The sequence below is a fragment of the Acanthopagrus latus genome, chromosome 7 (genome assembly GCF_904848185.1).
Source record: "Acanthopagrus latus isolate v.2019 chromosome 7, fAcaLat1.1, whole genome shotgun sequence".
In the NCBI taxonomy this organism is placed as follows: Eukaryota; Metazoa; Chordata; class Actinopteri; order Spariformes; family Sparidae; genus Acanthopagrus; species Acanthopagrus latus.
The window spans coordinates 20,838,935-20,966,331 of record NC_051045.1 but is presented as its reverse complement, the minus strand read 5'-3'; the positions used below and the strand labels follow the sequence as shown (position 1 = coordinate 20,966,331).

Here is a 127,397-nt window from a genome sequence, read left to right as displayed (position 1 = left end):
TGCACCCCAAACTCATACAGAGTACCCAGCACTGTTTGGCGGTGTGCTTTTTCTTGCTCAAAAGGCTGATTGAACAAAATAGATAGCATGGCGTCGTCGGGATATTCCCGTTGATGGTAGAAAATGTTTCGGCGAACTGAAAGATCAATCAGGTTTTAGACCCAGTGCCAGCGCTTTGCACAGACATGTAAAAATCGTACGGGTAATTATTTGCCAAAGAAAAAAGGCGGATAGAGCACTTTCCCCCCGCTGGCACGTTAGATGGAAATGGAGCAGAAATGAAATGAGCAGCAAAAAAGTACATTCCACTAGAAAGTAACTCTATTTGAATAGTAGCTTTTGAGAACAGAGAAGTCTCAGAGTCAATAATGCATGAATATACATCTAGACATACAGCGCAAGAAAGGCAAAATTAAACAGAATGGGAAGATGAGACAAACACGAGTCGGAAACAAATGGTTATTGAGCTGCTGCTGCATTGAGTCCACTGGGAGAGAGTTTGACAGTTCAGGAGCTACGACCTCAACGGCCTCCTTTACTTTTAAGAGACATGCTGGCGACACAGGGCTGCAGTAGATCTCTGACGTAGGCAGGTGTCTGATCCTGCAGAGCTGTGATCACACCACATCACACTGTCACTCTCTTCTCCCATAACTACGACGATCCAGTCAAAGATATACGGAATGAAAGACATCCTCAGGGAAATAGGCGCGCTGAGGGCAGACAGACATTATAAAAGTATTGAGGAGCAAATGCACAGTTCACCTGAAGTTCACAAAACCTTGAAGATTTTTTGTGTGGCTGGGAAAAGCACATTCAACCGTTGTGTTGTACCTCATTAAAAGTCATTCCAAACGATCTGATTGTGCAAATCATTTCAGTTTCAGGAGTTTTTAAATGCTGGGCACAAGAGCTCTCATACTTCAATTTAAAGTCTGCTCTCAGTGTACGTGGAGTGGAAGCTTCAAGTTTCCACATCACACTCGTGTATGTATGTATGTATGCATGATGTCACAAATCATGCTCGTAGGCGCGCCTCTTTAAAAGCACGGGGGAAAACAACACTCAACCAACAGCTTTCTAGCGTCAAACTCTGCATACACGTCACTCTACACAGCGACGCTCAAACCGAGGGGCTGCTTTGAAGCTATCCCGAAATAACGGGATTGCGTTTCACAAAACAAGACGGTGGTGTCACAGTTTGTGGGTGGATTTCCCTGCGAAAAAGTTCAGAGTGTGATTTGCTGTTTTGCAACAGACCGGCCGACGTTACCTCAGCCCCTCGCCCTTCTCACGTTACGAGTGCACTGATGCTGTGAAATAGGCCTTAACCTTCAAAGCCTGCCTCGCTTACCAAGGCTTGTCGTACTATTTGCTGAAGTGTGTGTGCGTGTGTGTGCATGTATATTTATATATATATATATACACACACGGTGAGGGCGGCTGTGGCTAAGGGGTAAAGCCAGTGTCTTGTTATCAGAAGGTCGCTGGTTTCGATTCCCCTGATCTGCATGTCCTTGGGCAAGACACTGAGCCCCAATCTGCTCCAGATGTCAGCCACCACCACCATCAGTGTATAAATGTATTTATGAATCACTGTAAGTCGCTTTGGACAAAAAGTGCCTGCTAAATGCCCTAAAACGTGACTGTAAATATTTATATATGCACTTATCAAGGTTTCAGTCTGTTTATGTGAGGTGGATAGCCTGGAATTAGATGCCTAATGTAAAAACAAAGACCTGAGTGAGATGGCTTGTATTGACTGCTGGTTGTGATATAGTTAACATCAGTGTTTCGTATTAATTAGTTCATTTCGCACCTTTGCATCCTCCGCGCCTTATTTCTTATTTTCCCTATCTATTTCCCCTCTTCACCTTCATTTCACTCTTTTATCCCTCACCTCATCTTTTTTCAAGCCAATGTCTCTTGTCTCCCTATTAAGAGCGCAGCTTCAAACAGAAAAGTCTTTTGCAAATTTGAACTTTGAAGTGTGTGTGTGCATGTGTGTGTGTGTGAGCAGACGCCGGAGTTGATCTTCTGTTAAAAAAAAAAAAACAAAGTGATTCAACAACTTCCCAGTTGGACCTAGTGACATTTCCAGGGATGATGCTGTAGCTCCAACGCTCGAGGGCTGAGCGTGCGAAAGGTTATGACATTTCCTTCTTATTTCCATTATACATGAAACAAATACAGTAGAGTGTGTAAACTAATGACAAGAAGAGTGTGTGAGTGAATGTATATCCTCCTCCGGCAAGCATCTGTTAAGAGCCAAGCGGCCAGCGAGCAGAGGAATAACAATTCTGATCCATTAAAAAAAACATTAAAAAAAAACAAAACTCTATAACTTTCCTGAGTTACAGCTTCAGCTCCCTTCCTCTTCCTCGCCCACCTTCCCGTCTCTCCCTCCTCGTCACTCATCACTCACCCTCCTTTCCCAGTCTCTCTCCTCCCGTCATCCCTCCTTTCTCTCTCACATGTCAGATCCCCACAGGGTGCTGTAGTAACTGTCTGTCAGTCAGTTTCGTTTAGTGTTTATAGTCCTTCCAGCCTCTCTGATCCATTATAAATAGCTTTAAGTGGCACAGCACTCCCTCCTCGCCATCACTCGGCACTGTGTCTATTAGACTTTGTGCTCAGCCCTAATTAATCTGACCGGTCGCTCAGAATAAAAAATGAAGGTAGACGTGAAACAGTTAAATCTTGGATGTTAAATCCTATAATCCTGGCTTTATTGGATATCATCTAATATCATTTAATGGCTATTTACATTTTTTACTTAATAGGCATGCTGAATCATTTTGTTTACTTAATTGAGGCAGCACTGACAGGCAGGCATCAGCCCCGGTCGATTTTATGTCAGGTTTTTATTTGATTTGACGGCCAGGGCTATTTATAATTCAAGGGTTTTCAAGGGTGTATTAGGGATTCCTCAAGGTCCAGAGTTCTGTGATGTAATCTGCAGCTAGTCCTTCCAGATGATCAAGCGCTGAAGGAATTTCGCCTCCTTGACTGTAGGTACATTCACGTATTTTGCATGTACTGGGCGTGTATATTTAATTCATGTACTGAGGTCTCTTCTAGCAATGACCTATTCATCAGCCCGCACTAGAACGGCTGAGTTCTCCCATGTTTGTACAAAATTGCAAAGAGATCCATTTACTTTGGGGGTGATGATTTTGCTAACGGAGACTGTTCCGAGTTTGCACATTTTCATTAGAGTTCCCGTTCGGTGTAATTAACAGTCCATCCTCCAGAATAGGAATCAGAATTGCTTTATGGCAGAAAATTTCCCCTAGTGGATTCACTGCTGTCTGGATTTTACCCTCCCTGACAGACCCGAGGCTATTAATATCTCAAAGACTTTCAAGGGCACCCAAGGATTAAAGTAGTTTTTCATATTCTGTGATGTGGAGTGGGAATATGAATTAGTGAAATATGCTGTGTAATCTGCCCTGCCTCCTGTATATTCCCCTCCGTTGTGTGTGTGCTAGGTTTGGAGTTTGAGAGGTAAAAAAAAAAGTTTAAAGGTTTAGAGGTTCATTTATTCGTCATTTAACTTCACCAGCGTTGTAAACTTAACTGATATTAAGTCCCTTTATGTTATAATGGGTTAGGGTTAGGGTTAGGGTAAAGAAAAACAAACAAGCAACAAACAAACTATTTAATACAGCTGAGTGTGGGATGTGAATCGAGTCTCACAACCAGGGGAATGAAGCTGCTCCGTAGTCCTGTCGTATGGCAGCAGATACTTCTGTATCTTTTGCCAGGAGGCAGCAAGGTGAACAGGCTGTGGATGGAGTGGGTGTTGACTTTTAGTATCCATTGAGCTCGGTGCAGACGTCCACTTCACTGATGTCACGGATGCTCTGTAGATCTTTCCAGTTTTAATCCCTGAGGAGCCTACATGTTCTGGGCCGTGACAAACCATGCCAGTTTGTGATGTTTCCAGTCAGGATGCTTTTTGTTTGTCCTTTTTGTTGACCAGACTCAGGGGGGCTGAGCACAAAGCCCTGTGGGGCTCCAGTGCTGAGTTCTTCTGGTACTCAAGTGTTAATTTAATGTTCTTAAACTTTACACCCCATACATTTGCCAGTCTATTTTGCCCTAAGAAGTGTGATTTCACAGTAATTTTATAGAGAAGTAAAACAGCTGTCATTACCAATACATTGGTTTAACGCAATAAAAGAAGTTAAGTTTGTATTTTCCACCGCAGGGAGCAAAATTTTCATTTCAGATGGGGACACATAATGAATATATTGCAGCCTATGCCTGACTGAACTTCATTCACACACTTAGAGAGGATGTTAACAGAGAGATTAACTGGTAATTGTGCTGCAATCGCTGAAATTGAAACAGTAATAGCCCAAGACTGTTAATTTCCCAACGTGGAGCATTGTAATAATACACTATTTCAATTACACCGTCAGAGAACTCAATGGTAAAACAGCAGGAAGAAAGATTCAACTAGAGGAATCCACCTTCTGTACCCCGGTGACGTGCTCTTGTGCAGGTCAGTGAATCCCTGACGGCGCCAGATGTCATTTTGACCTCTGGCTTGTCGGTGATGGATGGCAAACAAAAAGAAAGCGTCCCCTACTTCGGTGACAAAGGCATCAATATATCTAAACTATCATCAGTGACTGAGTAAACTGAGTAATACCTGTCACACTGTTTCACACGCTGCCTAGTCACAACTTGTCTAGACGTCCTCATGCTCCCCCGACACGCACCCGTTCCAAATCCTGTTAACAACGCCAGCCCGCGCCACAATAACCTACATTCCACAGTAATCACACGGGCTCACTGAGGGCGTCGGAGAAAAAAAACGGCAGCAAATCCTGGTGACAGAGCACGAGGCTGGAGAGCGGCTGCCGACACCCGGAGAGGAGAGGGAGAGGGAGGAAGGGAGGCAGAGCATCATTTTCTTTTGTGTGTTCAAATCATATTTGGAGAAGGAGGATATGCATTTTGGAGCACCATGTTGCTGTGGCTGCGCTCCAAGCTTCTACTAGCCCTGAGAGGAAAACAGAGGCAGGGGGCCAAACCGACTGGGACACACACAGGCATTAACACGCTGTTATAACACGCTACAGTTAGAAGTGACATGCACAACCAGGGTTGCAGCGATACACCGGTTTCAAGATATACTGTGATATGAAAACTGACAGTTATTTAACTGTGCACATTTGCTTTTCTACAGCGTTGAATTCGACTAGATTATTTTTGTAAATGGTGTTTATTTCAAGTTTCATGTCTGAGAGGACATAATATTTTATAAAGCTGTTGAACCAAAAAAGAAAACACCTGTTTCATTTGTCTAAGGGTCATTGTAATAACTGTGTTAGACCATGAAATCTTAATTTTTCTTGAGGTGGATATTGTACCATGAATATCTCAAATTTTGCAACCCTTTTCCAATCATTTACACTTCATTTTGATGAGACAGTCAGAGAGTTTTGGTTACACCTCAACACATCAGTGTTCAAGCCATGTTGGCATGCACAGCACGATAAAATCTGAATTACAGACATACATACATATAACATCTATACATGTATGTATTGATGGGTGACAATTTAAAGGAGCAACTTGTTTCTGGAACTCTCCCCATTCTCCTAAAGTTGTTCAATTGTTTGACATCTTTCCTTTCTTGTGAAACTTCTCAATGACCCCACGTTTGCTGTAATTATTTATTTTATATATACATATTTCTTCACTTATTAATTCAGATTTTTCTTTTCTATGTGGTTATGGGGATGAAATTCAAACTCTGAATTTTAATATGTATACAATATTAATGAGGTAGTAGGACAAACTCAGAAATATTTATTTTTTCCATAACAGGATAAACAAGCTGTTCTCAGAGGAAAACAAGGTCCCAAGAGCTTTTAGGTGGCAGGTTCCACCAGATATATACAAATTACTGATATTGTGTTGTCCTTAAAGTCACTTTGTTTATTCAGTTTATTCATTCATGAAAACAAGGACAGTATGTTTAATTTGTTTAGGTGGAGAAAAGAAAAAAAAAGTCAGTCAATGAAGATCCTTCTCCTCTGGTTAACATTTCTTCCCCAAAATATTGCACCTTTAATTTTTCCACCCATCAGTATATGGTTTATTATGTGGTAAAGATAACTGTGGCTTTACAGCCATAGGTTTGGGTATTAATTAAAAGTTCTTTAGATGATTGGGATGATGCAGTCTGGATTCTGGTACCAATACCAAAATGAGAGACAGTTTATCTAAAAATGTCTTTATTAAGGAATATTAAGAATACAAACATGTTTTTTCTATAAATTCCTTATTCGACTTTTAAGAATAGAAGCCAAAGTTCACAAATGTTAACTGTCTCAACACAGGCAGGTGTGCAAGAACTTTGTCCAGATAAAAATAGCCTAAAACTGTGTAATCATGACTTAAACTAGAAACTGTCTGATCAACATAAGTTAGTAAGGAAACAGGCATTATGGTGCCAGCTCTCTGTACTTGGCAGTCTGTGATACTGGGTGCTACAGGCACATTTTCGCACCAGCAGAAGTACTGAAGTGTGATAATGAGCAGCGGACAGAGATCTCCACACATATGTCACTTATACCTGACCTGGTCGAGCCCGAATTTGAAGGGATTGGAGTCAGCTGGGCCAAACCTGAGATACCTGATGGGAAGCGAGATACAACCATACAGATCCCTGGCGCGCACACACACACACACACGGGAAAAAAACAAGAACACGTCAGGGGTGTGTGTGTGTGTGTGTGTGTGTGTGTGTGTGTGTGTGTGTGTGTGTGTGTGTGTGTGTGTGTGTGTGTGTGCACGCGCAGGCTCGATCACGCAGCGCCCGCAGGGACTCAGATCCGGATGCTCCTCGGCTTCTCTGGGCGCTGATGCACGGCGCCCCCGACTGACACGCCTTGTGTATCTCCTCCCATCAGCCACAGGAAGAAATCATATTCAATTCCAGGCGTGTCATTAGAGAGAGCACGCACCGCCCGGCCGGGATTATAAATTGGTATTGAATGAGGAGACTGTGAGCGAATGTAGGAGGAAATCTGTAGCCCTACATATTTGCATAATGTGATTTCTCAACAAGTATCAGGAAATGGATCTGCCCGTTTAGCCATGCACGCATTAGTGTTAAATTGGGGTGACTGCTGGATTGCGCCCCACTGAAATGAACCAGACTAATCCTAGAGCAAGTTTTTTTTTTCTGCTAACACAGGACATATATGAATCCCTGTGGGGCTGTTACAGCCTGTAAGATATACTGTCCTTCCACAGGAAAACATTATTCACATTAAAGTCACTGGATTGAAATATCTATGGGTCTCTCTCTCTCTCTCTCTCTCTCTCTCTCTCTCTCTCTCTCTCTCTCTCTCTCTCTGTGTGTGTGTGTGTGTGTGTGTGTGTGTGTGTGTGTGTGTGTGAAGTGAATTACTCATCAGTGAAAATACGGGAGGTGACGTCACTTTTCCGAGAGCCCCCCTGACGCCCCAGAGCTTACATCACTGCACTGGAACATCCTCTGTGCGTCTCCATGAGGATGATATCACAAGATAAGTCAATCTGGTCCTTAATGGACATAATGACGCTGCGAGACTGAAGAGAAACACAACAAGCATCATGACCCAAGTGCTCTGTAACAACAGCCTGAGCTGCTGATGGTGCCCTCACCCCCCCTCCACCCCGCTTTAAAAGTTTCGAGGAATTGCTTTCCTGCAATTCATCCAGAAGCCGCCCCCACTGTGACATCATTTCATTTCATTTTGAAACGACAGAATCCCATTTTAAGGTCTCGTTCCGAAGCATCGGCAGCACCACGGGGTTTGTCTGGGAGAGGGCTTGACCTGCGGGGCTGTTTGTGGGGCTGATAATTCTTCCGATTATAAGGTGATGACGGTGTGATTGTGTGAGATACAGGCTATCCCCCTCCCTCAGCACCCCACCCCACCCCATCCCACCCCATCCCCATTCCAGTTGTGGATATGGCTGCCGCCGCGGGTGCTGTGTAACAGCCCTGCGCACCGGAGCCAACCATTATGAGAGAGAGCGAGAGACTGAGAGGGAGAGAGACTCCGAGAAAGAGAGGGGCTGAGAGAGAGAGAGAGAGAGACAGTGAAAGAGACTGAGAGAGAGAGAGAGAGAGAGAGAGGGAGAGAGGGGGAGATGTGCAAGCAATAGGGGGAGGGGTGGAAAAGGAGAGAGGGAGGAGAGTGTGACTGTGTGTGTGTGGATGGATGGATAGCCTACCATCGGGCTGTGCCGCCGCTGCTGGAGGAGCGTGCACACACATACAGACGCACACACACACACACACACACGTACGGGAGGGTAGTGTGTGAGCCAGCCAGCCAGTCAGTCGGTGTGAGTGCGTAAGCCATGTTGGATGTGAATGAACGGGAGGAGAGATGCTGCTGCCGCGCCGCTCCTAACGCTCACACCTCCAGCTCCACGGACCACAGCGGGTAGATGCCAACTCTCCGGGCCGACGGAGAGACGGGGGAGCCTGGGGGAAGGTGTCGGGCGGTGCCGGCGGCGCTGGAACTGGCCACCTAGCCGGAGCGAGGGAGAGAGAGAAGTCGGGGGAAGACGCGCTCGAGAGAGAAAGAGAGAGAGAGAGAAAAGGCAGAGGTGGAAGAGGGAGAAAGGAGGGGAGAGACAGAGAAAGGAAGAGACTAAATGGCTGCACCGCTACCGGGCTTCACCCCGCTCCTGCTCTCTTCTCTGGCACTCCACCTGCTTCTCCTCGGCCCTTTGTTCGCCCTCACCCCGGGGACGGTGCATACAGGAGGGGCTTCCAACCGATGGACCCCGGCCCTCTGCGACCGAGACGCCGGTAAAGTGAGCCAGCAGCGGCAGCGGCAGCGGTGCGAGGAAGCAGGGGAGGCGCCGAGGGGCAGCTGGAATCTACGCCCAAGCAGGTGGACCGGAGAGCGGATACAGACCGAGGGATGCTCTGGAGTGCAGCGCGCAGGGGGGACGCCGGGAGGAAATCACCAGGATGGGGCGAGGGGGACACGGAAGGAGAGACTGAAAGGAGTCGGGACGTTTTGGCGGAGTGGAAGCGGCCCACCATCACCTCCTCCTCCTCCTCCTCCTCCTCTCCACCCAGGTACTAGGAGCAGGTCGAGCTCTGATGGCGTCGGCGGAGGGGAGGGAGCGGAGAGAGGGAGGATGAGGAGGAAGGGCGTTGTTTCTCCTCACTCTTCACCTGCCTTCACCTCCTCGCCGGTACAAAGCGGCAAAAAACGGGCAGTACAAAGGACTAGAGCGTGCGCGCAACGGTGGCCGGCGTCGAGGCCACACCTCGCCAAACGTGGCGCCGCCAGCGCCTTTGTGCACGCCTCTGGCCTGCGGAGGGCACCCGGAAGTGGAGGGAAGAGAGGGGGAGAGGTGCGGGAGAGGGCTCCTAAGGTGAGGAGGCTTTCTGCCGCACGGTGCTCCCTGACACCCGGGCATCCCTGCTGGTCAAGCCCCTGCAAACAAGCCCTCTCCCCGGCCCGTCACCCCTCACCTGGCCGCTCGCCAACCGGTTGCTCTCCTTGCATTCATTTTCCTTCTGGATACAATTCGCCCTCACTCCACACCCTCAGATTTCATCCCCGTTTCACCAACAATTCAGACTGTATCCAGGGATCCAAATTGGACTACATTTGTCATTTTTCAACATGTGATTCCTCCGAGACCGGCCACACAGACACAATCCATCCATGTCGCCAGGTTTGGGGTGCTGATGGGGGCTCGGCCAGCGTGGACAGGAGGCCTGGTAATTGTTCTCATTTGGGCAGGCACAATGTTATCGATCCCAGCAGCGTCACGGAGGGGGGTGATGATAGCTGTTTGAGTGGTTGGAAAAGGGGGCTGAGGAGTGTAGGAGACGAGGAGGAGGAAGTGATTAACCCCGGAACCGGAGCGCACCTAGGTGGTTATGGACCCCCTGTTAGTGATGATAACGACAGAGTTTTGGATAAAGAGAGGGAGGAGGGGGGAGAGGGAAAGGATGGAGGAGGAGGAGAGATGAAACAAGGCTACAAACACATTAATTCATCTAATTATCCGGATAATGATTTGGCGTTTCAGATTCTGACGCTCTTGTGCAGGGCTGGTAATGAGATTCAGCAGGGGAAATCAGCACCGGCAACCAGAGGGCAGAGCAGGCAAACCCGGGGAGAAAGCAGGGAGGTTCCCGGTGGTCGCTTTGGCTGTTTGGACAGAGTGGGGGATGGATATTTAGCCGAGTTTATGGTCCCGGAGGGAGACATAACTCGGAGGAATCCCCCCATCCAATTTCCCCCGAGCAGCATCACGGAGACGCGCGGCCAACATTTTCTGTCTCGCAAAAGCGCAATTCCTGAAGTCACGTCAAATTATCCTGGCGCGGCGCTCATTACGCCCCCTCAAACACACACAGGCGACTGTGCAAAAAGCGGAAAAGTATCCAAACGGCTCCGTCTATCTGCTGAGAGGGTGAACGCAACTTCCGAGACACAGTCTGCCGGTGACTCAGGCTTTTTCTCGCCTGCCGAGTCTCCCGGCGTTGTGTCGGCCGCGTCTCGCTCCGCAACAGCCAAACACCTCTCGCTTGTCTCGGAAATGAACCGGACCACATGGCGGGTCGACGCTCGCTCTGTGCGCTCGCCCTCCGTGAAGGACGTGAGATCAGCACGGTGGACAGCTCCCCTGGACACCGAGCGCGTGTTTGTGTGGCGCACGCTCCACGCCAACAGTAACAACAACAACAACAACAACAACCAGGAGGAGGGAAGCAAGGAGGCGGACGGATTCGGTCGCGAATCTGAGGTAGAAAATTCGCCTTGGCACGGTCAGACACAGCAGCAGGACCTGTGGGAGAGCGCGCTGCGAGAGATGCTCCGCGCGGGGTGCGCTGACAGCCGCTCCCCCGACTGCTCTGAGCGCGCGCATATGCAATTAAAACCCAGTAAGCAAGTGCCATTAGAGCCCGGAGGTGTCAGACACTTAGATAGGCGGCAGATGGGGGCCGAGGGAGACAGAGAGAGTGATGCAGGGAGGGAGGGAGAGGGCTTGGAGGGGTCCGCCGCTGTTGCTGCGGCTGTTGGGGGAGGGAAATTACAGGTGGGGGTGGGCGAGCGAGAGGCGCGGCTGATGGGAGGGAGAGAACCGGGGGGAGAAGGGCAAGAGGAGGAGGTGCGGGTGAGGGCGAAGGGAATAACAAAGGCGAGCCAGGCAGAGGAGAGAGAGGCAGAGGGAGGGAAGGGTCAGGGTAGGGCCAGTAGCAGCACCACCATCACACAGCCTAATAGTGGTACAGGGAGGAAAGAGAGCCCGGCGGATGAGAGCCATGAGGGAGGAGAGGGGGATGAGAGGGAGGGGGAGGAGGAGGAGGAGGAGGAGGAGAGGCACGGCATAAGGGGAGAGAGGAGTCTGGAACGGCTGATAATAGTAGCAGATGATGAAACCTCACAGGGAGAAAGGGGGAGGAAGATTTTGATGCCTTGGCCTCGCTCTCGACGTGCAGCCAACAGACACCCCCATTTCTCCCAGTATAACTACCAGGTCCAGGTAGCTGAGAACCAGCCCCCTGGCACCTCGGTCATTGTCATGTCTGCCTCAGACCCAGATGCAGGAGATGCAGGCAGGTTGACCTACTCCATAGCCCCACTGATGAACAGTCGATCGTCCGATTACTTCCACATCCACCCAGACACCGGTCTCATCACCACCACTCAGATTCTAGACAGAGAACACATGGATTTACATTACTTCCGGGTTACAGCCACAGATTTTGGTTCCTCCCGCCTTTCTGGCACCACAATGGTGGCCATTACAGTTTCAGACCGGAATGATCACTCTCCTATATTTGAGCAGGTAGAATACAGGGAGACGATCAGGGAGAACGTAGAGGAGGGATATCCTATCTTACAGCTTAGAGCCACAGACCTGGACTCCCCATCCAATGCCAATATCCGTTATCGCTTTGTCGGTGACTCAGCTGCAATAGCGAGAGCAGCCTTTGAGATTGACCCGCGCTCTGGCCTCATCACGACCCGTGGAGCAGTGGACCGGGAAACAAACGAGCACTACACTCTGCAGGTGGAGGCAAGTGACCAGGGGAAGGAGCCGGGGCCACGCTCGGCCACTGTTAAAGTTTTCATCACTGTTCTGGATGAAAATGACAACGTGCCACAGTTCAGTGAGAAGCGCTACGTGGTGGCAGTGAAGGAGGATGTGCGGCCTCACTCCGAGATCCTCCGTGTAAGCGCCACAGACCGAGACAAGGACAGTAACGCTGCCGTTCACTACAACATCATCAGCGGTAACAGCCGTGGACAGTTTTCCATTGACAGTGTCACTGGGGAGATCCAGGTTGTGGCACCACTGGACTATGAGGCCGAACGGGAGTACACGCTCCGCGTTCGAGCGCAGGACAATGGCCGACCACCTCTCTCCAACAACACTGGTATCGTCAGTGTGCAGGTGACGGATGTGAACGACAACCCACCGATCTTTGTCTCCACACCATTCCAGGCGTCTGTGCTTGAGAGCGCCCCAGTTGGTAGCTCCATCCTCCACATTCAGGCCATTGATACAGATTCTGCTGATAATGCCCGCTTGGAGTACAGGTTAACTGGCACCAGCTCTGACACCCCATTCGTCATCAATTCTGCAACAGGCTGGGTCACTGTGAGCTCCATCCTTGACCGAGAATCTGTCGAGCACTACTTCTTCGGAGTGGAGGCCAGGGATTATGGCATGCCGCCTCTCTCTGCTACAGCGAGTGTCACAATTACAGTGATGGATGTTAACGACAACCGCCCTGAGTTTCTCCAAAAGGAGTACTACTCTCGTCTTAATGAGGACGCGGCGGTCGGCACCAGCGTAGTGACTGTCACGGCTGTGGATCGTGATGTCAACAGTGCAGTGACCTATCAGATAACAGGAGGAAACACCAGAAACCGTTTTGCCATCAGCACAGCAGGAGGGGCGGGACTTCTCTCATTAGCCCTCCCGTTGGACTACAAACAGGAGCGGCGCTACGTTCTTACAGTCACTGCCTCAGACCGCACACTCCACGACACCTGTCAGGTGCACATCAACATCACAGATGCCAACACACACCGGCCTGTGTTCCAGAGCGCCCACTACTCTGTCAGTGTGAATGAGGACCGACCACCTGGAAGCACTGTGGTCGTGATCAGTGCCACAGATGATGATGTCGGTGAAAATGCTCGAATCACATACTTCCTTGAGGACAATATCCCACAATTCCGTATTGACACTGGCACAGGGGCTATAACACTCCAGGCAGAGCTCGACTACGAGGACCAGATGACCTACACTTTGGCCATAACAGCTAAAGACAACGGCATACCACAGAAATCAGACACCACATATGTTGAGGTGAATGTGAATGATGTGAACGACAATGCACCTCAGTTCCTCAGCCCTAGATATCAGGGAACCGTGAGCGAAGATGCCCCCCCCTTCACCAGTGTCCTCCAAATCTCAGCCACTGACCGAGATGCACATGCCAACGGTCGCGTTCAGTACACCTTCCAAAACGGTGAGGACGGGGATGGAGACTTCACAATCGAGCCTACATCTGGTATCGTCCGAACAGTTCGTCGCTTGGACCGCGAGAGCGTTCCATTCTACGAGCTCACGGCCTACGCTGTAGATCGTGGCGTGCCCCCTCAGCGAACCCCAGTCCACATCCAGGTGACAGTCCTAGATGTGAACGACAATGCCCCCGTCTTCCCTGCTGACGACTTTGAGGTTCTTGTGAAGGAAAACAGTGCTGTGGGTTCTGTGGTAGCCCAAATCACAGCCACTGACCCGGATGAGGGCGCAAACGCCCAGATCATGTACCAAATCGTGGAGGGGAACATCCCTGAGATCTTCCAGATGGACATCTTCTCAGGGGAGCTCACTTCACTCATTGATCTTGACTACGAAACCCGCAACGAGTATGTCATCGTCGTTCAGGCCACGTCAGCACCTCTAGTCAGCAGGGCCACTGTCCGTATCCGATTGGTCGACCAGAATGACAACAGGCCAACTCTCCAGGACTTCCAAATCATTTTCAACAACTTCGTGTCCAATCGCTCCAATAGCTTCCCCAGCGGGGTGATAGGGAGAGTACCCGCCCATGATCCCGATGTGTCTGACAGGCTGTACTACACCATCGACAGAGGGAATGAGCTTCACCTGCTGCTCCTGAATCACACCAGCGGAGAGATCCGACTGAGCCGAAAACTGGATAACAACAGGCCGCTGGTGGCTCCCATGCTGATCACAGTCACAGGTAAGAGACCGTGAAGGGGAAAATGGGAGGAAAGGATGGAACCAAGGCTGTATGTGTGCGTTTTTTTTGTGTGTTTGTTTGTGTGTGCGTGTGTGTGTGTGTCTCCAGTTAGTTTGGAATCCCCTGTGGCTTTATTCACTGTAACAAATACTGTGAAGATAAGGACTCAGACTCCACAGGTGTGTGTGTGAGGGAGAGAGGGAGGTGATAAGACTGGATGACATTTGGTTGAGCTGTGTGCATTGCTTCTGCCTTTTTGTTTCTTCCTCTTGACTTGTGTGTGTGAAGGACTGATGAATAAGCTAAAATCAGGTTTGTTACATGTGTGTCAGACATCTGCAACATGTACCTGAGTTGTGTGAGTAGAAGACTCTTGGGAGGAATTGTGTGTGCATGTGTTTATGACAGTGAAAGTTGGATTCACTTGAAAGCGTGTGCGTGAAACAATTAGGAGACTGATGCTTGTCGGAGTTTCAAAGTGTGGAAGAGGTGAGAAAAGGATGACGGGGAACATGAAGCATGTGTGATGCTTAGTGTGGATTTTGTTTGAGAGAACGTGACAGTACATATCACAGAAGGAAGAAATATGTGTGCATGAAATTAACAGGTTTAATAAATATTTGCAGACACTTCTATCTCTGAGATAGCCGAGGGTAATTATTAGGGTTTTCATATCACATATTCATATCAGTCCGCATGTTGCCAGTTTATGAGATATGCTATTGCAAGCAGCCAGTGTGGAGACGGTATTTTATTTCAGGCATGGAAATGACAATTTTACTGGTGGAAGAAGACCTGTGAAGTTATGAGCAGCGATTGGTATCACAGTACCACCCACACTGTGTGATTGACAGGTGATCTGGGCTAGATGCAGTCCAAGTTGCCATAGTGATTATGTAAAATAAAAGAAAATCCATCTAATAAGGAAGGAAGGAGGCGCACATTGTCAACTGGCCAGGATATTATTATCTTTTTGAGTAATAATCTTGACTTTTTGAATTAAAGTTGATTTTATTTTATTTTTAGATGCATTTGTTTTGGTTTATTTGCTTGCATTTCCATGCTTTGGCCTCACGATAAAGGCTTCCTAAAAGCCTTACAGGCTTCTTTGCTGTCAGTGATCAAAGCCCTAGAAACTAAAAAAGGAGAAAAACGAGAGCAGCATTGTTGTTTGGGAGGTTTGTGCTGTGTTTGTATTCTGTCAGAAGGATTTAATAGAGGATGGGTGGCTGGGGAGCGTGTGTGACCTGCTACCCTATTTACTCTGCTTTTATACCAGCCTCGCTGCTGACGATTCAGGCTTATACATATTTATTTAGGTGTCATTTTGGATGAGCGAGTGCTCAAGAGAGTTCGGAATGTACGTGAATGAGTGAGGAACCCGTCAAGGGATCAAAAGCAGAAGTGAGAGCACAACCTTGATCTAAACTATCCCAAAGCTTGTCCTAGCTGACACATCATAGCCAGTATACATTATATTCATCATCAGTCACTCGACTATATATATTTCTAATGAAGGTTTTGGTTCTTTTTGTTTGGAAACTGTCAATGCATGTATAGAAGTTAAATCAGTTAACAGAGAGTATGTGTATACATACAGTGAGTTTGACTCTGGTTTTAAATTACTCTCACTGTACCTACACAGAAATAGACATGCATCTGTGAAACAATGACAACAAGAGCTGTACACATACGTTATAGAATGGTAAAGAATGAATTAAGGGAAATGGTCAGGACTGCTCTGTACAATAACTTGTGGAAAATCAGCAGTGCAGCGTGCATAAAAGCAGGATGTACAGTGTATTGACAGTGATAGTACACGATCAGTGAAAACATTTTAAACTGTAAGAATACAGTCTGTAATGGAAGCGAGTGAATGTTTTATACATATACAAATTCAGTAAGGATGCCTGATCATGGAGTGAGGAATCAGATGATTGAGTGAAAGGGTGAGTGAAAATGTTTGTGGGTTGATGACAAAATGAAAGACAGCTTGAGTGAATAAACGATTAAGAGAGGGATTACGCTTGTGACTGACTGAGTAAACTGAGTTTGACTGACTGTCCAAGTGAGCGAGTGAGCGAGGAAATGAGTGAACAGAGAGAGAGAAAGTGACTGAGAGTATTAGCGACTGAACGAGTGAGTGTGTGAGAGACCAAGCTTACTATAAGAATCAGAGTGCATGAACAAGTGAATAAGTGATTGAACGAATTAGCAGTTGAGTGATGAGAGCGAAATACCATGAAAGAGTGCATAGCTATCCAATAGCTGATAGTAAAAGTGTAACTGCTGATGAAGTGCAGGGATGAATAAGTGAATAGGAAATGAAGGGGACTGATAAGTGAACGAGTGAGAGGTTTAATAAATAGAAATGTGAGAGAGCAATTGTGTGAAGTCAGGCACATCTAACTTGTGTGTGTGTGTGTGTATGTGTGTGTGTGTGTGCCCTATAAGCTGCATGTATGAACAATATGTACGCGTTCGCCAACGTTTGTCTTCATCTGTTTCTTCCGATGTGCATTCAGCTCGGTTGAGTCAGACGTGCAGATTCATTTCCCATTATTTCGCTGTTTCTCTCTCTCTGTGAAAGTATGTTACTCTCTCTCTCTCTTTCTTTCTTTCTCTCTCTGCCTCTCTGTGTCCCTCTCTCTCTCCCCCCGCCGCTTCAGGATTTGACAGTTATGAGATTATAATGAAACAACAGTCAGCCAGAGTCAGGCTCGGAGCAAAGCTGTCACTTTCATTGTGAGCTGTGTGTTATCTGTGACTCCCCGTCCCTCCTCCACCCATCATTTTCTCTTCCTCTCCTTTATTCTACCCGGCCTTGAATGGCTGGATGGATGGATGAATGAACTCCCCTCGGTTATATATACATATTCCCTGCATTTCGACACTCCGTGTGTTTCTTCGTGCCTATGTCCATCTCCTCAGTGTTCGCTCTATTTGTTGTTTCCTCTCCTTCTCTTTCCCTCAACACTTCCCTGTAATCCTCTCATAACTCTCGTGGGCTGTTTCTCTTCCATGGCATATTGGTTTCAACTCTGCTCCTCCTTCCTCTTCTCTGCTTTCGTCTTTACTTATTTCCCCTCCTCAGTGTGTGTGTGTGTGTGTGTGTGTGTGCACTCGAGTGCCTGAATGTGTTCTGCATTTGTGTGTTTGTGTCTGATTTGTGTGTTTGAACAGTGTTTCCTCGGAGCACTGAGATTTTCATGCGTGCACGTGCCTGTGCATGATTTATGTTTGCACGCAGAAGCCGAGCATGTTTGTGTGTGTGTCTCTTAAGTGTGTGTACTCTCAGGTGGCTCAAAGCATTGCACTTGCGAGTGTATTCATGTCTTTCCGATGAATAATATCTATTCACGCCAGAGAGTGCTGGGACTACACTCCCCTTTTAGTGCACGTCTCGCCATCTTTCTCCCTCAGCCTTTCACACTTTCTTCTCTCCTCCTCTCTGTCTCCTCTTTCTCTTCTCTCTCTCCTCGCGGCATTCAGTTCCACACTATTGATTGTTTGGATAATGCCCATATTGGTGGTGCAGAGAGATTAAACGCTGCGTTTTTGGCCGTTTAAGTGCATGCAAATTTTACATTTACACACATGAATCTGGCTTTAGGGTCAGTCGGTTCGAGACAGAGCGATGAAAGGAAACAACATTCTAGCTCGGCACCCCCAAACAGCTTTGGCTCAAGGTGCCCTTTAGCAAAGCAACCCCCAACTGCTCCTGTGGCCTGCAGCACAGGCTGTGGTTTTACTGGCCAACTCCCAGTTGTGAGTGAGTAGCAGTGTGAATGCCGAGCAGAAGAAAACATGAGCCTAACTAGACTTCCCTGGGCGGATGAAGGTTGAAGCGAACACTCCGGTTGAAGCGTTTGAAAGTCTTTGTTGCATTTTTAACAGCAGACATTTTTGGACGCGACAGCCGGAAAAACAAAGGTGTAAATAATCACATGAACGATGGCTGGATTTCATTTAGCTGATTCGGTTGCTGGGCCCTGATATTGATCGTGCTGGTTCTATCACATTTTCAGGATTTACAGGGACACTTGAGTGAAACAGAGCCATTTTTAATGTTATTAGTAACACCTGTGCTTTTAATACCAGTACAAATCAGAATATCTGCTGTGAGAAAGGGCTTATAGGAAGAGAATACCAAAGAAGTTTGAAACCATAATTGATGTTTGATATTCTTTAGGAGAAACCCTAACCCTGAAAACTGATTTTCATCAGGCAGTAGCTAAATTGTCATTGCCAATCAGATGTAAACCCACCGTGAGCAGCTATTAGTTTGTGGACTGCTGTTTTTAAGCTTTAAGTTTGGCATTATGGCTGTTGCCATCTTGCTTTTGTGGTGCCAGAAGTGGCTTTACTTTGACTAGAGGATTTAGCCAGTTAGGCTACACAATGCTACACTTCTACCTATCTTTATTGACTACTGTACTGTAATTGGTACCATCAGTCAACATCATGCTGCATTGACAAAGACTTGGAACTAGTGATTGAGTCCACAAACACATCAGGAAACAGTTCATGGAGGTAATAAATCAAGTGCAAAGTTGTGTCATTTTCTCATCAACTCCTCAGCATTCTGTACATGTAGATGTTCACCAGTTGGTTTGGACACACATATGGTTTAACCTGCTTCTTTATATCGCTTTGCAAACCTGATTAAAGTATCAGTATCTGGCTGTGAGACGGCTTTCATGAGCGACATATACTCCGATACAGCTCAGCTGCATAGTGTTTCTGACTCGGATAAGGTTAATGTTGAGTTAAAGCTGCACTGATTGCATTTGTTGGCCACAACAAACACACACCTTATTAGTACTTTTTACCCATCCAGTAGATTCGGAGCGACGTTGGCATTCATTTGGAGGCATGATTGTGTCCACATGATGAATGGAGATGAATAATTCATTCTCCTTTCAACTCTGTTTTTGGTCTCTGCTAACTCCACAGGAAATCTTCTTAATGTAATCCTTAACCCCAAACAAAAACCCTGCAAAGAGCTGCAGAGTTTTCTGGTTTTATCCCTTAACACTGCATGGCTCTGGTAGTTTCATTCACTGCTGATGAAAATTTAAAAAAGCTGATTAATGGAGATCATAATGATTGTTTGAGACTCTAGAGTGACACAGTGAAGTTAAGAGTGGTGCACTCACTGTAGCATTATGTAAGACTACAAGTTAATTTGTGCACAGTCACTGATGATATTTAGGCCTCAGCAGTTCTGTAGTGGGTAAGTGGAGTAAATGCATCGTTTAGGGGTGTTTAATAAAACAGATTTGGCACAGAGCGGTTGAAAGACGACAAGTTAACACAAAAAAATGAAGCACATACTACAGAAATGTGTACAATTTGTCATTTGTCACATGAATGCGCTCGTCTGCTTGTGTTAGTAAAAAGAAGAGCGAACATTCAGATGTGATTACATCTGATGAGCCAGGAAGTCTTTATCGCCATGCTGACTTGAGTTTAATGGCCTCTGTGTGTGCTGGAGACTCTGGTGGTTCATATAATGCTGAAAACGAGGAGACATCACCAATTCATTTACACACCGGTTTAATACATGTTATTGCTTACTGTCACACAGGTCAGTGCGTCATGAATACACGTACGGTACATATAGGTCATTGAACTCATTCACTGTAGTGATCCTGCATGTGCAGTACAGATGGTGCTTTATCCTTGTAGGTAATGTCACAGTTAGAAACAATCATTCCTTTATTACAGCCATTGATCTCTTTCCTTCCATGTATTTATTGTCTACAACGAAGAAAAATAAGAATCATTTTCAAAGCAAAGGCAGAGAAAAGAAAAGAGAACTGAGCACAGAAGGTAAATGTCATGAACCAGTTTTAATGTCATGTTGTGATGAAAACACGGTTTGCCCTCTGAACTTCCAGGAAGTCCTGCAGGCACAGTTTCACCACCAGAACAAAGTGGTTTTATATAATAGCCCTTTGAAAAGATGTGTGTGTGCATGTGTGTGTTTACCACCCGTCTCCCTCTTACTCTGCATTGATTTGACTAGTCAGAGATATGAAAGAATGAGAGAGAGAGAGTGAAAAAAATGTGTATGATTTATTATTTTACAATACACAAATCTAATCTAAGTTGTTTTATATTTACAGATTAATGTTATTTCAAGGTGATTTATCTTCGTAATGTGCTACTTAAGTACATCTATTAACATGCCAGTGCTTGTACTGTAACTAATGAGAATATGTGGCAGCATCATATAATGGAACTACCGCTATTTCCATCTCTGTGATGACGACTACAATTATAGTGCCACCACTGGAACAACTTGTTGAAGTTGAATATTAGAGCACATTACTGTTTTAATACATTACCATTTTATGTTGGCAACTGGTGCTTTTAACTTTGACACGTTACAAAATAAAAAACTGGTATGAAGCCTTTTGTGGCTCCAGAGGAAGGTGCGTGTAATCTGAGTTGCCACCTGTGATGCCAGTCAGTTGCATCGTGGGTAATAAAAAGGGATGTCTCTGGTTCTGCTGTATTGGTTTTGATCATTTTTTTAAAAAAATGTCCATAATGAGTTATAGGACTGCAATGTTAGATGTGGTAGACTGCTTTTTTTCTCGAAAACCCATCCCCTACATTACCCACAATGCAACTGAGCCACTGAGTGACACTGCAGGCAATTCATCAGAATACATGCAGCTTCCTCTGGAGCCACAAAAGGCTTTATACTACTTTCACATATGCAGTAGTACTCCTGTAAACAAACTTTAATGTTTCCAATTGTTGGAGTTATCCTTTAAGTGTAAATGTTCCCTCAGCAGTGAAGCCTGTCTTGCTACAAGCTGCACAAGTCGTCTGAGATCCTCTAAACCCTGACTGCTACACAGACTTTTCCTTTGCTGGGTTTATTTCCAGCTGCTATTTTCAGTTGGTATGTTTTTGGGAAGCACTTTATGGTGCTAAGATGCATATCAATAACATAACGAGACTGTACAACAATTATAACTAATACCACATGACGTACTTTCATTATAAATATATTACTGTAGCCGTTCCAGCGTGTAAAGGGGAACGAATCACACTCCGACACTGACCTCCGCTTCTCGCTGTGATTGAGGGCACACGCAAGGTTTAAACTTCTCTCTCTAGCTCTCTTTATTCATTCTTCACACAGCTATTTCATCATTTTTACATGTACATCCCAGTGCAGCACCATGAAGGTGTTCAAGGAATGAAAGTCTGGAAATGTGCGGCGTGCCCATCCCCATATTCAAACGATTATGCCCTGTTGCTCCTCTCTCAATGAGCGTCAGATTTACAATCCTCCTTAGTGTGAGGCCTTTTTGGAGCAGCAGTAAATACTTTCACTTTCAGGCCTGGTTGGATGACTCTTGGCATGAACAAATTATTTTCTAGCTTGACCAGACCCTTACGTTTTGCTCAGTCTGTGCGACACACCTGATGTCTGCTATGGGCATCACATTATGCAACACTAGGCTGCTGTGTGTGTGTGTGCAGCATGAGCACACTGCACTTACTACTCACTTAACAACAGCCTACATATACAGTATATACTCGCTAACTGCAATGTAGCAGCCACAAGACAGGAGGAAACTTTAACCAGCCCATTAGATACCATTAGGAACCATCTGGGACCAAGCCATGTGACCTCAGCAGGTTATTACCTTGAAAAAGAGAAACAATCTACGTCCCTACGAACGCAACTGAAAATGGCAGTTTCATAGTCATTTACACACACTGGGCGTGCGTTGTAAACAGGAAGCAGATTGTATCCTGTGGTTAAGCTGGTTGCAGAAAATACCATGAATGATTTCCACTTTTATTTTATCCACATTTTACGTGACAAAAATGACGAGGCAGGGAAAAGTGCCTGCTTTCCACCGAATCCCCCGAGATAATGCTTTTTATATTACAACGCCGCCGGCAGCTGTTTTGTCTCTCTTATCATTGTCTGGTTATGTCCTTGTAAATACAGACAATACAACATCCATTCCGTCAATGCATTTGCCGATGATGTTACATACATGGATAAAGCGAAGAGGAGTTTCTGCCTCGTGGTTTCCAATCATCTCAGTCTCTGCCTGGCAAGATTTTCAGTGACTTAGAATACCATTTGTGTGTGTGAAAAAGCTGTGTTTCAAGACACACAGGTGTAACTGTGGACAGGGCCGCGGTGCCTAATTTGAAGCTTTTTTACATTTTAAAACAAGTCCCCATCTGCTTCAGGTGTTCCGGGCTCCAGAATGTTTTGTGGACAGCCAAACTTAAAAAATCATGAAAGCAAAAACGTGACTCTTCTTCATGGTGACGAGATAATGACTCATTTTTTCGGTGATTTATCCTTCAAGTTAGCCCTTAACTGTGTCGTTACAGCAAATAGTGAGCAGCAAGGAGTTTGCAGTGATTATGATGTTTCTGATAGTGGCCCAGTGTCTGCTCTGTGTCAGGACACTAAGCTGATATCGTGCAGTGGTGTTGAGCTCACTGGAGGCCAGAGATATTAGTTGGCAGATGGATTAGGGACTTGGATTGGTGGGGTGGGGGGGCATGTCTGGGTAACAACATAACACCATCTCAGTGTGCTTAAGTGCTTGACAATTCGAGGCTTGCATTAAAAGGAAAGCGGGGCTGTCCCTACAGCTTAAGTAAATGGCTTCTGTCATTGTATGCACACGGATCAAAAGACCTAATGTGTTCCTCTCTGAGACGTACGGAGAGGAATCAGAGCGTCAGTTAAACATACCGATAAGGCGTCTGCTCCCCAGGGGTGTCCGTTCTGTTAGTTTGCATTCACACAGCTGTGCACATCCTCATCTGGGACCCGCCCTGCACACATACAGTCCCTTTGATGTGTCCCTTTCTCTGGGATAACAGTGTGTTTTGAGTGACAGGACGACTGCTGAGAACCAGAGATTAATAAGGCAACATTACGTGCGGGGGAATGCCGTGACGGTGGAAATCCGGGCCTGATGGGCCGCCACGAGTGAATATTTCGACAGAAGTTTTTAAGGAGTTGAGAGCATAACAAATTCATGCTCCCTGCTGTGAGACTCACAGTTGGTCTGGAAAGCCTCTGCTCCTGGAATATGCTTCTCACACCTCTCGATGACAAAAAATGTGTCCAGTTAAAACGTTCATGAAATACTACCTTCTTATAGTGGAGACAAATAGTTCTTATGAAATGTGTGACTGTCTTCAGAATCAGAGTGAGTTACAGTATTTCTTGAGGCAACAAGCTGCCTTAGACGAACCTTCTGTGATGTTGAGTCGATTCTCAAAACTCAAAATATTTTAAGATTTGCCCCTGAGTTTCATCCTTTCATCCTTTTCTCGCGTAACACATCTGTTATTCCTTACCGTTACAGCGGCTCCATGCATTTTTCAAACAACCAAACCCAGTATGGAATCGAATCCCATCCCAGGGAGACAACACACAGCTCTCCACACTTCTCTTTTGCAGTCTGTCTGAGAAAATGCATAAAACTTTCTGTACATATCACTTAGTTGTTTTATGCAGGAATGAATGTGGTGTCTGCTCCGATCGCATATTCAGCCTGCAGAATGCATTAAAGTCGGGGAAAAGTTCAACTGAAATGATTCATAACAATCTACCTTTGAAAGTGTGCTCAGAAGTGGTGATTTACTGAATGCCACAAACACGGAGAGATGCGCTTCTCCCCACTCAGCCTGCCTCTGCTACACTCCAGAAACTCGCAGGAAGTCTTTGTACTTTGTCCGTTTCTTTATTAAGGAAGGCTGACATTTTTCTGTTATATCTTCCCCATTAGCAGCTTAAAATTCACCTGGACACACAATTAGAAAACTGCTTCTGCACCACAAATAAATCAAGACGCCATGACACCATTCACATTTTGATCAAACTCTAGCCTTCAGTCCCAGCAAAACTTAATCACCTCTAGAAATAACAGCTTTACATTCATTCAGCTGTTTAAAGGTGCAATATAGAAGAACTGTCATGTCAAAGTCATCCAAAAATGAAGTGGGTCAACAGAAAACCCCAAACTGTGTAGCTACCATTAGCTAATTAGTTCAATTAGCAGTACGGCTAGCTGTCAAGATCAGGCCCAGACAATCTGCAGGCACTGAAGCTAGTTTTCATAGCACTGGCCCCCAATATTTTTTTTTTTTTTACCACAAGTTAACATTGTGAAAAAAGAGTCTGTAACATGGTGGAAATATTTTTTTTAGTGCCACAACCTAATTTTGGCGGAAGTCTCTTGTGCACACGCTCGATGGGCCCCACAATGTGTGAGCTATGTGGAGGACAGTTGAGTCATTTTGGCATCATGTGCAGCTTTCGTAGAAATAAATGGGACTTTGCTTCAGTGGCCCGGTATGCTCACAGCGTGCTTAGTCCACTTGTGACTGTTGATGTTTACTAGCTGGTTAGCATGCTAACCCCAGCAAGTATCTCTGAAACACAATACACAGGCATCAAACCTGTTATGTCCTCACATTTTGTTGATAACTTTTTTTTTTTTATCAATGCTCTAAACTAAAGTTCTTGCATTTGCTCTTTAAAGAGCAATTAGATAAAAACACACTTAAACCACAAGTGAATCGCAGCCTCTTAGACGCACAAACAGAAGTCTCCCAACCTTTCAGACTCCAGACGGCCAAACACTGAATGCCGAATGCAAATCTAAGTGTTCATAAATAGCATTTTAATGATTTGTTTGTGCTGTTCTGCGGCTACATTCAAATGGGTTCGGGCCGAATCAGCCACCAGGGAGGAGCGGGAGGAGAGGCCCGGTGCAGGGGAAAATGAGGAAAGATCATCAAGGGGCTGGAAGTTCCATGCTATGTTTAGCATTGTATCATCAATAAATCATTGCCACATTAGCTTTACAACATTAACATGATTACAGCAAACAAACAAGTCATCCAGCCTGCGAGCTGTGTGTTAACTGTGAGGCACTGTGAGGCTGGATGTGATGAGTTTGTTGTCTGTTGGGTTGCTTCTAACACACTGCTTCTAATACTGTTCAGGTCAATCTGGGTTCATTTGACATTTGTGTATTCGTCCTCGTGGTTTGACGAAGGCTGTCCCCTTTAAAAATCGAATCAAAATGCGGTGGAGAAATTGAGTCAGTGTCCTGAATTTGGAGGACACATCTGTTGCACAGTATATACAGTATCATGCAGGAAATCCTTGTCAGCTCATAAAGTTGGGAAATATCCCGTGAGATCGACTTCATAAACTGTTAAATGAGTAGAATCTGTAGTCACAGTTATGTGTATATATTAGCCATTAATATATATGGACTGAGTGTCAGCTGTGATCACATGGTGCATCATAATCACAGCAGACGTGTTATTTATTTTCTCTGCACGTGTGAACGCTGAAGTGCAGGAAAAAAATGGCATGTGCTGAGATTTCTATTAATCAGCTAACCCTAACCATTCATGTGCTCCTCTGTGTCTGCTCTGTATCTCAGTATTTGGTAATAGTAGAAAGTTGGGTGGATGAAGTAGCTGTATTGATCAATTGGTGATAAGAGGACAAGTTACACTGCAAAAACTCAAAAGCAAAGTATATTTGTCTTATTTCTAGTCATAAATACCCTATTAAAAGTAATATAAGACACAACTGCAGAGAAAGAAACTTTTACTTTAATGTTATTTCATGATTAAAAAAAAACAAATTGTAGTGGCATGCCTAAAAAATTGGAGTCGCATCAGCTGTCTATAAATGACGGATTGATTATCTGACATACTCTGATGTTATCGGTCTGTGTGGCCACAGCTGGGCCATCTACCATTTTTGTTTTGGTGGTTCAGTTTTCCATATTTGTTCCCAGTCGCTGCCACTGGTGGTCGGAGGCTGTATTCCAACGTCCTTAAACAACTGCTGGTATGAAATATGGACGGGCTGACAAGAGAAACTGTTGGGAACGTGCCATAAACCTGCATCCTTTCTAATGACCAGCAGGGTTAACTCAACTGGTTTCAATAAAAGTCAACTTGTATGTAAGCGTATGAGAAAATGACCCTTCTTATCACTTGAGTTATTACCTCAGTAAACAGCTTCCTAACAAATGAGTTTATGGTCTCAAGCACTTTATTCGGGGTATGATTTAGGGCGTGGCTTCCTTGTGATTGACAAGTTGCTACCACAGCAAGTCCTAAAGGTTCTCGGTCAGATCCAGTCAGAAGATCATCTGCAACTCCAGCCTCTTGTCCAAATAAGGACACTTCTGGCTGCAAAAAGCCAAGATGGTGACGACCTTAACTTGCTAAATGTCAAGTGGGTCACTGAGGTTTAACATTTGCCTTTGAGCCACTTTCCACAATGATAATGTGTCAAAGTTGCAAATGCTAATAACTGCTCTGTGTGTGTGTGCTCGAGTGATTGGCGTACACAAGTAAACATCACAGGAGTCCTTTGTGCTGCGCTGAGCACACCATTACTGCTGCACTGTTACCCCGCCCCGCCGGAGCAATTGTTTGGAAAATTTTAAATTTGGGACCTTTTCGGGCGACAGAACAGAAGGTCAGCTCGCAGTGATGGGGTGCTGCTGTAGACACACTCCGCCTCAGGTGCTGGAGTTACTGCACTGTTTTATAAGAGTGAGCGTTCAGCACACGGCGCTCCAAAACACCAAATTATTTAACTCAAAAAACAAACAATATCTCGCTGCAGAGAAGGTGGAGCCCTGGTTACAGCACCTCTTTGCATGAAAAATAAATAAAAAAGAAGACTGAAGACTGACCCCGGCAGCATCAGCAGCAGCAGCAGCAGCACAGATCAAACAGAAGACAGATGCAAGATGGAGGATGATGGCTGCTGCTGCTGCTGCTGCAAACAGCTGCTAACATGTCACAGAGGTCAGAGTGTGGATTTGTGTTAGGCCGTGGATTTGTTTCTGAGTACAATAGACGTGAGGGTGTGTGTGAGCGCGATATGGGTCAAAAGTGAGTGTGTCTTTGCCGAGCCGGGCTCTTTGTGTCCAGTGTGCGCAAGTTAAGTGTATCTGGTTTAATGTAAAGGATTAGTGCTTCTGTCATAAAAGCGTGGTTTAAACCATTATGATGCTGCAGCTACTGTGTGTGTGTGTGTGTGTGTGTGTGTGTGTGTGCGTCTACTCTGTTCTACTCTGCGCTGGGTATAATGAGCGCTCAGACCTCAAGGTTGGAAAGGCTTTAACAAACAAACAGAGCACAGAAATCAACTGTCAGGCCAGCGCCTGAGCAGTGTGTGTGTGTGTGTGTGTGATTCATAATGAAGTGTTCACGATATTGTTAACGCTTGTGTAACTCTACAGGCATTAATGTATGGCCTGCCTCTCTCCGCAGCCATCCATTTACCCGCTCATTTCCACTTGTTTGTATGCATGTGCCCCGTTTGGCTGCTCGCGCTCTCTCGGGGAGTGGCGGTCATGACTTTTAGGTGACTGTGCATCAGGCGCTCCTCCGCGCGCTCCGTTCACAGCTTCAAACGGTTTACGTGTTTTCAAAAAAAAAAAGGCCAGCGTTTCGCCCTGCAGCTTCTGACATATTTATTTCTTTGACCTGCGGGCATCTCGCGCAGCTGAAAAACATAAAATGGCTTGTACTTTTTAAAAAACTTTTTTTTTTTTTTTTTATTACACAGCGTTTTGAGAATTCGACCTGCCGCTGTATTTTATTAGGACTTTTTTTTCGAGGACGGTGAAAACAGAGGAGAGGCCAGACAAAGGGATGTGACAACGCAGTGTGAAATGGGATTTAAACCCATGTGATTGTGGGTACTCGGGCTGTGAGCTAATGGGCTGAAGGCACCGTGACGGAGTTGAGTGTGTTTCGGAGCAGCAGCACACGGCTTTTGTTCAGGCTAAATCCAATTTTACTGTTTTGGGGTTTTGCATGCTAGTTGTACTATATCTCCCCTTTTGGGCCTTTTCTCCTGTTAATCCCAGCTCCTTGTAGTAGCAAGAGTTCAGACAGTGTGACTCTGACTCTTTACCCTGGCAGTGTCAGTGCCATATGTGAATGACCATGAACCATGTAGGGATTTGAACCCCTAACCCCTGGCAGTGCTGGCATTTACAAACTGAGCTGAACAGAATAATAAAAGAATGATATTTGCTGAGGATACATCCCCATCCAAAACACATTCAAACTGATATAAATGCCTGCTGGTAAAATAAACACTTTGATTTATTTATTTAAAACTTACTGGATATTCAAGGTTTTCCTCCCACAGTGACAGTGGGAGGAACATGAATACAGGAGATATTTGAATGCTTTAACTGAGAGAGGAACAGCTTTACAGCAAGCTGCACCTCCTCTGAGGCCTCCAGTCGGGTGTCTGGTGAATAGATCAGGCGTATCTCAGTGATTCCCTCAAATAGACTCCATAATATACTGAAATCGTCCAGGCTTCTTGTAAGTAAAATCAGAAATGCATTTTACCAGTGCCAACAGAAAATGATACTAACAGTGCACCGACAATCAAAGTGCAGTTTTGAAAGACCACTAGCTAAGAGAAAGCTAGATGTTTTACAAGATCTTTTGTATTAAAGGGCAACTTGACCAATTTTGCACATTAAGGTGTGTTTACAGGTCATACACAACTGCTTATGTGAAGAAAATAGTATAAAGCCTTTTGTGGCTCTAGAGAAAGCTGCATGTAGACTGAGAAATTACCTCTATTGATGTCACTCAACGGTTATGTTGCACAGTGGGTAATGTAGGCACAAGGTTTTGAAAAATGTTTCATTTCTTACTGTGAGACAACAGGCTACATCCCCAAAATATTAGAAAATCACAAGTTTAATAGTCGTTTGTCTGGTCCTAGCTGGACACCAGGCAACATTCTTGATATCTAATAAAGAATCTGGGGTTGTTTTTATATCACAGACCTTTTCCCTCACAAACTACTCGAGCAGTATCTCCAAACCTTTGGCTGCTTTACTCTGCCACTTTCTTTCTTTCTCCCTCAGTAAAATGCCAGGCGTCTGCCTTATGGCCCATCCTCCTGGCTTGTATTGCAGCTTTTAAAAATGATTCTGGGGCTGTTTTCAACCCCAGCTGTGGGCTTATATTGTACGCTACTTTGCAGACTATTTCCGTCTGGATTTCCAGGAAGCGAGCGCGGGATGCTCTGACATTCAAGACGCTATGAGTGTGCTATTAGTCAGGCTACCTGGTGCAGGGAGATAGCACTGAACTCCCTCAACCCTTTGAAACTCCGGGGACCGTATACCCACAAAGCATCTTAGAGCTGTGGCACTGATCGGAGGCCAGTCTCCCTCTCACGGCACATTGATGTTGGCGCATCCCCGGGACCTCGCTGATGATTCCTGATCAGTGTGGTTATTCTTAGAGGCTTTATGCACGCCAGCCCCGAGCTCTCTTCCCCCCCGTTTTGAAGTGCGGACACAGGAAGGGGGAAACGCTGGCTCGAAGCCCACAGGAGCCGTGAAAGCTCGAAAACTCGCCGAAGCCGCTCCGAGTTGTTATTTACGAAATGCTTTGTTTTCCCGCGGTGCTAAAGATGCCAAAATAACCTTCCATTTGTGGGGCTTTGAGTTTGGAGGTTATTAATGTTTTATTGTTTCCATGCACACTGAAGCAGAGTGGCAAGGAGAAAGGGCGATGCATTAGTCATGACTTCCCGGCTTATTGGAAAAGTTATGGACAAGATCACCCTTACTCACCTTTCACTCGGGATGGAAAAATAATTTCACGTCTCCTCCGTGTCTTCATATTCCTCTGAGATAGACCTGATGGCAGTGGAGTGAGCAGTTGTTGTTGAGTCTCCATCCAACACATCAGTTGTCTTACAGATGTGATCTACTGTACATGCTGACAAAATGACTGACACCTCAAAGTCCATAAAGCTACAGTAGGGATTAAAGGATAGATGACTGAATGCATGTCCTTGTAGACACTTTATTCCCTTTATTCACTGTCAGTGGTATGTAACAGTATTTCAGGGTTAATATCTTTAGGTTACAATGAATACATTTGGCTCTGAAGTATCCAACTCATCATTTAACACAGTATGATAATTTTGTCCAAATTATTTAAGTTGTTTTCCGTGAGGCACAGGGGTACGTGTGTTGGGATTCCACCAACATTTGACCTTTTCAAAATGTTGTCTGAGAGCCAAGTGAGGACTGGTTTCATGGTTTATTTAGTCGATAATGTTCTCTGACTCTCTGTTGGAATTTAAAATTCTTCGAGTGGAAGACGGCCAGGTGGATGGTTTTTATCAACTCAAGGGAATCTGATACAAATACTACAGCCAAGGTTACATTTCAAAGTGGGTCATGAACAGGACCAGGGTGTATCGAGACTGAGTCAAGAAAGAGACTTTCAGAGGCTGAGATGAAGTCAATACCAAGACTAAGGCAGAACAAGTCTGAATCAAAGAGTCCAACAATGCATGAGACGCATGAAATGTGGAACATGTGAACTATAGGCACTCCTAAAATGGATCTAAAAGACCCACATTCATGAAACACCACACAGATAAACAAATGAAAGTTAATTTTTTATTTTATTCATTTTAAGTTTATTCCCCTTCATCAACAAGTGCAGATGAATTCAAGAAGAGACAGAGACCTTCAAAAAGTGCTCTTGAGACTCAGACCGATCTCGAGTAGTACAAAACTATTCCAAAGTAACAATCCCTCCTGTATCCACGTACACACATCATTTTACCAAAATCCCAAACAAACTCTGACATATTTTAACATTAAGCCTTCAGCAGGGCGTCAAACCATTTATGACTGTGTTCGACTCCCATACGTACAGTTCATAACACTTTTTCACTTTCAAAAACTTTGCCCATAGAGCTTTGGTTAAAACGTGTGCCTTTTAACACAGCAGGACACATTATGATTAGGCTTAGTGTCAGACCTCTGCAGATTCCTGCACTGTAACAACAATCCTCAGTTGGTTAACTTGTGAAAAACAAAACAAAAACCACACCATAGAACTCTGTGAAAAATGTCCTTATTGTTTCTGACTTGTGTTTTCTGCAGAATTGTAATAATCATGCCACAGCATGCACCTGTATATAATCACTGACCCCAGCTGACAGGAAGTGGACAAGGTTTGTTGGTTGTAGTTGCTTAAATGGCCGTTTGGCTTGAATTGTTCTAGTTTGTCTTTTTATTTTCGAGCCTCCAAATGGCTTCATATTAGTGAAGATCCCTGTGATGATGCAGGTTGTTCAAATTAGCTGTACTGAGCGTAGCCACGAGAGGAAGCCAAATGAAGATATTTTACTGGGTGTTTTACGTGTGTGTGCCAGATTTACTATCAGAATTAAAGGGCTGCCTGGGGCCAAAATACCTCTGAAGGCTGATAAAATCCCAGTCAAGTTACAAACTGTCAGGGCACACCGGGCACTGATACTAATCGAGGATCACTTTCCATCAGCCTGTTACACGTTTTGTTGAGATGTCAAATGTTCCTGTTTGAAAGTCACTATTGTCCCCCGTGGGCCACCGAGGGGGATTTCTAGGAGCCCGCGGGGAGTTTGCCTGGCAGAAGAAATGGTTGTATTTTTTTTTGTCTCTTTAGAAAACAGTGAAGCACAAAGTCCACAGGGGGCTCACATGGCAATAAAAAAACATTGTGTCAACAAAAAAACAACCATGGTGCAGATGGATTGGGTGTGTTTGTGTGTGCTTTTTGTATCCACTATCTTTTTGAGAACCATCCTGACATTTCATCTGGTCCTCACTTCTTAGGAGGACTGTAAAGACTTGACATTTTGGCAAATACGCTCATTCGCTTACTGGCTGAAATCTCCATGAGAAGATTGATACCGCTTTCATGTTTATATGCTGAATGTGAAGCGGGAAAGTCAGGAGACGGTTAGTTTAGCTTTGCACGGAAATCTGAAAAGGGTGTTGTTCTACAGGGACTGACTTGCACAGAACTTCCTGCTCGGTTTCATACAGAGGAAATACATGATTCGGGCTAGCTGTTTCCACTCTTTATGCCAAGCTAAGCTAATCGCCTCCTGGCTCCACCTTCACATTTACCACACAGACATCAGACTGGCATTGATCTGTCTCGTCAACAAGAAGGCAAATAAGCGCCTTTCCCCTTAAGGTTAAGCTGCTGTCCCAAGTGAAGGAGTTAGTTCATGAGGGATGGTTAAAAAGACGGACATGTAGATTGGTGAGGAGCGAGCTGAGCTGAAAGGCAAAGCTTTCAATTTAGCTGTCAAACTTCAATAAATAGCAGAAATGAGTTTCCTCCACAGGGTGACTGGGCTCAGCCTTAGAGATAGGGTGAGGATCCTGGACATCCGCAGGGAGCTCAGAGGACAGCCATTGCTCCCCAGCGTCAAAAGAGGACCTGCTGAGTCGGTTAGGGCAGCCGATTAGGAAGCCTCCTGGGCACTGTCCTTTGGAGGTTTTTGGGGGCAGTCCAACTGGGAGGAGACCTTTTCGGTTAGACCCAGGACTCGTTGTTGAGATTATACTTGTTGTCAGGCCCTGGAACGCCACTGGATCCCCCAGGAGGAGCCAGACAACATTACAAGGTGGAGGGACGTGTGGAATACCCTGCTCAGCCTGCTGCCGGGGCGACCCAACCCTGGATAAATGGATGGAGGGAAATGTTTTGCATCAGGCATGTTGATGGTTACAGCTAGAGCTTGAGTCCAACAAAAGCTTTGTGTTAATGTTGGTCTTAACAACTGTATTTTATGTGTGTGTGTGTGTGTGTGTGTGTGTGTGTGTGTGTGTGTGTGTGTGAGACTGGGTTCAGATAATCCGGCGTCTTTTCATAGATCCCTGTCTCATCTCAATGACAATGGGAGAACAGCATCAATTACTGCCCCGTCTTTGCATCCTGATCCAGGGCTGATAATAGAGCCGGCTCTTAGCCCCACAAGACGAGGTCGCATTTAATTACTTCACCTAATACTATATGTTATGCTGGAGTCAAGCCCAAAATCGGTCTATCAACCTATCAGTCATTTCATCTGTCTAGTTCTTGGATTCTGTGTGAATCCTAGATGAGTTTTCTGTGGGAGTTTTTTTTTTCTCCTCTGGCTGTCCATTTATGACATGGGTTTCTGGATTTTAGTGTGTGTGTGTGTGTGTGTGTGTGTGTGTGTGTGTGTGTGTGTGTGTGTGTGTGTGAGCGCCTGTGTGTTAGAGGTCAGTAGGGAGTGAGGCTCCTCATAATCCGGTAATCAAACCAGCTGCCACCGAACCCAACCCCCATCTCTCCACCTCTCCTTCCCCGTTTATTCAGTCTTTGCTCTCCTTTATGTTTCCGCCTACATCGTGCTCTCTGTCTCACACACTTCTCTTTCACTGTGACTATTTGGTCTGTTTGACCTCTTCTTTGCTTACTGTCAGCCTTCCTTCCTCTCCGTCTGATTTTATTTTGAAGCATGTTTTGTCAATCAGTAACAAATTATGACCAAAGGAAGTAAATTGATCGATTTACTTCGGACAAATAATTTAATCGATGCTCTCAAACTGTTTTGCCACAGAATTAGCAAAAGGGGCAGAAGTGAACGTCAATAATCAGTGAATTATTTACATTAATACTTCAGAAGTGCATTATTATTGATTCCCTATTTGTGAGCTATAAGTATCCTCTTTTTCTCTCTCTCTTTTAATTAATCTCTGGTCTAAGGCCTTCCGTCGCTTGCCCTCCTCCATAATCTCCTCTGCTTTTTTTCCAGACTTTAATAAACCCTCTCGCTCTCCTTCACCCTCCACCGCCTCTCTCTTCTTCCCTCCGTCAACATCCTCCCTCTGCCTTTCCATTGCACCAACTCGCCATCCACCCATCCCTTTTCTCCCCCCATCTCGCTCGTTCTTTCCACCACTTGCCGCGCTCTCTTTGCATCAAGACCCCTCATGTATTGTATTTCTCGCTCTTACATTCTCTCCACCTTATCGTTCACCCTGCTTCACCCCTGCAACGCCTCGCTGCCGGCGCAGGGAAAATTGCCTCCTCACGCCGGTGCGGTTTGTGCGCATTTGTATTCTCTGATAGCTTATTAGCCAGCTTGCCGCACCGAATTGCTTTACAGTGTACTCTGCGGCCGCCCAGCGCCGGCTTGTGTTTGAATGCGGAGCAGATGAAAACGCATCTCGTGCCTGTTGTTGAATCAGGCATTGTTCTGTCTGCAGGGGTCGCGACCCGCTGCGATTCACGTGAAGGCTGTTAAATTCGTAACCAAAGCTGAATGCGAGGTGACGGGGGAGATGAGAGAGATGTTTACTGCACGAGAGCGCTCAGTGATCCCTCTCCATCTCTATCTCTCTGTGGCTTGTTCAATCACATGCACAGGATTTGAAACCAACTTCCTGGCTCACAAATACTTACTGGAACAATAAGCATGGCATCATCAGCCGACAATGGTGAGCTGGATTTCAGAAAATCACTGCGACTACTTACATAATAAATCTCCCGTCATCAACCGCATCTGATGTCTGCCATGTAGGTCCACCAGGGAATTAAGCAGTGTGAGCAGATGATGACTAAACACAAGGAGGGAAAAAAAAATACATAAATACTGCTGGCTGTGAGAAACATAATATTCTGGTCTGGGTATGGCCTAATTCAGGCACATTTTACAGTAAATGGAAGTCAACAGTTTACAGATTTCGATGTCAGCCACCAACACAGGCTGTAGGGTTCTGGAGTGAAAAATCTTTTACCCAAAGTACAAACTTCCTTCACAGCAGATCAATTCTTACATACTTTGTGTAAAGAATCCAGTTTGGCCAGAGCAAACTTACCCTCCATGACATTATTCAAACATACAGAGTACTTGCCTGAGCACTTCTCTCCCCTCTTTCACTCAGTTTAAGGAGCACACTGAATTATAGTTCATTATCTCTGACAGCTGTAGATACAAGTTTGAGTGTGCGTGTGTGAAATTGTGTTTCTGTTCTGCGGAAGACTGACTCCACCGTTAGTGATGTCCGTCTTTCTATAAAAAAGAATCATCCTCTGTAGTATTTGTACGCATGTAGTTTTTGCATTGCATAAATACTTTTTAGAACCACTCAGCATGTGTGTGTGTGTGTGTGTGTGTGCCTTTTTAAGCTGTAATTACACAAAGCAGTCTAGAAAAATGAACTGTACCTGCATTTGAATGTGTGCCGGTGTGGATGTATGTCCACAATGTCTGACATCATGTGCAGAGGAGAGAGAGAGTCCTGCACGTACAGTGGTTCAAGCTGCATGTCTCATAATACAGTTGTGACCTCCTCACCTCTTCTCTTCCTCTCTGCAATCCTTCCTGTCTGGCTCACATTCATTTATCAGTGTCTCTTTATTTCCTTCTCTCCTCTCTCTGCTGTTCATCCCTGCTGTCCCTGACCCTCCTTGTTCCTCCCCCTTCATCTATCTCTCCCTTTTCACCTGTTCACACCTTCGTGTCACTCGATCTCCTCTCCCAACATCTATTGACCTGACCTTTTTTTTTTTTTCTCCTCCACTCTCTTCTTTAACTTTTCCAGATGGCGTCCACAGCATTTCAGCCCCCTGCGTCCTCCGCGTCCTCATCATCACCGAGGACATGCTGGGCAGCAGCGTCACCGTCCGCTTGCAGAACATGTCCCAGGAGCACTTCCTGTCACCGCTGCTGGGTAACTTCCTGGAGGGCGTGTCGGCGGTGCTCTCGGTGCCCGTCGAGGACGTTTTCATCTTCAACATCCAGCCGGATCTGGACGCGGCGCCGGGAGGGATCCTGAACGTCAGCTTCTCTGCCGCGTTGCCGGGCGGCCTCTTCTTCCCCTCCGAGGCCCTGGAGGAGCAGCTGTACCTGAACAGGCTGCGGCTGACCTCGCTGACACAGATGGAGGTTAGCTCACATTTACAACTATGAATACACACACCAAACACACATTGTAGTGCTCTTTGAAATCCAAAATCGACACAGGGACAAAAATACCACCAAATCTTCAAATCAAGCATTCATTCTGTCACATGTCTGCGCTCACGAACACGTGTGCGGCAGCTGGAAATCAGGGGTCCATGTAACGGGACATGCCGTGCAAAAGTAATAGGGCACATTGTGCAAACGCACATGCATCTTAAAAGACAGTCTCTGGAGCACAATGCATGTACACTGATACATACAATACAGATGCCATGCCAGCGCAGCCATATGGGCTCACTGCAGCAACACACTGATATGGGCGCTCTCATGCATGACATCACGCACACCTGGACACAGCAAGCACATCAGTAACACACAAGCCTTACACAACTAACGTAGCGCGAGAGATGCTTCGATAGAGACGAACGAGGGGAGGCTGCCGCAGGAAGGAGAAAAGATGTATGAAAGGCACAGCTGTGTCAAGAGATACATAGTTTAAGGCCGAATGTGCGTGACCTTTTTTCTACGGGGGCTGTCACACAAACACACAAAAACACATGCAAACCTAATCTATATCCTCCGACCGTCTAAGACGTCACAATCCTGCAGATACATCTGATCCCGTGACCTCAGCAGTAACAGTAAGAACAGTCCGCAGGGAAGCTGATGGTCTTACAAAGCAGAGAAATAAACTAACTAAATGAATAAATGAATGAGTTAATAGAGATGACCGCTAGCAATAAGTCTCAGTTTGATAGAATTGTAATTGAACACCACTTAATAGGGCATCCAGTGATTCATGATAACAGAGATAAGGGAAACCGATAAGACTGTCATCAAGAAATGAAGCATAGCGCAAGTTCATGCAGGACACGGAAGTCATGAGCCTCACCTGTAGTCACCAGCCGCTCCGTGGAGCCTCGGTGATATTTAGAGGCATCTTACCAGCGTGTCAATATTTTCATCAACCCAGAGGCTGTTGTTTCACCTGGACCATGGCAGAGGAAGATATTTACAAAGATTCCATCCAGTAAATTAAATCCAAACACAAGGATATTACCGGGCAGTCGACATTCCTGCTTGTTTCCCGCTCACATGAACTATTCCTCTGCAGAAAGAATATGTTTAATATAGATACACTTTGCTCATAATTACTCCCAGCAGTATTTTGACTTAAGGAATTTTCTTGATATGTAGTCTATTTACATTATGTATTGGTACTTATTACTCAAGGAAATGGTTTGACTACTTTTTTTTTGATTCCTGCTTGCATGGCTATCTGGAACAAATACGAGTCAGGATATGCAAAAAAACAAAAACAAAAACAAAATTGCATGTTTCAGCCAGTGAGAGTGATGGAACACACCCTCAATTACAGCATGGCGAGTCCACAGTGCAGAGAGAACTAGTGTAGCAGAAGTGGATGTGAATTGAGACGCCATCTGGAACAAAACGAAAAAAAGAAAAGAAAAAAAAAACCAAAAAACAACCCAGCAAATTACCACGTACACGTTCACACAGCGGTCTTCATAATGACTGCTCCTCTCCCTCTCTCCTCCTCCTCCTCTCTCCTCCTCCCGTCACTCCAGGTCCTCCCGTTCGACGACAACGTGTGCCTCCGCGAGCCGTGCCAGAACTACATGAAGTGCATCTCGGTGCTGCGCTTCAACAGCTCGGCCCCTTTCATCTCCTCGCCCTCCATCTTGTTCCGGCCCATCCACCCCATCGCAGGCCTGCGCTGCCGCTGCCCGGTGGGCTTCACGGGCGATTACTGCGAGACGGAGATCAACCTGTGCTACTCCAACCCCTGCCTGAACGGAGGGGTGTGCGCCCGCAGGGAGGGAGGCTACACCTGCATCTGCCGTGAGGACTACACAGGTGAGTGTGCGTGTGTGTGTGTGTGTGTGTGTGTGCGTCTGCGGCTTTACTTAAAGGACATGAGTATGCTCAATATGCTGATTGTAAACTTTGTCTAAAGTGAAACTCTCGCCAAAATGCAACCTTTTTTTGTGAATGTATATGAGTCAAACCTTAGTATAAAAGCGTAATTACTAGTCATAGTTTAGTTTTCAGGTCAAACTCATTTTAAATGGGAGTGCTTGGGGTAGATTAGCTAGCATCCAAATTTTTAAAACACTAAGAAGGCTCGACACAACATGAAACTTTGTTTGTACTATCACCAGGGTCTCTACACATGAACACGAGCATTGAAAACATTGTTTGTGTACACAGAGTTTACTAAATAGAGAGTTTTTGGACAAAGTTTCATGTTGCGTCGAGCCTTCTTAGTGTTTTAAAAATACAAATTTTGATGCTAGCGTAAAAGTGCCCCATGCGCTCCCATTTAAAATCGAGTTCGACCCAAAAACAAAAATACTGTAAATCTTAAAAGTGCTTCTTTCGCTTTTACACGAAGGTTTGACACATACACATTAACAAAAAAAAAGCCTATGAGAGTTTCATTTTAACAACACAAACTGCTGCTATCTGTATTTTCTAACTTTGTTTTGATGACAGTAAGATGGGGGCTGCAACTAACAAGTATTGTCGCTGCGAGTAATCAGTTAATTATTATTGCGATACATATTGCCACAGAGGATTGGAGAAACCCGAAGGTGTTCACATGTAAGAATCTGGAATCAGAGAACTTGGATGATTTCTTAAAATTGCTGAAGCTGATTCATTGGTTACCAAAATAATACTGTTCAGTTTAGATATCATACTGTCTTTACCTTGCCTTACATTTGCCAGTGTATTTTGCTTTTAACTCTGCCCTTGAATTGCCTCTATAGCATGAAGAACTCACAGCACAGTCAGCTGCTCCTGTGAAAATGTCTTCTCTGTTCATCGCTTTACATCACTTTATCACTTTGTCTTTGAGCAGCTCCAAAGTCAGAAAAAAAACACCCTCCTCATACGTTTCAATGTCACACGCGCCTCAGTGTCGATCGTTCCATTACCATCTCGTGTGAAATAAGCAGATCCAGCGTCACAATTGAATGAAAACCGTCTCAAGTTTGTACATTTATGTGCAGGTTCAAACATTTGGGTTTGGTTTTGAAGGATACATACTTTTTTCACTGATATACCCGGTGATAAGTTGTTTTGAGAGTATGTCCTATTATTGGTGATCACTTTATGTCACCTGTTTGAGTTGAGTGGCCACAGGTATGAAGAGATGGGTGGCGTTTGAAGAGATAGGGACGGGGGGTGCAGTGTGCGCTCCCGTGTTTCCCCTGTAGCCTTCAACTCCAACCTGGTAAACTGATTCTGACTTGACTGTGCGTCTCTGTTCGTGTCCCGCGCTGACTGCCTTGATCTACTCTGTTTTTCGCTCTTTTGTCATGTCGAGCTGAACAACATGAAAACACACACAGCCTCCTGGGAGAGCTCCCTCCTCCTGAGCTCTCTGCCTGTTATCTAGTCTTTTATATCCGCACACACGCATGCGCATGCGCACACACACGCACACGCACAAACACACACACACAAACATGCACTGCTGCCATCCACCCAGACTCCTTTTTAATGACACCAAACTAATTTGTCCCCTCTCTCTCACACTTTTCATTCTTCCTTACCTTTCCCAATACTCTGGACTAATTTGTCGGCTCTCCGTCCGGGTCCCCCTCCGCCTCCCCCCTGTTTGTCTGCCCCCTCATACCGCCGCATCGCTTCAGTCTCCGAGCCACTGAGTGGATGTAGGAGAGGAAAGATGCTATAAATGTCAGCGTGCGTGTCTGGGGGATATTTCACACTGCCTTTTATTTCGAATCAAAAGCGAGCTGGGGGAGTGAAGCAGCTCTTCCCTTTCATGAGAGAGACGGAGTGTTTTCCAAACTCCCACCGAGGCAGACAGAAAAGGAGATAAAGGGAGAGAGGAAATGAGCAAAGGAGAAATTTGAGGTAGAACGAGACAGAGTGCGAGCAGGAGGGTGGAGAACAATGGGAAGTAAGTGAGAGAGTGAGAGAGACGGAGGGAGTCAGGAAAGTTTCAGAAGCTGAGAGAAATTTAGGGTGATGGGGTAAGGGAAAGAGGGACATTGAAGGGGAAGAGGGAAGAAAATTGCGAGGAGAAAGATATAGATAGATAATAGAAAGGTCACATATAAACTGTTGGGTTTTGGGATGTCACCGGTGAGCTTTATAAGAAGGGGATAATGCAGTGAAACCAGTCCAGGTTTGTGCTCCTAGATCACACTGTGAGACACATCTGCTAACAGCTGATGTGGAGATTTGGTAACCGACTGCTGCTATGACCCACGTCCGCAAACAGACCAATCAGATTGAGACTTGAAATGACTCCTGATCATTGTAAGGTCTTCTAAGTCAAAAACGACAACAAAAAAAGGTGCTAATGCTACAGGAAAGCTTGAGTGACAGGTGACGTGTCTCTCCTTGCATTCATTTCCATCTCTGCCACGTTGCCTTGAATCAGCGGACATTAATCACAGCATTCGAACGCATCTCCGAGTTGATATCATACAGCCTGTGCAGCGGACCTGCAAATTTGCCAAGTGTGTAGGGGGGTCCAAAGAAAGAGACAGCGGGAATGATAAGACATAAGGAAAGAAGATAATAGATAATGGGAGACAAAAAGGAGGCAAGAAAAACTGTGAGAGTGATAGAGACAATTACAAAGAAAGAGTAGACGATGGGTCAGTAGTGGGCCAGAGAGCAAAACACCGGAGAGTGAGAGATGACGGGGGAGAGACGGCTATGACAGCAATATGAGAGACGAGGGAGACAAATGGATTCAGCGAGAATAGCTTTGGAAGGAGGGCTGCTGCAGGGGGGGAAATGGGACAAGAGACCTCTGAGAGCAGTGAGAGACTGATGGGGGGGTGGAGGGTGAGAGGTGAGGGATAGAGTAGGGGGAATCAGATGGGTACTGGGTAGTCGGTGTTGGTGCTTTTCCTGCGTAGGCGTCGGGTGTTTTGCGGTGTGTTGTCGACGCCTGGGGCTAGCAGGAGGAAGAGGAGGAGGGGAGCTGATAAACGGGGACGAATTGATTCTGCAACACACGGAAATCTCCAGACGTCTCCCGACCAAGTTTCCTCTCTCTCCCTCGTTCGTTTTCCCCTTTCATTTTTTTTTTCCATCCCAAACCTGCCTTCATCCATCCCCCTCATACGCTCTTCGAGGCTTTGAATTGCCTTTTCCCTGGAACTCTATGGATCGCTCTCACAGGCGGGAGCTAAGCCCGGGGTTTAGACCGAGACAGGAAACTTTTATTTTCCCCTGACTGAGAAGTGTTTTTTCATTCGAGAACAGAAGCTTTTGCACAGACGTATTTCGGTCGTGATTTGTGAACGGCCAAATGTTTCACGGGGAAAGAGTTCACTCATCTCGAATCAAACAAAAGCGATTGGGATGAGCATCAAGTGTAGATTAGCTGGCTGAGGGGAAATGCCTCATCACAACAGAAGATTATGATATATTGTTACACCAAAACTAGTGTGTATGTTTTTATAAACACTGGTGAACCCACTCAAACGTGATACACTACTTTTAAAGATGATATCGCCTTAGCCCTTATAGTTTTCATTGAGTGTGCTGGTGAACACTTCCTCCCATTAGAACTGGACCCTTTAAGGATCACTTAGCCTCATCACCTCCTCCGCTACAAAGACTAGAGCAAAGATGAGTCAAGGATCTCACAGCGAACATAACCTCGGGCTAACCCCCTCTCTAAACCACATGTTTAACCCCAGGATAAGTCAGGTTTGACATGAGGGTTAAAGCCGAGAAGAGAGAGATGGAGCCCTGCTGTGTAAAAAGGTTAACAACACCTCTGTGGTGCAAAAAACCCTGAGATGTAGTATCATGTGAAACACTGCATCGGATGGGGTCATACACCATTCAGATGTGGGGGTTGAAATGAAACCATGTTGATGAAAGCAAGTGTGTTAATCCGGGTGTTTTACAATTTGGATCAAAAAGCTTTTTTGTTTACAGATGTGCAAGGCTGTTGGGGATTTCCTCGAATGAATGAATTAGACGTGAGTCAGTCCGTGTTGCTTTAAACTGCTCCCAAGCCTTTTTCATGGCGGTATGTTCAAGTATGTTATATACTGGGACCCTGGAACTAAGGGAGTGTAAACTGATGGTAAAATGAAAAGCCAAGCAGAAAACAAAATTGATAAAGTAAGACATCAACTGATGTTTTGAGACCTTTCATATGAGCCCAATGCAGAAATGTAGTATTCTCTGTCTTGCACATACTGTATCCAGCTGCTTGCTGCACAGAGTAAAATGTGATGGAGACTTGAAAATATTAACCACAGCTCCTAAACTACAATTTAATCGGTGTCTGCCGGTGAAGTAGATTTTGGCCTATTGTTTTATGACGAGTAATTAAAGGAAAAAGTTATATTAATTGTGGAATAATTCCTCTGCTTCCCTGAGACATAAAGCTATCTATTTCCAGGGTGCCTCACTAAAGAATGTACAGGGGAAGTTACAGCACCACTGCCACGAGGCTAAACTGCACTCTCTTCTACTCATAAGTATTTAAATATTTCTAACCTCTAGCGCTTACTTCCCTCTGAAACATGCAAAGCTTGCAGTGCTCATGGGAATGTGCAACAGTCATTAACCCCGAAAACAAGAAAAATACCTGAGTGGTACAAAGACAAGTTCCCGCTGGACAGTCAACCTTAAAGACAGAGATAACAATACACAGAGAGAGATGATATCTGATCGTTTTCACTCAACCGAAGGAACTCAGAAGTGATAGAGAGAAACGCACATTATGCAGATTCTGGTGAGATATAATGGGGGGATATGCCTCGGAGAGCCGCGAGATGCAAAGAGGAGATGGGAGACAGAGACAGAGAGGGAGAGAAGCATGGATGCAGACTAAATTGGTTTGTGAGAAGATAAAAATGTGGCGGTGAGCTGTATTTTACGGCAAGAGAGGCTGAGAAACGGGAAGTTAAGGGGAGGAAGAAACAGTACAAAATGCGGTAGGCAGAGGTAAGATTAATTTTTGGATGTGATAGGGCAGATATGCAAGTTACACAGAGAATATGTGATCCAGCAGATGGGCAGATCACACTCACAGAGGAATCCAGATCGAGCAAGACGGATGATGCTGGTTTTTAGGCTTTTTGAAGAAGGTTTAAAGCTGGAGAGAAAAAAAACCCTCCTGCATTAGTGCAGGAACTGAGATGGAGAGAGGGGAGAAATTTAGTAGGTTGACATGAGACTGAACTTTAGCCTCTGAGACTAAATGAGTTTCGGTCAAGGAAACACAGGGAGAATAAAGAATCAGGCAGACAGAGAGAACTGAGGAGTGAATTAGTTTTGGGGGATGGGAGGAAGGTGGGTAATGAATACAGAGCAAGGGGAGAGTAAATTATGTTTGGAAAGATAAATTGTAGAGTGAAGAGGAGGTATAGAGGGGCATGACTCAGGGAAAGGAAAACTAGCCAGGACCTTGGGGAGGAGAGGGAGAAATATATATGGAGTCACCACATATGGATGGGAAACTAATTGGACTGAGAAATTAGGCACTCAGCTCACTGAATGCTTAAGCGAGGCAGAAGAGTTCAACAGGTGAGGTACATTAGATAACTGTGTTAATCCCTCAGTGGGAGGCTAGTGCTCTCCCCCTCTTATGGTATATTTAAGCTCACAAGATCTAGGATTGGTGGAGCCTTTCATTGACTCCAGCCACCTCAATACGCTTGATTTTTTTCAAGAAGATCGATTAATACAAAATGTTGAAAAATGCCCTCACAATCTCACAGCGTTGAGATTTAGTGAAAGTGAGGAAGAAAATCTCCTGGATCCCTCCCTTCATGTGGAGCTACACCAACAGTTAATTGGGTCTGTCTTCTCTGAGACCCCTCCTCTGTCCAAGTTCCATGGAAGTCCTCTCAGTAGTTTTTTGACGATGTAAACGCAGTCAGACAGGTCACAGCAGACAAATTTATAAAAGACACACAAGTTAACAGACATTTATTCTTAATACTTCTTGTAATGCAAGTGGTGAGTAACAGACCAACCATGGACCAATATAAACAAGCCATTCATATGAAAAAAAAAACATTTGTATGAGCAACTCATACAAAACAAAACAAAACCCTTAAAATGTCAAAAAATACCACCCAGGACTGCTCAGAGGTATGACATGTCACTGTGAAGTTCCACAGCTGTGGATACAGAAAACCCTATCAGTCATTCGTCACCATTACAGGTCAATCAATAAAATGTGTGGACACCACAAAGAGCTGAGTGATGGTTAGCAGTTCTTCCCTCTAAAACTTTTTCTAGTAATGAGGCTGATCTGTCATGGCAAACTAATCCTTCTGGTGGTGTTGGCGGGGAGCTCAGCTTCAGAATCAGCACCATGGACAGCGGCTGCGACACTCGCAGCTCACACTGCACCTGTTAAACTCCTCACACACACACACACACACCACCAGAGAGCTGAGGCGCAAGACTTCATGTTTGTCGGAAGAGAGCGGTCCAGAGAGTTCCAGAGTGCACCGGTTTAATAACACAACTGCAATCTGTCCGGACAGTCTGCAAACTCCTCGGCAGTCAGTGATAAAGCAGAGAAAACGTTCAGCTTGTTAGACGCGTGCCCAGTGGCAGATGTGAGCCATGAAATCAGAGCTAATTATTAAACTAATCTGAGCTAATTATATACCCATAAGACTACCAAATGACGCCAAGAGAATTGATGTTGTGAAACTTTAAATTCTCTGTAAGACTTATATTTTTATACAAGACAGATGCAGCAGGCATGTGTAATTTACCTCCCGTGATGACTTCTGAGGCGGACATATTGACATTCTTTGTCTTCTGTAGTGCTTTTTAGACAAATCTCTGAGCTGTAAAATGCTAAACCCAAGTCAGAATCAAGGACTAAATGAAGGAATTAATCAGCCTTCACAGAAAGCATGTATCCTATACATGGTGTTAATGAAGAATTATGCACCTAATTACTGTAGAACTAATCACAACACAGTAGCAAATAAAACGACTACAGTAATTTGCTGTGTCGAGAACAGAGTTGTTTAAAGTTAGACCACTTTTTTGCAAGGGGGAGGGTGAGGAAAGACAAATCATAACTCAATTAGTTTTGGATTGATAAGGCTCGGTGTGAAACGAGAAGAAAAAAGAATGTCAGAGACGAGCTTTTGGGCGATAAGACAGTGACGGCATTTCGGGGGAAAAAAAATAGATGAGTGAGTTCCGTTCAAAGGTTGAATGAGGATCACTTTTCAAACCGCGGAAAAGGCAGGATGTGTTTGTGTGAAGATATCACACGCGAGATATGAAGTCAGGGGGAAACGCGACATTTGAAAAGACGGACTGAAAGTGAGGGATGAGAGAGCGACGGGAGTGGAAACAAACAGTTGGAGGACAGAGGACGAGAGAGACGAAGCCTGAGTTTTTTTTTTTTTACGGGCAAGATAAAACCAGACTGTTTGGGTGAGAGCGGAGGAGGGAGGGAGGGAGGGAGGTAGGGAGGGAGATAATGGTATAGGATGGATTCAGAAGCCTCGGTGACATCAATTTTAGAGGTCATTAATAGAACGGATGAGTTTGCAAGTTTTGCGTGGTGTGTGTGTGTGTGTGTGTGTGTGTGCGCAAGATCGAGACCAAATTAGCTGAGGACAGGGTAACAGGGAAAAGGTGTGTGTAGAGGTGTGTGTGGGTAGGTAAAAGAGTGGTGGACTAAATTACATTGGGGAAATAAAAAAATAGCAAAGTGTTGGTTGTTGTTGTGTGTGTGTGTGTGTGTGTGTGTGTGTGTGTGTGTGTGTGTGTGTGTGTGTGTGTGTGTGCGTGTGTGTGCTGGGGAGAGAAACAGGACACTTAAGGAGAATAAATTACCTTGTGGAGTGTGAAAGAAAAGAGCAATAAGTGGTCCAAACAGTGAGAGCGATGAAACTCGCTCAGTCTCTGGGATTGAGGTTTGGAACGAGCACGAGAGGATCGAGGAAATGGGGGCATTCATAACAGACATGATTTGGAAATAGGCAAGTTGTATGAAAAAAAAAAAGCAAAACACATACACACACTGCAGTGGGACGCGATTCGCTGAGTTGGGTGGGGATGAATGCATTAAACAGTGAGGGAGGAAGGACAGAGGAGACTGAATGAGTTTGGGGGGGAAATGAGTTGGAGAGGAAGCAAAGAAGAAGCTCTGCAGGTACCTCAGGCCCCTCTAAAATATTTGTGTCGTGAGAAAAAAAAAGATAAATTAAAGGGTAATTCCGGTATTTTTAAAGCTAGGCCCTATGTTTATATATTTTGGTTAAAAGTAAAAGTTCATTTATACAGGGTTGTCCCAGTACACTCACAAACAGCCACTAAGCATGCTGCAGTGGGGAAGCAACATAACCCTTGAGGGCGACCTCTGCTTTCTGTTAGTCCACTGAAAGTTTGCGTAGTATTTTCCTTGATCCCATTGTTCCATCAGATGCGTTGCATTGCAGACCTTTGTCTCAAATGTCTATGCAAAAGTCATCATCGACTAAGATATGTAAAGGAAGTACGGTATACCTTTGCTCACCATTATAGCAGTCACAGATAGTTAAGTCATAGAAGATTTACTTTACTTGTCTTTGATATCGAAAGAAAATTTCTTTTTTCCATGTTACTGGTTGAGATTTATGCGCAAAGTGAATAACTGTTCTAGCTGAACGTTTGTCAAGCTGAGGAAGAAACAGGTGAGACGTATTCAACAGCGGAAGTAACAAAAAAAGATTACGTAGTAGAAGAGAGAGAATAGAACATGAGATTGCGAAGGAATGAAAGGGTCGGAGGACAAAAAATGATTAAACGGAAAGAGGACGCTAAAGCGAATCGTGAATACACGTGGGAGGTGATGGTTATTGATACGTTGGATCCGATCGCTTGAAAGAAGGAGGCCGAGGCAGATGAAAGTAAGAAATGGAGGATAAAGCGTGTGAAGAAATGAGAAGCACAGAGCAGATTGGAAAAGAGGCAGGAGATTGAAAAAGGGGAAGAGAGGCTTTGAGACTGATGGAAACGTGTATGGAAGGGAAATACAGTGAAAATGAAACAGAAGCACGTACACAGGAAGGAAACAGTGGAGAGAAAAGTGGGAGGAGGAGGAGGAAAATTTCAGAGAGATCTCAAACAGTAAGAATAGTATGAAGAGCCATCTAGAAAAATGTTAGAAAAAGCAAAAGGGTACCAAAGCAGAAATAAAACAAAGATGCTGCAGGGAGACAATGTTAAATCAATGAAGGAAGAGGAGGAGAGACAGTGAGGATGTATACAAAGTTCGAATGAAAGTTAATAAGTAACTTTCCGGTTCCAGATTTGCCCTCTTTAGTGCATTTAAAGCTGTAGGATTGGATTTATTTCTGGAATACAGCTCACCTCGTTTTCCATTTGTCCAGTTGAAGCAATGTCTTTGTAAAATGACGTCACCCAGATACAAATCTCAGAGCTGCTCGGTAGATAGTGAATAACAGGACGACTAACGAGACTGTGTGACGGCAGCCATGATAATTTTTTACTGAGGCACAAGGGCATCGCGTGAATCACGAACGGAAGCCCTACTTTCAAGTCAAACTCGATTAAAATGACACATCTTGGAGAACACGACCCTGAGCGTGATCAGTGGGCCACTTTCACCTGATGACATCATCACTACAGATGTCTTGTCATATATATATATATATATATGACTGTATCTCTCCAGAGCTCAGACTCTGTAGTACCCTTGAAGGCGCCCTTTTGGTTGAGGAGGTGTGCAAGGAAAAAAAAAAAGAGCTCCAGAAAGGGGGACCCACAGAGGCAAGACAGGAGGGAAGCAACTGGGAGTGTATTGGCCTCCAGGGATGTACCATGTGTTGGGGTGGGAGGAGGTGGGGGCGATGGGGTGGGAGGTAGGGCGGAGCAAACTAAGATGCCGGGGGGTTGGTTGAATAATACCGGCTTTGATGAATAAAACATCTGCGTGAATGAAGGGGTGGTGTGAATGCATTAAGCCAGGCACAGAGGAAGAAGAGAGGAAGAGAAGAAAAGAGAAGAGAAAATGGCAAGATGCAGAAGGAGATGAAGGGAGGAAGGAGAGAGGAACGGTGGAGGGAGTGTTTTATATATCTAGAGATGTAAGGTGGAGGGAAGATGGAAAGTAGGAAGGAAGCAACATAGAGCAAGAGGAGGAGGAGGGAGGAGAGGAAGTGAATGCAAATAGTTCTCAGTCTTTAAACAATAAAGGCGAAGATGCAAGCGGAGAGGAGTCTGAAGTTTTCAAAGATGAAATGTATTTTCAAGTTTGTGCGCTGTGAATAGGTGTGTGGTTTGGATTGTGTGTGTGTAGGTGGACGTGTGCGTCTGTGGATCTGTTAGAGGTGAAATTTAGATTCTCTACTCCAGCAATTTTGAAACTTGACCAAAAACTTTAAGTATTTGATGCAAAATGAACTCAAGAATCACGTAAGCAGCATTTTGGTGCAGCAGCTGTTTGAAGTGGAGCTAATTTAATCGACTAACGTTGGGTACGCTGCTGAAATGAAGAGCTGATGGTTGATGGGAAAATTAATCAGTGGTTTTAAAAACATTTACTTGTTTGGTTTATGTAGGATTTGCCGAAATAATCACTTTATCCAGCTTGTCCACTGTGACGATTTGCTGCTCTTCTGTGTCTCGTATCATTTTGAATTTGAATTGACACTTTGTAGACTAAACAATTACACAGCTCGCTGAAAAAAAATGAATAAAGTAGCGAGAAATGAAAATGATTATTTACAATTAAAAAGATAAGAAATACTTGTTACTTTCCACCAGTTGGATGCATGTACGATGAGCTCATGTGTGTTTGTGTGTGGGTGTGTGACCTCCTTTGTTCGGCTGTGCCGGTGCCTTGAGCAGGCTCTTGTGTGTCTGGTGGGTGTGTGCGTTTCATCTGTGTGCGCGTCAATGAAGTGCTTGGGCGTGTTTGTGTGTGTCAGACGCTCGCCGTTTGTTTAGTCATTCTCCTGAACATGTGAGTCTGAACACTGAGCAGAATGAGGAATTACACACTAAAGGCAACTTGTTTGTCCAGCTTTAAATGTGTGTGTGTGTCTGTGTGTGTGTTTTGCCTATCACTGATGATCAGAGGAAGTGCCTCGATGAGGTTGAACGCCTTCGGACCATCTGGGCAAAATCCTAGAAAAAAAAAAAGTCTGTCGTTGAGTCCGTCTGACATCACGTCTGCAATGCTCTACCTCCTCTAATTAGTGTGTTTGTGTGTGCTGAGGATTTTTTGTCTACAGTTCTTATTTTTGTTGCTGTGTGTGTGTGTGTGTGTGTGCGCGCAGTGGTGTGTGTGTATTTTTTATTTTTTTTGTCCTCCATCCACCCTCAATTTATTTTCTGCCAGGCTCTCAACCTGTGCACAACTGGGTGTGCATAATGGACCAGCATTTGTTTTTGTGTGTGTGCGTGTGTGTGTGTGTGTTTAGGTCTCGCCACACGCATAATTCATGAGTATTAATGTCTATTTATTTATTTTAATATTAATGAGAGGGTCTGTATGGATGAATGGGTGCAACAAACAAAGGCAGGGAAATTGTGATGTATTAGAGTGTGTGTGTGTGTGTGTGTGTGTGAGAGAGAGAGAGAGAGACAGAGAGCGCGAGTGTGTGTGTGTGTGTGTCCCAATTTAGTTGCTTCCCTGTTGTGTACACTTACATAGAAGTATATGTGCAATGTAGGAGGGAAGACAGGATGAGAGAAAGCTAAGCCAGGACAGACAGATGTGATAATTTCAATGTCATTGGCTGTGTGTGTGTGTGTGTGTGTGTGTGTGTGTGTGTTTCCTCAGGGTGATCTGGTGGTGTGAGAGAGTGCATTTGTTTGCCAATAACTGGCAGATCCCAGCTGCCTGGTGGCATGAGTAGTGATGTGGAGAAAAGGAGTAAGGCTGAAATTAACTTTGAGATGAAAGGAGAGAGGAGCAGATGACTGTAACGGAACAGGGAGATCGTTGGATGGAGGTGATAAAACAAGTCACTTTACCAGAATGAGCTACATGAGGTAAGCAAGGACGGAGAGTTCAGTATGAAAGCTTGACAAATAAAATTGATCGAGCACAAAAAAACGAGGCATTAAGCCAAGTGAAGAGGGACACATGCGTGAGTGCAGAGAGTGATAAAAGCTTCCTTTACTCACTTTAAAGTTGAGCACGGAGGAAGAAGGAAGGAGGGTGGAGGGATGAAAGTAAGGACACATGATGGAGTTGAAGTTTACATCAGTGACTTCACAGCTGAATACATCATACTGTTTGTGTTGTATGTGTCACAGATCAGCATCGGTGTGTATCAAACATGGTGCGTGTGTGTGCTATTACAGCTTTTTCCCTCAGCCCGTCTGTGTGTGTATGACTTGTGCATTTGTGTGTGCTCGTGACTTGCCCTCGGGTGTGTGTGTCGTGGCTGTGTTTGGACTGTGTGTGAGAGTGTGTCCATGTCTTGTGTGTGTCAGATGATATTTGTGTCCAAATGATCATGAGGATAGGTGAAGGCTTCTATTGACTTACAGCCGGAGGACGTCATCTCGGTGTGTGTGTGTGTGTGTGTGTGTGTGTGTGTGTGTGTGTGTGTGTGTGTGTGTGTGGCTGTTAAGATATAAGGGCTCTGCCAGTGGGTACTTTGGCATGTAAAAGCAGCACAAACAATGTGCCAACAGAAACAGCTACATGATAAAACCCGACAGCCTCGAGGGCAGGGGCAGTGATGTGTGTGTGTGTGTGTGTGTGTGTGTGTGTGTGTGTGTGTGTGTGTGTGTGTGTGTGTGTGTGTGTGTGTCTGTGTGTGTGTGTGAGAGAGAGAGAGAGCGAGGAGGGAATTTGAAAGAGACTGTTTTTTAGAGATTGAATGTATGTTTATGTCTTTGTTTGAGAAAGAAAAAAACATGTGTTGCATCCATTATTAATGTGTATGAATTTTGGTTAGTTTTTTTCGGTATCATTGTGTGTGTGTGTGTGTGTGTGTGTGTGTGTGTGTGTGTGTGTGTGTGTGTGTGTGTGTGTGTGTGGAGCCGTCAGCAGGTTCTAAAGTGGGTCCTTAAGGAGCCATCTGTCTTAAGGCTAGTTTCAAACCCCGTCTGCTCTGTTTACATGGAGGCCACTGGGTGTGGGTGTTTTTTTGCGCGCAGCTGCTAAGTGTCAGACAATGTGTGTGTCCAATTCTGCTCAGGGAAAGGTGAAACCCAAAAAGAAAGGGTTAGCGTCTACTCCTACATACCTTTTCTTTTTATGTGGGTGATTGTGTATATGTGTATTCGTGTGTGTGTGTTTTGCGTGGGTGTCTGTGCCTCCAGAGACTCTTCAGACCGGCGCTTGACTGGCAGCCAAATCTGTGGTTATTCTCGTCTGCTGATTTGTTTGTGTTGTTTTTTTTTCCACGTTTCTAAAGCAACAGAAATCACAGGCGGCTGGAAAATACTCCCCCCACCCCCTTTTTCTTTCCTTTGCATACACACTCTCCTAAATACTGTACACTGAGCTGGCTGTTCATCTGAGGGGTGATGAAGGTCTGTCCTTTGTAACAGCTGTTCTTACTCCTGCTCCTCAGGTATCAGCACCCCGCTGCTTACACCATCTAATCAAGTACTAATTTGCATCTAAAGTGGCAAAAGCGGTTTGCTGTCTGATAGGGAAGGAAACAAGCAGCACTCTGTCAAGCTGCTGGCATCAAAAAGGAACCACTGCTTTATAGGTGGGGGCAATTTCAAGACACTCACGTGAAGTGTACGTCTCGGAAGCCAGAAAGCTCTCAAGTGACACGACCTTTTCTTAACAAGGCACCTAAAGCAACCGCAGCGGTGATTAGAAGCCAATCAGCTGATTGCAGTTATGAAAGTACAACTTGTGTGTATTGATATAGGTGAAAAGATGTGGTCAACTTCTGTGGTGTTTGTATGTAGATACTGATCGTTCTCCCGCTGTTAACACATGAGATCTGCTAATTGCAGCCTTGCATGCCTCGCCTATTTGATTAATGCTCTTTGTCGGAGAAAAACAAAACAAACTGCTCACTTCACCTTACTTGAAAACTTCAACGCCGCAGTTATTAGATACTGTTGATTGGTTAAGAGGAGAGGCTTGAAACCTTATTAGTTATACTGTATCTCTAGCATCCATCTCAGCCGTGATGGAGCTGTGAGGCTTGTGGGAGTCAACTCTGTTTCAACATGTAGACCTGCATTAGGTGCATATTTGATGTTTTAGAGAGGCAGAAGCAGTGTTTTCTGAGGGGGCATCGCTAGAGATGAATGAAATTACCTTCCTCAAGTAGAGCATCTTTACACTGATGGAGTGTCGCTCAGGGAACTTGCTTCAGGGTAGGATAAACAGTTTATTCCACACTGATAACATATTCAGCATCAATTTCTTCTAGTACATCATTTAACATTTAGTATGTCACGGTCATAGTCCAATGAGTCAAATATTAATATCATGACAATATTTTTTTCTCAACCATCGTTTGCATTCAGTGTGTATGAACCGCAGGATCTTGACTGGAATTTAAAGTAACCGTCTGCTGAGTTGGACAATGCTCTTCTGCGCAGTGTGTGTTTGTTTTCATGGACTTGCCACTGAGTTCAGTGAGGACAGCGCTAATTGAACGTTCTTCGGTGTTGCTGCTATTCCTCCTGAGATTCGGAAGAGGTTACAATAATAATTTTTTTTTGTTTTGTTTTAACCTCCCCAGGTGACCGATGTGAGTTTGACCGGCGGCAGGGCAGGTGTGTGCCAGGCGTGTGTCGCAATGGAGGAACGTGTCGGGAGCTTTCAGGCGGAGGTTTCCGGTGCGAGTGTCCTGCCGGAGGCTACGAGCGTCCATACTGCACCGTCACGGCCCGCTCCTTCCCACCGAAGTCCTTCGTCATGTTCCGGGGCCTCAGACAGAGGTTCCACTTGTCCATCTCGTTAACGTGAGTAGTTCGGAGGTCGAAATTTCTATATGTGACCTTAGAACTCTCACTCTCTGTTCAGATTTTTTGCTATTTTCTCCCTTCTTTCTGTTCTATCTTCTTTTCTTTTTGCCTCCGCCTCTCGCCATCCAGCTGCACTCAGACACAGATCCATAACCACTGCTCTTTGATTCTCAGTTCTCTTCCTCTTAAGGAGTCTCTCGCCTCTTTGCTTTAATCTATTTATTTCATCTCCCTCTCTGAGATCGATCCTATTATTCATGTCTTCTCTCCATGCTGCCTCCACTTCCCTCTCCAGTGAGAGGTGTGGTTTCTCCTCTCTCTCCTCTTCATCCATCAATTTACAGGTTTCAGTTTCATCTCCTTTGCTTGCTCTCCTTCCACCTTCCCTCCTTATCGTACATCTTATCACCTCCCTATTCAGTCTCGCCTGTTTCAGCAGAAGCCAGATTCTGAATCTATTGTGACCCTATGCTCTGACTGTGATAAAGGGCCAGTACTCTTTATTTTTCAAGCATATGTAGTCTTGACATCACCAACCCAGACCAAAATATGCTAGTCTGAGTTGCATTAAAGTTCACCATTGAAGTGTTTGATTTGTGCAGTTTTGACACTCAAAATGTGGCTTGTTCTCAGACCTTTTGCCAGGGACTTAAAGCTTAAAGGTTTTTCAAGCTGAAGTTTTATACCCGAGTTTAAATTCTCTCTGGAAAGAGGAGGTCAACATCCATGCCACCTGTAGATGTTATGTCGAGTCAGGGAGGGAGGAGGCAGTGGTCCAGTGTAACAGAGGAGTGAGCCTGGCTGGTCGGCGGGCAGGCAGGCGAGGTCGCCTGGGAGCCACTCAGGTGGAACTCTGGAAGCCGGGATGGAGAGGCGCTGGAGTTTTCTGCCCCGAGGTAGAAACAAAAAGATGCCATCATGAGACGGAGCTCACCAAGAAAAAAAGAAAACATACCTGTATATATCCGTGGAACCTAGAATAACAATTCTAAGAAATCACAAATCTAACACAATGGTTAATGGCCCTTGATTTAATCACCGTAACTGGCAGAACAATCTGGCGCAGGAGTGGAAATGAGACCAGTGTTATGTAGCAGGGGATGATGAGTGAAATGATCTGCAGGTGCGTCTCTCCACTATTGTCGACACTGCTGCCAGGCCTGCAAGATCCAGACACAGGTATACAGGAGCAGGTGAGGGAAAAAGGGAGGGGGAAGACAAACAGGGGGAAAACACAAAAACACAACAACCCACTGTCATGGTCAGACCATGGCAGTAGAGACTGTGAATGAGATCAGATTTGCATTAGTTTTCTTGCAAGCAGTCTTTTTTTAAACTTTGCTTGGAGCACAACTTAGCAGCCACAGCCTTGAAGCTTGTTTTGCTGGCCTTTAGATCATGATGCTGTCACAGTGTCTCGCTGCAGAGGTCGCTGATCGTCTCCTTGCTTCAGGTCCTTTGTCTTGCTAACCCGCCGCCATCGCTTCCCTGCCGCCCCTTCATCTCTCGACACACAGAGTGGTCATCTATGGGAGATCTGAAGTGGTCCCTAAGAGTGGTCAGACAGAGGGGGTTATGGGATGGTTGCCATGGGTGATGTCGCCTAATGATAGTTGCTAGGGTTGACATTGCCCATGGGGTTGTTGCTAGGCTGAGTGGCCACCGTGGAGCGGTTGCTATGAGACGCTGCGGTCATGGTATTCTTGACAAATGAGTTTGTGCGAGTTGTTGGTGTGTAACAGCTCCACGTGATTTGTTTCATTGATTTGTCTCCTATGTGGGCAAATGTTGACTGTTAAAGGGGCTCTTTGTAACATTTTCTAGCAATTTAAACATACTAATCACTTTATTATAGGCTGTGTATGAGTGGATTCCCATTGATGTGACTTCATGTAGTTATCGAGTTCCCCTTGTCATTGGCTCTCTCTGTTCCGCTTACAGAGTGCAACAGATGGTAACGTTAGAAAAAAAAAAATGGACTACACTAACATGATCAAACTGCAATTAACTGAACAAACTGAGATTAAGATTCAAACTGCTGGGAAAATCAGGGCGAGGAATGTCCAATATAAATAGGAATCAAAATTTTCTGTAAACATTTTGTGCATATCGGCACGTAGATGTAAATAGAACAGAGTTGAATAGGTTGGCCTCAGTGGCGGTCACCTGATCCAGCTAATTTCAGTCAGTATCGGAGTGGTATCAGTATGGGATCAGTGCAGTGAGGTCTTTTTCAGCACTGCCCTGCTTCACATTCAGCCAAACACATTGACATCTGGGGCCGCAAAACCTGCTGTTGCTTGCTAAAGTTACTTTCTTGTTATCTGATATGTCCAACTGTAGATACACAGTACCCTGGCTGACTGTAAGCCCTCTTCCCCTGATGCCAGTGTTTTATTTAGCATCCTGTTTGCTGCCAGCTGCACTCCTTGGCCTGATTTTCACATCAGGGCCAAACAGGACTTAATCATTATTCATGTCGCTCACTTTCTCCCAGAGCATTTGAATTCTCCACTGCAAAAAATGTTCCCTTTTTATCTTTCACCCAAAAGCTGCCTCAGAAGTTTTGTCGATGAAACTCTGCCCGAGAAAGTGTGATGGATAATATGGCTCAGTGGTACTGGGCTGTGACAGTATAGATATGAGCTTGCTGCAAAGTTATAATGTATGCACAGCTGCAGTCAGGGGGCCGCGGCTACGTCTGAAGTTGTCACTGGCTGCTGAGCTTTATTACTTTCCAGACAAACAGTCACCTTGTATTAAATAGGCTGCATGTGTTTTTAGTTTTTTTTTCAAATGCAGTTCTTTGGTCCCAACTAATGAATTTCCCAAACAACAAGCACGCTAACAAGAACAGACACGGCAAACATGTGCTTCTTTGGCTTTATTGGCGCCCTCAGCCTCGCTTGTGTCTTCGCTCCACGAGACTCCGCTCACGGCCCCTGGCAAAGCTGGGGTTACATTATTTTTCAGCTATTTCTGGTGCCCTGGAAGAGATTACATCTGCATAATAGGCGATAGGACGCCGCGGTGCTGTTGGAACTACTACAGAGCCGTGCAAACAAGACACATGTGGTATTGAATAACCCCGTGTTTATTCCAGATGACGGCAACATTCTCAGATAACAGGGGTATAAAGTTGCCACGATGGAAGTGGTGACATCACTAAATTCGGGAGCATCTTATGCAAAAGCATACCTGGGTTAAAAAAGGGGCGTGGCTAAATTGTGGTATTTGACGACCTACAAATGAGAGCCTTCTAACTACTCACTTAGACTGTGTTGGAAATTTTGTTTTTGAAAGACTTGAATTTTCAGGCACCAGTTAATGAAGCAATGAGAAAGCCTTTGGTTTCAAAACATTTTTAAGACAGGATCCAAAGCATTTTTTAAACTGGATGCTTTTTTTTGCAGTGGGGATCTTTCCTGCCTCTTGATGCCAGAAAAGAAGATTTGTCATCTGTGCAGTAGTATCAAATAAACTAACAGTGCTTTTGATCAGGCTGTGTTAACATGGCAGCCTTGGCCTCGGCACGTCCCCCTGGCCTCGCTGTGAAAAGCAGACTATTGTACGAGCAGCTGGAGGGTGTGGAAGGCTGCGGCAATATGGTTTATTAACTGTGCTGCAGTTTGAATATGATTCATTCTTCCTTACAAAGCCCGTATGAGGAAGCCTGTTACGCCATGTGAGATGAGTTATTGTAAGACTCACTGTATTGGGGTCAAATGTTGCATCAACCGAGCCGGAGTCAAGATTCTCATCTGGAAATGTATAAATGTGTCACTCAGTGTCGCTTCATTTATTTCCACTGTATATTTTCAGGATACAAAATAGAAGAATATGCAGTAGAAATACAATAATAATATTCTTAATGCATACTGTATATTCATCAAAAAACTAAATACCGTCATGGTTTTGTGTGTGTGTTTGTGTATTTTTTAGTTTTGCCACCCTGGAGAGCAGTGGACTTCTCTTCTACAATGGACGCTTCAATGAGAAACACGACTTCATCGCCTTGGAGATCCAAGAAGGACAAGTGGTGCTCAAATATTCCACAGGTACTATATCTATGTATTTTTGTGTGTGATTGGGACGGTGCGTTATGGTATTCCTGTATTTATGAGGACCATGTGTTGCCACGAGGAAAAAAAAGGAGATGATCTCTATCCTTTATTCATGGTGAGGGATTAGAAATGGGATTAGATTATGATACAGATTACAATTAGACATGTAGTGTGGGTAGGGATTAGACGACATTAGGGGTTAGATGAGCAGAAAATCGCGGTCAAAATTGGTGCTGTGAGAAAATCTCGCAATCCCTCTCTCCGATGTGAGGTTTATGCTGCAGACATGGAGAACCACCTCCACCTGTAGGGTGATCATATTAGATAAGGCTCAATTAGATAAGATAGGAAACAACATCAAATATAGAATGCTTTGCTGAAGTACTACATATTGCACAAGTACCATCCTGTTGTACTGTCCCCCTGCTTCTTCACTATGCTGACTGTCTTCAACAAACTCAGATGGTATCAGATGTGCTGCCTTCACAATCATTAGTTACTACACCTGACCTCCCAGACATCACCAACAGCGCTAAGCATTCACCATAGCATTCATTGAGCCGCCCTAAAAAATACCTACCTGAATACTATGTATGGATATACATATCTGAGTGTGTGTACTTGCACGTGTGTACAAGTATTAAGTGGGAATACAGGGAAGGACGAGAATGAATGTGAGACTAGAAACTGAAGGATGTCAGATAAAGATTGACATTGGAATAATCATACTTCAATAAAAAGGCTTGGAAAAACAAATAGAAAGTAAAAAAAAACAACAAAAAAACCCCTGATTTTTATTACCTGCTTGTGATTTGACACAAACTCGATCCGTCTCGCTGCAGGTGAATCATCTACTCAGGTGAGTCCCTACCTGCCGGGCGGCGTGAGCGACGGCGACTGGCATACTGTTCACATCCACTACTACAACAAGGTGGGTTTACACACCTCTGTTTGTGTGTGAGTTCTAGACCGTTAGGGTATCTGACTTACTTTGGATCTTTCATTGTGAGTCTCTGATGTCTGTTTGATGACTTCTCCTTTGAAGCTTCACGTTATTTGTTCCGTACTTCTGATGCGTCGGCAGAATAGTTTTCTCTGCCGGCGGAGCACTCTGAACTGAGCCGAGGGGGTTTGTGTGTTCGTACTGTTATGTGGGCGTTTGCCCGTCACCATTTCATTCATGCATATTCGCCACGCATCTCCTTTAATTTTCTTCATGTTCTCTCATTCTCCTCAGCCAGCTACACGCTATGTGAGTATGAGTGTGTGTCTGGGTGCACATACACTTCCTTGTCTGTCTTGGTTTCATTCTTTTACTCCTTCTGTCCGTCACTTTTGTTCACCAGCAGACAGTAAGTCAGGAGTGAATGTGCTATATCCTCTTACTCCATTATTTTCCAACCCACATCCAGTTCCTGTGGTTTCTTGTCTTACTAACTCAAATTTCCCCCTTTCCTTTCTAACATGATATGCAGTAGCAGTGTAGACTCTGAATATAGTCTGGTGTGTTGGAACTGCAGTGATGTAAACTCTAGTCGATGATATTGTATTTCTTGCATGTCTTGTGTCATTTTTGATTGTTTGGACTCTGTATTCAATTCTGTGTGTGTGTGTGATTGTTCAGCCGAGGCGCAGTATGAGCGGCGAGGCCCAGGGTCCGTCAGATGAGAAGATTGCCGTGGTGAGTGTCGACGATTGCGACACGGCCCTGTCGCTTCGCTTTGGTACGCAGCTCGGAAATTACAGCTGCGCCGCGCAGGGCAAGCAAACCAGCAGCAAGAAGTGAGTTTATCCTTCTCTCAGCTTTGTGGGTTTTTTTTTTTTCTGTATCAATACCGGTATTTTCTATGAAGCGCTCCAGCACATCATAAAAATATCATAAAAACACCACATTGCTTTGGAAATGTCAGATGTCAAATATGACCTGTGGCGTGAACATTGATTCTGGCTCTAACAAGCAGCTTTGCATTGACAAGCTTTAGTCACGACAGTCTGAAAACAACCACAGACTCTGCTGCAAATGAGTTAAAAGAGTATACCATTCATTCATATATAGTTGCACTGGTCACCTACATGTACAGTATAGCACATTATTATGTAAAATGTTACATGCATACATACTTCTTGCACTAAGACTATCTCAACATAACCTATCAATACTTCCAAGGAAATGCCTTGCTGTAATCTGCTTGGCACTGGCACCATGTAATGTAGCACAGACTTCTGAGTCATCGCTATTCATAGGACAGTTGATTGTTGGTATAGCTTCATGTCTGACATTTTCAAATAGCTAATGAAATAACCGACTTCAAAAAAGGTAAATGTAAAAAACACATTCAGCTAAATCTCCGAAGTGTATTTGTTCATGAGTGCAGTGGCTGACAGGCTCTGGATCTGAGCTGTTGGGTGGTGTTCACACAGGATGTGACAGCGTCTTCACAAAGAGCAACTTTGATTAAACTCTATCTGTGACTGATCGGAGGCTTCACACATAATCAAAGGCTGTTTTTCACTAAGTAGAAAAATCAATAAAGCTGGTCAGTGGGTGCAGCAGCACACTGTCCGTGTGGCAGCCTTCAGGATGTAGGACGCTAGATTACAGGCATAAAAAGACTTTACTAATACTGACTATGAGCTGACTACGAGGCAACTAACTAACTGCGACATTAGACGGCTTCGACATTTACAAACACTTGAGGTTGTGCACACAGCTTTGTACCGTAAAACACAGTTAATGAGTGTCATTGTGTTTATAATTAGACATTTTTAGCATTTCAGTATTCCACAATCTTTTTAAAAAGTTATCTGCTTTATTGTATCATTACTGAGTAAATGTTTGTGGCACAATATAATGGATATAGAATTGTAACCCCATCAGCATTGAGGTTGGTTCCCCTTTAAACCTCGCTTTCACTTGACAGTTTTGTCTGCCATCAGACACCAAATCTCCCAGGAAAAGGAAGGTTAACAGTTAAGTTGGCAGCCTGGCACCAGTTCTGTCTGCTTTCACATTTATATGATGGACTAAATGTTTAAACAAACTCACAGTTTGTCCTGTGTTATTCTCATTTACAAACAGAACTGATCCAGTTGTCTTCGCAGCAGGATAGCCAACAAAAGTACCACTGAGAAATGCTGGAGGATGGGAAAGTTGTCTGTTGCAATGTTAAATAAGATAAAATTACTAATAGAGATATACTTTTATACACTTATTTGAAAGTATTTATAACTGAATTAGTGTATATTATTAACATTCTCTGTCTTGGAAGACATGTTTCCCATCAACCCCTCACACTGATCTCTCAGCCATTTTCTGCCCACGGCCCCTATAATGACATGTAAATAACTTTCATTGCATGCATACTTCATGCATGATGACATGGCACAGAGAGAATGATGTGATCAGATGCTGGTGTGTATCTTCACAGTTTTAAATGATTAGCTTCACAGATTTATCATTCTTTGATTCTGTATGGTCTAAAATGAATGGTTAGCTGATCATTGTTTTAAAATTTAAGTAGATTTAAGTAGTGCAATATGTTAAAATCCCGCTAAAGGTCTGGCAGAAGTTTCTGTTGAAAAGGATTTTTAGGGAATGTCAAATCAGGGTAGCGAGAAGACTGCAGGAGAAACCTCTGGAGACCAGAGGTTTTAATGAAGCTCGACTGTTTGACATCTCCATGCTCCTTCGCCTCTGTATCCCTCTGATTGATCTCGTTTTCTTGTCGGCTCACTCTGCCTGTTGTTAATGTTCATTTCTTTACATTACTCTTTGCTTCTCTCTCTCTCTCTCTCTCTCTCTCTCTGCCTCTCTATCTCGGCCTCTCTCGCCCACTGAAACTGACGGTTATAAACCCACATTGTTGCTTTTAAGCGTTTGACTTTGTCTAAGTTTACTGTGTATCTGCGCATGTGTGTGCGTGTACCAACAAAATCTCTGCATGTATGCCAACAAGTGCATAACACACACACACACACACGCTCGTATATGCACACATTGAGTGAAAGAGCTGCCTGTCATAGTGTTGATGTCTGGTCTCGCCTCTGTAAGCTGTAATCACGTTGGCTGTGTTCTGTCAGCGCTAAGTGTGGCTGCGAGACGGAGAAGACGGATCAAAGAGGGAGGCCAAAGACTAACGCTTCAACGCGCTCTTCCTCCCTTCCTTCTCCGTCTCTCCATTAACAGCTCGCCCTCCTCTTGCTCCAGTCTTGACATCCACTTCTAATGACGCTCTCTGTTGGCGTTCGCCGTAACTCGCACTTAATCTCGTGCTTGTTCGACTCCGGCGCCTTTTGTCTCTCTGCCTTTCCTTGATTCATATTCCGGTGGCATTTATTGGCTTGGCAAAGTGACGTGCATTGCTAAAGCAAAAAAAAAAACCCAAAAAAAACAAGTCGCACGGGAGGAAAAAAAAACACAGAATGCTTTAAAAATGACAACACAACAGTTTTTGTCATCTCATTTCTTTCTCACTCAGGAGACATAACTGTTATTTTGCTGTCCCCTCCGCCCTCCGCCTGGCATTCTTCCTGTTTCTTTCCCTCCACCCATCATCCATCTCTCTTGTCATCTGCTGTTACCTCCCCTCTCTCTTGATATTTGCTGTAACTCGCATCTAATCTCTTGTTTGTTCATCTTCCTCCCCTGGCTGCCTCCACGTTTCCCTTTTTTTCCTGCTGATGTTTTTTTTCCGTCTCCTCTTTATTCCTGCAAGTCTGCTATTTGTTGATTCCTCTAACATCTTCGTCCTTTCATTGCTAGCTCCTGTCTCCATTCTCCCTCTGCCTTGTCATCAACCTTTACCTCTTCTCTCCTGACACTCGCTGTTCCTCATATTTAATCTCCTGTTTGTTCATCTGCCTCTCCGTCTGTCTTCTCTTCCCTCTCATCTTTTCAGTTTCTCTCTTCCCCTGTTGTTTCCACTTTTACCCTCAACAACATCAACGGCATCATCTCGTTTCTCCTGAACATCCCCTGGTTATTTCCGATTCTTGTTTCTTTTTGACATCTCCCTCTGATGACACATTTAATCTCTGGGTTTGTTTAATCCCTCTGAGTCTCTCATACCCTCGTTCTCGTGTTCTCCCTTTCTTAACATCCCTCTCCTCCCCTTTTGAGAGATAATCCTTCACCTTATTTACTCCTCGTCCTCTTTCTCTCCTCCTCTATCAGGTCTCTGGACCTGACTGGTCCACTGTTTCTGGGCGGGGTCCCCAATGTACCCGACAACTTTCCGTTTGGCGCCAGGGAGTTTATCGGCTGCATGAAGGAGCTGCACGTCGACAACAAGCCACTGGACTTGGCTGGATTCATTGCTAACAATGGAACGCTACCTGGTCAGCACACCTAACCATATGTCCTGCGCTAAAAACACACATTCATAATGTCCACAAATGCCATTTGACTGTATTGTTTTAAATGAACTGATACAAATCATTGTAATCAAAGAAGCATCTCTTCAAGTGTTGTGGGCCATAAACCACAAATGTCTCCAAATGCTGTAGCAAAAACCACCACATCGCGATAAATGTTACTCATCATGGTGATCCATTTTTTTAAAAGCATAATTATTGATGTAACTCTCTTTGTTTCTTCCACTAGGCTGCAGCGCCAAGCTCACGTTCTGTAAGTCCAACCCCTGTCAGAATGGAGGAACCTGCAGGGTGAGCTGGGAGACTTTCTCATGCGAATGCCCCATCGGATACGGAGGGAAGGACTGCAGCCACGGTGAGGCTTCAGTTTGTTGTCCTGTGCTGAAACGAGGTGCTTTCAGAACAAATAGCAACCTTTAGGAATGTCATATTTATGGAGCCATTTTCATGGAATTATCAGGAAAAAGTGAGACCGTGGCTGAGATAATTGGCGATTTGTGCCTGGTGCTGGTGGCCATGAGAGCGGCCATGTTTCTTAGAAATGCAGCAAAACGACTCTAATCCTTTAGTGGCCTTTATTGGTCAGCAGTAATTATATGAAGGCCTCATTAATTGGTGAATAATTCACTGATATCAAAATGCTTTGGGTAAAACCGTTGAACTAGTTCTTTGTTATTAACATGCAGGTTAAATGGCCGTTTTAATGGGCTGCTTCATAGTTTAAAACCTCGGTCGCTCAGTTTCAGAAGTGCTTTGCCAATCATACCTTCAGAATAATGCCTCAGGCTGAACATCAGCACTTTTCCAACTCTAATTCCACACTTTGTGCTGAGCCATAACAGCTGGAGGCTCTTACAGTGTGGGTAAAGTGAGTATATAAGAGGAATGCATGTTCATGGATGGATGGATGGATGGATGGACTCATGTCTGAGTGAGTGACTGTGGTAAAGCTATTGACCAAAGGAAAGAGGGGAAATAGATGACTCACTTGTGCTTGGAATCACTTACTGGAAACTGCAGTGCAACACACTTCAGCATGTGAGCAACCCTTTAAACACTGGATATCAGGCTTCAGTCGTGTATGTAACTGGACCTAGATAAACCCTGTGTGAGTCCCCACGTGTAAATGGACCCTCTGTGACCCAGGTGGACACCAGATAACAGTTTGACTCTTTTGTATTTACTGACATGTCTTGATTGCGAGCACTGATGGATAACCTTTTAAGTAAAACCTTCTCGCGAAAGGCACTTGTGGGTCTTGATAAAATGTTTAAATAATCATTTATTGGCCTATACTCCATAGTTGACAGTGGAGAGAAAAGAGGGAATGACAAGCGAAGGGAGATTGGGAGTGACATGTAACCAACGTAGTGCAACACAGTGCTGTATCCTTTGTTATGTTTAACATCCATGCCCTTGTAGTTAATAGTCAGACATAAACCACGTACTGCCTAGCACCCGGATTCTTGTTTTAGCAAGATCAACATCATTGACATGGGTAGTGATAGCGAACTATAACCGCTACTGAGACTAAACTTCACTGCTGAATGTTCCCTCTGCTCCGATCAACAACACCTCTGCTTTAAGCGCAGCCATTGTCGCTTTTTCTCTTGCTACATTCTGCCCAATTCCTTAAAGGAGGCACGCTACTCTTGTAACACTTTAATAAACTTAAGACAATGGCCGGCGTTTTGAGAGGCTTGTCTTCCCAATGTGAAAGCTTGGAGGCTGATGTATGAATCGCAGCTATAATTTAGTCATGAATCATTGTTCCACTTTAGCAACGGCCTCCATCATTACAGTCAACTGTTCGTCTCAATAACATCATCACGAAATGAAGTGTTGTAAAAATGTCACAAAACACTGGAGTGGAGCTTTAATCAGCAGGCCAACAGTGCAGTGTAAAAAATATTTGTCTCGTTCATGCTTAAAAACGTGCTCTTTCTCTCACCTTCTGCCTCAGCGATGCCACACCCCCATCGCTTCCTGGGTAACAGCGCCCTCTGGTGGGACCTGAAGAACGACGTGACCATCTCCACGCCCTGGTACCTCGGCCTGGTGTTCAGGACCAGAGTGCGAGAGGGGACGTTGCTACAGGCTCAGGCCGGCCAGTACACCAGCCTACTCTTTCAGGTGCGCACACACACGTTAATGAATAGCAATGCAACGCATTTGCGTTACATATCAGCAAGGCAGACCATGGCTGAGACAGTTGTCGTCTCCCATCGGGGGCTATGGTATTTAAAAGACCATGTTTCCCATCAACCTGTTGATTCCTGCTTCAAAGAAGCACCCCCACTCCTTCCTTGACTGGTGGCTTTTCTTTCTGGCTCTGCTGGCGAGGATAAACATAGCAGTCTTTATCCTCTTCTGTATTTGCTTTCACCTGTCTCTCAGCATTGCCAGAGGCTCAGAAAGCTTTAACTGCTATTATGCTAATGTGTAAATGGAAACACCTTCTTCCTCTTTTGTAACATAAACAATCTGATGTTGTGCTTTAAATCAGTTCTGCACACTCTGAGCCAGAGCTCACCAGGTATCACAAGGCTTGAATAATGTGTGGGCTGCTAAATGTGTTACCTTGTGTTACCTTGAATATGAGAATTATACTCCCTTCTAATGGTTAATGTGGTTGTGTTTAGTGTTTCGATGGCACATTCTCATTTTTTTAAAGGAGTAAAATATTTATATATTGCAATGCAACAAATTTCAAGTGATGGTTTTGTCTTGAAGTTATTTGCAGTTTACATTTCTAATGCTGAATTTTAGCCAAGATGTTGGATTTCACCCCCCCCTTGTGTTGACTTACATGCTTGTGTTCCTCCGTCGCTCTCAGGTGATAAATGGTCAGCTGGTGTTCTCGGTGACCCGTGGCTCGACCAGGCCAGTGCGTTTGCGGTTGGATCAGGTTCAGGTGGCAGACGGCCGGTGGCACGACCTCCAACTGGAGCTGCGAGACGTTCGCAGTGGCCGCGAGACGCGTTACGTCGCCACGCTACGGCTTGACTTCGGACTCTATCAGGTAATAGACATCACGCAATCCTAGGTACAATGGATACAATGGATACAAGCGTTAAATTTAAGTCCTTTAAAAGTATTAAATTGCTGGAAATGCAGCTATTGCAAGTCTGCTCTGTCATGCAGGCAAATAGCTTCATATGAGTAACAAGGTTTTAATCGTATCTGATTTACTAAATCAATACGACTTGATTCCCTTAACAAGCGATTTTCTGGTGTCCGTCATTTTTCTAATCTTGACGGACTGTGCTCAGGTTTTTCCAGCTCTAATTCTTGGATTTTTAATTTGGCTTTTTGAAATCTGCAGATAGTTTTATTGGATGACATTTTTCCAGTCTAACTAGTAAAAGTCTCTAATTGGAATTTTTGTTTACCGTGAATGACGGCAATTAATCCTTTGAGGCAGTACAGTGAAGTAGAACACTGCAAAATATTAGACAAATTAGTAAATCATTTGAATATAATCCCACTTTGGATCTTAAAATCATATCAAAGTAGGAAGTCTACACATGGCCTGAAATAATCCTTCAGAAAATTCATCCACACACAAATCTTGAAACAAGTACATTTCCATTAGAAATCAGTGACTTTATCATAACTAATTGCTGTTACTGACTTGGTTTGAGAAATGTATGAGTTCATCACACAGAGTTGTAGTTGCACTCAGTCGTCATCAGCGATACTGTCGGCTCTGACCTGTAGTCCAAGTGCTCTGAAATGCTGCAAATTAAATGTTGAGACATATACAGTCGCCATTCGCACTGTCTCATACACACACACACACACACACATACACACACACACACACCCTGGATGGCTTCAGACTGTCAAGAGCGTTGGCTGTTAATCCTAGTATCCCTAATCTGCAGTGAATTAATATGTCAAATCCTTCTGGAGGACGTGTGTGTGTGTGTATGTTTATGCATGAGGTATGTACATATGTGACAGTACACAACTTCACAACAACATCTCCTTGTTGCTTTCTTTTTTTTTTTTTAAAGCAAAACAACGTAGTTTGTTTCATTGTCATGTTGATTTGATTCTCAAATCATCTGCCAGCAAGTTCTGTCTTTCATCTTTTAATTTTAATCGTAAAAGAAAATTCTTCAGTGAGGTGCATCAAGTAACATGCTGAGTAAATGGTCTAGAAAACATCTTAAAATGCAAAATTATTAAAGAGCGTAGCTGCCAATTATGCAGTAATTACCTTTGAAATTGTTTGGCACGTTGGCAGCTTTGATCAGCCTCATCTCACCCTCCTTTTTTGCTTCTTCCACTGTGGCTGAAACGGTGATAAATGGGGCTCATTGATTTCCCTTTTCAGGGTTGTTATGAGCTAAGTTGCCCGTCAGCGTTGCTTCACAACCCTGTCAGTGTTATCAGCAGAGCGTTGACCTTCTCCACAGTGATTGTATGTTATTGTTTTCTTTTATTTAATGAAGACAGTCATTCACTCTGCAGCTCTGAAATCATTTTAGATTCCATGTTCACTCCTTTGCTCCCACTGACTGACATATGCACCATGGAAACCCAACTACTCAGTGATATTGTGTTAAATGAAATTATAGAAGAATAATGAATTCTAGGAGGTCAAACAAACAGAAAAAAATCAATTATGTTCTTTTAGTTCTGGTATAAACTAATAAAATGTGAATCCCTCACTGTTTATATTTATAGAAACCTTTGTGGCTGATAATATCCTGTCTTTCCTGTGGCTCATTTTCTCATTCCTGTTGTCCGCGTTGATATTTCCACATCAAATAAATTACAGAGTTCTTCTACTTGGTCAAATAATGGTATTCAAATATACTCCCTGTGTATCTTTGTTCAGGTTCTCAGTTTGCATACAGTTATTAATAATAATAATAATCTTTGCCCTTCCTGTCTCCATCTGTCCCCTCACCTCTCCCCCGTCTTTCTCCCCCCCATTAGGGAACAGTGATAGTGGGAAATGAGATTCACGGTTTGAAGGTGAAACATCTGCATGTGGGAGGAGTGCTGGGCTCTGGAGAGGTTCAGAACGGGATAAGAGGATGCATACAGGTAAAGATGGATGAATGGAATATTTGATTTTTATTGACAGATGGTTGGAGGGAAGCTAGGGCCATAGGAGATGGAAATAGACATATTTCAGTAAATGTTAAAGCAGCCTATTGTTTGTTTGTTTGTTTTTTCATATAAACCTCTCTGTCTCTCTCTACAGGGCGTCCGGTTGGGTGTACGGCCCGATTCCCCTCCCCTGCCCCGCCCATCGAAAGCTGTCAAAGTAGAGACTGGCTGTAATGTGGGCAACCCCTGCGTCTCGTCTCCTTGCCCCTCCCACAGCCGCTGCTCTGACCAATGGGAGCGGCATGCCTGCGTCTGTGAACCTGGTGAGTGAACACTAGAGATGCTGCTGGTTCATCGACGAACGGGGCACAGCTGCAAAATTGGCATGCGATATTATAAGGGCTCTCTAAAAACTAGTTGAGAGATTGACTTCTTGTTAATTCTCATTTATGTAACTTATCACTTATGTAGCTAATTATGTAACTCATGTGGCTGTGCAACATGCAAAGAGAAATGAAGGAGGGATGCTGCCGGGCTGTGGCATAGCAAGGGCAGTAAATTAGGTTAATAACAGGGAGCAGTGCTTGATAAGAAGCAAAAAAAAAAGACGAGTTGAATGCTGATGTTTACCTGCAAGCCATGCGAGCTCCTGCGGCTTATTCTTACAATATGCAGACCACATTATTTATGTTATCCTGTCTGCCTCTCTCCACTGTGCCAGAGTAAATTGTGCTGTGTCAGTTCTGGTTTAATTGACCATTAGTCACACACTGGATAATATTAGTGTAGTTGTTGTGAGAATGACTCTGTGAACATCCGATTCAATATGTTCCTTCACTGATTTTGCCCGTTAAAAACACTTCATTCATGCAAAGTTCAACAACAGAAGATTTGATCTGGACTTTTAATTGGTTAAACAATCCATCGCTTAATATATTGGTAATTGACAATAAAAAAGTAATTGTCGGTGGCAGCCCCATCACCATGTCAGGCTTTTTAGGTTAAAGACAGATTTTAAACCTGGGAGCGATTTGCATATCTGCTAATCTCTTGCATCTCACCTGGCTCTGACTTTGCCGGTGAATGCATGAAATAAAATGGCCAAGTGACACAGCCAGGAACCATTTTCCACTTCAGTCACGCTAGTTCAATTGAATATGTGCTAACCTTTGCACCGGGGAGATGGTCCTAACATTTTGAACGCTCCGGTCACTGGATGTGAGAGAAAGGAGAATGTGCGTGGGGAGGAGGTGAAAGGAGCCAGCTGACTCAAAAGGAGAGGAAAAAGGGAATAATTATAACATGGCTATATCTGCGTAGGTGTCTGCCAATGCTCTAACTGGGTTAAACAGATATTTGGGAATGCATAATGAGTTCTCATCCACTGAGAGAAAGAGACTGACTGCAGGCTAACTTCCCAAATCTCCTTAGTCAGGTGAATATAATGAGGCAGGATTAATGTGGAGGAGAAACAGCCTGATTAAAAGAGGAGTGGAGAAGTAAAGGAAGAGGGGAGGATAAACATACACCGTACAGACAGAAGTAATGAGAGGAAGACAAGACAAAGACAACAATAGAAAGATGAAAAAGAGTCAGAAGAGGAACTAAGAAACTGGAAGTGTTAATTATTAATGAAGAGAAAGAGGCGGGTGATAGAAATAGCGTAGAATAAACACCCGAAGTTTTGCAGCAAGAGGAGAGAAGAGAAGAAATAGGGCGCAAGGAAGTTGATCCAAACAGCCTGAAAACACTGGCGACGTGTTTGGGAGTAGATGCACACAAAACCGACGTACACTATACTCACACAGAGTCACGCAAATAATACACTGTAGAGAACATTAAGATGACAGACGCCGACACGGCAAAGGATGAGGAGTGATATTTGACGTTTGTTTGGAGCTGCTGATGCAACAGCTGCAGTTCAGTTCTACGAGTATTGATTAAACAGACTGGATCATCCAAGCAGAGTTGATTAAAGGAGATTACTTATATTTGCGATTAGAGAAGAGACGAGAGATGAGAGCAAATGAAGAGAAAATGAACCATATGAAAGAGAGAAAGAGAGTCCCCGCCCTGACCTCAGTTTACCTTCGAGCTGCCTTTAACTCCCACCCTCACCCAGGCAAACAGCAGATACTCCGCGGCTTTGTAACTACACTGTCTCTGCTTAGGTCAAAATTGCTGTGGCTGCCCTCACCGGGTTTGATGGGCGACGTTGTGGCGTAACTTTAACTATACGTTAATCGTCCTGCCGAGGTTTAACAATCAACTATCAGAAAAAGCTGCAGTCTCTTGGTTATGCTCTGTCTCTGCATGGATGCAGAACTTCCACGACCACATCGCGATGCAGCTTACGAGGTTGACATTTTAACACCTCTAAATGTCATGGCCTTCTCACCAGTCATCCCTACTTTTCCATGTCAGCTAGTCTTATAAAATAGACTAGCAATGCAGAAAAAGATGGAGGTATCAGTGAATTTTGATCACAAATACTATGTAAAAATTATTAACACTTCAGGCCAGTGATGCATTATAGAACTGCACTGATTTTTAACGATGAGAAATGATGGCTCTCCACTCTCTTCATTGTTTTGGCTAAAGTAATTTAGTTTAATCCATGGAGACGCTGGACTTGATTGAGGTTTTTTTCAGTGCAGGAAAACTCACAGGAAACTGTGCAGAATAGGAAACAGTTTTATGTTTCAGCCACAAGCAGCATTGCAAGTCAAAGCATCATTGCTCAGTAAGGCAAAACTCTACTATAATTATAGGTATAGAGTAAGGTAGGACTACCTCAGCACTAAAGTTGACTCAGTCACACCTCTGTGACCAAACAACCCAACCTCATTTGTCCTACTGCCATGGGCTGCTACCTCAGTCTCTACTTCCAGATGCTAGGAGAGAAATCAAAGGAAAGTTTTTCAAGAAAGAAAAGTTTGGAAACAAGAGCATGAGATTAAAGCGGAGGTAGAGGGGGTGAAAGAGGAGTGAGAGTGTGTATTAATGTGGAGGATGAAGCTTGTTAAAGTTGGAGAGCCTGAGGCCTGACAGTGTGGGAGAGGAAGCAGCAAGGCACTGCCATCCCTGTAGCATCCTGCACCGGCCCGGGAGCTAACGCTAACACCTTATTAACATGGAGTGAAGACGGTACACCCGCACACACTGACACCTTCGCACATGGAACACAAGCACACACACATCAAGTATACTTATTTACTGTAAATACACACACATTCTCTCATTATCATTATCTTTCATCAGCACAATGAACATTAAAAATGGAGACTGCTTTACAATGAATGGTGCTTAGAGACAAATCAAATCAAAGTTTAATAACAGCAGAGAGAGAGAGAAAAAAAGAAGAGAGGGGTGCACTCTAAATAATTCCCTTTCATGGGTGTGTGTGTGTGTCGTTTGGCCTGGTGCTGAAAGTACCCCAATGGCTCTCTCAAAGATCTGACAGCACCTATGAGCCGTGCCTCCTGGAAAACACAACAGCACACACACACACACACACACACACACACTGAGAGAAGGCTCTGCATGACAAAGCACAGAGACATCTGCTCTCATCGCTTCACTGTGTGTTTGTGAGTCAGTATACAGTATGTCAGCCTGTGTGTGTGTGTGTGTGTGTGTGTGTGTGTGTGTGTGTGTCTGTGACAGTTGTTGCCAGTTGCTACAGGCTAATGCAGTGCAGGGAAAAACTGAATTTAATATGATAAATTACAGCCATGCTGATTTATGTCGGCTTGAGTTCCCTGAGCTGTTTAAAAAACCAACTGAATCACATGTAGAAAACACATGTTCGGGGTTTGAAACAGGAAGTCTCATAACCGCTTTCACTGTGGTAATGAGTCATTTATCTGCTTTTGTGAAGATATTACACTAGTGATTGAAGACAACAAATGGCAAAATGATATTTCTGCAGATGGAGAAAAGTGCATTATATGAGACTGTTGTTCTTGGGTGTGCCGTGCCGCTGCAGTATATTAAGCTCGGACCCTCTGGGAGAGCGAGGGAGAGATTTATGAGTTTCAGGCTGTGTTTCCTGTGTCCTGACCTACAGTAGATGCCAGATCCTCAAGGTGCTGAATCAGTGCAAAGTTGACAAATGACTTGAAGCCCAGAGATGTCATTTATTGATCAGGTTTGATATAGAATCTAGAAAAGTGCAGGTATTTGGCACAGATGAATGAATGAATGAGTGGTGTATTGTGTGTGTATAGAGTTGAGTTGTTTTGCAAGCATGGAAATGACTGCTATTTGAAGAAAAGGGTTACCCACTTGTCTGATAACTCTGTTACTTACTCACTTAAAACAGATCAAGCTTCTTTTTTTATTATTGGTCCTCACGGTTAGCCTGAACAAAATAAAAGCATTCCATTCATTATCCAAATAATCATGAAAATGTTAACATTTTATAAAGAGACATGTTTTTTATTGCATTGTAGTTGGGACACACATCCTTTTTGGGAGAGCGATGTTCCTCTTTTAGTGAAAAACACTAAAGCTGTTTAGAGACAGAGCTGGAATGGGGTCACGGAGATCGGATTGCAAATTGGAGGTTGGTGGTCCCCGGGGCGGATGTCTTCCTCTAGCAGGGTCTGCAGGTGTGAACCTCATCTCCCTATCCTTAATTCGCTTTTGAAATCCTGAAATGAAAAGCAAAACTGACAAACTGTTTGCTGATGGACAATCAGTCTTAAAAGAAGAAGAAGACATCTTCAGGAACTTCAATTTTTGCGTGTTATGGTTGTATCTGGGAAGACGATGAAAACGGTTTGTTTTCTGAAAAAACACAAAACCGCCTCAAGTGAGTGTAAAAACTGTCTTACAGATTGATTTAAGTTGGGTTTTTTAACAACCCATGATCCTTTGTTTGAAACCCACTGTTCATCAACTTAAATAATATTTACAAAATGTCATACTCAGTGGTGATGAAATACTTGGAAATGAATTGATCTTAAAGCTTCATTAAACCCTGGCTCCCCTATAGCTTGAAGCACAGCCAGTGGAAACAGCGAGCTGATAAATGGGAGCTTATTATTCACTCTCCATTTTGCTCAGATTTGGTCTACAGCAAGTTCTGAGAAAAAAACGCCCTCCTGCTTAGCAGCTCCATGTTCCATTTACTAACTCTGCTTGACTCCCAGTTGGCGCTGGGCAGGTGGGATGCAGTGGGGTTATTAGAGCTTTTAAGCCAAAGACCACTGCGTGCTGTTGCTGCTATGAGGTTGATTAAAGCGACGAGGCAGAATCATACAGTAAATGTGCCGTAAAATCATAACAGTGATGGAAAAAAAAAGGCCAAAAGCTCTTAAAAGTCTGTAGTTGGATGATCACTTTATGTGATTCATCACTGTTAGCAATTGCTTTCACAAAACACGTCACTGGAGTCATTGAACTCATCATTCTCCAATATCATTGTGTTTCTTACACACACACTTTCTTACGGGATACTTGTGACATGCACAATCTCTCCGCTGTCAGAAAGAAGATGGTTGGATTCACAGAGGATGAATGGATGGCTCAGTGAACAGATGACTCATCTCTCTTGTCCTGATCGCAGCGAGCGTTGTGGAGAAGTCAAGCTGATGTTGTCTTACGATAAAGTGTCCAGACGTGGAGCTGTGAGTCACCCTGGATGTTCACACAGCTCAGGAGGCAAAACTTTTTATAAGAAAAACTCCTTGACCCTGAGTGTGAAAGACAAAAACCTACAAACACACACACACACACACACACACACGTGCACACATATATTACAGCTCTTTGTTCTCAGGCCTCGCTCTCTTCCTTTCTCCCCCTCATATTGTTGTGACAAGGCCAGTGTCATTATAAACGTCTGAAACCAGCCAAGGCTGTCGTAGCCTCTCTCTGTCAGTTGCCATGGTGAAAGTGTGAAGATGTATAGGGTTGATAGAAGAGGACTATTTGTGTGTGTGTGTGTGTGTGTGTGTGTGTGTGTGTGTGTGTGTGTGTGTGTGTGATAGAGGGAGAGAGAAAGCAAGAGACATGGAGAACAAGAGTTGGAGATGGAGAGTCGGGGGATCTTGAGAAAACAAATAAGAGACAGAACGCTGCCTCTGTTTGTGTGTGTGTGTGTGATCCTGTAATCACACCTGTGTGTGCCTGTATGTGAAATAATAACAATAATTGGAAACTGAACAATAGCATTTTCAAGGGAGGGGAGGAAGATAAAGAAAAGGTCGATGAAATGGAAATAACTGTGTGTGGAGGTTTGAGGCGGGCGCGAATGTGTGTGTTGTTTTTATCCTTCAAAATTACAATACAGTAGGTTTGTACTTTCCCAACAAAGCAGAATAAGATGGAGAGAAACAGAGATTAAAAGAAAAGGAGTCATCGAAAGACCTTGCGTGTGTCGAATGCAGCAGCCAAGGCCACAGGATTCAAAGCAAAGTGGTTTCTGTATTTTCTATAGACGAACACAAGAGAGCAGACCCCTCACGCATTTGTCAGCTCCGGAGGGAGGAATGCCGACCTCAACAAGCCGCACACACACTTCAGTCACACTTCAATCTATACAGACGTCTCGCTATTCAGTGCTGTTAAATTAAAAAAGCAGCCTGAAAGCAGAACACGTTCCGGCTGAAGGAGGGGAGGTGATCGTACACGAGGCAGAGAGTTGTGTTGGTTGAAAGTCAGAGGGATCAGTGAGACGCTTCGGGCAAAATGTAATATCTTGTAGATCACATTGTTTTCCGTTTCCCACTTGATGGTTCTTTTTGATATGAATATTAACATTTTGTTTGTTGTGACAACTCTTGCTTGGTATGTGACAAAAGACTGTATTTGAAGCGCACGTGCTTTTCTGACACATGCTGAGCATGAACCACATGTTTCACATCAGCCACAGAGGCGATGCTAACATGCAGCAAATGTAAAGAAAGACTTCTCCTAGATTTCACAGTTTTTTGCAACCTTTTCAGTAAGAACTGACAATTTTTCAAACAGTAACTATTAAATATATTTTAATTTAATAAAATTATTGATATGTGATTGCATCAAAGCAGTGCTTTACTGTAGCTTGACCATAAGTGTGCTGTATGAAGTGGTGTACAACATGCTCTGAACTCAGACACTTTTACCCCATATTTAAACATACTAAACTTGTGTGGAGGCCTGTTGTGTATACATCTCATTGCCTTTGCAAGTCATCTATTATTTGTTCTGTGTTAAACATCCAAGGCAATTAACCTTATTACTGATCTCAAGATTACAATCAGACAAATTTAAGTTTGTATATAAGTATTATTGCATTAGCTCTATAAGCCAAAGTTAATTTGTTTTGATTACCTGTAAATCTGTGTTGTGACACTCGACACACCTGACAAATGATATTATATTGTCGGGAAGCCGCTTAGACAGTGGATAGTTGTATGCACAGTGTACGTGGAAGTTAGTCCTCTCATAATTCTTTTTAATACATTATAAATATACATGTATTTAAATGTTTACGCTGTATTGAGATTCCTGCAAATACAATCACTGTCTTTTTGAGAGAATGTTGATGGCAGGATATACACAAACATATAACAGATGTAACATCATGGCTAGTCTGAAAAAGGACAAGGGCATTGTTTTTAGTTTCAGACTTTTACATGTTGTTTCTGACACTGAACTGCTCCAGATGATGGTTAGAATAAATCTGTCCTTCTTTACTTATTAACCTAAGTCTTAAATACTGATGTGTGTCATTAGTGAAGTGTTATTTTATTAACTGGGTCAAGATCAGCGTATTATTGCTCACACTGCACACACATTTATTCCCAGAATCAGATGTATGATCAAGATTCAGTGCTTCTAAACTGACATTTAGCCAAAAGTTTCATCTTTGTGTCTACTCGTTCCTTCAGATCCAGTCTGAACACGACAGTGCCCACCCCAACATGAAAGTGGAGTCTTCTGCTGCAGCTCCTGTAATATTTTAATCCGATGATTAAAATAAGTGCATTAAAGACTAAATGCAGCAATTATGTTCATTTTAAATGAAAAGCAGGTCTGGGTGAAAGGCCCTCTTTATTTGTGTTAAATACACCCCAAAGTGTGTGTGAAGCACTCAGCTTTAGTCATTAGATTAAAGAGGGGGGTTTTACGTGCCGGCCTGTATTAGCATGTAAGAGGCTGCAGTGTTTGTGTGGAGTGTCTGGGGATTGCGTTGAAGTGCGTGACGCCTTGGTTCGCCGCGCTGCACCGGCGCACACAGAAGTGCATGGTGGGAATTTTTTGTGCGTTGTTCGTTGTGGTGTTGAAGCGACTCGTTGAAGCGCGCGGTCTTTGCTTTTACTGAGGCACGTTTCTCATGCTATTATGGTTGAGAGGCGCTGAAACATTTTCTCCAATGACTTTGCTTTTTTTTTCAGAATCAGATTTTCCTGACACATTCAGCGTTTTGTACACATTTAAAACCTATTTGAGAGGAACCCAAAAGAGATTGTTGTCACTTTCCAAGGCCAATTCTTACTGTTTGTTGATTATTTGATTTATTGTTTAGTCCAAATGTTTTTTTTTTTTGGAATGACTTTTTAAATTCCTTTTTTTGGAGAGCAGTGGTGGTGATTTTGTTTCAGATGAACGTCGCTTTGTGTGTCAGGGTTTGACAGCTCTGTAATGCACAGTTGTGACTTGTTTTTCCAGTGGTTGGCGCTGCCGGAGTGACGTTGGAGATAATCACTCTTTGATGTTCGAGATGTGTACTTGTGAACTGGCAGGTTATTACGCCCGCCACACGGAGGGGAAACAGATCGCTGCTCTGCATATTTAGATTTGTTGTTGTTTCGTGCTCTCATTTCACGGTTTTACATGCAAGGGAGGTTCTTTGCAGACTTAATGACCGCCTGTGTCCTCTTATTTTGCCATATTTTCTGGGTCTGATGATTTCGATTTTCCAAATAAATACAAATTTGTATGCAGTATTTCCAGCAAAAGACTGGAATATCAAACAGATGTAATCCTCTGATATCAAGATCAAGGAGAAGTCAGATTAACTTGAACAACATTTATTTTAACTCCTTGGGAAATAAATTCTTACGTGCTTGCTATTGGTTGTTTAGAGGTAGGTTTGACTCATAAGATGGTGGTCTGGCAATATGAAAATTCAAATGCATGTAGCTAAACTGTATCACATTTTAATTCAAATGTGGCTGTGGTGCATGGAAGTTAGTGACTTCACCTTTTCCAGCAACGTATCAGAAAAGCAGACAAAAAAAAAACAACGGAATGCAAAAATCTCTGCTGTGATTGAGAATATTAACATAACATAACTCAACACACAGCATGGAAGTGTTTATGTTGAACGTTTCTGCTGTTCACTGCTTAACGACAACATGTATCCCAGGCATGTGAACGGACTTGGTTTAGGTAATGGAGACACTTTGGTTTTGGTTTAATGCTGAAAACATGACGCTGACGGGAGGCACATTGTTGGAAAGTGTCTGGAATATTTAATCAAATGGCAACAGGGCTCGAACCAACATGTCAGACCTCCTCCGTGTGACTACTGTGCATCACAGTCATGAGGATGTCACACTTCCTGGATGGAAAATACAGTTTTTTTGGCAGTGAAGTAATCCATGCAGCAATTCATGTAATTTGCAAGGCAGATTAGTCTGACTGTATATAAACATGTTGTGTACGGCTGTATGCTTTGCTTGGATGTTCATAGTACCTGAAGCATTTCTCTCTCTCTCTCTCTCTCTCTCTCTCTCTCTCTCTCTCTCTCTCTCTCTCTCTCTCTCTCTCTCAGGTTACTATGGGAAAGGCTGCACTGACGCTTGCCATCTGAATCCATGTGAAAACGAGGCTCAGTGCCACAGGAAGCCCAGCTCCTCCCATGGATACATCTGTGACTGTGGAGACAACCACTATGGGCAGTACTGCCAACACAGGTGCAAAAACACACACACACACACACACACACAAACTGACAACTGACTCAACATTTGAACTACGGTTTAGCTCTGAGATGCCAGTATGGTCTAAAGCTCTTTGATGCTGCCTGCTGCCCAGCTAAGCTCTGTTCAACTGTGCATGTGTGTCAGTGTGTGTGTGCTGGTAGCTTTAGTTCTGCCTTGTTATCCCACATCTCCAGCCTTGCATGTAATCCACTGTGGAATGAGTGTAGATTTAACCTAATATCACACACACATGCACGCACGCACACACACACACACACACACACACACACACACACACACACACACACACACACACACACACACACACACACACACACACATGCACGCACTCACGTTAAACTGTGTGTATGGAGTGTGACCCTGACCTTACCTCTTCCTTCCTTCCTGCCTCTGAAATTCACACAGCTTTGAATTTATCTCATGATTTTTCGTGCATGTGTGTGTCGTCTTTGATCTAGTTGGTGTGTGTTTTTCATAAAGACACACATTGTCGCCCACTGATGAAATATATGTCCTCAATTTCCCCTGATGTTTCTCTCTCTCTCGCTCCTCACTGCTGTGATTTTCTCTCTCTATCTTAAATGAATAAAACAAATCTGGAAGTTTGGCTCATTAATCAGCTTCCTACTACATTAATGCACACTCATAATTTATAGTTGATCAAGAGAAAGATCATGTTATTTATAATGGATAAACTGTCCTATTTCAAGTAAAGGTTCCAAAAGGTCCATAGTTGCAGATGATTTTCAGCATTTTTTAATAAATACATATGTAATTTGACTAGATAATTAGCCATAATATTTGTCATTAGACAAAACATCTGACTGGATGTGTTCGTCCTACCTTTTGAGCGGCGAAAAACAAAACAAAAAATACACATCAAGAGGAGATGCTTCGTGTGGGAGAGAGATGCTGTCGACAGATGTAATAAAAACCTCCGGAGGAGAAGAGTCGGTCCTAATATTCTATTAAGATCACTGATATCTCAGCTAACTTCCCTGTGAGGAGCGATAACGAGATGCACACGAGAATTTGCATTAGCTGCTCGTCTCCTCAGCGATCCATTAGACACTGGGAACCGAAGGGGAGAGCGCATTAATCGAAGTGTGAGCAAAGAAGAAACGAATGTGCCGCACACAATAAACCAGACAGTGATCCAATCTGTGGCAGAAATGCAGCAGTTTTAGAAAAGCAGTCCCACGCTGGTGTTTGAGGTGAACGTATAGCTGCAGGGTTTTTTTTTTGTTTGTTTAAATGTCACTCTCTCCCTTCTGTGACTCAGCACATGCCGTGATGTAACTCGTGTCCGTCCTGACCTCTCGGACACCCTCACGTGTTTCTCTCCCTGCACCTTCAGTATTGATATTTTCTCTGAGTTTAAGCCTCGTCCCTGCTGCCTTCATCTCTGCTCTTTTCTCTCTCTGCCCCTCCCGCTCCCTTTCATCTCTTTGTTCCACGCACTGTAATTAGTTTGTCATTAGTTAGAAATCAGAGGGAAACATGATTCCTTTGAAGAACAAATACATGATTTTGAAAGGCTCTGTTGCTCTCTCCCTTCATACTAAAGCTGCACAATATGATCAGAACAATCACATGAAGATTGTTAGTGCAATTGCGATACGATTCAAGAAAAGTGGGAATTATCATTTTCGTAATTTCTCTAACATCTGGAGCACAAGAATTGTAGGCCAGCACGTCTCTGCAGGGCTACAGTCCTTCATTATAATGTTGATTTATCACACATTCTACCTTCATCAACTCATCACTGATTCCACCTGGTGATTTGTGTGTGTGTGTGTGTGTGTAGGATTGACCACCAGTGTCCCAGGGGTTGGTGGGGGTCTCCGACCTGTGGACCGTGTCACTGTGACACCGATAAGGGCTTCGACCCCAACTGCAACAAGACAAGCGGACTCTGTCACTGCAAGGTAACTGTGCTACACACACACTGCAACCTCAAGCAGCGTGTGGATAGAATGCTTATTACTTTATCGCTTTGCAGCATGTATGACAGGATTTCCTGGCATGTTTTTACTCTTGGCTGAGGTTGAAAGATGATGCAGATTTTTTTTTGTATTCAGTTCACCAGTGTTAACCAGAGAGCTGTTCATCATACTGCAGAGCTGCTACGAGCGTTCAGACCTCTGTTGAACGGTTATAGACCTGCTGTTTTTAAAGGAGATTTTTTTTTTCATCATCACATTGAATACTAATACTTTCGGGATTAGATCGACTTTAGTGGTGTAACTGTATGGATCTCTTTGGCTTTGGTTAAACCCAGACACACAGTAATCTGATACACTGAGCCAGACATTCAGACTACATCAAAAGTGATACAATGATCACTGACATGTGTACCTTGTGTGAACGTGTATATTAACATGTCTGCTGGCATGTTTAACCCTGTTCTATCCTTAATCTGATCTTTTGACCTTAATCTTTAATCTCCGTTATGAGTTTCTTCGAACAGAGAACCTAACCACATGTTGTCCTGGTGCCCTTTGGCTTCGTGTTCCGGATTTTCTGAAAAATGCAGCTTGAAATTAATTTTTTTCCCTGCTTGTCATTCTTATAGTGTAACAATGTTTTTCATTTAGCCTGTGTGCGTACCAGTCAGGTCAAGGCTGACACGTAGACCTCTCATGATCACGTATTGCAGTACATGTCTAGACCTTGCTTTCTCGGCAGTGAGCAAATTTTAAATGCCTTTAAGCTAAAAAATTAAAAAAATGAAAAAGCATTTAAGATACAAAGATCAGTTGAATAAAATCTAATTAGCAGCATTAAGTCGTTTCCCATAATTCATTTAAATGTTTGATTTTTCTTACACAACTTGTTTAAGATGATTATCATGTTGAGAGCTTTGCCTCCAGGCTTCTTCTGCCTTGATTGTCAGAATTCCTGACATCTCAAAGTCAGACAACACTGAACCACTGTAACAGTTCCCTGTTCGTGTTTTGGACCATAAAGCAACAGCAGATTACTTTTGAATTTCAACTTGTAAAACGCAGCACAAAGCTGCTAGGGGCTGACAGTCCTGTCAGAGATAATCTTCTCCTGTGTGGTAATTACGAGCTTTTCTCAAAAATCTCCTTCTAGACGTGGTTTAAGACATATAAACTCACAATGCCTGGAATAATAATTTGCGGCTGATACGATTGGTTTGCAAACTGGTCGTGATGTCATAAATCATGCTTGTTGTTGCATGCCTTGAATTCAGAATAAAGCTGAGCTTGGAGATACTTTTCCGCTTCAGCAGGTGAACGTGAGAACAGAGTGCACCTACATGAGAACCTCAAAAGTGAAGGAGCAATAAGCAAAAGCCAGCTCTTTTGTACGTCGTGCACGGACTGTTGTTCTTGCTGTATTCATGTCTCCATTATCACCACGTCCCCTTTTTGTCATACTCTGTAACTCTCGCCCTAATGCGTGCAGTGATGTAATCGCTGACACTATTCTTGGCACCGTGACAATTTCCATTCTTCTGTCTGGAGTATGATCTGTGTGCCTACTCACACACACCCTCTGAATGTGTGTGTGTGTGTGTGTGTGTTTCAGGAGTTTCACTACCATCCGCGGGGCTCTGACACCTGCCTCCCATGTGACTGCTACCCGGTGGGTTCCTTCTCGCGGTCGTGCGACCCAGAGACAGGCCAGTGTCAGTGCCGGCCCGGCGTGATTGGTCGCCAGTGCAATTCATGTGACAACCCCTTCGCTGAGGTCACAAACTCGGGCTGTGAAGGTGAGAATGCAAAAATCAAACTTTTAGACGTTATGTATCACTCTGTTGCATTTTTATGAATAACTCTGGTTGACTCAACAGGTGACTGCATCAGTTATGTGTTTATTCATCGTCATGCTCAGTGTTACATCTCGGACGCGCGACAGATCGGATTTTTAAAAAACCTTGAGAAATCAAGCACGACACTGCTGCACTGTGCCCTTTCCAAAATAACCCTGATTTGCTTAATGCGAGTTACTTAGATTAAATGTTAAATGTGGGACAGAATGATTTGTTGGACGTGACTTTTCCAACCAATTATGTTATTTTCATAGTGAAAATGTGCCACTATCTTGCAGCTCTGTGGTTCAGCTTTGTGGTTGATGCCTTTGAACAATAGCTTCCAAAGCCTTATTTGATGTGAAAGCTACATTAGTGTTGTTCTCCAACAAAAGCCAAAATCACTTGTTGCTTTCTTTGTTCTTTTGGCAGAAGTATCCATCAACAAGTGCTTCATGTGTAATATTTAAGATGGATTCAAAGAGACACGAATGAAATTAATGAGACGCTACTGCGTTTTCACAGATTATAAGTGTTTAATCATAGGTTTTCAACTTCTTGTATTCCGTCTTCCAAAATGGTCACATTAATCAAAGTTGTGTCTTAAGTCTAAAACAACAAAGAAACTGTTAATTACATTCATCTTTTCTCCTTATAGTCTGTTTTTCTCTGCTGTGGGCTTTGTCCCTCTCCACTTTCCCTTCTGTAGTTAATTATTTTAATTTGTAGCCAGTTTTTGTTGTGTTTTTTTAATTAGAGCATTTTAATCGAACTGCTGAGAATGATTTTGAATGACGTTCTGTGTCGTTGCAGTCATTTACGATGGTTGTCCAAAGACCATCACTCAGGGGATCTGGTGGCCTCGGACCAAGTTCAACCTGCCCGCTGCAGTGCCCTGCCCCAAAGGCTCTGTCGGTCCGTACACACTCACACACATCCAAACAGATACATATGGATACTCTCACATATGGCCCTATGTAAGTTTTGACCTTCAGTTTAAATTATATATGTATAATGTCTTTCCTCCATACAGGTGCAGCCATCAGACACTGTGATGTAGAGAGAGGATGGCTGGAGCCGGATCTGTACAACTGCACCTCACCTCCATTTGTTGAGCTCAATTCTGCTGTATGTAATACCTCGTATTGATACTGTTAAAAACACGTCTGCTGAGTCCCAAAATTGTGTCTGAGTGTTGAATCCTGGTCAGGTTTTACCCCTCAATTTAAAAAACAAAAAAAAAGAAGTGTGAAAAATTTTTGAGATACAAAACAGTACAACACCTCAATACAATACAATATCAATCTGTTCATCCAGTCGTACTTCTAAACATTATTATTGTCACATTAAATCCCAGTTACTCTTGACTACATGTAAAACAGGCATCAGTTTTTCACTTTTGTTTGATGTATTTCCAGCTCGATTCCCTGGAGCGTAATGAGACGGAGCTGAACACCATCATGGAGAAGAAACTTGCCCACCAGCTCCGTGACGTCACCGAGGCGACCGCTCGACTCTATGGCAATGACTTGCAGATCGCCGAGCGGCTGCTGTCCCGCCTCCTGACCTTCGAGACGCAGCAGAACGGCTTCGGACTCACCGCTACTCAGGATGCACATTTCAACGAGGTAAGAGGAAGTTAAAAGGGTGTGTATCGGTCGATAAGATTCACCTTGTTTTTCTAAGGGAAACCTTTGGGAAAAGAGTAAACAGCAGCATTTTCATTACGACGGGAGACAGAGATTCATAGGAACATTAATCATTCTATGAAAACACGTGAGTGAGAGAAGCTAGAAATTGTCTTATTTGTGGCTGTAGTGATGTTTTGATAATTAAACATTCTCAACATATCACATAAAACCACAAATATTTGGTAAGAGATAAACCAGAACGATGCTCAGGATACAGTAAATGTGCGTGTTGTGAGAGGCTCTTTGAAAGCGAGGCCTGATATTGATGTGTGAAGCCAGCAATCAGCCTGTGCTGTTGATATTAATGTGTGAAAATCCAAACATGTTATGAGAGCCGTCACTGCCACTGCTCCAGCGCTGCTTCGAACACACTTAATTGGCATTGTCAACCAAGATAAGTGAAACAAACAAAGCTGATGAACATTTTGGAATAGCAGTGTCTGGAGCGTGTCAGTTTTTGGGTTCGATGTTCTACCACCACAAATTGATATGGTTATTATTGGTGCAATATTTTAGTCCCTTTAAGAACTAACTTTCACTCTGTATGACTGTGAGCAGCGACCACAAATCTGCACAGAATCTGCCAGAAGATATAAAACCGCTGCTGTTTTTTTTAAAACAAGTAGATATGATATATGGTATCTTTTATGAGGAACAGACCCAGCAACTAGACACTATTACAGCAAAATGTCTTTCTTTTTTTTTTAAATGAGAGGTAATGTTGCTATGGCGATGCAGTGACAGCAGCGCATGAAATATTGCAAAATTTCGTCTACGGGTATTAACTGAGAGGCTCATTTTACCTGATCCAGCGCCTTCAGCTGGGGACACAGGAGCTGTCAACAGTTCACTTTAGCATATTGGCGCCAACAGACATCTGCATATCAGTTTATTGTAAACATTTAGCCCATACATCAAATTTGGATGACGAGAAATACCAATGCATTACAAGTAAGTGGCAGAAGATAGGAAGGGCAGCCACCCCATGCCTTTTTTAAACGACCGTTTCAATTCACAGGCACGTGTGACAGCGGCTGACAAATTGCTTGTCACGATGCAAACAGCGATCTTAGATTGACGCCCTGCATGCTGACAGTGCTGTGATTGTTTGCGTTCACGAGGACTTTGATTTGAATCTTTACTTGGCTAACATTCAAACACATTTTTACAAATCGCTACAATACACTGCTTTGTCTTTTGTCTTTGTGTTTACCAGCAGTGCCAGTAATATATAATATTAGTAATTATCAGTAGTATTTCAGTCAGAAATAAGGAATCTTCAGGGGGGTTAAATGACGCTCTCACACTACCTGATGTTTCATTTCAGTGAGTTGGTTGGAGGTGGGTCATAAATATTTAACAGGGGTTATGGTGGCCAGTTAAAGAAAATGTTTTTGTTCTCACAATTGGACTAGAGTGGACAGAGGGAAGCATTCAGTAATTTAGCCACTTGATGACCACTGTAGCAGAAGAAGCCACACCCTGCAGTGCTGAAACAGACTCGGTGCTTGATAATGTCCGTCGCCATAGAAACTGAGTGGCTGTGGTAGCAACATCTGATAGTCTGAGCAGAAAAATGTCATCTGTGTGTTTTTAGATATTCCTTTTCATTAATGCATGCACACATTTCATTACCTTCATTCTGTTCCCTCTGCATAAGAAGCTCGTTTTAGTTTATGGCACAAGGTATATGGTCGTTGCATTATATCTTCTATGCTGTAGATTCAGCCAGTTAAAGAAAGAGGAGTGTACCTTTCCCTTAGAGGTGAACGGTAGAATAAAAAGGCAATCACATTTATCTGATTTAATACACACTTGTTGCACACACTGAATTCCCACATACATGCTGTGGCTCCAAGTTAAGGCACCGAACAAAAGAGAAATGGAATCAGCATACTGCAGTAAAGTGTGTGATTGTTCCAGCACATCCAGCTGTTTTAGTGTTTCTTTAACTGAAAGGCTGAATTATTCCCTCGTCTTAGTATCTGTCAGTTAAAGAGTCATTAAATAACGTTAAATTTGATTAAAATCATTCATTCGGTTTTACTTTGATTCTATCTGGCGGACCTTGCCACAACTTCTAGCTTCAAACAGTCTGAGAACAGATGGTGTGTTCAGTTTTTGAACAAAATGAATATTTCTGAGTTTATATCATCACCTCATAAATATCATAGATATTACAATTCTGATTTTCTTCACCTTCAGCGAGCAGTATTTTGTTGGACCCCTCAGAAGTACCAAATACAGTACGTTGCCTGACATTTCACCTAACTACCTCACCTTCCAGGGAATCAGAAATATGACCAATATCATTTAACATTCAGTTTTGTTGGTTCACAGCAGCATGAAGCAGCTTCATGCCTCCTCAATAGCACAGAAATTATGTTCATTGCCAGCTTGCAGTCACTGCTACAAAAACTCGTCTCCTTTTTAACCTCAACCTCCGACTCAAACAGTCGTGCCGCCTACACCTCATCGTCTTGAGTTAATGACGCGATTCTGGTTTTAACCTGGCAGCACTGAAGTGGAGTTGCAGACAGACCACTATTTTTCTTAACAGCACCAAAATATGCATATCTGATCATACTCGACAGCTCACTTTAAACAGCAGCTATGAGGGCAGACAGGTAGGGAACAGGTAATGCAGAAGGCAGTAATGTAGAAGACAGTCACTATAGTAACCCAGCGGTGGGTACGGAGCCCTGTGGCTGCAGGAGAAACAAAAGGAGGCAGGAAGGAAAGTGTTTTCACATCAATGTAACAAGGAATGGTGGAAGATGAAAATGTTTCATGTTCAAGACGTGATACAATCAATCAATCGGAATTCTGCTGTACTCCCAGAATGAGCTCGTGTCTCATGAAGTACAGAGCAGAAATGTGACACGTGTGTCTTAAAATGAAAGAGAACTCAGGTGTCACGCTCTGCGACAGCCATTAAACACATCTTGAATTCCCTCTGGCAAAATGCTCATGTGAAGTCTGGGGGGTGAGAAGGGATACTGAATTAATGAAAATGAGAATCTTAATGAAAGCCATTTGTTCCCAAACAGTTTGGATGAGACAACATGTTTGAGTGGCACATACAGTCTAATCTGTTTGTGGAAGTGATTGAACTAGCATTATGTTCCAGTCTGTCGTCCATGCTGCCTGTGTGACGCCTGCGCCTCGTTCTCTGTCTGTAATCCTGACATCTGCTACCTCTTTAAAAGCCCTCTCCTTTTGTTGGTCTTCCCTGTTTATCACTCTTTTACTTTCGATCGACAAACACTGGCCACATGAGCTCGTGCAGTGTTAAGACATTTCTCACTGAGAGATATTGACTTAATTTCAAACAAATGATGGAAGCTGGACCGGGCATGTTTAATGTGCTTTTTAAGTAAAAGGAACCAATTGTCGCATGTTTGTTCAGAAACAATGGATAGGCACAGCTGTGTTTTTCACATTCTTCAAGCTCTCCAGTCCCTCCCGTCACAATGTGTACTGTGTTGCATCATCTGCCACAGTGTGCCACAATGGCTCCGAAAACAGTAATCAACTGATGAGACACGTTTGACTTCTTCTTTCAAGATAAATCACCACAATGTCATCGAAAGCTCCAACGGTAGAAAATGTCACACCTCATAAAATGTTAAACATGATTCATCAATCATTTCTGAACTGTGATTTGTTACATTTCTGCATTGAAATGTCTGGAAACCTTTCTGAACATTTGAGTCTGAGCAGCTGACTTGTGTACTTGGATTATTATAAACGTTTCCAACAATGTTCAAATCCAGACACATTGTTAATTTTACTAATGGAAATGTTGCCTGTCAATCGGCCGCCTGTCGCTATAACTTCAGGGAAAGTAACAGACTGACGAATGAAGTCAGCGAAAGAGTTGTTTAAAACTTGTTACATTTGAGCATTAGTTCAGCAGCAGTTGTCCCCAATCCAAGGCTGTGTTTGTGTCTGTTGTGATGCCACCAAATCGCCCATTTTCTCCTGTCTCTGTCTTGTGCCTACAACAATTTCTTTCCACATTTTCCACCTCATCACATCTGTATTTCTGTTTATTTCTCTCGTCCAACTTTCTCTCTGTTCCCTTCATCTGAACAGAACGGAACCTGTTTCCTGTGGCTTTGTCTCTCTCTCTCATACACTCTCCACACTTCATTTCATTCTCCCCTGTACTGCACTGTGTATAATTTTGCTTGTTGGTCTGAAGGATTTTTCTTCCCCAGAGCATCATGTGAGATTGCAGTGCTTTATTGTGTTTGAAGCGGTCAGACTACAAGACTGCAGTGTCTCTCTCTCTCTCTCTCTGATATTACTCTTTGTTTGTTCAGAACATTTTACAAGACTGCGCAGTCTTAACTGTCTCTGACAGCCCTCGATTCAGAGTCACAAATATTCCATGAAACGCACGGAAACTGAGCCACTGTGCATACATGTCCACATCACCAGGGTGAAACTAGCTATAATTGAGGCCAAGACCTTTTTGGATGTTACATTTCAGCTCTGTGTGTAATTTTTTGGCTTGTGGTCCTGGTCACAGCAGCCTGACGAGGCTTTGCAAGGACGCTGAAATCTAACATCCTCTCTCCTCGACTAGAATCTGTAACAAACTCAAGTTTTTTTTTTTCTTTTTTTACTCGCTGTATTAGGCTTTAGGTTCAGCATCCTCAAAATATTTTACAATGCTGCAATGCATCATCAGATGTCTATGGCTCTATATCAAGTTATCAGTTTATTTTGCTCCGCTCCTCACCACCCTGACATTGGTTGCTGTTGGCTCGGTGCGTGGGTTTGAGGCTTTATTAAGACTCCTCTCTCTCGCAATATGTTCGTCTTTCATCCACATCCACCTTCATAACCACCTTGATCATAGTCCTTACAAAAGAAAAGAACTGATAATGATTTGATATGCATACCGATTTGAACTGTATTTCTGTCACTCAGCAGCAGTGCTCACATGTTCATCAAGGTGTAAATCCTTCTTGCTTGTTGCCGCCATGCAAACCTGCAGGTTCTGTATCTCAGAGTTCTGGGATGACGACCCCCGCTGTAAAAGGTCATTTATTACACAGTTACAATGAATATTTGATATTTTTCAAATCTTTTTCCAGTCTTCGGCTAGTTGTAGCTTACGTCCTGACAGAAAAAATATCCTCTTTCCCCCTCACTTCTCTTTCCCTTTCCTGATCCAGGATATGGACACATTTGATAACTTTAAACCTTTTCTTCCACCAGACAGTTTTCTTTTCCCTTTTCTCAAATGCATGAGCGCTTGTGGACGATGACTCCACAGAAAGAAAAAAAATCAGATTAAAAATGATTTCCTTTCGCTTTCTTCCAGAACGTTGTCCGGGGCTGCAGCGTGCTGTTGGGTCCCAGTACCTCTGGGCTCTGGCGGGCTCTCGCTCAGAGTCAGAACCACATCCCAGGCGGCGGCCCAGGAGAGCTGACGGAGCTGCTGGAGCAGTACGCCCAGACCCTGGCACAGAACATGAAGCTCACCTACCTCAACCCTGTGGCGCTGGTTGCCCCAAACTTAGGTGAGTTTGGAAGGATGTCACACACGCAGCTATTGTCCCTAAAACACAAGAGCTAATCCCCAGTAAGACCCCATAACAGAATAAGACAGTAATAAAATCTTAATCTTTACAGACGATTTGCTGTGCTTTTCTCATAATACTGTAAATCACTGCTGTGAAATCAGCTAGAATGACTCATTGTGAAACTGGGAGATGAACAGTGTTAATGCAAATTATGATGGCACCGCCAGAGCGCTGGCAGCAGCACAGAGAGAGGAATTTCACACTCCCACACACACACACACACACACACACACACACACACAGACACACACACACATACATACATACATACATGCACACACACACACACACACACACATACAAAGCAGATAATGCTTCTGGCACACATACAAAAAAGCCTAACGTGCTGTAGCACTGGCCAATACACATCATTTATATTTACAGATGCCCAGCACACACACACACACACACACACACACACACACACACACACACACACACATAGAGTGATGGACACACACAGAATTACTGAACACAACATGAAACTGCTTTTCAGGTTTTTTTTAGCATTTGCCGTAAATGAAAAACTCACTCACACCTTGACGTGTACTGTGCGTAGGTGTGGCAATCCGTCATTTCATTTTTCTGCCGTCCTGTCACTCGTGCGTTTCACTCTGCACTGTTAAATAATCTGGACCACATACAACAATAGGTGTTGAAATAGCAGCAGCAGCAGCAGCTCAGGCAGGGATGAAGCCAGACAATGAATTTCACACTCAGTTAATGCTCTTAGCTACACAGACAGACAGACAGACACACACACACACACACACAGAATTCCTTTAAAATAATGTACGCTCAAAAACTAATCAAAGTTTCCACCTAGTGTATCTGGCCTCACCAGCTTCTACCAGTGTAGATCGGTAACACAATTCATCTCAGACCGGAAGAAAATATACCAAATGAGCTTGAGACCGTGACATGGCTGGTTTTATGTCTTCTTTGTCTGTGTTTCATTGCTCTTTCACGTCACTGTACATGCTTCCACTTTGGATTAACACCCAAACTGTTGTTAAACAACTTTAAACCAGCAGCCTGATGCAGATTCCCAGACAGACAGCAGAGGAGTGGGAACAGCAGTGACAGCAGAAGGAATAAGAAATAGAGCCAACGTTAAATTTCACACTCCTACACAAACACACACGCACACAAACACACACACACACACACACACACACACACACACACACACACACACACACACACACACACACACACACACACACACACACACACAGCCAATGATCTCAGCTAAATAACCAGGGAAAGGATATGGATTGACTTGAAACAGACCGATGTGGGAGCTTCCAATAAGTTCCTTTTTAAAGGTTTTTATTGTTGTTGTTGCCAGTCATTAGACTGCCAAATCCTATGTTTTATCTTACAGATACACCTGTTGTTTCTCCATGGACAGACTAAAAAAAACGTGCACTATTTCTGCACACACCAACACTCACACACTCTATACTCGTCCGTCTGCATTGAGTGCTGTTCCACTTCTGTTTTCTGGATCAAGTGTTCGCTCATTATTGAACACTCCACATTGACTATGTGACTATTGACTACTTCCTGTTCGCCACCTCATTTCCCATAATACGACTGTGTCTCTGCACCTGTGTGTGTGTGTGTGTGTGTGTGTGTGTGTTTATGGATTTGATATTGGCTCTTTAAACTCTGAATTCCACTGAGAGTGAATTGGTTTATTGACACAGGCAGTTCAGGTTTCTTCTTAAATTGTTTGTGAAAGGGAAAATGAGTTGTATTTTTGAGTTAAGAGGAAGTAAACGACCCTGCACCAACTACCTGAGTTTGAATGAAAATTGGCAGATCAAGAGTCACCATAATGTTGTGGCCGTCAGCTGTCAGAAAGCTTAAAGTCCACTCTAGCTTATGCGGCTTTGGACCAGTTAAACCAAGTGTGGCTGCTGGACGGTTCTAATGTGTTTTTTCCTCTCCCGTTGTGCGTTTTATTTGAGAAATGTTTCAGCGTCTTCAGCAGGCATTCAAGTGGATGAGTGTTTTAAGTAAAGTACGCAGTTTTTCCAGCAAGGCAGAGTTGCCAAGCGATTTCCCACATTCAGTTCTTCAGGGAGAGGATGGGTAATAATGACAGAGAGACAGAAATCCTCCCCCACCTCCTTCACTTCTGGTTAAACTTCTGTCCCAGGAGCTTTCATCGCTTAATGTGTGCGAGGTGTGCGTAATTTTTCTTCTGAACTACGCTGATCTTGCTTGTAAGATTTTAACATTTCATCATCTTGATGATAAAGATAAAAGACAGCTTAATTTGCAGGGTCTCAACACAGCACTGCTGCTGTCATGCCTCAACCAGCTTTTTACTGTAGCTTGTGGTATACAGTGTACAGAATGCTGTTGTTGAGTGCTGCAAAGATAATAGTTGTTTTATCTCTATTAAAATGATAAAGTACTCAACTGTAATGTGCTGTGCAGTAATAGGTAGTCATTTATCTTACAATATGAACCAATGACAAGAACCCTCTGAGAATATACTTTTGTCTGGTCAAGGTTGTTGGAACAGAGGTTAGTTTGAAATAGTGGGCAGGACTTCGGCTGTCTGTAGCCTCTTTACAACAAGAAGCAAATATCATGAGAAATACTGAGAAGGCAACCTGTGGTCACCTTTTGGTAATTATATCAACGAATCATCAAATAAATATGACTTCTGCGAAGTGTACATTAACAAACAAACAAACAAACATGTGTTGATTGCTGCCTTTTTTTTTTTTTCCCTGTCAGTCATGAACCTCGACCGCGTGGAGAACCGGACGCATGTACGGCGGCGTTTCCCACGTTACCACACCACCCTGTTTCGTGGTCAGGCTCTGTGGGATCCGTACACACATGTGATACTTCCTCCTGCCGCCCTGGTGTCGCAGCGACAGCAGCAGCACAACTGGAAGGAGAAGGAGCGGACGGAGAAAGATCGTAAGAACACACGCACAAATCAAGTCAAAGGTTTGAGAGTGTAAGTTGATGAGAATAAGAGAAAATGCTCACGCTGACATTCCCATTTCAGCCTTGGCCCCTCAGAATGCTTCCCCTGAACCTGTCAGCATCCCAGCCAATCAGACGGGAGAATACACCGCAGCCAGACGCTCTATTTCGATGCCCGAGCAGCCCATCACCATCGTCATCATGCTGATCTATCGCAGTCTGGGCGCTGCCCTCCCTCCCAAGTACCACACAGACCGGCGAGGAGTGAGGTGAGAATCAATCAGAGAGCATTAATAATCTGATTACAGCAGCTCTGAACCCTCTGAGGAGGGAGGCATGCTGGATGTGTGTTAACCATGCATCTTTTATGCAGTAGCAAGTATTTTATCAATGATCAAAACATGATAATGAATGCCACTAATCGTTTAGTCTGTAAAATGCCGAGGTGACATCTTCTTACCAATCCCCCAAAGATCCTCTATTGACAACGATATGAAACAGGCACAAAAGTAGCCAATCCTCATAGCCGAGGGAGTGAAAACAGAAAGAAAAAAAAAGTGAACTGACAATCAGAATCGTAGTCAGTTTTCTAGGTTGACTAACATCCTGTGATATCACCTTCTCTACATCTATCTTTCTCAGGGTTTCTTTGCCTTTTTTTCCCCCTACCTCTCCTCTCCACGCATTGCCTCTCCTTTCCTCTCCTCGCCTCTCCTCTCCTCTCCCCCCACAACTCCCCCCCTCTGCTCTTCCTCACCGCACCTCCGGGCCTAATTACAAAGCAACAAACCGTCCAGTATTCAGCGGGTGTCAATAAACAGTCATTAAAGACTTGTGTCTAGTATACCAGTCGGACACCTCTATGCTCATTGTGCCTTCACCATTTTAACCATCCTAACAGGGACATCAGGCTCTACTTTATGTGTGATCAAGCAGATGTACAGTAACTCTGCACTCTGTCTCTTCCAGGCTTCCCAGACACCCGGTAATGAACTCCCCGGTGGTCAGTGTCTCGGTCTACAACAACCAGACGTTTGTCAGAGGACACTTGGACCAGCCCATCCTGCTTGAATTCAGGCTGCTGGAGACGGCCAATCGCAGCAAGCCACTGTGTGTGCAGTGGAACTACAGCAGTCAGTGAGTACAGATTGAACATGAATACACACACACACACACACACACACACACACACATACGCCACTAATTAGGGCTGGTCATTGTTACCTTTCTTGTGATGGTATACGATGCTTTACACCGCAATGATAATGTTGATAGAACTGAAATTCAATGAGTCTACACTGTCTTCACAAAGATAATATTTGTATCAATATAGCTGAAACCAGTCCACATATCTGCACAGCTTTATTTGGAAAAAGTTATAATTTCTCGGATGATTGGGTTAATTCTGTACGGGAGTGGATTTTAGGCACTGCTTTGTTTGATAAAATGATCAAGTCCACTGTATCCAAGATCCCAACTGGACTAAATGATCTAATATCAAAAAGACTTCTCCTATAGATTAATCTATTATTTGCGCATTGCAATGTCATGCTGAAACAATATCTTGTGCAGCCCTATTCTTGTCCCTTCTCCGTGCACTTTGAAGTAGATGAACTGGTGCCAGAAACCCTTACTCTGCTTCTGAAATGTTAATGACTAGACACACATGATACAAACATATATATTTTTTTATTAGTATATAGTCAGTCTTTTCGTCATGAAATGAACCCTCTGTCTCTCTCTGCAGGTATGAGATAGGAGGTTGTTGGACAGTCAGGGACTGTATGGTCGTGTACAGGAACACCTCTCATGTCCGCTGTCAGTGCCAGAGACTGGGCACCTTCGGCGTGCTGATGGACAGCTCACAGAGAGAGGTTAGTGATCTGTCAGTGGAGAACTGCTCACGCACATGAGCCACATAGTTATGCTCACTTAATTAAATTAAACACCTCTCTATCATGATTAGAATTGTAGCGGATTCATTCTGTATTTCCTATCAGTGACACTGCTGTGTAGACATACCGTACCTGTTTGTGTTTAACCGTGTGTCGGTCTTCTTTCTTTGTCTTTTTTTTTTTCCATGCGAACATCTTAGCCAGTAATTGTCGGATTCAGTCTGTGTGAAAGTTTGAAATCCTGCAGACTTAAACCCTGACTGACACTCTGAAACCTAAAGGAAGCCTTGTTACAGCTGTAGAAGATTTTCATGGTTTAATGAAAAGCCTCTGCCCATCTCAGTGCGGTGTACTAAGTGATGATGTATCAGAGGTTTGTCAGACAGAGAGAGAGATACAGACAGGAAACCTCATGCCTTGGGATGGATTGGGAAGCTATGCATATCCAGAGGCATATGATTTATATTGATTCAAGCACTTCAATAAGATGTTTACCCCCTCAGTGTTAGTCCACAGCAATGAGAAGGAGAGCATCCCATTTCCATCCATTCATTCATCTTTAAATGGCTGAATTTGTGAAGTCATTTATGTGTGCTGGCAGCAAATGTGTTTCTGTGCACAATGATTATTTTGATTCTGTTTTCCTATGACACATTGGAAACGGTTTATCAGTTTGCTGGCTCTGTTGCTTGATTAATCGAGATTTTTATTTTTAAATGTCTATTAGGCTTTCTTTAATTTTCTCTCTTAAATAAAGTGCAGTTTAAACAGCTTACATACAGAGGGACGGGGTTCTCAGTGTTATGGAGGCCTTTTGATATTTAGCGTTACAAGCTGGCCGGTGTTCTGTGTAGTCAAATGTTTGTAGAGGCTGGTTCAGCTTGTGTTTCTTCAGCCCGTGTACTCGCTTCCCGAATAATTGAACATCACTGTTGTAGTTATTATAGGAGGACAGGCATAGGAGAGCTAACAGTGGCCCAGACTGAAGAAGCAGCATTTCAGCGCTTTGAAATGATTCGCTTTCATCTAGCATCTTACCTCACCTGTGGCTGCCTTTTTTTTTTTCCATCACATTTTTCTTCTTCCAATACTGCTCTTCTCCTTTCCGCCTTTTTTTCCATCTACTCCCACCAAAATACTATAACTCCAATAACGCCCTCTCTCTGCCTTCTCTCCACCCCTCGTCCCTTCCCTCACCTCTGTGAGCAGCAGCTGGAGGGAGATCTGGAGACGCTGGCGCTGGTCACATACACCTCTCTGTGCGTCTCCATGCTGGCCCTCCTCCTCACCGTCCTGGTGCTCTCCTGCCTCCGAGGCCTCAAGTCCAACACCAGGAGCATCCATTCGAACACAGCGGCGGCCATGTTTTTGTCGGAGCTGGTGTTTCTGCTCGGGGTCAATCAGACTGAACAACAGGTAGACACCGGGGGAGGTTGTGTGCTCATGTCGCTGTTGCTCTGCTTGTTTATGATGCCTTGAGCTTGTTTGCCTCCCTTTTGGGGAAAAGAGCAAACAGTATTTATTTTTTTTTATCATATTAGCCACACTTTATAGACATTACGATGTGCTTGCCACTAGTAGTGGATAAATTATAAATATCTACCATTTCTGAACAGTAGTATAGGTCACATCCAGACATTTTCCAAAGCAGTATCACAAATTGCTACTTTTTTTTTATGTCCTCTGTATCACTCCTTCCTGCTCACTTTGTGCATCATATGTCTTTTTTTTACACTGTGAAGCACACTTTCTGGTGTGCTCAAATGTTTCCTATACTTTTACCTCTCCTCTGTCCTTCTTTTCTCCACTCTGTTATATCATTAATGTGTAGTAGTGTGTTTAAAGAGCAGTGAGTCTTGGAGAGAGGATACTGAAAATATGTGCTCACTCAGCATGAAATCCAATTAATTAAGCCGTATCCCCCACACAGTCGACTGTAAGGGTCTTACAGTGCAACTGCTTACTGCTAGCTGAACAATATGTTCTCTAATTCATGTACATCATGCTTGGGAGAGCATGTTAGCGCTCACAGCGGTCCACGCTTTTGCATATTTCAGTCTTTCTAGCTTTTCCTGTGTAACTTGTAGTGTTTGTGTTCCTGTGTGTTTGTGTGTTTGTGTGTGTGTGTGTGTGTGTGTGTGTGGGAGTGTGAAATTCATCGTCTGGCTGTATTCCTGCCAATGCTGCTGCTATTTCTGACTCCGGTCGTGTCGTTAGGAATTTGTACTGAGCTTCTTTGAACCTTCAAAACTGAGACTTACAGGTCTGCATGCCTTCACTTAAAGATGTGAAGTGCTCAGTGTTTCTTGAGTGAAGTGTTTCTCCTTCATAGGAGTTCATGAGGGTGGAGAGAGTCGCATTTTTACATTAACATATTAAATGTTCACCTGCTCTCATCGAAAGCCATCGGTGACTAACAGCTTTGTGATGATTTAATCAAATGTATGGTCGGTTTTCTTGTAAACAAATTGCAGTGGAAAATCTTTAATTTGATACTTTTGATACTAATTTGTTTAGGTCGTCATGTGCAATTACGAGTTAGCCCAACCTGCAACCTGAATCAAACCAACATGAGCCTTTTGTCATGAGTGTTTAGGTGTCTGTGTTGAGAGTAGGATACAGTCACACGTTTAGAGCAAGCAGACCTTGTAAAAACTCACAAGAAGTTCACTCATTCAGCAAAGTATTTAGTTAGCTGATTGAAAGATTTTGGCAGACAGGGAGACAGCACAAACTGCTTGTGCTTTTTAAACTGTAACCTGCTCCACTAGGTGTTTTGTATTGGTTAAGAACACATATGGCTGCAAGTGAACAACTCACACCCGACTACTGTTAGTTCTCACTTCATTTTGTTGGTATCAATGCATTGCTTGGAAAGCTCAAAGCTCGCTTTGTTTCCTGGCATCACTTGCCAGAAAACATCTATTTTAACTGACAGACCTGTGAGTTTTCAGACTGTCTCCTGTGCTCAGATTAGATTTTGCTCTTACTTCTGACAAACGTCCACACAGCTCCCTTAGAAGAGGATGACTTTTACTGTCAGATGTGTTGGGGCTGTGATTCAGTGCCTCTTGAGTTTGAATGGCATCACTCCCATCTGGTCCGACTAACAGAACAGTCTTAAGGCTCCACAGTTCAAATAAACCACTCCAGACAAGCTCGACTGCCGCCTGAGGGTAATTTCTCAGAAAGCTTAAATGCCAATATTCTGCATTATTCATGGGGACGTTCAGCATTGCTGCCAAAGCAAACAGCAGCACTTACTGACAAAAGTAATGTGGAAGTTTATATTCTGCCCTGACAAAAACTGATGGGATTTACTTGTGATAATACACATTCTAAACCGTGGCGTTGGACTGGATGGACTTCGGGTGTCTGTGTTAGAATGGATTACAACTTCTCTTAACACTGATTTGACATCCTCTCAGCATTCATGCAGCATCACAATGAAGTTCTCCATACAAATCAGTCCTGTTATTATTAAGTTATTCTTTATTTTACTTGCTGTTACTATTAATACATTATGTACATGAACACTTTCAGACTTTTAGATACGTAACTACTATGAAACCTACATTTACATATGTGTAATTTTCCTCTCCTAATGGTGCTTAGTGTAACCCATTATCGTGGCTAAGAACACACTCCCAGGAGTTATTACTATAAATCAGCACTTTAACGACATTCATATTAGTTATGTGTGTTTCCTGGAGATATACTGTGAATTGCTGCCATTAACAGTTCATTAGATGTGTTTGTACTTAACTAATAAACACCTTTTACTTCACGTGCTGTGTGGGTACCTACCAAGATGTCTGCTCTGCAGCCATCATAAAATCAATACAAAGAATCCTATTTTCCTATTTCAAAACTTATTTTCTTTACATTTTTCGTCCTCTTGCCCCTCTTCTATTTCCCTTTTTTTTGTTTTCAACATGATTCTTTCGGTGCTGTCTTTCTTCTGCTGCCTTCCTTTTTTAATCATCCTCTCTCCCTCTTCCTCCAGTTCCTGTGTACAGTCGTTGCCATCCTCCTGCATTACTTCTTCATGTCCACGTTTGCCTGGATGTTCGTGGAGGGCCTCCATATCTACCGCATGCAGACGGAGCAGCGCAACATCAACTTCGGTGCCATGAGGTTCTACTACGCCATCGGCTGGGGCGTGCCCGCCATTATCACAGGTAACACGCACACGTGTGGACTCAACAGATCTGTGTGATGTTTGTCGGAAACACGTCTGTGCATGTATTTATACGGACAATGCAACACATGCTCGCCACATTAATACACACTCACATATGTGTGCACAGACACACACATCACACGCATTCACAGTGAGTCTGGCTGTGTAGATAAGGTGTCCTATTGACACTTGAATTAAGAAGGTTTCAGTGACATTTTAATATAGAGATAGTAAAGCGCACGTGCACACACACACACACACACACTCACATGCATGCACAAGCAATTTCTTCCTTGACACATACTGTAAGTAAATATATATCTGTCTGCTTTCTTTCTCTCTCTCTCTCTGTATACACATACACACACTCACACATATAAAAACACATTTTCAGTTTCCATCCAGACTCAAACATGCTGTCAACTACCCTCTATCTGTTGCTGTCACACACACCGACCGCTGTCTCACCTTGCCTCAAGAATGGATCTGTCTCCCATCTCACACACACACACACACGCACACACACATACACACGCACACTGGTTGCATGCCTTTTTCCTCAGGCCCAGAGGTGTGATTATGCGTCTGCCTCTCTTTATTTAGGCTTTTCCTGTCTCTCTAACTTTTGCAATTCAGTCTAAAAATTCTTTATACCTACAACTGCCAAAACCTTGACAGTGCTGTCCAAACGAGGATACAAAAAGAATAAAGACTTCTCGGATCAGCCAGAAGTCTCTTAGCGACCATGTCTGGCACCTTCTTGGATGTCTGATCCGGTGTCTGTGCACAAGTAATTGATGAAGTAATTACCCACCATGATAAAACAGATACCTGAATATAGCAACATTCTTGGTAAAAATGATTTGCATAGAAATCCAAGACTGATGTGGATTTTAACTTTAGTGTTTTGTCTACTTCAGAACAGAGTTTGATTTGCTCATTCACAAATTATCGGATTTAAAATTGCCAGCAGGAAATAGATGACTTCTATCCTCTACTAATGAGGATATCTGCCTGACATGATCTGCCAGATCCATTAGCTCCTCTGGAAATGTTGTACGAAACCGTCCCTAATACCCTAACAATAAATTATCAGATACCAGTGTTCCCAGTACAAATCAGGAAAGAACCTGAAAACCTAAGGTATATCGACATCTCTAAAAGACACAATCATTTTAATCAAGGATTTACAGCCGTTATTTCCCTGGAGCTGATGATCTCAATGTGAGTTTTTGTCATCAAAGATTATTATTTTACTAATGCTCAGCATTAATCTGAGCTTGATATGTCTCTGACCTTTCCTGCCACTATCATTCAGACAGGCTGTCACAGGCTCACCTGCCTGTCTCCTTCCTCTCTTTGATCGACCGTAGAAGAGATCTCAGAAGAGATCTCCCTGTCTGATCTGACTGTCTGTCTCTTTGCTGCAGGCCTGGCGGTGGGCTTGGACCCAGAGGGATACGGGAACCCAGACTTCTGTTGGATCTCCATTTATGACAAACTCATCTGGAGCTTTGCTGGTCCTATAGCCATCGTCATACTGGTATGTGTCTCCCTGTCTGTCTGATAAACCTTCGCTGAAGCTGTTTGTACACAAGCTTCAATAGAAACATTGTGTAAACAGTGATGGGAGAGGAATAGCAGACTGTTGAGGAGCGAAACATTGATTCCAGTTGTGTTACCCCTTAAAAGATTATACAATCATGAAACCTCGCGAAGATAAGCCTTAGTCTGCTTACAAGGCTCGTTATCAGCCTGAGGTAAACTCTTCCACAAATAAAAATGTGTGTAAACTCGGTTTATGCTCCTTCGTACCTGCCTGTGAATAAAGCCAGCACCTTTCACTTTACAGCTTCACATCTTACACAGGGAGCTGTGCCAGATTTGATAATGCTCATCAGTAATTACAGTGCTGTCTGTAATCAGTACTGTTCGTTTCAGACATGTGCAGTATGTGCCTTCACTTCTTCTGTACTTATCCAATCAGCCATTTCCTTTATTTCCTTCTGTAATTTGTCCATTTTGATTTACAGTTTGAAAAGAGAATTGAGTCGTAATTCATAGATTTGAACGACTTTACCTTTATTGAACACACATATTTCCTATTTAATCCATATTGATCTTGTTTTATCTGTTTATCCTCATCCCTGAGGTTGCTGGCAGCATTATTGGATTAGCTGAAATGTATTAAAAATGTTATCTTACCGCTTGTATCGATCCTCCTCTATCCAGATGAACGGAGGGATTTTCATGATCGTAGCCAAGATGTCGTGCAATCCATCACAGAAGGAGACCAAGAAGCTCCCTGTCATGTGAGTTCCTACCCAACACACTTACATGTTATTTTCTCTGACTTTGTTAGTATTGTACATCTGGTGATTTGAGGAAAAATCAAGTTTTGATTTATTTAAGGTACTCCTCATTAAGAGACCAGAATTCTCTTTTAAAGTCTGTCTGACATTTAAAAGTAATTTGTCTGCAGTGAGGCTTGTGGCAAATCTTAGATGTTTCCATCAGCTTAAAAAAAAGATGCAATCAACTCTATTGAAAGCAGCTGAAGTGTCACAGCGTAGAATTAAGTTTAATAACAAATGTGCAGTATATATGTTTTACCCAAAACGTAAAGCGTAAAAAATAAGACTACTACTAAACTACTACTAAGAAAACTAAGTACTATGAACAGCAGATAAAAAAGTACCTTCTCACAACCTTAACAGAGTTATGAAACGATGAAATACAAATATGTGCTGAGATGTGTTTTAAACAGATCATATATATATATATATAACCTGACTGTCATATGGGCATCAACAAGCTATGGAGAGTTTAGTTTCAGTTTAACAATACTTCTGTATTGTCTGGTGACTTGTCAGGAAACAGAGGGGGATATGTCTGTATTTCTATCCGTCTCAATCAATGTTAAAGTGACAGACAATGACCACGCTGAGCCTTGTTGATCAAATTGCATGTGCACCAACTCCACAAGGAAATCACTCGAGCTGTGTGGTTTCTCTCTCAGCATCCATCCTGCTGTTTTTCTTTTCATGCTGGCTCTCACTTCCGGTTGCTCTGTCTCAGAATTTCTTCAGTGCCCTCATCATGGGCATCAATAAATAATCATCTGTGTGTGTGTCTGTGTAGCTAAGAGCTGTCTGTGTAATGGTCACGCTGTTATGATATCATAAGTAAAATCATATAATGTTATGGGGCACGAGTGAATCTGTTTCCCCACAAGTTACGTTCACTAAAGAGCTGGTTTAATATCCAGCAGGGTAATTATACTAAGTAATTAGTGTTAGTATTAACATGAGCACTTCCCCGTCAAAGCTTATTTCAAGCCAAGTCCTACATGTAGAGATGCAACATGATCATGCTGCTGATGTGAATCCAACGCTTTTTTTGTGTATTTTTCTGTGCAGCGCCACTATTCGTAACGCCTTCCTGCTGCTGCTGGTCGCCACCGCCACCTGGCTGTGTGGTCTGATGGCTGTGAACAACAGCATCCTGGCTATCTACTATATCTTCAATGTCCTCTGCCTAGTGCAGGTATGAACAAAGAGTGTGTTCAATAGCTGTGACTGTGTAAACTTGTTCAAAGGGTTAGGGTTCATTTTCTCTAGCACGGAACCTCCGTCTAGTTAATTAAAGCTCTTGCATTTTTCATACAGTATCTAAGAATTGCTTGACAAATAATTACTTTTTGTCATAGAATAATTTCCATTGCTGAGTAGAAAGAAGGAGGACTAGGTATTCTGTTTGGCGAAGCCGTCATAAAACAAATGCAAGGAATTTGCAGACTTGCACCTTAAACTTAGAAGTGTGCTTGCTCTCTCTAACTCTTTCTGCTGCTCTCTTTCCCAGGGTCTGTCAGTGATGCTGGTCTTCACTGTGTTCAACTCAGAGGTTAAGGAGGCCTGGAGTGTTGCCTGTTTGGGTAAGAAGAGCCCCGGAGAAGACCCACCAAGACCGCCACAGAACACCGTGAGTTACACGCACATACTTCCTCCAGATCTGCTCTGACCTAAAATAATTTCACGTCGCCTTGATCTGAACTGACCTTACTATGAAATCATTTACAGAGCATGTTAGCAGGACGCATGCAAAAAAACAATAAGGAACGTGTTTATTAAAAACATATTTTCATAAGTAATAATATTATAAAGTGATGGTCACTATTGCAAAGTAACAATTTGCAGCAGGATTCTAAGACCCTGATGTGAAGCCTTTCAGGATGCGCATTTCCACTATTTCCATTATTAGACGAGCACAAAAGCCCTCCTGCCCTCCATTCCTCCTTCCCTCTGTCCATCCATCCATCTCTCCTGTCCTCCCTCTCTCCTCTCCCTCTGCCTTCAGGGTTTGTCACTGACCCAGATAAAACAATATATACCGTCGAGCCCTGCTCACTCCTTAGCCCGCTTCCACAAAAGCACTGTGCATTTGTGTGTGTGGGTAACCCTATCCTGCCTTCACCTCTTTTCTTCACTCTCTTTTCTATCTTGTGTGTTTATCAGGTCATAGCTCACTGCACTCAAACCCCTGTTTCCTTTAGCCTGTCCTTTAAAAACACTCGTTATCTCCCTCCTGTGTGCTAGTGCCATTGCAGGTGTGTGTGTGTGTGTGTGTGTGTGTGTGTGTGTTTGGTTGAAAGTGTATATATTTTCTGTATGCGTATGTTCACCCTCCTTTAATTCCCCTCTTCTGTCCAGTGAACTTCATATGTAGCCTTGATGTGAGTGTGTGTGTGCATGCAGGTGTGTGTTAATGTGTGTTAGCTTATACGTACTTTATTCCACCCTTTTAACCCCCATTTTCTCTGAAGCTCCTCTGATCCATCACTGAGTCATCTGGGGGCGAAATGACGGTCTGACCAAAACTATTAATAGACACTCACACACGATGCTGTTTGTACCTCTGATGGACTGTATGTACAAACAGCCACTTATGAGCATCCTGTAGCGTATCTGACTCATACTGTATGATGTGTTATTTATGAGCACACTGGCCTAATACTGTATAGAAAGCCGAGGTTGTGCCCCACTTCCAGGTTAGCTTCTATTCCAGTAGCAGAGCTTCCTTTCTTATTTCCCTCACCAGACTCTGGAAGCTATAGTAAAATATAAGTGGGGTCTGTGAGAAACTGCCAGTGACAGCTAGGACATTTTAAAGTTCTTTTTGACTTATGATGTGGGTAAAAAAAACAAAAAACAGAACAAAGCCCTACAAGATAGCCCATAATGAGGGAGGGATTTCAACCCCTTGATCTTCTGAATATGTGGTGTGCAGTGCAGCCATGTACCAGAAGTATGTGTCTTCTTCATGTGTAATTGTTGAAGTTATATTGTCTGAATAATGTTGCTTCCTCTCTTTTTTCTGAAATTAACCTTACTCAACCTTCTCATGTGTGCGTGTGTTTCTGTTTCCGCGCGTTCAGGCTCAAAACCCGTATCACAACGCATCTCTGTTGGAGCAGAGCGGGCTGCACCGCATCACCCTGGGTACCTCAACCATCTCCTCCGTCAGCTCCGCCAGGTACAGTATATAAACCACAGATACACAAAACGTTCACACACACATCCCAGTTTTACATACAAACTAGTCATCAGTTTGGATGAAAAACCTCCACACCATGGCTGGTAGAGTAGGTTAAGACTAGAGACTAGAATCAATCATTCAATATATTTAATATCCAATTTACACAAGTAATACATCATCATTGGAATATGTCCGTTTGACTGAACATCTGTGACTCGGATTTGGCACAAAGTTGCTTGAGGGGGGGAGTTCCCTCCATTATAAAGACCCTGTCGTGTATTTTGTGGGTCAGTGGGGTAAAGATGAAGAAGATTGGGTGGAACAATGTCCTGTAAAGTATGTAGAGCAACACTAATGTACTCTGAGAGTGGCTGTTGGTGTCTTTATGGCTCAGTGATCATCTTGTCTTGTCTGTCTTTATGTGTGTGTGGTGTGTACAGTAAATACTGTATGTGTATGGATGCTCTATTTTTAATCTGAATAGGCTTTGCATGAGTGCATATACAGTATACTAGTGTGTGTGTGTGTGTGTTTGTACTTTATACTGTATGTCTACGTGTGTGGGTGTGTGTGTGTGTGTAATCACTTCTCTGCTCTCTCCCTGTTAGAGAAAATCTTTTGGCTCGTCAGACTCTGGAACAAAACATCGTCCACACCGGAGCCACAGACCTGGATGTAGCCATGTTCCACAGAGATGGAGGTAAACACACAGGCAAAAATACTTTTACCACACACACAGACACACAGACACACACGCACACACACACACACACACACACACACACACACTGTAGTGACATGCTGTATTCTCCATTTCTTCACCCCTGTTTCCCTCCTTTCCCTTCCTATCTCATTACTCAACTCACCTCTTTTGGGCTTTACTGGCATGGCAAACCGATATCAGATATTTTTCTGAAAGCAAGCATGAAATTAAACAAAAACAGCAAATGAAGAATATAAATATAAAGCCAGTATACAATTTATATGGATTAGTAAAGGATAACTTAGAATACAAGAGAAGTACACTTTGCTCATCCTTTGCTCTCTCTCTTTGAAATTTATTGAATATCCACTCAGAATAATAACAACAATAACAATATTCAACAACCGTCCTCTCGTTTCCTCTCTTCTGTCTATCTTTTCCTCTCTCTGTCTGTCTTCTGCCGCTCTTCTCCCAGGTGAGGACTCGGACTCGGACTCAGACCTCTCCATGGAGGAGGAGCGCAGTCTCTCCATCCCTTCCTCCGAGAGCGAGGACAATGTCCGTCTCCGTGGGCGAATACAGCGACGATTCAAACGCTCCAATCACGGCGAGCGTCTGCTCACCGAGCCCGCCCACAATGGCACCAAAGGTAGACGAGCACCTCCCTGATTTTCACATGATTTCTTCTGACAGTTAAAAAGCCAGTCATGGTTAAGTGTCTAACTCAGTGACCTCAGTGGAGCACGCTGATGATGATTGAGCCCGCAGCCTTTTGACTGATGGGATGGTCCCATCAAAAAGTTAGATGGAGGATAATGTGAAAGGCAGTCACACGTTGGCAGGCAGGACTACAGTGTATCCTACCTCATATTGGGTGAGAGGCAGAGTACACTCCGGGCGGGCTGCCAGTCTATCACAGGGATTACTCATTTGGACACACATTCAAACCTTCAGGCAATTACGAGTTGCCAGTTAACCTGACCCACATTTTGTTGGTCTGTGGGATGAAAGTGTGAGGTGGACATGCAGAGTCCACACAGACAGGCCCGTGCCAGTCAGCATCAGAGTCAAAGAATCTGCCGTTGGTCCCTTCGGTTGACAAACGTCCATAATTTTTTATCTCATGTAGAAACATACAACACAAAACACACAAACAACAAGAGAAAATGCCTTTGACATCAATCAATACTTCCTTTCTTCTGATACACATGAAACAATATGTAAAAAGGTAAAGGAGGTATTTGATACAAATGTCAAGCATTGCATATGCAGTGTTCTGTGGATTTTTTCACTGTGAGAAAAGGCCAGGCATCTGCAAATCTATAAATCCATATAAGTCATCAATTCTTAGCTTAATAAGCCATCTGGACCACATGAACCTCTGTTCAGGCTAAAACACAGACCAGAGCTGCCAGTTGAGCGGAGGAGGACAGGATCCAGATGGTCACTGCAGCCCGATCAATTCATCAATGCAGTCAAATGTGACGGGCCAGAGCAGTGCTGAGGCTGTACTGAAAGGTCACAGTGTGAAGACGGGGGGCCTATATCTGACGAAACAAGTGTCCATTATTCATTTCACCTATAAAATACATGACGTTGTTGCGGAACTTAAATAAGTGTTAGATGCAAGTGTTGGTTCATTATTTGCTATATGTTACAGAGGGACAGAGAGGTGTACTGAACAAAGAGAACAATATGTGGTTGCCACAGCAGGCACATTAACACCGATCATTTAGCAGTGTCATGTTCTTTTATAGCTGGAATGAATAATGGTTACTTAATCTAACCCAAATTCATCAGTAATATTTGTAATAACGGAATAACCCTGAAGTCACTCATAAATAAAAAATGTCAAGTATTGTGAAGTGAATACGTTCAGGTCGATCTGAGAAGAACAAAGAACTTGTCACTGTTTTTGGACTCCATACTGAAAGACCTGAAGGGCTGATGTCTGATACATTCTCTACCAGTATGAATCTTTTAAATTGTTCTGGCTGTTATTTCATCATGAACATATGCTCTTTGTCTGCTGACACCTGCTTTCTGATACAGACATCTGTTTTGCATTTGTATCAAGCACAATGCTTGATCTCAAATTAATAAGATGAATGTAAGGCAGAAGGACATTTCAGCGGCTTGTCATATCTGGTGTTAACTTGCTGTAATGATAAACTATTATCAGAGATGACAGCTTTTCCAAAAATTGACTCCTTTTCCATTTCTTAATCACTATTTAATGAGCTTTTTGGTTTTATCATAAGTTATTGGTCGATAAAAATCTTGACCTGATGTGAGAACAACAGATTTCCCCTCACAAATTGTCGCTAAAACTCATGAGTAAACAGAAAGTGTTTGTTCTTTCTGTGTGCGACAGATCTAGATGGTAATGACCTTCTGTCCTACTGGCCAGCTTTGGAGGAGTGTGAGACACACACCCTTCAGAAGTGGGGCTCAGAGCGCCCCCTGGGGGCAGATTACAGCAAGGATGCTGCCAATAACAACCAGCCTGACGCAGCGCTGACCAGTGGGGACGAGAACGGCCTCACCCAACCACACAGACACCGCAAGGGTGAGAGGAACATTAAAACACACACACAAACAGAAACCACCATGTAAGGACACGCTGACATTTTGGATTTGCTTTAATTTTCATATCTATTTATATGTGTATTTAAAAGGATCCACATTAGCTTAATGCACTTGGCACCAGCTACTCCTCTTGGGGTCCAAATCCAGTATTACAGCAATCATATGTAAAGTAAACATCATGATTTTGTGCACCTCCAACTGTGCTAATCTAAAGATGATCACAACATTTCCTTCAAACATTTTATTCTAGTATAACTGGGAGAGTTAGTCACAGAATAATCTCAGGGAAATCCAGACTAGTTTAGGCTACACAAGACACTGTAGATGACCGACACTGGATCAGCTGTTAGGTAATGCCTGTTACTTATCAGCTGCTTTAAGCAGTATCCCCATCGTTGTTTTGTTCTACCCATTTGTAAAATGGCACATCAGGTCATAGATTTCTCTTTTGCAAGGTTCAGATTTTTGCCCAGGCATCGTTCTTGATCTTAGTGTTCAGATGATGGCACATGGAAACTGAGCGGGAAACACAACAATAATGATTAATAATAAATCTAAAGCCTCAAACAATGTAGTTAACAGACTTGTACCTATGTCTGTTCATCTGTCGCTTGTATTTCTTGTGTACAAAGCCTGAATACTATAAATTTGAAATTTAAATTTGTATCTTTGTTAAACAAAAATCTCCAGACGTCCTGTCTGAATGCCTGTCAGAATGAAAATAGGGCATCTCGCCAAGAGGAAGATGGAAGAGACGTCAGCTGTGTGCGCTGACTCAGCAAAGCATCATTTAAAACACGGCTCAATAACTGAGACCTAATCTGCTGTACGTGCAGTTTTTCTGCTTTACATTTGAATTACCTCAGGCCCCGTCCATGTGACCTAGCAGTGACCTCCCTTGTTAGGGTGCCCACAAATATCCCGTGAAACTCTGCTTTTTTTATTTTACTTCAACAATTCATGTTCTAGTTTTCTCATTGGTTCTTATTAGACTGAAATTGTCGTAGAGATGTGCAACAAAGACCATATTTGTCTGAAGCGAGTCAGAATATAAAGTGATGGTGGACGTGCCGTGGTTTACACTGTGATCATATATGCACATGCAGGAGATTGTGCACCCACACATGCAATTCAAGCTGAGTGGCCATGATGCAAAAAAAAAAAAAAAACGACGTAAAACATTAAGTGTTGTGCTTCAGTGATGGCCCTAAAAGCATGAGTGACACTTTTGTATGTGCAGTATTTGTACTCAGAATACATACATATAAAATTGACATGCACACACGCACAGAAGCACACCGCACATGCAGAGACACACCGGGAGTGAGCGAGTGAGTAAGAAATGCAGACAAAGTTGAAAATCACTCATGTCGCCTCGGAGCATGGGTGACATTTGAAAGGTATTAAAAAACAAAACACATTCAGCGGCTGAAAGCAAGAAGCCACACTTCTGGCAGTATATGGTGCATATTTTAGTTTCATGACTCAATTTGAAGTCTCCCTTGGGATTTCCAGATTACTCAGATGGTGTTTGATTCATAAAATATTAACAGTGGGCGTAAAAACGTCATTAATAAGTCCAAAACACTTCTCTCTCCTGCTCTGACTAACTTCTCCTTCTCCTTTGACTTTCATTCTTCATGTCTCCTTATTCATTCATTGTATTTTCTTCTGCTTATTAATTTCTGCCCTCATCTTTAACCTTCTGATTCACTTTTAACTCTCCCGTGGCCTCAAATGGAATCCATTCCCTTCTACAACTGTCCTCTTCTTTCACCCATTCTGCCCTCTCCTTCTCATGGTCGTCTTCTCTCCTCCCAGGTATCCTGAAGAATCGTCTCGGCTGTCCCCCAGCACTCCAGGGTCTTTCCACCATGGGCCGAGTCCCCAGTGAGCTCAACTGGTACCGAACCTCTACTTTGGGCCACCGTGGCGTTCCTGCTGCCTCCTATGGTCGCATGTACTCAGCGACGGCTGGCGCCAGTGGAGGCTCTGGTTCTCTCTCCCAGCCAGCCTCCCGCTACTCCTCCAGGGAGCACCTGGACTCACTGGCCCGAAGGCAGCTGTCCAGAGATCCTCTAGGAAGGCAGACGATTGGGGGGTCAAGAGATCGGCTGGACTCGCGTGGTTCTAGGGACAACCTGGATCTCCTACCGAGAAGGAGAGAGCTGGGGCTGGGGCAGGGAGCGGGGCTCGGGGGCCTGGGGCTGGATCACCAGCGAGTCTCATCATCCAGAGAGAACTTGACAGGATCTAGGGACAGACTGGACAACCACCATCACACAGGTAGCGTCCACGCCTCAAGGGAGGACTTGAGCGGCGGTGCAGGAATGGAGGGATACCTCAGCGGATCGAGGTCGCAGCTGAACACACTAACCCGGCGGCAGGCCTCGTCGCGGGAGCACCTCGGGGGGGCAATAATGAGCAGCAGGTCGAGAGAACAGCTGGAGACAAACGGAGTGGGAGCCCAGGCACAGCCGTGTCGGGAGTGGCTCCGCACTCTGCCTCCCCGCCAGCCCTCCCACCCCGACCAGCCTCCCTCCTCCTCCCCTCCTCCCCCCATCTCCGAGGAGCCTCAGCAAGAGCAGCTCCCTCATTCTGCTCATGGCAGAGGACGACTGGACTCTGCACCTCCATGTAGGTACCCCGGTCAGACTGTCCCCCAGGTCCCAGGTTTAAATCCAAACCCCATGGGGCGACCGCCATCCAGCGAACACCTGGATATACTGTCCTCCATCCTGGCGTCCTTCAATTCCTCTGTCCTCACTCCTCCGCCCGCTGCCTCTAACCCTGGGCCTAATGGCTCTGCCCATGGACCCTCCCCCTCCCCACCTAGGTCCGCCACCTCCCACAGCATATCTGAAGTCTCCCCCGACTCCGAGTAAGTCCTTCTGTGTGAATATGATGCTCTCCTCCTGTCTGTTTTCTTTTCACATCTGTTTGCCTTTAAATTTCCTGCATTTCCTTTGCTCTCTCCTTTTCCTCAGACTGATTTCCTCTTCCTCCGCAGTTCCATAGGGATCCCATCCACCCTTCATCTCTTGTTTCTTTTGCATCTACTTATTTCAACCAAACTCAGCTCCCTCAGTTCCAGCTTCTTTATCCCCTCGTCCCTTGTGCCTTTGTCTCCCTTCTGTCCCTTCGTCCTTGTGCCTCTAACAACTAATTTCCCTCTTGCTGTATTTATATTGTCATCATTATGTGTGAGTATTAAAATTAAGTGAAAGGTTGAATCATTTCTCTCTCGTTCACCTCAGAGCCAACAGAAGTGAAGGACAGTCTTGATGACAGCCCTCATATCCCTTTATGCATTGCGGCAGTGCTTGGAGGACCAGGGACAAATTCAGAGATAATGGACAGTGAAACACTGGGACATCAGAGGACTGGAAACAAACTTGAAACAGAGGAGACAGAGAGCTGGAAAGTAAGATGGAAGAGCGTCCACCGAGGATAAAAAAGGATGTCTGTGGGCAGTTTTTACTGTATAAATGAAGTCCCACCGCCTGCTACGATCTGTGACGTTTCTCTGGACGATGAGTCAACCACCTCTACTACCTAAAAACTGTTGAAGACACAAACTCCTCAGATTTCCAACGCAAAAGTCATCTTGGTCAAGACAAGATCCGTCTGAAAAAACAAAAAAGAAATGACTGTAAATAACATTTTTTATACATTTTGTATCTTTTTCATTGGAGATGAAGAAGAAATCTCTTGTGATGTTTTCTTTCTTTCTTTTTTTTTTTAAACGGTTGTGTCTGTGTGAGGTTGTGAGTGAGGTCGGTGCGAGTGCAGTCTCGTCTGTTGCCGAGAGAGAAGTTTTCCCCCTACGAAGGAAAAAAAAAGAAACAATCCCCTAAAATTTCTCCCCAAAAACAGTTTTTCCTCAGAAACTTTTCCTCAACACCCATCAACTTTGTGTATAGCGACAGGGGTCCGGCAATAGTATCTGATGAGATTATGGAAGAACCGTGAGATGCGGTTGAAGGGGAAAATATCAAAGGAGCGAGAAAAAGTGATTGTAAATAGAGGAAGGGATTATTATAAGAGAATAGATTTGATGGAACGAGATGATTGTGCAGAGAAAGATGGCCGACATTAAGCTAAAACGCCACGTTAAGCTCTGTCAGGAGATTGTGCTGTTTTTTTTTTTTGTGATCCACTCGTGTATGAATGTGACCTGTCATCAGTCTGTGTATCTCTGTGCCTGGTGCTGTCTGAAGCAGACCATATCAGTCGATTTGATATTACAAGACCGTATCTGTAGTGCTCTGGTGGGTGAAGGGAGGTGTCTGTCTGCCTCTCTGTGTGAGGCAGTATCCTGTTACAACCACTTAAAAAACCCCTCAAGGTATCTTGCACTTGGTGCAAAATGACTCAACCTGCCTCAAGAGATGCCACCGGAGCAGCCGAATCTGTCCGACAGCATCAAGGAGACTCATTTATCTAAGCTTCTGATGCAGAAGTTCTGTGCAAAATCCAAGCCAAAGGGACAGCTGCTTCAAATCAGTGTGATACGGCGACACTAATTCAGTTTTCTGTGATGAAAATGATGCTATAGATGTGATTTACAGTTTTGTTTTAATTGTGATTTTTTTTTTTAAGATTTCCTTTTAAATAACTGTGCCATGGATAAGAAGGGATCCCCTAATTCCACGCTGCAACATAACACTGCGCTTGGTGTTTTGTTTGGCTGTATAAGCAAGTGGATTTCGATTTGACATGTTGGAGGAGAGTGGATCAGAGGGGTTTGGCATTGTGAGTCACGTCTCAGTGCGCTCAGATATTTGTTAGGAGACCTGAAAGCAGATCCAGCAGTACATACCCCAGCGTCTCATCTGCCCGAGTATATTCCAGCACGTGAATCCCAAGGCAGACGTTTTCACTTGGTTGGCTGAACACAGAAATCACTTCAGTAAATTCACAGAAAAGAGGCACTGGATCTTAATGTGGCGACTAATGAAGAGGGTTCGCACCACAACACGTTAAAAACAGGGTTGTTCTCATAGCTCTGCCCCCCCCGTTCAAACACAATTTCTCTTTAAAAAGACACGCCACGCAACTTCTGCGGCAGTGTGCCATTTCGCTGAGGATGTCAGTTGTGTCAGCACTAAAAGCCTCTAAGTGGTTTTGGAGATGCAGGTCTTTCCATCAGCGGCTGCTCCGTTCTCACAGCTGCTGGAGCGAACTCCGAGTTCAGGCCTTAAGGTAACACACAGCGGAGACAGACAGGCAGTCAGCACCGGCCTTCAGTGGGATTAAAGGATCGCAGCCAACATAAATGTTTGGGGGGTATTTTTTGGTAATGAAAAAGGTGCAGCAGGTTCTAAAACCTGAAGGCAAACACAGAATTTCTGCTTCTGTTGAATGTGTTTTCTGCGTATCCTCGGGCAGAGAGCATCGTGAAAATGCTTAATAACACAGGAAACAGCGAGACAGGAAGTGAATAAAATCAAGAAGCTAAAATAGTGCACAATGAGCTCAAGAATAAATCATGAGGTAGAGATGCAAACAAGGCTGGGAGGAGAACAAATTGGGTCAGAAACTATGACTGTGCAAAATGTTACTGCCGGGAGGAGGCGAGGACGTAACTCTTCGCAGAGGGAGAAAAAAAAAAACAGAAGAACAGATGGAAATACAGAAATAGAAATGCAGATAGTGGAAATAAACACACATCTCACTCATGAGATCATTTCCAGCACCCCTGGGATCTGTGAAGTGAACCTATCTGTGACAGTAGTATTGCTAAAAAAAAAGAAAAAAAAAAGAGAGAGAAAGAAAAAGGCTCCTGCAAGCTAACACTACCCCCCAGTCAGTTAAAGGGACAGCACGCCTAAAAAAGTCTGACTCTGATTCCTTCCTTCGACTCAGTGTATTATTTTCTTCCCCACAGATCCGTGTGTTATCATCCACTGACAGTACCTTTAACTTGTACAGACATGAGATTTTATTTATTTATTTACTGATATTTTATCACCACTGTTGATTTTGTTGCCATTTTTTGTATGAGAGGCCGTTGTTGTTTTTTTTCGTCCAGATGTTCCTTTTTTTCCACATGTAGTGTTTCATATGATCCGAGTCTCTCACACCTCAACCGATTCACAGATGGAGGACAAGAAACGAGTCGAATGTGAAGATAAAAAAGGTCTCTATTTACACCTGGGGTTACAGTCAGAGCTTTTCAGCAGTTAAAGTGGTTTCTTTAACCAATCGTGGAGGGAAAACGTGACCTAAAATTAATTCCTAAAGAGGTACATTTGTGCTCTCTTGACAGAATGTCAACATATCCATACTTAAAAGTTGAATGCTGGGTGTAAATAGAGCAGTTATGTCCCAAATCACACCTTTTCTCCTCCCTGTTCACTGTTAGGGTTAGATCCAGGCTTCACAAGCACAAAATCTGATTATTAACTGGTTTTGTATCTGCTTTTACACACGACAGCCAGCACAGATATCCAGCTTCAGGTTAATCTGGCTCGTACCAATGAGAGCCACACAGTGAGGGGAGACGAAAACGTTGTGATGTGCTCTGAGAAAAGAGGAAGTGACAGAAGGAAAGAAACGGAGTGCGAGATAGTGACGGAGAGGAGGAGGAGGAGGGATAGGAGATTGTCTTTGTTAGATTTGTGTGTTCATTATGGGATGCCTTCTATCCCGCCGTCGGTAAGGGGACGGCGGCATGGAAACAGCTGTTCCTCTGTTACCGCGGAAACAAGAGAAATGTTGGACATTAAAAAAATGACTTATTCCTACACGGCTGTGTTGATTTATTCTGTGTGTGTGTGTGTGTGTGTGTGTGACAGGTATGCTGTTTCATATTCATGAGAGCAGACATTTTTCAGGTGTGAAATGCGAGCAGAGAGGAAACGTCCTGACAGAGGGACACATTTTTCCGGAAGGCTTTCTCTCTGACTTGTTTTGACGCTCAAAGTATTCTGTCACATCCAGAGCAGTCAGAGATGTTCAGCTGCCGCCTTGATTTTCAACAGGAACAGTCGGCTCGAGACAGGAGCACCCAGCTGAGACGGGGTATAATAAGTCTGTGAGGAAACCTTGATCGTAACTGAGCGGCTTTAAAACATATGGGTGATGGGTAAAGGAATGGTACGTTTACAGATATTAGCCTAATGAGTGTGGTTCTAATGAAGTCACTGTAAAACCAAACAGAGTCAATGTTATATTTGTTTGCAAACAGATTCAAATAGATTCATTTTAAAGGTTCTGGCATCTAATTTTCAATGTTAAACTAAGCTTACTGCTTTCTAGCTCTTTATTTAACCCCCAGACAGAGTTGTATCCAAAATGTCAAACTGTTTATTTAAAAAGGTGCAATACGTAAGAACTGGCACTTTGGTTCTTTTGTTGTTTATTTTTAAGATTAGAGGATGTAAAAAACAACAACAACAACAACAACAACAAAAAAACACACACTATTAGCCTACAACAGCAGTAGTGGCACACTTACCCACAACCTGCCCTGAAGCCAAAGGTCTTCTGTGGACCTCTGGAGTCTATAATTAAATAATAGATATATAAATAAAAAAACACTTAAACTCTTAGAAAACTATTAATTTAACAACACATATGAATATGAAAGAGGCAGTGATAGCAGCTCATAAATATTCAGCAACACAAAGTTATACTGTAAATAGTGGCTATTAGACATATTTAAAATATTTGATCAGTCTCTAATAATGACTGTATAAACTGAGCCGGTGTGGTTGGGTTGTAAAGGCGTAACTGTACTGAGGCCAACAGTACAATGGATTGTAATGAAGATAAAGTACCCTAGAAATTCTTACATATTGCACCTTTAAGAGTAAAATGTCTCTCATTGAGGTGTAGTGTGAAAGTGTCAGGTCATAATAATCCTCATTATCTGTTATTTGGTGCTTAGATGGTGGTGAGAGTGTCTTTCTTAAACCTCAAATAGGTGTAAACATGGATTTCAATCAGGTGACATGACCTACCATTCAGTGACTCAATGACGTCTGTATAGAAGCATCTGCATCAGATTCACCGTATGTCTAATGGTACGATGGCACTGACACATCACTTGTGTACTTTTAGTCTGGAGCTGTTTTCATGGTTCAGACTCTGTGGTCACAGTTTGCGGAGGATCCCTGTTGCATCGACATGACAGTACCCCAAGTCAGTTCCAATTAATAATGCTTTTTGGGAAATGGGAACCATGTTCGTGGTTTGTTATGGAAGCACGTGTAAAGAGCCCTGACCTCGATCCCATCTGACACATTTGGCCTCATCACCCAACATCAGTGGGCGACCTCACTGAAGCTCTCCTGGTTAAATGGGAGCAATCTCACCAAGATCTGGTGGAAAGCCTTCCCAGAGGAGTGGAGGCTGTTACAGCGGCATAATAATGTGCATGGTTCAACAATCACATGTAATGTTCCCTCGCACTTTTCTTTGGCCATGTAACCTTGTGCAGCTTTCTCTACATGTTTATTTTTTAACTGATTTGTCACCTTTCAACTTTGTATCAAATGGAGATTTATTTACAATGCAGATGAAAAAGTTTAGGCATACACACTTGCGTAAACATGCACCGCTCTGCAGGTAAAGCCACGTAAAAGATTGTCCATGTATGAACATCATGTCACGCCTACATCTGTAATGATTAGATGTAATCTTCACTACATTCTTTAAAGCATCTCTTTCCTAGAACTGACTTTGAACTTAGAACTGACTTTATACAGCAATCACTTTAAACATCAGCGAATGTTAACATTTTGAATACCGAAGCCACAGTGTGATGGAATGATAGAAAAACAAAACAGCATGAGTGTGATTTTGATCTTTTAGACGGTTCAGCGCCTTTTCTGCACAGAATCAGTCTTTCATATCACGTTCATGTGCTTTTATAACACTACTAACACCACAACTTTCACTTGGGCTGATCTTGAACAACGTGTTGAAATGTACTTTTGGATATTTTACAGAAAAGATTCACATTGCACAGAGATTAGCTGGTTGATCACATGGAAGAATATAACCCACTACGTTTGTACTTTTGTGTAATCTGCAACCCAAGTGATCTGACCTGTGCTTTCAGATAACAGTACTTCTACTTGAGTAGGATGTTGATGTGCTGTTCACAACTCCAGTCGACCACAAAAGAACCGAAGATGTCTCATTCATTTAGCAGGGAAAGTAGTGTTCCCTTTTTGTGCAAGAGCAGCCGATTGAAGTACAAATCAGTGTATAAAAATAGTAACAGTCCTGTAGCGTATACACAAAACAAGAATCAAACACGCACTAATAAAAATGCAACTGTTAAAAGCAGTTCATCCTGTCGGATCAGATATTTTCTCCTCATCATCGCTGCTGGAGGACAAGGGCGGCACGTCCTCGCCCATCCTCTTTAGCTTGGCTTTGTAGTAAGCCCTCTTCATCCTGAAGGCCCTCTCCTTCTGCCGGGCCGCTCTCCTCTTCTCCTTCACCAGCTCCTGCTCCCACGCCAGCAACTTCATCCTGTTCTCCCACTCCAGGATCTTCATCTGCTGCTGCTGCTCCAGCCTCGACAGGTCGACGGAGTCGTGCTGCGTCGTGCGGCGGCTCGCCTCCTCCGGCTCGCTGGCTGATGGGTGGAGGCGCTGGCCGGTGGGCCTGGAGGTGCCTGTGAGGTCGGAGTTGCAGTAGATCATCAGGTGTCCCAAATCTACTGCTAAATACATTTGTATAGTGTTTAGTTATGTGTGTAGAAAAATATAGTTGACTTAAATTTCTCTGTTTACATATAATTAATCATACTACGCTGTTTACATGACGGTTTGTTCATTAGAAGTATCTGAGGTTCCCTGTGTTCATGTAAACAAGCTCCACACTGACACTTGCCAACAGAAAGGTCAGGGAGCGAGAGTCTCCGCTCAACAAATTCTGTGTCAGCTTGCAGAGTTTTATCTGAAGGTACCTGGCGCTGCGAAGAAGGCGGCAGGAAATGTCACATCCTGCAGCTCTGCATTGTGGGAGGTGGAGTTTGCTGTGGGGCTGTGGCGCAGCTCCGACCAGTCGCCGCCTGTTATTCGGTCCAAGGTCTCCCGCTGGAGGCAGATGGACACTTGCTCCTTGCTGTCTTCAGTCTGTGACGGAGACAACAAAGTGATTCCTTCACGCTGGTGGAACATTTGTCGTTTCTGGCACGTGTGTTAGTAAATGGATCCTAGCTGTTAGTTGGTATCAGCTGCAGCAGGCTCGTTGGTTTCAATTCTGCTAATTGTGTGATCAATAATCATTTTGGAATATTCACCTGAGTCACGCTGCCGTTTATCTGCCCAGCTGAATTTACCATCAAGTTTCCTGCTGATGAGGAGAAAAAAAAAAGGACAGTCAGGGAGGGAGGGCAGGTATGTGCGTTGCAGTAAAATGAGCAGAGAGTGCCTCCCTCTGGTGGAAGGAGGTACAACAGACCCTTCACACCAAAACACTCAAACAGGTTTCCATTCTAGGTCGGATTGCACCGTGTTTGTCCACTTCTCGCTACCAATAAAACCATTTTGATCAATGAAGTAATGAAACGTGACTGCAAACGGACAGTGTGAAAAAAATGTGAGACTCCTCAAAACCTTAGGAGGTACTCTTAAGTTGTATGAGTTACCTCAGTACGAGTATTTTACCTCTTTAACTCCCTTAAAACTGCATTAACAAGCCAAACTTTTTATTTTACGATCCAATAATGATTCATAGTCACAGTGAAAACAATGCATATCACAATCCAATAATGTGACATGGTCAGAATGAAAACAGTGTCAAAAAAATGGCGATCATAAATGTGATATAAGGTTGTTCCCCTGAGAGGGACTCTTGCTCAGGGGCACTTCGGCTGACTGCAGCTGCTCCTCATCGCCAGTGTCAGCTACTGATGTGTTTTTAAGGCTCTAATAGCGCGGCATATAAAAGACTAGACGATTCCAAAGCTTTGCACTTTGCCCTGTGACAAAAAATCTATGACAGCTAAAGAAGAAGCTGAATCCCACATTGATTTTTTTATCTACATTTTAACATTTGAATGGTGTGTCCAGGTCAAAGTATGCCAGAGATGTCGATTTTTGAAATCTTATTTTCAATATTTTCACCTGGTCTTATTCATGTCTATGAAGAAACATAGAAGCACATCAAGCGTGTGGCCGATTAACGCATGTTTTAATGTATAATTTGTCTGGATGAGCTAAAAGGTGAAGTAGAAATTAAGTGCCAAAAGTTTTATTATGGAAAAATAGAGAGAGGCTACAGAGAGAGAGAGAGAGAGAGAGAGAGAGAGAGAGAGAGAGAGAGAGAGAGAGAGAGAGAGAGAGAGAGAGAGAGAGAGAGTGTGCTTTTCAATATAAATTGTCTGTGTGTATGTCTGTGTGTGTCTGCATGTGTGTCTCTGTGAGTGTGTGCCTGTCGCTCTCTCTGTTGGCCCAGCTGATCTTGGTTGCCATGGGGATGGTTGTCGAACACCCCTAGCAACAGTGACTGTGACAGCTGATTTCAGAGTGGTTTCAGCGTCACATCTAGGACGTCAAAATACTGCTAGTTATTTAAAATCAAACATGATATCGGCAAAATTTCTTCACCATCAAGCCAGAAAGGTATTAAAGAACACAGTCACCAGGATTTATGGTCCTAGTTTCAGAAATGTGGTAATAGGAGCGAGTTAAAAAAGGGTGCAGTTTCGAAAATCCTCTTCCAGATTTAGAGTTGGAGTGACTGGGGCAGTTGAGAGCTACTCTTGTCGGATAGAGGCAGATACTACAAAAACCGTAAATCCTACTGATAAAGTAGATGCATTGGGAGAAAGAAGACAAGTGTGGCTACAACTCTGGAAAATATCACTGTTTTTGACCTAATTTGTGGTTGGGATCGTCATGGGAAGGGAAGATTTAGAGATATATTTTTGTGTCTCCCGCGCTCTGTCAGCCGGTCTCCTGCACTCTGCTGCACGAACACTCTGCCATACACACTCATTGAAAATCCTGAAATCCTGATTTTTTTTTTTCCAAAATCAGTCACCATGGTTAAAGGGTCAGAATTCAAAACCTATACATTGTAGGAAAAAAGTTCAAATACAACTCAAATAGACGAGACTTGTGCCTACATTTTGAAGTTTGAATGGTGTTTCTAGGTGAATGTATGCCAGAGCAGGAGATGTTTGAAAATCGTTTAAGATTTACGATTATTATGGAGAAAAAAATAATAGCATAGCGTGTCCGATAGAGCCGCACGTTTTGATATATTTTTCGTTTGTGTGCGCTCAACGGTGTGGGACGAGTTAGCCACCGAGATTTGGCGGAGGGGGAATAAGAAGAAGACACCTATAGCTCTGCTAGAGGTGTCCATAGCACAGGCGAGCACAGCCCACTAATGTCGGACAATAAATGAACACCATTAAAAAGTCTTCATATGTTGTGTTTACAGTAATCCTTTTTTCCTCAGAGAGAATAATGTAGGTAGAGTAATATGCTTGGTTTACATTCCATCACTACATGGACATAAAGACAACATGTCCAGAGGTGGAGCTGTGGTTGGCGACCTGCGACAGATATTAAGGCTGCTGTTGGACTCACGACTCACAACACACACACACACACACACACACACACACACACACACACACACACACACACACACACACACACACACACACACACACACACACCAATATCAGACCGCAGCTACAACACACCCGCAGTGGCACCAGCTGAACAGACAGCGAAGCTCGATCAGTCAGTGTCACATGCACTCACAGAAAGCACACTTCTGGCATGCTCTCTGAAACACTTGAAGCTAAGCTACCTTCCACTAGCTTGCGGACCGCTGCTTTGTGGCCAGCTCCCCCTGCGTGGCTGGTGAGCGCAGCCTCGCCCATGGTCTGAAGTTTGATGGATTTACAACAGGCCCTGCATCGTGCGAAGTGAATGTCCTGGACGTCCTTCAGCAGCCATTCCTTGTAAATTCCCTTTGAGAGCCAGGAGTCCTGGAACTTACATTTCCCAGGCATAGTTAAATGTAAGGCTAGCTGGACCGCTACCTTACGGCCAGACGCAACCTCCACCTTCTAACGTCTACTGATGCATTCAAGGTAGGCTCGGAACATTTAGTTTGCACTTTGCACAAGTGCGCACAGCACGGAGACCATAATAACTATGTATTTTTGATAGGAAGTTGGGAAAACGTCTCTAAAGCTGTACTTCACCTTACCTACTATTCCTGATTCGTATTGTAAAATATTAATATGTAAAGCACAAGTCAGTGCAAAAGCAGCATATTAGCTGTAAAACAAAAAAAAACAAACATGTGTCTGTTTGTCTGAGTAAGTCAATGAAACTAAAGGAGTCGATATACAGAAAAAATCGCCAATTGGTCATTTTGAATTGGTCATTTTTCAATGCCTTCATCAATGTCTCTCGAACTTCCAGAGAACACTTAAAGGTAGCGCAGCTCCACGGCCACATGTGTCGCTTTCTCCAATAAAAACACAGCTAATCTTTCCTCTAACCAATCAGCGTTCAGGAAGCCAGCCGTGTAGCATGATTGGTTTAAACGTGGCACGGAAGTCAGAGCAGAAACACATGGGTGCTAGATTGTAGTACGTAAAAGCAAATAGATCTGCTATAATGCAGATTTAAGCCAAATGTACGTGGCGCCTGACTTTTCCCGTAAGTAAAGCATCTGGCAGCATTGATGAGGAACTAGAAAAGTTACTTTTCTTGTTTTTTACCCTCCAAATAACACGAGAAGAGCTCTTGCTGTTAGCTTGTTTTGCTAACTGAAAGGTTAATGGCGACTGTGCCCAACACAGATATTTAGTGTGTGCCGTCTTTTGTGACTCGAACGTCTTTTACAGGTGGCTGTTGTAACTTCATGTCCTTTAGGCGTCATTGATAAAGTGTCCTCAATCATTAAGAGATGGAGACAGCAGCCCTGGTAGCTCCAGTCACAGCTCTGGAGTTCCTCCAGGATGCATTTCTGCTGACAGGTAGGCAGCAGTGTTGGGGAATAATATAAAAGTGCTACGGCTAGTGATGCATACATATAGTTTGGATAAAATGAAATAAATCAAAGGTTTTTAAGACTATATTGTCCAGAATGGCTATGCATTGTTGCACAAACCTACCATGAGTATACAAAAGTAAAAGGTTAAGCTTTGCTTGTTTGTCATATCTTTCAACTTGCTTATTTTGAAAGACTGTGCTTCAACTGAATACTGTAAATGACCACACAATACACATGTTCTTTTCTCTCCTCAATTTTCTGTGACAATTTCCCGGCAGGTGAGGGTCCAGTCTTGACGGTGTACAGTCTTCGACCTCACCCTAAAGTTGGTGCCTCACTGAGCGTGCTCCAACACTACAGAATCCATGGGATAAGACCAAGATGTCTTGCAGATGTTCCAGAAGAGAGCTCAGCTACAGGAACATTTAAGGAGAAGAAAGATGGTTAGTAGGAGAAGATTTTAACATTGACTGTTCTCTTTTTATTAAAAAAAAAACAAACGTTTTTGCTGCTGTGTTTAGGGTGGTTGTTTTTTAGTCTGTCAAGGTATATAAAACTTTGACTGGATGCCGAGTGAAATGAGCTGGACAGGGTAGTTTTTAACCAAAGAACACGTTCAGAAGATTCAAAATATTTAAGGGATAATTCTTTGGCTGTGATTGCTAGTTGGAGATCTCTTAAGTACTGTAAAGAGTTTCCACTCACTGACGCTCCTGTTGTTTATTTTTACAGATTTTATTTTTGTATTTATTCACTTCTCCTCTCGTTAATCCTCAGTGAGCTCGGAGCCCAACTTCTATGACCTTGCAGTGTTTGGAGGCAAAGCAGTGAGGCTGGTGAGGCTCCACGTGGATCATCACGATGGGGAGCATCTGCGCTTGGAGATACTTGGTCCCCTCATGGAGCTGCAGGACTGGGCCCTGGATGTCCGTTGGCTCTCCAGAGACAAACTCTGTGTGGCTGTAGCCCACAATACTGCTCTTCTCCTGGACGTCATTACAGGAAGTGTGCTGGTTCAGCGCTCCTGTCTGGAGGGATGTCTGCTGTACTCTGCCCTCCTTCTGGTACATGAATCCTGGGCGGATACTGTTTTGGTTGGAGGGACTGTTTTCAACCAGCTGGTTCTCTGGAAGCCTGAAGGGGGAGACAAAAGAGATAAAGCTCCAGTTGAGAGACGCCTGCTGGGCCACAGTGGGGTCATCTTCAGCATCTCTTACCTCCAGGAGCAAGGATGGCTGGCCTCAGCATCGGATGACCGCAGTGTGAGGCTGTGGGGTGTTGGCACCTTAGGAGGCCCTGGAGGGAAATGTGGGGTCTTGAACCCAGATTGTTTAAGGGTCCTATATGGACACCAGGCGAGGGTCTTCTCGGTGCATCTCTCTCCAGGGAAAGTGTTCAGCGCTGGGGAGGATGGGGCCTGTTTAGTCTGGGACTGGGCTGAAGGTGGCAAGGTTGTACGCACATTGAAGGGACACCGAGCAGGGGGGGTCCGTGCACTTGCAGTTAGTAAAGAAACAGGAGGTGAAGAGAGATGGGTGGCTACAGGGGGAGCAGATGGAGGGGTGCGGTTGTGGAGGGTGGAAGGGGGTGAAGAGAGGAAGGAGAGAATGGAGGAAGCAGCAACGGAGAAGCTAAGCGACCTGAAATTTGCTGGTCAAGGCTTACCTAAAGTGGTTTGTGTAGTGGGAGAAGAGGATGCAAGTTGGAGTCAGAGCAAGTTTGTGGTTTGCACTGACCAAGGACTAGTTTACCAATACAGTGACGAGCAGTGGGAGATGGTCTGGCAAGGGGCTCCTGAGTTTCAGTCTTATTGTGCGATGGAAACAATAACTGTCAGTGTGAAAGACTCAACAACAAAAGTTAGTTTGTGTGCTGTGGGAAACCTCAGTGGGTCCATACAGGTCTTCCCCATCTCCAATCCTCAGTGTGGGATTCTTCTCACAGGTGGATCAGGGAAGATCCACAGTCTTATTTGGCAAGAGGCAAAAAACAGCATCTATTTGCTTGCATCAGGCAGTGAAGGACTTGTCTATCGGTGGTGTATAGAAGTAAAACTAGATGAAAACTGCTCATTAGCTCTCGATGTAAACCGCCTCCCTCCTTTTCTTCTCCCTCCCTGTGCCAAACGCTGGCTGACAGCTGCAGTGTGCCTCCACTCCACGTCATGGGAGTTTCTGTGGGTGTGTGGGGACAGGAGAGGGTCTCTGCTTTTGTTTCAGGAAGGAGGAAAACTGATTAACAAAGGCAGGAAACAAACTGATAAAAAAGGGGTTGAAAGTGAGGAAACTGGAAGTGAAATGATGGAAGAGAGGGAAAGAAACGAAGGGGATGACCTAACGCTGCAGCCACTGAGCTGCCTGTTTGGAGTGCATGGAAAACAGGGGGTAACTTCAGTGTGTGCATACCAGGGGCTGTTGTACAGTGCCGGCAGGGATGGATGTGTAAGGGTCTTCAGAGTGTGCCCAGCACTACCTGAAAGCTTCAAGGAAAAGACTAATGGAGAGAGTTTGGGGAACAAGCTTCAGCTGGAGGTTCTCAGAGTCCAGCGAGCCTGCAAGGGTATGGAGTGGCTGGAGAGGGTTTTGTTTCTTGAGCCTGAAATTCCGGTGGAGCGGGAGGAGGGATGTGAGAACCACTACAAGACAAAGAAACACAATTTGACAGAAGAGCTGGAGGGGGGCTCTGGAGGAGAAGAAGAAAAGACAGAGAACAAGGGAAGAGAGGCAAGGTTCGTCATTGTTGGCTTTCATGCTGTCCACTTTGTGATTTGGGACCCAGTGACACAGGAGAGGCTGCTAGCAGTGCCTTGTGGAGGAGGGCATCGCTCCTGGAGTCTCTGGCCTTCCCACAAAGGAGTTTGGCCTGAATATGGAGCTGTGGTGTTCATCAAGCAGGGGGCTGTCCTGGCTTCGCATCCCCCTGGGGAGGCACCGAGCTGGGCTATGAAGGGAGGAAGGACTCGAGGGTGGGGTCTTAGAGAGGGCGTCCATGGGAGGGGGATTGGGTGTGTGTGCAGGCTGGGGACGATAAGGGGAATCGGAAAAGGGAGTCAAACCGAAACTGAGCAAAGGGAAGTGGATAGAGTGGAAGGCCACTGGGAGATAATGGTGATGGGAGGAGAGGACACTAGCTTAACCATCCTCGCAGTACATCCCGAATCGGGCAGCGTCAAAGTTCTGTCTGTTATTACCGATCACATCTCAAGCGTTCGGACAGTGACAGCAGTAGCACGTCAGGAGCGAGGGAGTGAAAACAAGTCTCTCTCCACCCTGCTCGTGTCAGCTGGTGGCCGAGCTCAGATGCAGTGTTACCGGCTGTTGATTGGCTGGGACAAGCAGAGACTGGTCCCCTCCTGCCAGGTAATCCAGGTGGCCAGACATCGCTTGGACGAACAGTGGGAGAGGAGGCGGAACCGGCACAAGACGGTGAAAATGGACCCCGAGACAAGGCAAGTGAGGGGCCGTAATGTTGGAGCCACAAACCGACATTGATGGGTGTTTTTAAAGTCTGCACATGAGCGATATTCACTGGAAAAATGTCTAATTTCTGAATCCTGAAGAAATTCAGCAACTAAATTTTACTTAAACCTGTGTTTAAGTAACTCTTTCACTTTAAACCCCACTTCTGATCCAGTCTTACCAGCTATTGCTGTGTGTTTTCCAGGTACATGTCTGCAGTTGTTGTGGATGAAAACACAGACGGTTGTCTTCTGGCTCTGGCCTGCAGTGACGGAGCTCTCAGGTTGGTGTCTCTCATGGCAAAATTAAAAGTCCCCCCACACCCCACACACACATCTGAAATCTTCATTGTATGAGCTGGACAAAAACGTATAAAAGTAAAAGAATATTTATCCATCATCTGCTCTCAAATGAGCACTTCAGTAAAGTGGTAGCAGTGTTGTCTGTCACTGGATGTGTGAGAGAAAGCACGTTACTTGGCAAAATATACTCTCCTCACGTCATTATGCTGTCCTTACTCCCTCCTTGTTTTCTGACTTCTAACCTGCACTTCTGTGTTTCCAGATTGTTCTCAGTCAGTGAGGTTAAACGACAAATTGATTTGTTGTGGGAGACATTTTACCACCAGCGCTGTGTGCTCAGTGTTGCCGTCTGCAGCTTGCAGGATGGAAAAGGCAACAGGTAATGCAGTGTTTGCTCCATGTTCAATAATGTGAATTCGGCTAATTTTGGTACTCGCACTTTAAGTCATAGGTTGTCTTGCTATGTAGAAATTACAGCTCCAAACTATACTCCTGCTGATGTACTCAAAAACCTTTATTTACTGTACACTTAATGCATAAATATATATGCAATAAATAAATAAATAAATATATATATATATATATATATATATATATATATATATATATATATATATATATATATATATATATATATATATATATATATATATATATATATATATATATATATATATATATATATATATATATATATAAACAAACATGAAGGGTTAGAGGTCACATGTCTGTATTTGTCTCCCTCTCTCAGATATAAGCTGCTGTTCAGTGCTGCAACAGATGGCAAAATTGCAGTGTGGGATTTGACCGAAGCTTCTTTCTCATCAGCCGCCACTTCAAGCGGTACTCAACCTCCACCAATCCCCTGCCTCGACATTCCCGCCCACCAGAGCGGCGTCAACTCATTGGCTGTTTGGGCAGAGAAACTGGGACAACAAGAGGGAGGTTGCCTGGTAACTGTTGCGAGCGGAGGGGATGATGGGCAGCTGACAGTGTCCACGGTTAGGGTGCAGTACCCAGGAGATGGCAAGACTGGGGGCAGCAGAGGGTTTTCTCAGATGTCTGAGCCCCTGGTTCCACCACAGACTCAGCTTCAGAGCTCAAACGGGCTTCATCTTCATCTTCACCCTCAGTCCCACATGCCACTGGCTCACGCTGCCCCCCTTACTGCCCTGGAGCTTCTGAGCCCAGGCCTTTTGGTCTCCACTTCTTCAGATCAGAGAGTTTGCCTGTGGAGGTTCAGCAGTACCGGCATCAGCCACATCGGGGTGTTGTGCTCCCATGTTGCAGATGCTGCCGGTCTCGCAGTGTGGGAGGGGCGGATGATTGAGGAGGAGGAAGGAGATACGAAGAGGAAAACAAGATTTGAGTCTGAGCAGGAGGTTGTAATTTTTAGAGGGAAAGGGAGTCAGACAGGATTAAAAACAATGCATAAGACAGCAGAGGGTGAGACGGGGGGGAGATCCAACAGGGATCAGGAAACGGCTGATGAGGCCGAGAGTCAGGAACCTGTTGACTCTTTGAGTGAGACAGGTGACCCAGTTTGTAAGACCAGTGTTAGGAAGCGAGGTGAGACAGCAAGTGAGAGTGACAGTGTGGGTACGACACAGAGCGAGGATAACAGTGAGAGCATGAAGAAGAGAGGAAAGACCGGATGGGTGCTGGCGTGCGGTCAGGGCTTCCAGCTACTACGAGTCACAGACACACAGATGGATGCTGGGATGTGGACTACAAGAAGAGAAAAGGAGAACCACAGAGTTACTTTACAAGAAGAGTCAATATAAGTAGAATCGATAGACGGCAGAGGCCCAAACAATCACTTTCTCAGTGGACACATCTTTTGAAATTATTTATGAACTGCTTTTTTCATTAAATATCAACCAATTTTAAGTACATTTTTAATAAAGTTAATTTATTCTCCAGAGTTCTTTTGTTATTTATGGGGTACATAGCAGTTTGTAAGCCATTTAATGAGGGAAACACTTGTGGCAGTACTGCTACTTGGGCAATAAATCAACAAACAAATACCTCTTACAGGTATAATAAACAACTATGCCCCTACAAGCCCCAGGGGAATACACTGGTAAACTGAAGGTGTCGAGGGGTTTGAAGGGGTTCCCCAATAAACAAAGTTCCCTCAAGAAAGATGTGGGCAGCCAGGAAAACAAAATAGGACCTAAATCGACCAGAGTTTCTGGCTGGCAGTCTAAAGGGGGAATGAGGTTCTTGATAAGTCAGGGAGCGATTCAGTATGAGGGTGAGAACCACCGGCGCGCCATTTCCCACCTCTCTTAAGAGTGTTGGCACACCCTGATTGGCTGGTAAGGAAACGCCCCACCTGTGTCTCCCCACCTGTGCACAGGTGCTTTGAATCCCCTGCAGTTAGTCATGAGGAAAATCAGCCCAAACAAAGAAAGATAGCAAGTCAAACAATTGATGCTACAAACTCTATCATTTCTCTAGGAGCCAAAGTCTAATATTTAATGAATATTTCTTTCTGAGATGATGGTTTTAGCAGGAATATCACCAACAAATGCACTGTGAGGAGATTTAACAGTTTTTTTCTCACAGAGTTTTTGGACTGATTAAGGTTTGTGTTGGCTTCAGTGAAACTAACAATAACCATTCATTCATTCATTGAAAACAACAACATCAGGCTACGTTTTTCAATGAAACCATTTGGTTCTCATCAAGGAGACACTGAAGTCTTCATGACTATTTCAAGAGAACATTAAAATCATCTCTGATGTGTTTGGGCCATCTGTGGCCTCGTTCAGGGAATAGCACCACACTGCACAAAGATGGCTGAAATGACAGGAGCTATTTTTAATGCAGCATGTTGTTTCTCAGCCGGCCAAGAAATAAAGCTGTTGACTCAAAGAAGAGCCCCGGGACAAGGCCTAACCAAAGTCAAGCTCTACCAGTGCCTCCACACAGAAGGGATTCGTGATTTCAAGTTAAAAAATTCCAGTCCTAACATCAACTCTTGACGTGCAGTTGAGCAAGGCACTTAAATCCACATAGTTTTAGCGAAGAGTTGCTTTTTCCCCTCTTCTTGCCGTACCACAAAGACCATCGTCCTGGCACTTTAATTATTTGTATCGCAAGTGTTAACTTTCATAGTTCCACTTTGATTAATGTGAAGCACCAAGCTGCTCATCACTACACAAAGAAAAACATGTTTGTGTCAATCTATGATCGTGCGCACAGTTTTTGTATATCCAGCCACAGA

General features: G+C 43.9%; 3 protein-coding genes and 2 long non-coding RNA genes across 12 annotated transcripts; 2 read left to right on the top strand and 3 right to left on the bottom strand.

The window, feature by feature from the left end:
* Nucleotides 1–8,350: 8,350 nt before the first annotated feature.
* Nucleotides 8,351–113,164, top strand: celsr3 (cadherin, EGF LAG seven-pass G-type receptor 3). Its single transcript, XM_037105545.1, has 37 exons — nt 8,351–14,281; nt 35,752–36,095; nt 37,703–37,991; nt 52,811–53,033; nt 56,979–57,094; nt 57,943–58,031; nt 58,338–58,352; nt 58,725–58,882; nt 62,274–62,437; nt 62,703–62,828; nt 64,437–64,606; nt 65,310–65,495; nt 67,424–67,534; nt 67,695–67,863; nt 77,310–77,451; nt 79,289–79,409; nt 81,040–81,223; nt 82,076–82,177; nt 82,296–82,390; nt 82,681–82,890; nt 88,292–88,490; nt 91,311–91,499; nt 91,591–91,777; nt 92,478–92,645; nt 93,256–93,382; nt 94,613–94,819; nt 97,410–97,584; nt 99,017–99,129; nt 99,819–99,898; nt 101,006–101,132; nt 101,448–101,567; nt 103,021–103,118; nt 103,730–103,821; nt 104,300–104,473; nt 106,199–106,393; nt 108,235–109,294; nt 109,671–113,164. Exons 1-37 carry the CDS (start codon nt 8,677–8,679, stop codon nt 109,696–109,698), a joined length of 11,958 nt encoding a protein of 3,985 aa, XP_036961440.1. The 5' UTR covers nt 8,351–8,676; the 3' UTR covers nt 109,699–113,164.
* On the bottom strand, nt 30,779–35,843 carry LOC119023536. Of its 2 annotated transcripts, none has more exons than XR_005076287.1 (3): nt 35,708–35,843; nt 34,682–34,764; nt 30,779–32,854 (listed from the first exon to the last, which is right to left on the bottom strand). It is a non-coding gene; the product is annotated as an uncharacterized LOC119023536 (long non-coding RNA). The 2 variants fall into 2 exon arrangements; XR_005076286.1 differs by having other exon boundaries at nt 35,375–35,800.
* On the bottom strand, nt 35,947–37,711 carry LOC119023538. Its single transcript, XR_005076289.1, has 3 exons — nt 37,623–37,711; nt 37,006–37,101; nt 35,947–36,080 (listed from the first exon to the last, which is right to left on the bottom strand). It is a non-coding gene; the product is annotated as an uncharacterized LOC119023538 (long non-coding RNA).
* Nucleotides 113,165–114,897: 1,733 nt separating the features above from the next.
* LOC119023535 lies at nt 114,898–119,490 on the bottom strand. 3 transcript variants are annotated; one of them, XM_037105555.1, is made up of 4 exons: nt 119,206–119,490; nt 116,678–116,730; nt 116,342–116,510; nt 114,898–116,095 (listed from the first exon to the last, which is right to left on the bottom strand). In XM_037105555.1, exons 1-4 carry the CDS (start codon nt 119,408–119,410, stop codon nt 115,716–115,718), a joined length of 807 nt encoding a protein of 268 aa, XP_036961450.1. In that variant the 5' UTR covers nt 119,411–119,490; the 3' UTR covers nt 114,898–115,715. The 3 variants fall into 3 exon arrangements, with proteins under 3 accessions (XP_036961450.1, XP_036961451.1, XP_036961453.1); XM_037105556.1 differs by having other exon boundaries at nt 114,898–116,092; XM_037105558.1 differs by having other exon boundaries at nt 114,898–116,047.
* On the top strand, nt 119,369–126,089 carry wdr6 (WD repeat domain 6). Of its 5 annotated transcripts, none has more exons than XM_037105549.1 (7): nt 119,369–119,491; nt 120,257–120,388; nt 120,681–120,848; nt 121,183–123,853; nt 124,069–124,146; nt 124,428–124,544; nt 124,917–126,089. In XM_037105549.1, the coding sequence occupies exons 2-7, from the start codon at nt 120,319–120,321 to the stop codon at nt 125,947–125,949; spliced, it is 4,137 nt and encodes a 1,378-aa protein (XP_036961444.1). In that variant the 5' UTR covers nt 119,369–119,491; nt 120,257–120,318; the 3' UTR covers nt 125,950–126,089. The 5 variants fall into 5 exon arrangements, with proteins under 5 accessions (XP_036961444.1, XP_036961446.1, XP_036961442.1 ...); XM_037105551.1 differs by lacking the exon at nt 119,369–119,491 and adding an exon at nt 119,903–120,068 and having other exon boundaries at nt 120,285–120,388; nt 120,684–120,848; XM_037105547.1 differs by lacking the exon at nt 119,369–119,491 and adding an exon at nt 119,903–120,068 and having other exon boundaries at nt 120,285–120,388.
* The last annotated feature ends 1,308 nt before the right edge of the window (nt 126,090–127,397 follow it).

Coding starts and splice junctions, on each gene's coding strand:
- wdr6 (XM_037105549.1), top strand. CDS start 120,319: ATGGAGACAGCAGCCCTGGTAGCTCCAGTCACAGCTCTGGAGTTCCTC. Junction 123,854..124,068: donor AAAATGGACCCCGAGACAAG/GCAAGTGAGGGG, acceptor TGTGTTTTCCAG/GTACATGTCTGCAGTTGTTG. Junction 124,147..124,427: donor TGCAGTGACGGAGCTCTCAG/GTTGGTGTCTCT, acceptor CTGTGTTTCCAG/ATTGTTCTCAGTCAGTGAGG.
- celsr3 (XM_037105545.1), top strand. CDS start 8,677: ATGGCTGCACCGCTACCGGGCTTCACCCCGCTCCTGCTCTCTTCTCTG. Junction 62,829..64,436: donor AGGGAAGGACTGCAGCCACG/GTGAGGCTTCAG, acceptor CTTCTGCCTCAG/CGATGCCACACCCCCATCGC. Junction 101,568..103,020: donor CAAGACCGCCACAGAACACC/GTGAGTTACACG, acceptor CCGCGCGTTCAG/GCTCAAAACCCGTATCACAA.
- LOC119023535 (XM_037105555.1), bottom strand. CDS start 119,410: ATGCCTGGGAAATGTAAGTTCCAGGACTCCTGGCTCTCAAAGGGAATT. Junction 116,511..116,677: donor TAAACGGCAGCGTGACTCAG/GTGAATATTCCA, acceptor TCTCCGTCACAG/ACTGAAGACAGCAAGGAGCA. Junction 116,096..116,341: donor CGCCTTCTTCGCAGCGCCAG/GTACCTTCAGAT, acceptor AAATGTATTTAG/CAGTAGATTTGGGACACCTG.